The following is a 144179-nucleotide window of genomic DNA, read 5'->3' as shown; positions in this document are numbered from 1 at the left end:
ATTGAGAGTCCAATTGTAAGTCTCATCTCACCTGCAACTTACTGGCCAACACAGAGGTGTCAAAGGACATACTGCTCCATACCTTAATGTATGACAATTAAGAGTTAAACGAAAATATCTTTTGCAGTGATTGGAACCAGGTGGATCTTGTTGACTGCGAGATCCTTGATTGCTGTTGCTAACCTAGGCCAATCAGGAAGCCCTGGCTGACCAATAATAACAGGGGATTAATTCAATAAAGATTTGTGCACTTTGTGTCTTTCACTGTGTCTCACACCTGCACACACACACACCATGGGTGCTGGGGTAAAATAAGCACTACCACAGTTAGGTGGTAGTGTGGGGGTTAAATTTTTTAAAAAAAGAAAAAAAAGGAAAAAAAAAGAATAACAGGGGATTAATTCAATAAAGATTCGTGCACTTTGTGTCTTTCACTGTGTCTCACACCTGCACACACACACCATGGGTGCTGGGGAAAAATAAGCACTACCGCAGTTAGGTGGTAGTGTGGGGGTTAAATTTTTAAAAAAAGAAAAAAAAGGAAAAAAAAAGAATAACAGGGGATTAATTCAATAAAGATTCGTGCACTTTGTGTCTTTCACTGTGTCTCACACCTGCACACACACACCATGGGTGCTGGGGAAAAATAAGCACTACCGCAGTTAGGCGGTAGTGTGGGGGTAAAAAGAAAAAAGAAAAAAAAAGATAAAGCTAGCTTGTCACTGGCCACTCGGGTGTTTTTCCTATCTTCCTGGTGGTGGAAATTGAATAAAGATTCGTGCACCTTGTGTTTCTCACTGTGTCTCACACCTGCACACACGCACACCATGAGTGCTGGGGAAAAATAAGCACTACCGCAGTTAGGCGGTAGTGTGGGGGTAAAATAGAGAAAGGAAAAAAGAAAAAAAAAAGAAAAAAAAAGAAAAAAAAATAACAGGGGATTTTTTTCCAAAATCAGATGCAATAAAAAAATTAATTTGAAAAAAAATGAACAGGGGATTTAGAATCCCCTCATTCCAGGGAATGATTCTGAGCTAGCTAGTCACAGCCAGTGTATTATGCATCAGTAAGTAATGGATGACTGGATACCAGTCTGTGTGCAGTTATTTCATCGTTTTTCTCCCCATATTTCCTCCCTGTTCACTGACTGGAAAAAAATGGTTATATTCTTTCTTCACTGTATTTATAGTATCTGAATTCAAAGGTTGAACAGAATAAATAACGTCTCTTAGTTAAGTGGACAGAATGTAACCTCTTCTGTAAAGGTATCAGATTTTTAATATAAGAATTTCTTCAAAGGATGTAGCCGGCTATGTTAACAATTTCTTTTACTCTGGCCTTTATTCTTAACATTATCCTTAGGCTAGATAAACGAAACCTTAAATCTGATAGTCCTTCAGTAACCAAGCAGTGTATAATTTAAAACAGAAACAGAAGAAGCTGAAAACACTCAGGATGTCAAGCACTATCTTTGGAGACAGAGAGAGAAGCAGGGTTAAAACTGTCAGTTCAATCACCTTTCAATGGAAACTTGACATGAAACTTTGGGTTGAATTTTGCAAATTGGTAGAAGGCTGGCGATATGCTGCCAACCCCCAACAAGAGGCAGGCAGCAGACACCAGACACCAGACCCCAATAAAGCCTGTTCCGTAACAGTAAAGAACTAAGTGGGCAGGGACTGGGACTTCAGTGCCTTGCTGCAAAGCCATCTGACCTCAAGATTGACTTTGCAGATCAAATGGTCTCTGCGGAGCCAGAGCGGAGTAGTGGGCACATTTGGATTGACAAGCCTCTCCACGAAGAAGGGAGGTTGGACCTCAGAGCACGTTAGGCCATGCCTTTTTGGGCAGGGGGGAGTAGGGCAGATTCAGAGGCACAAAGGGAAACCCATTTTACAGACCACGTGGGAGGAAGGAAGGACTGGTAACATCTCGGAGGATCTCCCCCGCAAATGTTGCGACAGCCTCATCCTTCTTGGTTTTGTAAAAGCTTTTCTTCAAACGTGGATTCATCACTGCTGCCCATCTCATATTGTGAACAGGGTGAAATATGGATCAATTGTCCTGGTTATAAGCTCAATTGTCCGATTCAAAGAACAAAAGAACAAAGAACAGTACAGCACAGCGGTAGGCCCTTTGGTCCACCAAGCCTGTGCCAGCATGTGGCACCTATCTAAACTACAAACCGTTTGCTTTTATGCTTCTAACCGTATCCCTCTGTTCTCTACCTATTCATTATCTGTCAAGACACCTCTTAAACTTTGCTATTGTATCTGCTACTGCCACCTCCTCTGGCAGCACATTCCAAGCACTTACCCACACTCTGTGTAAAAGAAAATTCCCCTCACATCTCCGTTAAACTTACCCCCTTTTACCTTAACCTGGATCTGCCCCCACCCCACCCCCCGTCATTGACATTTCCATCCTGGCAAAATACTGACTCCGATTATCCATTCTATCTACGCCTGTCATAATCAATTATTCTCTAGTTTAAAATAGCAGTAAGCTGCTGACTTTTGTCGTCCACACCTCCCACTGTGCAGTGGGGCTTGGGTCAGGGATGGGTGGATTGTTGGGTTCTTCCTGTTCAATTAATGCAGATTCTCTCTCCACAGATACTGCCAGACCCGCTGAGTATTTCCAGCAATATCTGTTTTACTTCAAACTACAAGCATTCTTAAAACGTGCCTGAATTTCCAACATCGAACAAGTTAAATAATGCGAAATTAAACAGTTGACAGTTCTACACTGTTCCTTTCTGTTGCAAGTTTGATTCAGACAGGATAAAAATCATTTCAAACCTTCTCTTTTGGTTTTGATGTGCTCAGTATTAAAGAACTTTACAAACACATATCACTTTCTTCCCTGTAGTTCTCTATAAATCATAAACAAGCATTCTCAGGTTTCCTGGGGCCAAATGAAAACCTGAGTAAGCTCCAGTAAAGTCAATGAAATGCAGACTCATTAGTTTGTTACTTGTTAGGAAACCAGAGCTATTTACTATTTTCCTCTTAAATACTGACCCAGAGGAAAGGCATGCATCCTGGCAAAGAAATTATTTTTATAAGAGCGTGCTTTGTGTATCCTGTCGCCTGCTCTAAATCCTTAGATTGTGGCTATTTTAGATAATTAGTTAAAGGAAGGTTGCACTGACAGCATACAGCATGCACTGACACAAACACACATTGAGGAATGAATATACGTGGTTGCATGTTATTAATGCAAGTTTCCGTGTAATTAAAGAGAGCAAAGGCATTGCTGTTTATTGTGCAGTCACCTCATTAATTTGGTTGCACATTCAGTTCAGAAACCTGAATGATTTTTGAGGCTTATGAGGTCCTTTTCATGATATTGTGAAAAATAACCACATTCAAGCATTTGCAATTGCTTATGGAAACATATGTTTACTAAATGCTTCACAAGTCAGAAAACTCACAAGAGATGCACTGCAGGTTAAATCTGAGGTTTTTGCATGTCCAGCCTATTAAGTTTAATGGTTGGAAAATGATGGGTTAGATGTTCTCAATTTAACGGCATGCTCTCCCAGCATGTGGCAGGACTGTAGGAGCAGAAAATTCCCTTAAATGCTCTCAGCCTGGAATGTAGAGACAGCAGCTACTGTTGATAGAGAGAGCTGTAACAAAGGGAGGGATTAAAGGACTCTAAAAGAGGTGAAAGTCAGTTCAGGCTGGAAGCTGACCTTGCGAGAACAAAAGGACATGTTTCCTTAAGGCTTGGCTAGAGGCTGAGGTCAGATAGCTCAGCCACCTGGATATTTCGTGTATAATGCAGAGGGATGCTACAGTCCAGGTTCAGTTCCCATGGTAGCTGAGGTCATCATGAAGGTTTTACCTTCTCAACCTCACCTGTGGCATGCTGACTCTAGATTAAACACACCACTGGTCATCTCTCTCTCTCTGTCTGGTACATTGGTGGGTTTACCTTGAACTTCTAGCAGGAGGCAAGGACCATTTGCATCCAATTCTGTGACCAGCAGATCACTGCCGGGACCTTTGTTATTTGTGATATCTATAACTCATTTGGACAAAAACATTTGTGGTCTGATTAATAAGTTTGCTGATGACATGAAAATTGGTGGAGTTGTGGATAATGAGACAGGTTAAAGGATTCAGCAGGACATAGATCAGTTGGAAAGTTGGGCAGAGAAATGGCAGATGGAGTTTAATCTAGACAAGTGTGAGGTGATGCATTGTAGAAGGTCAAATGCAAGAGAAAAGTACACAGTAAATGGCAGGATCCTTGAAAACATTGATAGAATCTTGGGGTACAAGTCCATAGCTCCCTGAAAGTGGCAACTCAAGTGGGTAAGGTGGTAAACAAGAAACATGGCATGTTGGTTTCATTGGTCAGAGAACTCATGTTCCAGCTGTATAAATCTCTCAAGTATTGTGTGCAGTTCTACTCACCACACTATAGCAAGGATGTCGAGACTTTGGAGAAGGTGCCTAAGAGATTTGTCAGGCTATTGTCTGGATTGGAGTATATTAGCTATAAGGGGAGCTTGGATAAACTTGGATTGTTTTTGCTAGAGTGTCAGAGGCTGGGGGGGGTGATGTGATAGAAGTATGTAAATTATGAAAGGCATGGATAGGGTGGATAGTTGGAGTTTTTTTCCGCAGATGGAAATGTCAAAAACTAGGGTTTAAGGTGAGAGGGAGAAAATTTAAAGGAGGTGAGTGAGGAATCTTTTTACACAGGTAGTGATAAGTGTTGCAGGAGAGGTGGTAGAAGCGGAAACAATAGCAATACTTAAGAGGCATTTATACAGGCATATAAACAGGCAGGGAATAGAAGGATACAGACCGTATGCAGCAGTTGGGATCAGCTTAGAATGACATCAGGGCCACTGCAGACATGGTGGGCTGAAGGGTCTGTTCCTGTGCTGTACTATGTTCTGTTCTGCTGATCCTACCTCTGCATTTTCCCCTCACCCCACATGCACAAACCACCACTTTAGATCCTGAGAAGCGTTGAAATGACCGCCAGATCCTAAGACCACAAGCATCACATCAGCCCCCATCCTAGGATTTCTAAACTGTAATATCCCTTTCTAATTGTCCCAAATTGCATGACCAATAGGGCCAGGGAAGATTTGAACATGTACCAGTAAATTTCGTGTATTGTGACAAGATGAGGAATGAATCCACTTCCTTCTTTTTAACCCACGTCCTGTGAATCACAACAAATATTTTCATTTGTTTCTTTCCAACAGCTATTGCAATTCAATGAAAATATAATTGACTTAGATCAAAATTAGAGCCAAATTGAAAATATTCATGTGTTTAAGATAGAGGAATTTTATTACCTACTATCCACAAAAGATAATAAAAATGCAACATCAACCACATAAAAATTGAGGTAACAAGTTTAAAAAGAAGAAAGTCTCTGGTACAAACAAGAAGAATAGCTTGTAGAGATTTTTGTTTTGAAAAAAAAGTCCTTAAAATCTTTGAGGTGATGGATTTTAAACCTGGGACCAGTTATTTCATTGAAGTTTTCAGTGTTGGGGTGTTAACTTAAGTTGATATTTCACTGGACACTGACATCAAGATTGAGAGACAGAGAGAGTTTTCTAGTATCCTTGTTGTAATCAGTTAATGTTTACTTTTCACTCTGCTGCTCAAAAGCTGTTATCTGAAATACTTTTCTTCTGTGGAGTCTTGTGTCTGGCATCATTTTTTTTCAAAGTGAATGGTCTGCAGGTGACCTTCATCCCAACATGTAACATCCAGAAAGTTGTGAATTGGAAATATGTGTGATTTAGTGGTGGCAGACAGTGGGTGGAAAGATGATGAGGAAAAAGTACTCAGAGAGATGTGAATCTTCCAGGGCACACAGATCAGAGTTTCAGTTTCCTTGTAATAATAACAATCTTGGCTCAAGCTGATCCTTGCTTACTGATGATTTAATGAGCTTGGTTCAACCAGGTAAGGTGATCACAGCAGCCATTTTGGATCACCCGCTTTTGAAAAGCCATTTTAATCCATGAAGCATTAGGCATTAAAGTTAGATGATAGAAGTTGAATTGTGATGATCTATGATCATAATGGGTGATGAGTTATTTACCTATCAGATCAATTTATCCCCTGCAGGTTCCATTTTACTCTAAAATACCTATGAGATAGGCCCCTGATATCTCATAAAATCGCTAACTCACCATGACTGCAGGAGGTTCGTTACTACAATGTATCATTACAATTAGTTCAGAAATTGACCCTGTCGCTTGCAGCTTTGATGTTGTAAAACATATTGCAATAATTAGCTCAGTGGTTTCCTAGCAAAATGCAAACAATGTAGGTTCTGTCAACAATGTCATTAGCACCATTTCCAGTGTTCACACTTTGAAATGAATTTGAATGAATGCCGTCGAAATCGCTAAAGGATGGATCAGGGGACATCTGTCCATTGTCCTTCAAAGGCAGACCTTTGACCCGTCGGGTCTAGAGAGGCTTTCCTCGGGTTCCACGAAGTGGTTAAGTGTGAATGAGTGACAGCCGGGGACGCACTTGCTGTCAGGGACAAAATGGAACTGCCACACACACAGCACAGATTGGCCAAGCTGTCTTACCTCGGGGAGGACACATGGAGGAATACTGCAAGCTCAGGCAGGCAACACTGGTGGTGGATGCGACCCTGTCCAAGAGAAGTCAGTTCAATTTAAGTTCAAGGGAAGAGTATCAAAATACAAGTAGCTCAAGTAGAATTGGGTACTATAATTTAAACTGGGGAACCTATGATTGCTAATTAATGTCAATAGCAACCCTTTAACCCTGAATGTTTGGGAATCATCATGTTCGTCAATATGGTATGTCAAGTCACTCACTATAGAAAGGTGAAGAACGAAGCTATATGGCCAAGGAAAACACATCCGAACTGCAGAGCGCTGGTGCATGCTTAGCTGTCGTCACTGAGAACCAAAGTGAATGTTCAACACCTGGAGACAGCACCTCGAGACTGTTCCAACAGATGGCTGAGTTACAAGCAAAAAGGGAAAATACTGGGAAAATATCTTTCAGTGCTCTATAGCAGCACTTAATAGTGTTAGAACTGCAGTGAGAGGAATGTGCTGAAAGGCGAGCCTCAGTAATCCACGAATTGCACCATTATTGTAAATGAGTTAATTCATGGCCAATTTTTCCTCTTCTGTCCTGACATCCAGAATAAACGAAGCTTTTCATGGGCTCCTTCAAAGAACTCAAACTTACCCATGTATCATTAACAAAACTTAATCCCAAAACAAGTGGTAGGCATTGACAACAAATAAGTAACAATCAAGTATTAGAATGATATCCTCTTAATCTCAAACAGAGACACATTCACATATTCCCTGACATCATTCTCTGCAAGATGATGGACTTTAAAAAAAAGGGAGAAAAGAACATCCTGATTGGCCATGGATCTGAAAACAAAAGAAAGAATGTGATGACATCTCACAGTCTACTGGGTTTTCTGTCATTGAAATTGTGTTGTTGAAAGCCGTGCATTGATGGAAGATGTTCCATTCTGGTTGCAAACAAAGTGGGATTTAAATATTTGGAAAATGGTTCACAGTCTAGCTTTTCAGGTTTTACAAGGTAGTCAGAAATACCAAGGTTTGGAAATTAGGCTCTCGTGAACTATTACCAAGAGAAAAGAAATCAGGAGAGAGACTTGCATCCTTCTGTGATGTTTACTTTACTGACCATCTAGGTCTGGAAAGCAGAATTCCAAAGAGGTTGCTAGGAAGCCATTAGTATAGAGGCCAGCTAGTCCTTTCAAAACTAGATGTTCCAGTCATTACGAGCCACAAACCCTATCTTTTATCTCCCTGAAAGCTTTGCTTGCCTTTATCCTCAGGTCCCTTTATTTCTGCAAATAGAAAGTGTCATACAACACATATTAAGCTGTTGACTTCATTCCTTGATACAAACAAACAATAAACACTTTTGTTCAAGCTGCTTAATATCATCCAATTTTCATATAATCCTTAAATATAAATATGTATTGCAAACAATTGGTAGCGGGCTTTCACATCTTGCCACTAACTCAGTTGGTGGGGAGTTCACTCTTGCTCCTGATGGCTGTTCTGCTGCATTTATCACTCTTGGCTATAATTAATTGGCTGATCTGGTCCTCTGGTCCCATCTGGGAAGGAAGACCCACCTCCAAGATTTGCCAGTTATGTGATTGGGTGGCGCGCTCAGTGTAACTAAGACCCAAGATTCCAAAGAGGGTTGGGTGGGGAGCGAGGGGGAATGAGATACAATGATGAGGTGCTTGGGGGTTTGCAGACAGCAGCCCCTGATTGCAAAAGCACAAGCCTACGAAGAAGGACCCCTGACCTTTCTTGTCTGACGCCCTGCCTGGCAGCCCTGTCAAAATTTCCCCAGATACTAACATCCACCAGTCAGCCAAAATGTTGGGGCTGGACCAGAAAGCTATTATTTGGCCACTTGGAGGCTTCAACTTGGGTGAAAGTGAGGGAGGCCACTTCTGTCCTCCTTGTCAAATCTCAACAAGGTTGGGAGGCAAACGGTTGAGTGTTGGGAAAGTCACCCATAGAATTTTGCCACCTTCTGGGGTGACTGCAAAACTTTGCCCACATGTAAAACAGTAGTCAGCACAGGAACTATAAATCCAGAATTCTGCTTCAAATTCATTAGGGACAGTACAACAAAGAGGATAGATTCAAACAGGCTTAAATGACAATTTTCTTTTCCCAGAATTCAATGGAATGAAAATCAAGGGGGAGTTTACAGACTATTAGCTCGGTAGCACTTACTTTCTACAGAATTGTAAACGTTAAAGTTATCCCTAAGGATAAATGAAATTATGGAATAACATCTCTTAAAATAGCATCAGAGATTCTGGAATGGTATTGCTGAAAAGTGCTATGTAATGGAAACATGGAATATTTACTGGCTCCCAGAACTCAAACCTGAATCTGTATTGTACAGCGTTCCTTTTCTCATCACAAATTGGATTAATCTAACCCAACAATGTTTATAAAGGGCAATGCATCTGGATTAAATTATATCTAATCACAGATGGCACCACCTCCATCTCCAGCAAGGCCCCACAAACATCCACAAAAGAAATTGTAACAGATCACTCACGCAGTATTGTGATTACAGTTCACCTCAATCAAGATGCTGCAATACATTGGGAGCACATCACTTGGGTCTAGATTCCTGAAACGCTTTAACATGACATTAACAAACAGTTTTGGTTTCCTTGCACATGACCCTTCGAGAAATTTTAGATTCCTTGAACATGATTTGGAAAGGTTCACCTATTCGCTTTCTCGCGGTACAAGGGAGCTGATGAATGGCAACAGCACAACAATTCACACATTACTTCTGCCCTGGGAACATCTGTGCTGACACCTTCAAGCGATAAAACGCTCAGCACGGATATTTTTGGCTACTGGGAAGTATCTTTTCTCTTGCTTTTTCACCTTTCCTTGAAGGTGATTTTCTCTCCTCCAACAAATTGGCTGTTGTAGTTTCTACATAACCATGTCTCAAAAGTGCTTTATCAGAAGCAAAACACTTCGGGAGGTCGTGCACTCTTGAAATGCATTATATAATTGTGTGGTGTTTTCTTTCTTAGGTTTAAGTTTTTATCTCGCATGGTGTACACTACAGTTCATGCAGCACTGAGAGTTCAAAGGTGAGGTCTTGCTAATTTTCATAATGTATCATGTGATGCATTAAGCCCCTGAAGCATGGGATCATAAAACTATATTCCTGGAACAGATGCAGTGGGGTTACATTTCCATCCCGTCATTTCAGCCTGAAACTGCAGTAAGCATTAAATTGCACGTTAGTAAATTTTCCTCACCAAGTTATGATACATGGATCAATGCCCATTGCATATAGATGGGCAGCAGTGTCAACAGCTGTCAGTGGCAAGCCCTCTCCTATCATGGGTGGCCTGTGAAAACTTGTTCCATCAGTAATGTATAAATAACCTCTCCTATGACAGAGCATGAATCCGGAAACACAGAGGTGTGATGCATCTGCAGCCCCTGAGAGACACTAGTGGTGGAACACTCAGGCTTACAATCCCTACTTCCTTTGCCATCACAGCCTGCTGTGATGATTCTAACTGACTGTACATATGAATGCCTTGCATCTTACTTCTTGTTTCAGCTGTGACTTAGTGCTTGCACTCTTGCCGTCTATTCAGAAAGCTATGGTTTCAAGTCCCCATCCCCCACCTCCCCTAGAAGACTTATAATTCAGGCTGGCAGTCCAATGCAGAATTGAGAAAGTGCTACATTATCAGAGGTGCCATAATTCAAAGAAGACGTTAAACTGAGGCCACATCCCCTCTCTCAAGTAAACGCAATGGCAGAAAGCAGGGACCTTCCCATGATGCCCTGGCCAATATCAATCTCCCAATCAGACTGAGCGAAACAAATTATCAAGCCATTATCTGTTTGCAGTTTTTGGGAGTTTGTTGTGGACAAATTGACTGCTGAGTTTCTGACACCACCAACAATGGCTATACTTCAGAAATGCTTATATTGTCTGTAAGTCACTTTGGTATTTTCTCCAATGCTTCCTTCCTTTATTTAACAAACGGAGAAAAGACACATTGTGTCGAATGTTTTCCCTCCCTCAGCGATTAATGCTGGGTAAACTTTGGGTCCACTGTAGGTAATGAGTTGATCCCCACCACATTTTCACCCATTTTAATATTGGAGGAGGCTCCTCTGGTCCTACCTCTGAGCGACATCTCACTGGTCTGAGGGATGGTCATCTGGAGGAGGGTTCATAGAAAGTTACATTGTGATGAATTAATGGGATAGCATTGGGGAGGATAATATTGGGATTGGATTTCTCAAGAGATGATCAAGAACATGGTGGGGGCATGGTGTGAAATTAAAATTTCAGCGGGTGCAATACGGACAGCATTAGATTAGCTATTACACAGAAAGCTCATCATTAGGTTGACACAATCTCCATTTAGTGCCTGAGTCTTATTCAGGGCAAAATTTCGAAACTGTTAAGTGTAAAAAAAATCACAAGGGAAGAGCTGCACTTGTTCTCTATCTGTTTGCTTTACAGCTGCTTCCCTCAGCTATATCTGAGAGGTCTCCAGGAGAACTGGGAGCTATAGTCGTTGGCTGTACAGCTCACAGAGGCACTGGGGAGCATTTTATCAGGCCTTTGGGTGTTGTACAGAGAGGATAAGCAGCATGTTGTATGTACTGCCACCAGTATCTTCCAGGAATATGTTTCTCTGAAGCCTGCATGATCTATTGTGGATCAGGAGATCTCTGCTCTAACTAGAAAAGATTCTTTTTGTATACAAGGTACAATACATTGTATCTCTGTAACTATTTACATACAATAAAGAAGTGGTATACGTTCTTTTAGGGAATGAACTGAATTCAATTAGCTTTATTGTTACCCATATTCCAATGAGTACAGTGGTAAGTTTATAAGTTGCCACGAGCAGTGCCATCTTAAGTACAAAGGTACCTAGGTACAACTTCTTCACTTACAAGGTTAGTTACAGTGCAATAATCTCACCAACACACGCGCTATCTCTGGTACAGAGTACCAAGGTACAATCCTTAGAGAATAGAGGAATGAAGCAAAAAATAAAGATTAAATTACAGCAGTACACAGTTCAACCATAAGTCAGAAAAACAAGAAGCAAAGTTAAAAAGACAACGTCACAAGACTGCTAGGAGGTTCTGATCTGAGCTCTGAATCTTTCAACACCCTTGGATATTCTCCTCACCAGTGTGTGCTGCTCATGGCACCCAATCACTTTCAGACCTGTACACAACACAGGAGACAAGAAGGTCAGAAAATGGCATGGGAAGGAACGAGAGCCAACTGAACTCCTTAAGTAGGAGCAAATTATGCCTGACGTTGGTGGTGGGCAAGTTGTTGGAGGAAATCCTGAGGGATAGGATTTGCATGTATTTGGAAAGGCAAGGACTGATTAGGGATAGTCAGCATGGTTTTGTGCATGGGAAATCATGTCTCACAAATTTGATTGAGTTTTTTGAATAAGTAACAAAGAGGATTGATGAGGGCAGAGTGGTGAACGTGATCTATATGAACTTCAGTAAGGCGTTTGACAAGGTTCCCCATGGGAGACTGGTTAGCAAGGTTAGATCTCATGGAATACAGGGAGTACTAGCCATTTGGATACAGAGCCTCAAAGTTTTCAACAGAGGGTGGTGGTGGAGGGTTTTTTTCAGTCTGGAGGCCTGTGACCAGTGGAGTGCTACAAGGATTGCTGCTGGGTCCACTACTTTTTGTCACTTACATAAATGATTTGGATATGAACATAAGTGATATAATTGGCAAATTTGCAGATGACACCAAAGTTGGAGGTGTAGTGGACAGCGAAGAAGGTTACCTCAGATTACAACAGGATCTTGATAAGATGGGCCAATGGGCTGAGGAGTGGCAGATGGAGTTTAATTTAGATAAATGCAAGGCGCTGAATTTTGGAAAAGCAAATCAGTGCAGGACTTATACACTTAATGGTAAGGTTCTAGGCAGTGTTGCTGGAGTGCAGGTCATAGGACCTTGGAGTGCAGGTTCATAGCTCCTTGAAAGTAGAGTTGCAGATAGATAGGACAGTGAAGAATGCGTTTGGTATGCTTTTCTTTATTGGTCAGAGTATGGAGTATAGGAATTGGGAGGTCATGTTACAGCTGTACAGGACATTGGTTTGGCCACTTTTGGAATATTGCATGCAATTCTGGTCTCCTTCCTATTGGAAGAATATAATGAACCTTGAAAGGGTTCAGAATAGATTTACAAGGATGTTGTGCGGTTGGAGGGCTATGGATAGGATAAATAGACAAGGTCTTTTCCCTGGGGGGGGAGTCCAGAAATAGTGGGCATAGATTTAAGGTGAGGGGGAAAGATTTATCTGGATGGGTATATGAGTAGGAAGGGTTAGAGGGATATGGGCCAAGTGCTGGCAAATGGGACTAGATTAATTTTGGATATCTTGTTGGCATGGACAAGTTGAACCGAAGGATCTGTTTCCGTGCTCTACATCTCCATGACTCCATGACTCTAAGTCTTCATTACAGATCATCACACCCCATATCCATCCCATTCTCCCAGTTCCTTCGCCTAAGTCACATCTGTTCAGATGATGCCACCTTCCAAAGTCGTGCTGCTAACACAGATTCCTTGTGGTTTCCTGCCCACCCTGGTTGATAGGGCCCTCAAATGCATTCAACCTATCACCTATGTTTCTGCCCTTGCCCCTTCCCATTACTCACAACAGTGCAATTGGGCTCCATTTGTCCTCGCTTTTCATCCCACCAGTCTCTGTATTCAAAGAATCCCAGGGTGGCATGATGGCTCAGCAGTTAGCACTGCTGCCTCATAGTGCCAGGGGCCTGGGTTTGATTCCAGCCTCGGGCGACTGTCTTGTGGAGTTTGCACATTCTCCCAGTGTCTGTATGGGTTTCCTCCAGTTTCCTCCCACAATCCAAAGATGTGCAGGTTAGATGAATTTGCTATGTTAAATTGCCCGTAGTATTCAGGTGTGTGTAGGTTAGATGCATTAGTTAGGGGTAAGTGTGGGATAATTAGGTATGTGTCTGGGTGGGTACTTCTTTGGAGGTCAGTGTGGACTTGTTGGGCTGAAAGGTCTGTTTCCACACTGTAGGGATTCTAAAGAAAAATTCTAAAAATGATCATTCTCCGCCATTTCAGACAACGCAAATAGAACATCACTACTAAAACATCTTCCTCTCATTCCCCCAGTCTACATTTCATAGTGATCGTTCCCTTCAGGGCACATTAGTCCATTCCACAACCAGCAATACCACCCCCTCTACCCACAGCACCTTCCCATGTAACCGCAGAAGGTGCAGCACCTGCCCCTCCACCTCCTCCCTGCTCACCACCCAAAGGCCCAGACAATCTTTCCAGGTGAAGCATAATTTCACCTGCACCTCTCCCAATCTTGTGCATTGTATTCTTTGCACCCAATGTGGTATAGTCTACATTGGAGAAACCAAACGCAGACTGGCTGACCACTTTGCGGAACACCTCCAGTCTGTGGACAAGCCTGACCCCGACTTTCCCGTAGCCGGTCATTTTAACCCAGAATCCTGCTCACATGCCCACATGTCTGTCCTCAGCACACTGCAATGCTCCAGTGAATCACTCCGCAAATTGAAGGAGAAACATTTCACCTTCGGATTAGGTACTTTACAGTCTTCTCAATTTAATATGAGATCAACACCTTCAAATTCTGCATCAACTCCCATTCCTTCCCTTTCTTTTAGCTTTGCTTGTTCTATTCTCTGTCACCATGTCCTCTCTCCCCTCCCCCCACCCCAGTGGGACATTCTGCTCATTTCAAGTCTGGCAGCTGGACAAACCATTGTTCTGCCACTCTCACATTTGATCTGAACAATCAACATATTTTCTACACCAGCACTCTACACCCCACCACCCTCACACCCCCTCCCCTCTACCATTACATAAATGCAGCCCCCCTCACGCTTCACGTCAGCTCTGATGAAGAGTCATCTAGACTCGAAACATTAGCTTGCTCTCTCTCCATGGTTGCTGTCTGACCGTGTGTGTGATCTCCAGCATTTGTTATGCAGTGAACGCCTTACGTGGCCAGTCAGGAAACTCTTGCCACCTCCATGGGCATTTTACCTGTCTTAGCGGGTAATTGATCACCAGTGCCACCCACTCTCCCGTCCCATCCTCCAGGCACAGCCCTAGTTATGGTCCTGGTGAGCTATCAAACCTTGGATTGGATTGACAGCTCTGGGGAGCTGGCTACTGTCTTCTACAGATTAGCATCTCCAGCAGCAGCCCCAGAATTGGTTTCTGTTGACCAATCCAAAACACAGCCGCTTACCAATTCCAGGCGCTATGGGTCTCTGCCACCTCTGCCAAATTGTGGTACTCATCCTAAAAGAAAGCAGCACATCATCACTGGCAGCAAATGGTTAGAGCTATGTGCAGTAGCCATAGTAACCCACACACTGAAGCTTTGTGCCTCAAAGGTTTAATGAAATTGCTAGAGCAAGGGGAGCAGAGGCAGACCGGTTAACACTACCACCTCATTCACCCCACAATATCCACCAACCCCTTAAAAACAAGGACTGGACCTTCTGGGGAGAACAGTACAAGAGGGTCTTGGAGAAGTGAAAATAGGACAATAAAATTATTGCAACAATCTTCTTCTGAGAAACAAATACTTACCTTGTGTTACATTGAACAAGGTCTGCGGATATGTGAATCTCATTTATAAAACTAGATTGTTGTGTGCACATGGGAATCGATCAGACTATATAATGATGTGTAAGTGTTAGGGAAGAAGAAAGATAAAGTACTCACCTACATCCTAATTCAACAAATTCCCTTCACCCATCACCCTTGTGTTCACTGACCTCCATTGGCTTGTAAGTCCCAAACACCTCAATTTTAATATTTTCATTTTCTTGTCCAGATCCTAATCCCCCCAGCCTCCTACCACCACTTTTGTAACCCCATCCATTTGACAAGTCTTTGAAAATAAACCCTTGCTCCAATTTTACCCTCAAGTAGCCATGACATATTTCACAATAAATAAAGTGGTTTAGGCCAAAGCATTGAATATTTTCAAGAAGGAGTTAAGTATAGTTTTTCAGTCTAAAGGGATCAAAGGAATGGGGAGAAAGTGGGAACAGGGTAATGTGTTGGATGTTCAGCCGTGTTTCTATGTTTTGTTCCATTTTGACATAATCTGCCAATCTTACCACAGCCTGATATGATAGAAATCCTGCCAGAAACAGCTAGGCCTGTTGTGTCTATTGTGGTCTGGACCCTAAACCCAGTACTTTTTTCTACAAAACCACATCTCACTTAAAATATTACATATTATCTTTGACCAATGTCGCCTTCTTGATCTTGCCTGTTCAAACTGCTGAATAGCAGAGGTTCTCAAATGAGTGAGTGAGGATGGTGAGTGAGGATCCTCTGCAAAATGCAAGTCACTGATGCTCAAAACTGGGGAATAGATCAGAACTTGCATCCCTAACACTTACACGTCATTATATAGTCTGACTAATTCCCATGTGCACACAACAATCTAGTTTTATAAATGAGATTCACATAACCGCAGACTTTGTTCAATGTAACACAAGGTAAGTATTTGTTCCTCAGAAGAAGATTGTTGCAATAATTTTATTACACATTTTTGAATGTTTCAAATAAACATGTTCTCTAGTATTAACATGAAGATGCCCAAACTTTCATTTCTAGCGTGAAATGTTCATTTACTTGCACCATTTATTTTGAAAAGATAAATAAAGTTATTTCATTCAGTTGTAACAACGCTGCAAAGGCTTTATAGTTTCCAGAAGCATACAGAGGGTAGACAGTCAGACTGGCTGATGGGCTGTGAGGTCTCCTGACCCAGCTTAGTGGTCAGTAGAAGTAAATGTTGGAGCGCTAATGCTAGAAAGCATCTTGGGTCTTTTTAAGGAAAATTAATAGAGTCAGTCTCCATGTAAATGTTAGAGTGACAAGTCCAAAATCACTGGTGGACACTCCCTAAATTTGCCGTTTGTCCTACATATATTGGTTAGCTGTACTCTATTCACGCACTGTCAGGCCCAAGTGAATATTAAAGTGAAGCCTGCCTGTTTCTGGCAGGGTTTCTATCATATCAGACTGTGGTAAGATTGGCAGAGTATGTCAAAATGGGAAGGAACATAGAAACACGGCTGAACATCCAGTCCAGTATCCCGTTCCCAGTTTCTCCCCATTCCTTTGATCCCTTTAGACTGAAAAACGATATCTAACTCCTTCTTGAAAACATTCAATGTTTTAGCCTAAGCTGCTTTCTGTGACAGAGAATTCAACAGGCTCACCACTCCCTGCATGAAGAAATTTCTCCCTCATCCCAGCCCTACCGTTAATTTTAGACTGTGATCTTTGGTTCTGGACTCCTCAGCCTTCTTGCATTTACCCTGTCAAGTCGTCTGAGAAATTTATGCACTTCTATGAGACTGTCCCCTTATTCTTCTGAACTCCAGGGAATACAGTCCTAACTTATCCAACCTCTCTCCATAAGTGAGTCCTGTTGTCCCAGGAATCAGTCTGGTAAACCTTTCTTACACTCTCTCCATAGCCAGAACATTCCTCCTCAGAAAAGGAGATCAAACTGCAAACAATACTCCAGGTGTGGCCTCACTGAAGCCCTGTACAATGGCAGCAATACATTCTTGCTCCTATACGTGAATCCTCTCTCTATGAAGACCAATATATCATTTGCCTTCTTCACTGACTGCTGCACCTCCATTCTTCCTTTCAGTGCCTGATGTACAAGGACACCCTTATCTAATTGCACCTCCCCCTTTTCCCAATCTATCGCCATTGGGCTAATAATCTGTCTTCCTGTTTTTGCCACCAAAGTGGATAACCTCACATTTATTCACATTATTCTTCATCTGCTGTGCATTTGTTCACTCACTCAACTTGTCCAAATCACACTGGAGCATCTCTGCGTCCTTCTTACAGTTCACCCTCCCACCCACCTATGTGTTGTCTGTAAACATGGAGATATTATGTTTAGTTCCTTCACCTAAATGATTAATATAGAAGGTTAGTCTCATGTTGTTTGACTATTTGATTTTGGTTCCAACAGCAACTTTACTGAACCTGTGACGCAGACTTTGCACAGAAAGAAAATGGTTTGATACCATTGTGCTTTGCTGGTTATCAGCAGGATTCATTTTCAAAACTGGTGGTTTGGAGTTTCTATAAATTACTGGATGGGATTGAGTAACGTAAACCCCAAAGCATTGATAAGAATCCCTTGTCAAATAAACAGAAATTGACTTAAGAAGGCAGAACCTCCGTCATGTTTGAATATTGAATGATTTATAAAACGCCCCTACATCAACACTAATGTGACCAGATATTAACCATTAACTAGCTGGACACAATAGGCTTCAATTGTCTTGATTTTCCAATCATAATTATCCGTGCCTGCATCAAACTGGAACTCTTCAAGGATTTGGATGCAAAATTCACCCATCGGGGAGATCACTGTAAACTAATGGCTTTGATTCTATTTTCTAGGATGGTTAGTGGTGCACTTGTGAGGATTTACTTATTGATTTACTGAGAGCTAAAAGGGCTGAAATAGTGTCTGAAATTGCAATATCTCTATGACTACAGGTTTTGTATCAGAAATTGCATGAATTCATTTGGATGGAAGTGTTGCATGTTCTGAGAGATGTAAAAACTTTAAAAAGAATAATTTTGACATAAATCGTGGAGTTGCTAAAATGATTAACATGCTACGCATTAGTTTATTATGAGCTTATCTGCCAGTGTCTTAATTCATTTACACGTCTCAATTCAAAATAGTCCAACATCACAAAGGAACTAGGTATAACTCTGAGAATGAGATCATGTTGCATACTTAATACACAATTTTTCACTGAAATAACACACTTCTGAATGTAACAAACAGAAAATAGAGTCTAGATTAGAGTAGTGCTGGAAAAGCACAGCTGGTCAGGAAGCATCCGAGAATCAGGAAAATGGACACTTTAGGCAAAAGCCCTTCATCAGGAATGCAGATGGGAGCCTCAGGGGTGGAGAGATAAATGGGAGGGAGGCAGGGCTGTGGGGAAGATAGCTGAGAGTGCAATAGGTGGATGGAGGTGGGGGTGAAGGTGATAGGTCAGAGGGGAGGGTGAAGTGGATAGGTAGGGAGGAAGATGGACAGGTGGGACAGGTCATGAGGACAGTGCTGAGCTGGAAGGTTGGAATTTGGATAAGGTGGGGGGAGGGGAAATGAGGAAACTGGTGAAGTCCACGTTAAATACATGGGATTGAAGGGTCCAGAGGTGGAAAATGAGGCGTTCTTGCTCCAGGTGTCAGGTGGTGAGAGAGTGGCGAGGGAGGAGGCCCAGGACCTGCATGTCCTTGGTGGAGTGGGAAGGAGAGTTGAAGTGTTCAGCCATGGGCAGTGGGGTTGGTTGGTGTGGGTGCCCTGGAGATGTTCTCTGAAGTGCTCTGCGAGAAGGTGTCCTGTCTCCCCGTTATAGAGGAGACCGCATCAGGAGCAACGGATACAATAAATGACATGTGTTAAAGTGCAGTTGAAACTTTGATGGATGTGGAAGGCTCCTTTGGGGACTTGGACGGAGGTGAAGGGGGAGGTGTGGGCGCAGGTTTTGCAATTCCTGCGGTGGCAGGGGAAGGTGCCACGAAAGGAGGGTGGGCTGTTGAGGGGTGTGGACCTGACCAGGTGCTCACGGAGGGAATGGTCTTTACGGAAAGTGGATAGAAGTGTGGACGGAAATGTATCCCTGGTGGTGGGGTCCGTTTGTAGGTGGTGGAAATGTCAGTGGATGATATGATTTATGCCAAGGTTGGTGGGGTGGAAGGTGAGGACCAGGGGGCTTCTGTCCTTGTTGGAATTGGAGGGGTGGGGTTCGAGGGCAGAGGTGCGGGACATGGATGAGATGCATTGGAGGGCGCCCAAAGGAAGAACAGCTCATCTTCTGCCTCGGGACCTTCAATCCCATGGCATCAATGTGGACTTCACCAGTTTCCTCATTTCCCCTCCCTCCACCTTACTCCAGTTCCAACCTTCTAGATCAGCACCATCCTCATGACCTGTCCCACCTGTCGATCTTCCTTCCCACCTACCCGCTCCACCCTCCTCTCTGTCCTATCACCTTTAACCCCATCTCCATCCACCTATTGCACTCTCAGCTATCTTCTCCCCAGCTCCACATCCCCTCCCATTTATCTCTCCACCCCCGAGGCTCCCATCCTTCATTCCTGATGAAGGGCTTTTGCCCGAAACCTCGATTTTACTACTCCTTGGGTGCTGCCTGACCTGCTATGCTTTTCCAGCACCATTCTAATCTTGACTCTAATCTCCAGCATCTGCAGAACCCACTTCTGCCTAGAAAATAGTGGCTGTCTGGCAGTGATTGGGAACAATAATCTGAACGAATAGTTCAAATCTTGACAGCAAAGACCAGAGCTGCATCAGCAAAGCCCAAAACTGTATCACCTCCATTACTCTGATGGTCAACTCATGGTCTTCTGTTTGATCACGTGGATCTGAAATGATGTGTTAGAAATGATCGAACACTTGATCATAACTGACTTGATATTACGTGTTGGCAGCAGAATGGCCGGCATATTTCACTGCAGAGCTGATTTGAAATTGTTCAATTCCGCCAACGAGGACATCACGAAGCGAAACCCTGCAGATGACGGTGGAAAAAAAGACAGTTAAGACCAGGAAACTAGAGACTGTTAAAATGGCTGAGGGCATTGGCAGGGTGGCAGTTGTAAGTGAGAGCAGAAAGGAAGGGGAAAGAAAATAAGTCAAGGTGGGAAGAAATCAGACCAATTGGTCAGGAACAGACCAAAGTGATGGGCCTAGCAGGCTGATTCTGTTTGTGGACCTTGGGAAGTAAGTATCGGGTTTGGTTGACTCTTATGTTTAGAGGCCATAAAAGGAAGATCTTTGGAGAAAATGAGGCCAGTGGGCAGTCTTGTAAATGACAGCTTGATGGTTGGCTTGGGTTGGGGGGGATGACAGGGATCTGGTGTTCAGTTGCTAGGTAGAAGTTGCTTTGCCAATAACAGCACCATTCTTGTCGACTGATTTCGTGACATCGCCAGGGTTGAAGCTAAGAGAGCAGACTGCTGTATACCCAGAGAGAGGAACCTCCTCGTGAGAGGAGCAGAGATACTGAGACACCGACATCAGTCCAGCAGTTCTCAATGAAAGGAGTAAGAGAGCGTAAAAGGCCAGAGTGAAGTGGATCTGAACACAAGAGGAAGTGTCCACTTTGCAGGGTTAAGATGCTTGGCCAATACAATGGGCATGAAAGCAAAGGAGAAGGAGCTCAGCATTGGGCTGACCTCAAAATACAATGAGCAATGAAGCTGATCCCTATTCAGGGGGATCTTTCGAGGAGTCAGTCACGGGAGGATAGAAAATAACATGCAAGGGTGAAATTGAAAGACAAGATTAGAGTCATAGAGTCAGAGAGATGTACAGCAATGAAACAGACCCTTCGGTCCAACTCACCCATGCTGATCAGATATCCTAAATTAATCTAGTCCCATTTGCCAGCATTTGGCCTATATCTGTATAAACCCTTCCTATTCATATACCCATCCAGATGCCTTTAAAGTGTTGTAATGTACCAGCTTCCACCACTTCCTTTGGCAACTCTTTCCATACACGTACCACCCTCAGTGCGAAAACGTTGCCCCTGAGATCCCTTTTAAACCTTTTTGGGTTAGCAGAAAGTGAAAGGGGAACAATGATCTGGAGCAGCATTAATATTTACCATTCAAACACCAATGGTGATGGCTAAATAAATAGTTACATCAAGATTGACCACCTTACATAAAACAGCAATGAAACAGATTGAATCATTCTCTTGGAGACACCGGATACCAAAATTAGTTATTTCCCCAGCTGAGTAAGATTGAGGAGGAAGGAGGTGGGTCAGAGAAACTGAAATGTCGAAGATGCTGAGGTTTTAGTCTAGCTCTCCGCATACTGCTGAGCATCTCCTCAAGAGACTTTTCTATCGAATTTTAAATTGCACCTTATTCTTATTGTCAGCACATTCTCAACACCACACTATATTGATTTACGATCTCTGGTCTAAGTCAGCCTTTCATTTATGCTGAACACTAAATGTGCTATTCCTAAAATAGCGAGATAGCTGTTAACATTTGACAGGACTGGTGTTCTTGTGATCTTTTCAGCTGCATTATGAAGGAGCTTGTCCAATCGAAGGAACAGTTTGGAAGTCCCAAATTAAAATGTTGACAGTATGATGGTACCTAAAACCACTACTTTGGCAACCTGCTTGCTTATTTGGAATAGGAAATTGCTTTAGCTATCCCTGGTGCCTTGTATAATGTTGTAAGATGGTCTACTCAACATGAATGCACTTAAACATCCACGTGTAATGTTATTTACAAATAACATGACCAGGGATCCTAAGATGGCCTGTGGGTGAATGTTCTATACAATGCAGGATTAAGGTTGACACACTGACTGGTCCCAGGTTCAGATTGTGAACCAGACTGCCAGTGAGGGAATATTGGAAAGCTGTTAGTATGAATTAGCATCTTTTGGTTAAAGGAGAGATGAAAAGAGAATTGGAAGGGAACATTACTCAACTAATCTCAAATAATCTTCATAAGAATTTTGCCCTTCAGCAGAAGGTTAGTTTTTACTTGTTCATTGGCCATTTTGAGAAATAGGAACATAAAATTAGGAACAGGGTTGGGTTATTTGGCTCTTTGAGTCTGCATGACTATTCAATATGATCCTGGTTGATCCTGCCATTTTCCTGCTTTCTCCAGATAGCTTTAACATCTAAAAGTCTATCTTTTCCTTGAATATATTGACAGCTTTTACTAATTACAATGACTGTGAATGAAAATACTCGGTTTATGCAACAATTGCTTGGTATCGTCTCTCATTATGTTTAAAATTATATTCAGTTTGATTTTAGAAAATGACAAATGAAATAAATTGGTTTAGAACAATTAGGAACTCTGCTTAAAGGCAACAATAGCATTAATAGGTTTGGTTCATATGCAAACATCTTTCCCATTTACCTCTCAAACAGTCAAACTAATCATTTTCTACAGTTTATGAAAAATGATTTCCATTGTGCCTTCAAGCAGTTTCAAGTGTCTGGCTTAGTGATGATTTATTGTTATGGCTCAGTTAAGCAAAGTAATGGGTGAAAAAAATAATCATTCCTGATTATTCATTTAACATAATGTCTGGCTGTAGAACATTACTGGAATTGTGCATTTTAATTTTTGTGACCTTGTTTAGTGTAATTGCTATCTATACAGTTACAATATGTGCTTTCAAGGCATTTGAGGTCCTCAGTTGGGTTTCAGCAATGTATTGCTTTTTAATGTAACTTCTTGAATCAGAGTCACTTATGGAGCTGTGAGGGAATGACAATTCAAAACTAATATTTACTTCAGTTCCTTAAAATAGCTCTAAGTGGAGAATAGGCACCAAGTGCTGCCTTGTGGCCAACATTGAAAAGGTGGTATGTCAGGTTGTAAGGGGTTAGAAAGTAGGTGATAAAATAAATCAAAATAACTCAGCCATAATATAAATTAATGAAAATTGGTCCTTTCTCAACATAAATGCTAATGTTATCCCTCAGTAATAACCACTGTGGCAGAATTGATGTGATCACAAATTGTGGTGAATACAGACTGACCAAGAAATTTGATAAGAGCCGAAATGTAAACATTCAGCTGCTTTCTTATTAAAATGACTGTACAGTGCAGCCAATGCTGGACTCACTGTTGAGTGGCTGTTCCCCCAAATAGGATCTACAAGATTGGGAAAAGCTAGCAGATGCTCAAGCTGGTCTACACTTCTCATTGTGATTTGATTTATTATTGTTGTCACACGTACCTAATTACAGTGAAATACAGGCAGACCATAACATACAAAGTAGGTGCAAATTATTACAGATGCTGGGATCTATATTGAAAACAACAAATGCTGGAGATCACAGTGGCTCAGGCAGCATCCACAGAGAGTAAGCTAATGGTTCGAGTCTAAACAACTGTTCATCGGAGCTGACTTGAAATGTGGAGGGGACAGCATTTATGCAACAGTGGAGAGGGGGGGGCGCGAATGGACTGCGAGGAGGGAATGGTTGTTGAGGTTCAGATTAAGAGATCAGAATGTGAGAGTGGCAGAACAATGATGGGTTTAACTGCCAGACTGGGAAGAGCAGACAGTCCCACTGGAGTGGGGAGAGAGGAGAGTGGACATGGGGACAGAGAAGGTAACAAGCAAAGCTGAAAGAAAGGGGAAGGAATGGATTCACAATCTGAAGGTGTTGAACTCAATAGTGAGTCCAGAAGGTTGTAAAGCACCGAGTTTAATGATGAGATGTTTCTCCCTCAGTTTTTGGTCTGATTTACTGGAGCACTGCAGCACGCTGAGGACCCTTCCACACTTCACATCAACTCTGATGAAGAGTCATCAAGACTTGAAACGTTAGCTTGCTCTCTCTCCACGCACGCTGCCTGACCTGCTGTGAACCCCAGCATCTTTTTGTTTAAATAATGTACAAAGATCATAGGATGACTGAACAGAGTGAGGAATACAAAGTTACAGCTGCAAACAAGGTGCACAAAAAGAAAGTTAACATTACAGGTGAAGGGAACATGGTTGTAATTGTAACAGAGTTAGAATTGAGGTTTTGAAGTTTGGAACGATTGTAAGAAATGTGAGGATAAGATCTGCTGTGGAGAGATCACAAAGAATCGTCCAGTGTCAAGGCCATCTCTACTAATTTTGGCAGAAGAAGATGAAAAAAGCTATAATTTAGTTTGATCTGAGAAAGGGACAAAAATGACACAACATGGCAAAGGAGTGGTTTACCAATGTTGGATTTGAAGTCTTGGAGCTTGTGGTGCAGAGCTAAAGAGGTGCGGTATCTTTGCTGAGGGTCAGGAGGCTTTCCAGACAAACTCTCAGAAGGCAGGTAGCTGTGGAAGTCAAAGCCAGGATAACTAACTAACCTAATCGCAATAATAGCTGTGGAGGCCAGGTCATTAAATCTGCAATAGATAGGTGATTCAGTATCAAGGGAATCAATGGTTACGGGGAGAAAGCAAGAGAATAGGGTTGAGAAATGTATTAACCATGATTGAATGGTGGAGCAGACTCGATGGGCTGAATGGCCTAATTTCTTCCCCTATGTTTTATGGTCTTATAGTCTTATATGCATGGTGCAAATTAGTGGGTCTATCTTCCAATGCCGTATAACACCACTGCATCACTAGTCTTGCAAACTGAGCAATTCACCACATGCCTGCCTCACCAGCCAACACTCTCTATAAATCATGATCAATATCGAATGTTCATACCTTCACCTCACCCTCACACAATGCATACTCCTTCAAGCCTCACACCCACATCAGACCTCACACTATCCAACCACTGCAGCCACATGACCTAAACACATTGCTCCGCACACACTGACACACGCTCTTGTAGGATAAGGCAACTCACAATGGAGACAGAAGTCCCTTGCTAGAGGAGGACAGGCACAGCTGCACATCTTCACCACAATACAAGAGATGGTGCTCATCATCACTGGAGCAGTCAGGACTGAGACTGTGGCTAGAGATCTGGGTGAAACCAGTGCAGGTAATCATATTATCATACCTAATCTTCCTTCTCACAATCCACTTCCCACAATCTCTTCTGATTTTCAAACTGTGGGTGGCACAAGTATGCACTGCTTGCTGTCACATGTTCCATCTTCACCACAGTGCTGCCCATGCCTTTCCCTCTTTAACTACTCAGTAACTGCAATCTAATCTGTGGTGGAGGAGCAGGAGGTCAAAGAGCAGGGCCAGTAAGAACTGGGAAGAATATAGAAGAAGATTTGTGCACACACTATATTCCATGATACATTGGGAAGCCTACCAGAAAAACAAAACTTCAAGGAATCTAGTGCCAACCTGGTATAGGGTTTTTGTGTAGAGGTGAGAGCCCGTCCTTTCTGATGTGGAAGCGGTGGCCAACACTATGAGGAATCTTGTGGTCCGAGCTGTGACACACTGCCTGCAGCTCAATGTTTTAGCTTGACTTGCAGCACAGAAGGCAGCCAGCTCAGTTCAGAAACTCTGACTTGGAAGACTTGCAGGTATTGCCTCTGTTTCTACACAAGATCAGATATCTCTCATGGTAGGTGAGCCTGCTTCCAAGAAGGTTCCAAGAATTGCCGTCAACTGGAAAATGTGGCAAATACCAGCAGCTTCAGCCTGGAATGAATCAGATGTGTAAACGTTCATGTCAATTGTCCCTCTCCGACTCACTGGCAGAGTTATCCTCACATTGTTCTAAAGCTGTAAGTCAGCCTAAAGAATGGTGGCTGACTCCTGTCAGGATTGTCAGTCCAGATAAGTCATCTAACAGATTGTTCCTCTCTAAGGTTCAGAGAATTATTCCCCAATGGCCCCCGGATGAAAATGGCCTCCTTTTAGCACTCTTCTTCTTGCCTCTCCTCCTCTCTCTGCTGGCACTTTGCCCTGCTCTGTGTGACTCCTACCCGCTCTCCCAGTCATGCTGCAGATGAAGACAGATGCAAACTATCGAAGCCATGTCTGTGACAAATTGCCAGTGCAAAGCCTTTGAAGTTAGGACAAGATCCTTCAACACTTTCTATAGATTTCAACAACTTTAAACAACTCTGAAAGCCACTAAAGATTTCCACAATTGCAGAATCACTCTGAAGAAATTAGTCAGTGACTAATTTCAGAATATTTGATTTTAAATACTTCTACGGGCCAACCCTTTAAACTGCTGAGTATGGACTCAGCTGTATGAGGTGATGAGAGGGTGTTAGTTGGAACAGTGAGTTCCACAGTTGCATTGCTAGCGGTTAATCAGTGATACATGCTGACTGACACCAAAACTTGCATATTTTCTGTGGCTGTCCTATTGTGCACACACTGACAGCCTTGTCAAGATGTCAGATGGTAGGGCCAGCACCAGAATGTGAGCCATGGATAACATTTTAAAGACCAAATGGCAGATGTAACTCCAAAACACATCTAAATTTGGCAATCGTTCTTTTAAAATTCACTTTTGATGATGTTCGATGTTCCTTTCAAAACAAGTGATCTTCGTTGGCTTTTCTTGCTTCTATACAATTCATTGGGACCAATTTTAAATGAGCTCAAAAATGTGTTGCTGGAAAAGCGCAGCAGGTCAGGCAGCATCCCCAAGGAGCAGGAGAATCGACGTTTCGGGAATAAGCCCTTCTTCAGGAATGAGGAGTGTGTGCCATGCAGGCTACGATAAAAGGTAGGGAGGAGGGACTTGGGGGAGGGGTGTTGGAAATGCGATAGGTGGAAGGAGGTTAAGGTGAGGGTTATAGGCCGGAGAGGGGGTGGGGGGCGGAGAGGTCGGGAAGAAGATTGCAGGTCAAGAAGGCGGTGCTGAGTCCGAGGGTTGGGACTGAGATAAGTTGGGGGGAGGGGAAATGAGGAAGCTGGAGAGATCTGCATTCATCCCTTGTGGTTGAAAAGTTCCGAGGTGGAAGATGAGGCGCTCTTCCTCCAGGTGTCGTGTTGCCATGGTCTGGTGATGGAGGAGGCCAAGGACCTGCATGTCCATCACAAATTCACTTGCACCTCCACACACATCATTTACTGCATCCGCTGCACCCAATGTGGCCTCCTCTACATTGGGGAGACAGGCCGCCTACTTGTGGAACGTTTCAGAGAACACCTCTGGGACACCCGCACCAACCAACCCATCCGCCCCGTGGCTGAACACTTTAACTCCCCCTCCCACCTCCGCCAAGGACATCCTCCATCGCCAGACCATGGCAACATGACGCCTGAAGGAAGAGCGCCTCAACTTCTGCCTAGGAACCCTCCAACCACAAGGGATGAATGCAGATTTCTCCAGCTTCCTCATTTCCCCTCCCCCCACCTTATCTCAGTCCCAACCCTCGGACTTAGCACCGCCTTCTTGACCTGAAATCTTCTTCCTGACCTCTCTGTCCCCACCCCCTCTCTGGCCTAACACCCTCACCTTAACCTCCTTCCACCTATCGCATTTCCAACGCCCCTCCCCCAAGTCCCTCCTCCCTACCTTTTATCTTAGCCTGCTTGGCACACCCTCCTCATTCCTGAAGAAGGGCTTATGCCCAAAACATCGATTCTTCTGGCTCTTTGGATGCTGCCTGACCTGCTGCGCTTTTCCAGCAACACATTTTTCAGCTCTGATCTCCAGCATCTGCAGTCCTCACTTTCTCCTAACCAATTTTAATATGTCTAGTGATAAGTATCAAAATGGATAAGTACTGATGCAATCCTTGTCAATATGCAATTGGTACTTCAATAGTTTCATAGTAATAGAAGTAAGAGTAGTGCATTTGGCCTATCGAGCCTGCTCCACCATTCATTAAGATCATGGCTGGTCTTCATTCAGTTTATTCACATTCACAAGTACAAATTTAAATAGGTGCAAGAATGTAGCTAGTGATGGTGGCTTGAAAATTGCATGGTGTTGTATCTTAAAGGGATGTAGATGATTAATAAAAGGAAATAGCAGCATGCGGGGACAAAGTTCTTTGCGAAAGGTTGAGAAAGTGTAGCAAACCATTCCAGGCTTTTCCCAATGCTGAAGGAAAAAAGGAGTAAAAGGTGATAGAAAAAACAAAGGAAGAGAAGTCTAAATTTGACTCACCAACCAGAATTTCAACAGATTGTGTGATAAGGACACACAGAAAATGTATGTTGGAGTGTCTTCCTGACCAGTTGTAGCAGGGTCCATGTGTTTAAATGTATGAAAGTTGTTTAGAAGTTCAAACAACATGAGGTAGAGGCTCAACGTGGTGGAAAAACAGGAAATTCAAATGATTCCTGCTTTGTGAAATAATGTCCACCAGTGTCATTTTGCAACAAGTCACAACAACATTTCTGAACAAACAGCTCATTGAGTGTTTCACAGTTGTCCACAAAACCTAGTTACAGATGAAAAGCATCACACAAGTGACAAAGCTCAGCAAAATGCCTCAACTGGACTTGATCTGTGCATAGTCAAGTGTACGCTTGATGTTGTTATGGAAGCAGACAAGCACTGACAACCTGACTACTAAATCACAACATTCGAGCGACCGAGGCAGTAGCTGAGCAAAAGCTGGGACCAAGATCAGCACATTGTCACCCGAACGCCTTTCTTTGACTTTAACCATGAGGCATTCTGCAGCCTTTTAGCTCACAGTGAAGGACAGTGGAAGCACGGTTGGATCCTGGAGTACCCATCCTTTCCTTGAAAAATTAGAAACAGGGTTGGCGAAGGTCTCTCCTGGAAGGTGGCCAGCTCACTGTTCGTAGCGGTCAACATCTAGGTGCCCACAACTGGGGATGCCTAATGCCTGACCTGACGGCCAAATGCATCAGAAACTGGGCAGTACGCCTGCCACACGTGCTCCTTTAAATGACCATAGCGGCTTAACCAGGATCCTTACAGGGATGGTTGGAGGCCTGCTTCAAAATGTGCATGTGGATCCAGAAGCAACAGGACTACTTTAAGATAGGGTGAGAGGGGAAAGATATAAAAGGGATCGAAAGGCCAACCTTTTCACACAGTGGGTGGTGTGTGTATGGAATGAGCTGCCAGAGGAAGTGGTGGTACAATTGCAACATTTAACAGGTATTTGGATGGGTATATGAATAGGAAGGATTTAGAGGGATATGGGCCAAATGCTGGCATATGGGACCCCATTAATTTAGGACATCTGGTCGGCACGGACGTGTTGGACCGAACAGTCTGTTTCCGTGCTGTACATCTCTATGGCTCTAGACTCAAGTTCCAGTTTGTGTCAAAGTCTTCAAACAGTTTCCAGCAATAAGGAGATTTTGTAACCAATAAATCAATTAAACAAAGCAGAAACCAAACTCAACAGAAAGGTGAAACAAACCGGACTTTTTCATTCATTTCACGTTATCGTTGACAGTTTTGTGAATGCATGACTCATGCTATGTGGATATTCCTTTCAGTGATGCTGCTGTAGTGAGCACAATTACCTTGATTCCTCTCTTTAAAGGAGCTGGGTGAACAAATAGTTCACTACATCACTGGAGTATTGCAGCCCAATTTTTCAAAGGACCCTCCATGTTCGAAAAGAATGAAAGCACAACAAAATTGATCCGGTGAGCTAAAGGTTGAGTTGGCGAGGCTGTTATCTGCAAGAGAAATGAGCACAGTCCCTACATGCTGTGTTTTTCAAATGTTATTTTATATGTGTGTAAGAGCGTTTCATTTCTTTGAAACATATTATAAACAGGTCAAATGGTTTCATTTTCGGATGAAATGGAAACATACACGGCCATCAGGTGGGAAAATTCTGTTTGTGAAGGAAAATGGTCAGTGCTCCTGCTAGTTATCTCTGTACTCCAGGGAATCTCTCAACAATGTTTCTACTCAAGGAAATACACAGCTTGTTATGATGTGATTGATGTTTCACTGTGAACAGTGGACTAAATTGAACTATGCAAAACATGAGTGACTAAATAACAAGCTATTCCAGTTTACCAATCATATAAGGAGTGGCAGAATATTGTGCTGCATTCTCTTCATAAAATATTTTGGTCATCTGCATTCTTTTAAAATTCAAATAAGCACTCTTTTTTTACCCATACAGTAAAAAGGCATCCAAAACATCATATTGAAACATACCTAGGTAGAGTTTTTGTGCTGATAATAATGTGTGGCATTCTTTGAAGCTGAAATTTTTGCTGTTGGTTGGATTGAAAAAAGTAGACCTGAGCACAGTGAAAGAAAATTATCAACATGAAGGTGTGGCTCCCTATCTTTGTCTCCTGTCATCCAGCATGGAAACAGACCCTTTGGTAACCAATCTGTGCTAACCATAACCCCAAACTAAACCAGTCCCACCTTCATGCAATTGACCCATGTCCCACCAAACATTTCTTATTCATGGTATTTATCCAAATATTTCTTAAATGTTGTAATGGTACCTGCATCCACCACTTTCTCTGGAAGTTCATTCCACACAAAAACTACTGTGTGAAAAAGATCCCCATCACGTCTTTTTAAAATCTTTCTCTTGTCATGTTAAAAAATATGCCCCTAGTCTTGAGATCCCCGACCCTAGGGAAAAGACACCTGCCATTATCTACATCCCTCATGATTTTATCGTCTTCTATAAGGTCACCTCTCAACCTTGTATGCTCCAATAAAAAATTCCTATCCAGCCTCTCCTCAAAACTCAAACTTTCCATCCCTAGTAAACTTTTTCTGGACCCTCTCCAGCTTAATAATATCATTCCTATAACAGCACAACCAGAACTGCACACACATACTCCAGAAGAGGCCTCACCAACATCCTGTACAATCTCAACATAACGTCTCAACTCCTATACTCAAAGGTTTGAGCAATGAAGGCAAATATGCTAAATACCTTCTTAACTACCCTTCTACATGTGACACAAACTTCAAAGAATTATATATCTGAACCCCCTAGGCTCTCTGTTTTAGGGCTTTTGCCCGAAACGTTGATTTCGCTGCTTGCTGGATGCTGCCTGAACTGCTGTGCTCTTCCAGCACCACTAATCCAGTCTCTGTTTTATAACACTATCCAGGGCCCTACTTTTAATTGCATAAGTCCTGCCCTTGATTGTTTTACCAAAATGCAATACCTCACATTGACTCAAATTAAACTCCATCTGTCACTCCTCAGCCCATTGACCAAATTGACCAAGATCTCTTTAATGTCCACTATACCACCAATTTTGGAGACATCCACAAACCTACTGAAGTAACTACACAGCGGCTGGTACCCCGTCACCAAGTCACCCTTTACTTACATGTGCACAGTACATTGTCTGTGACGAACCAGCTCAGAGTCAGTCCCTGGCGTCAGGGGACTCTCTGAATCCCCTGTTTATATCACTCAGCCAGGGATCCTTGCTTGGTCCAGGTTAACCACCCCAAACAAGGATCTCATAGTCAATAATATCCATCTGGTTCCAATAACTACACTTACTAACCATGCCTTCTGTATTCTCATCTAATTTGTTCATATAAATGACAAATGATAAAGTGGACCCAGCACCGATCCCTGTGGAACACCGTTGGTCACAGATGTCCAGTCTGAAAAACAACCCTCCACTGTTCTTTCTCTAAACAATGAAGTAAACTAATGCCCTTTCCTGTCACGCTGTCCTGTCCTAAAGCTAATTGTTCTTGGTCTCGTACAGTTCCACAAACACTGGCATTCTTCTGGGACTTTGCCCAAGAACCATTCTTCACATCTTTAGTGCAGTTTGTCGTGTGGCTATTCAGTTGAGTTAGAGCTTCCCAGGCAAGCCTTGTCTTGTCTTTACTTAACACTCAAAATTTAACTGTTAAAAAGTGAAAGCTTTGTCTTGTGTTATTGCTGCTTGGCCCAGTGTCCTTGAATCTAACACTCCAGCTGAGATCAGCTAATCCAGCATAGGCTCAAGTCTGAAACCTTTCTGGCTTGTATCATATCACACGATACATTTCCCCTGTGCACCAGCAGTAGTAGGAATGCTGCTGGGTTAAATATAGAAAATAGTATCAGCAAGTGCTTTATTGTACACAGTGTGTGGCTGTATGTACGATTAACATGCAAAAGTGGGATCATGTGCAACAAGAAGATTGAATGTTTAGATGAAGTACCACAGAACAACTCTCCGGGCATTCCTATGTATCAGCCATTGAACTATTCTGTATAGAGAATTAGAGAGGAAAAATAAATCTTGTAATTCTAAACTATCCAATTCTCCTTCCTCTCATCCATCCCTCTCATGATGAAATTCACCATTGCATACTGTGGTCTCAGAATATGTAATATTTGATTTATTGCAGCACTTAAAGCCATTTTGTCTTGTTTGTTGAATCCAATGTGAAACATTTCCTTGCAGTTATGCGTTCAACTGTCAGCTTTGACTTGGTGATGGCACTTGGACCTCTCTGTCAGGTCATCCCTTCAAGCCTCACTCCTGTCAATTGAGCAGGTAAGAGTGGTGAGACTTCAGTCTGATCAGTGACTCCCTCTTTCAAAAATGATGTGGATGAAGGCTCTTTCTGTCCCCTCAGTTGAATGAAACAATTCCAGCCTGTTATTTGAAAAAGCGAAGCAGAGTTCTATTAGATCAATATTTGTTCCTTAATCAACATTAGAGAACAGATTTAGGTGATCGTGTTTCTCATTGTTATCACCAGGTCTTTTGCAGCACATGAAATGGTTGCTGCAGTTCCCTAATTATAATGGTGATTACAATTTAGATAAATGTACCTAATTGATTACAAAGCACTTTACAGCAGCCAAAGCAATTGGGAAAAGCATTAAATAAATGAAAGTTCTTAAGTTTATTTTAAGCAAAGCTTTGAAACAAAACATCACCAATCTTGAGCTGCATTCACACTACAACTGCAACATTGCAAAATCACTGCATTTGTAATGTAATTGCAGATCTGGGTTTCATACACGCTTTGATAATTCAATTCCTGACATTCATTAATAATAAATACAGTTCTTTTCCTTCTGCTCAGAAAACCGATTTACAGTCGTACATGTTTTCTAAACTCTGGGATTCACACCAGGGTATTGGATTACCAGTCCATCCAGCTTGTTCTGTTTGACCGAGTTATCTGAAAAACACCTGAAAGAGATAAGATTCCACACCTCAATACACAACATGCAGTGTGACATAAAGATGCAGAATGAGTTTTAGATGTCAGGAGTCAGTAGACCAGAACCCTAGTTATCCTAATCAAATAAGGCAACAATAAATGAACTGGAGTATTCATTTTGATTGCACTATGAGTACTTAACAATTTGGAATTAGGCTTTGAAGCAGATCTTTATGGGTGAAAGGATTTAAGGTTTCTCGTCACATTATACCCTAAGCCAATTTTCAAACAGTACAATAATTGCTTCAATAGCTGGAATATTGTGTGCAGTTCTGGTAACCACATTATTGGAAGGATATGATTGCATACTGAAGAGGGTACAAAGGAGATTTAATAGGACATTGCCTGGGATGGAACACTTCAACTATGAAGAGTGGTAATATAAGCTGGGTAGACCTTGGAGTAGAGAAAACTGAGGGGTCCTGATAGGATTGTACAAGCAGTATGGCCAGGGTGAATAGAAAGCAACTGTTCCCCTTCATCGAAAAGTCAATAACAAGAAGGTATAATTTTTAAATGAAAGGCAGGAGGTTTAATGGGGATTTGAGGAAAACATTTTTCACCCAGAGGGTGATGGGGAACCTTGAATGCACCAGGAAGGTAGTTGAGACGGAAAACCTCACAACCTTTAAAAAATATATCGATGAGCAAGGAAGTGTTATAACATTCAAAGCTATGAGCCCAGTGGGAGTAGTGTAGGTGGCAGTGTAATTTTGGTCATACAGACACAATGGGCCAAATGGCCTTTTCGGTACTATATGATTCAATGAACATTGACCTCCCCTTCGCCTCATCCTTACACTTCCTCATTTTTCAGGGAACATATTTTTTGGCCAGTTCTTGTTTTAATCATGCTTTGTTGATGTGGCCTTACATTGCAAATAACATAGGCATTTATCAATTGCAGAGTTGTGACTTGAGAAATGCAAATTATATTATGGCATATCTTTTGTTTTGCATGCTAAATATTACTATTTCCATTCCAGCACTAGGAGGACTTATAGTCAGACAAGCAATGGAGAAGATGTACTTCTCCTTCTAGTACCTTGCAATTCTTGCACTGTTATTTCTAGCTATAAAGTCAAAGTAAAACTGAGTCAATCACAAACAGATTTTAAAGGAAATGCAGAATAACACAACACAGCAGAAGGTTATTTAATTCATCGTGCGCTTTCCAAAGCTTCTATCAGTTATTCCTTCCACTTTCTCAACAGTTCCACAATATTTTCTCCTTCAAATATTTATCCAATTTATTGAATCTATTCCCATCCCTTTCAGGTCGTATTAAAAGTAATTCTCTTTATTTCACCTCTGATTCTTTTCTTCATGATCTTAAACTGACACGCAAAAAGAAATTGCTGGTAAAACTCTGTAGGTCTGATCGCATCTGTGGAGAGGGAAACACATTTAATGTTTTGGGTACAGTGACCCTTCTACAGAACATGTTTGAAATGAAAAGGTTTCTTGTTAGCAAGTCAAATGAGAAAGATAAAGTGGAACTTGGGGACAGGACAGCTCTGAGATAACATGAGGCAACACTAATGGAGAGAGAGTGTGCAGGATGTCTTCAATGTGGGCATACCTGGAAGAGATATGGCAGTGAGTTAAACACAAAACAAAAACCAAAGAACTGCAGGTGCTGGAAATCAGAAACACAAGTAGAAATTGCTGAAATAAAACTCAGCAAGTGTGGAAGCATCTGTGGAGAGAATTCAAAGTTAATGTTTTGAGTCTAGTGACCTTTCTTCAGAGTCTTGCTCTTGTTACAAATCTGTCTGAGGGTGCAAATAGTATCTCCCTTTTCACTCCATCAAACCCCCTCCCAGTTTTAATACATATGTGAAATATCCTTTAATATTCTCTCCCAGAGGAAAAATGCATTGCAATCACATAGCGACTTTCAGGAATACAGGACATACTAAAGTTCTCATGTAGTTACTGTTATAGTGTAGGAGACGTAGCAGCCAATTTGCACTGATCAGAAACAGTAACACAAAAGTGATCAAATAAGCTGTTCTTGTCATGTCAGTTGAGGAATAATTATTGGTCAGGTCATGGGAAAGAAATCCTTCCTATTTAAGTGAACAAAGATATGGGAATGTCATATATTTACCTGAGTGGGCAGATGAGACCATAGTTTACTGTCCCATCCAAAAGATAGCACAGCATTTCCTCGATTCTGGAAGATCAGGATATAATTTTTGTTTTCATCTCCTAGAGCAGGACCTGAACCTACAACCTTCTGATTCAAACGTGAAAGTGCTAAAACTGAACCAAAAAGGGTGTTGGTAGTGTTGCTGGTCAATGCACATAACTGAAGTTATAAAGTCACGTAAAACTCATTTTTTATGATTCTATATTTCATTCTAATTGAGTTTTATTCCTGCTACAAGTGATCTTCAGAATATCATTGGTGCTCAGTTTCTCACAATGGAAGATCACATAACCTTTACACCTCTGTTACCAAGTGAAAGGAAATTGACCTGAAATATTAACTCTGGGTTGAATTTAATACTAATTCCAGGAGCAGGAACCATGGAGGTACGATGTGTAAATTTTGTGGGAGCTGAAATTTTGAAATTATGACGACAGATTGTGAGCTACAACAAGGAGGTTTCTGTCTAAACATTATGGCACACCTATTTATGGGGGAGAAAAGGTGATTTTTGTTTTCTGTCAAATGGTTGTAAGTCTTTCTGAAAAGGCGGTGGAAGTACATACTTTGAATATTTTTCAGGCAGAGGTAAATGCAGGCAGTTCCATTCTGGAGCCCTTTCATCAGTCGAGTTACATGCAAGTCAGAAACAATGGAGGACAATGTAAAGCCGCTCTTTGTAATTATAGTGGCTGTTTGTTTGTTAGGTCTTCGAATTACACCTCTCTAATCAGGGAACCCATGTAGATTCTTCTTGAGCAAGGGAGTGAAAGATGATCTGGAAAAGGGGGTTTTGAGGTCAGAATTTATAAAACTGTAACCTTATTGAATAGTGGAATAGGCTTGAAAAGCTGAATGACCTGCTCCTGACTTATAACTTGAATCTGCAGCATAGTAGTAATAGTTTGAGCCTCACATTTGTGGAGGGTCCTTGCCTGTGCTCCTGTTGTATGCCCATGAAAAATTCATTAGCTCTAAGTCCTACTTTCAAGGCTAAGTCCATGTCGCACAGGAACCTCATGGTGGGCACCAGTCAGCTTAATGCAATTATGTTTGAGATGAGCTGAGTTCTTTGCTCCTGGTTGCATTATCTTCACCGAAGACCTCAAATTTAACTATACTTCCACATCTCAGTAGGGCAGAACGAGATATTATGCAACAAGGGTCACCCCTTGTTCCTCCATCATTTATAAGGTTCAAGTTAACAGTTCAATGAATTATTCACCATTCTGTTGGATGAGTGCAGAAGCAATAAGGGCTACTTGCATTCCTTTGATATTTTTAAAATATCTAAGATACATCTTGGAAGCATAAATGGACAAAAATGAGCACCTCAACTTTAATGGGGTTGTTATTTCTCAGTGAATGTTTATTAGTACTTTTATAATAGTACCTAAGTTCTGTAGATATTGTTTCCAGAGAGCTGACTATGTTGTCAGTTATTCCTGTGTCCTTGTTGACGGTTTGAATGAAATCAAGAAAGACTGGTCAAAGACAGTAGATAAAAGACATAGTGAAGCTGGGTGCATCAATTAAGAATTGTTATACATTTTGGCTTCTGAATAGTTATTCCGGTTGAAGCTGAAAGAAATATTATAAACCGTTATCCTGAAATATGTATTTTAATTATTCTCTCAGATTCCAATATCAAACATATACTGTATAAACTAATCTGATAAAACCATATAACGTTATTTTAAGTCATAAGTGATCATCTAGAGATTGTAAAAGAAGTGATAAAGATTAGTTTTCATTTTATTTGTTGCCATGATAGAAATAGAAAATGCTGCAGAGACTCAGCATCTGTGGGGATAGAAACAGAGTTAATGTTTCAAGTCCAATGTGGCTCTAACCTGACAGTGCTGATGTAAACAATATCAGTCCTCAATCATGACATGTGCTTTTAATCATGTACTTGAAATTCTCATATTTTCAAGATTTAAATTTCTCAACTGTATGCAAATAGGTTAACGTTGAATACAAAATTAATTTGTGCACACTTATTTATCCAGAGGTAAATATTAAATAGAAAGACATGAACATGGAAAGAGTTGTTTGCAGTCAATCTTAGATTGTAGTTTGTACCTTATGCAATGAACAATGAATAAAGTTAATCATTAAGGGTCTTTCTTTTATTTTTGAACAAACTTTAAACAATACTTCGAGATTTGTCATTGTATATTTTATAATCTTGTTGCCGTGAATAGGATAAAAAGTGTACTTTTCCAACTTCTTTACACCTACTAAATGATAACTTATGTTGAATCATTGCAATATTGTATTATCAGATTAGTTTACAAGATTATTTTAATCCTGAGTTGTGACTGAATGGTCAGAATCCATGTTTGAACAAGATCGATAATAAGGAAGTGTATTTATTAACCCTCTTTATTCACACAAAAAAGGGCAAGCATATTGGATGCGTAAGAATTAGTTTACAAGTGTTCATTAATGGTGAAATGTATGTACTAAATGCTACGAGATCCCTAAATCTTAGAAAAAAGCCAGTTATATGCCTCATCAGTCCATGTTACAGTATGTTAATGCTTGAAATGTGGCTGGACAGAACTTCCTTTTGTGTGATTGTAACGTAAATCTGCATTCGAGTAACATTGTGATACTCCACACTGCCCATTACTTCCATATATTTTGTCAGTGAACCAAAGTTCCAGAAGCTTACACCACATATTTTCTCTCTTAGGATCTAATGTATAAATCATAATAAGAGAGACTGACACAAACCACTCAGTGCTCACAAATCTCCATTTACAGGCTTTAGGACTGTGGGATCTATTTCTTCTTTAAGCCTGAGTCTATATACCAGCTGCCATCACTTTATCTACATATCCTAATGAAGCACATATGTCTTAATGCAATGAGTTCAGAGCTTGGAGCCATATTGTCCCTTCATTAGACAAGATGAATAGTGCTAGTACTAATATTGTGATGATAAATGAGGCTAACTGTACCTAATCTGAAGTATGCTAAGTGGATCCGGATTTTCTTGGCAATAGAACTAAAGCTATCACAGTTGGTGTTATCAGTGGTAATGGAGGTGCAGATATAGTTCTAAATGAATTCCTATTGGCAGCCATGTTGGATGCATCTGAGGCTAGATTCTGATAAGCACAGAAAGGCAGTTTTGTGCACAAATGAGCTTTGAATTGAAGTGTTTAGCAACTATATCTCTGCATGCAGGTTTCTAATGAAATGTATCTGGTTAGTACTTGTGTCACAAGAGAAAAAGCGCACTAACAATGGAATTTGACCTTTTAACAGAAATAAACATCCTACTTCTTCTTATATTCAGTTGGCTTCTCCTACATTTATTAATATACTTTTGTTAATGTTTCCTTTTAATAGTAAATCAAGGTAGATTGTCACATATTTAACAAATAATTATATCATGTGTATCATTACCAGAGACTGTAATACATGGATATATTGAATGGCATTCTCTTTTGCATTTAATCAGTCTATTCTGGTTCACTAAATCCTTCAACATGACCGTCAGATAATGTACACATTAGCTCTGAATTGTCCTTTCTCCAATATTATAAAACCATCAGCTGAGATTTCATTCTTTCGTGGATGTTGTTATTGTGGCAGGGCCAGCATTTGTGGCCCATCTATAATTGCCTCCTGAAGTGAGGACAGTTAAGGATCAACCACATTACTGTGGGTCTAGAGTCCCATGTAAACCAGAGCAGATAAGGATGGCAGATTTTCTGTGAAGGGCATTAGTGAACCAGATAGGATTTCACATCATCAATGGTGGTCATCATTTCTGCAACTAGTTTTTATGTTCTAGATTTGTTCATCAAATTCAAATTCCATCAGCTGCCATTGTAGGGATTTGGCCAACTTCAGGTATACTAGCCCAGTGATAATTCTACCATGGCTCCTTTTGTTCAGAGTTATAGACTTGTAGAGGTTCACAGCCCAGAAGAACACCCTTCAGTCCATGAAAATCTGTGCTAGTCAAAAACCTAACTATTCTAATCTTACTTTCCAACACTTGGTCCATATCCTTGTACACCTTGGCATCTAAATTCTTCTTAAATGTTATGGGAATATCTTCCTCTATCACACGTAATATTCAGTTAGAAATCACCACCTCCATATACAAATTAATGGTCTTTAATGGGCCCTGCTCTTTCCCTCGTTATCCTTTTACCATTAATGTACCTGTAAAATAATTTAGGATTTTCCTTTACTTTGCATGCCATTATTCTTTCGTATCTCCTTTTTGTTCTAATTTCCTTTCTAAGTGCCTCTCGCACATTCTGTACTCCTCTCCGGCTTCTGCTATTTTAAGCCCTGGACATCTTTCTTCAGCCTCTCTTTTTCTCTTTAACCAGTCCTGAATATCCTTCAACATTCAGGGTTCACTGGATTTGTTCGTCCCACCCTTTATCTTTATTGGAACATGTTGGCCTTGTACTCTCCCTATTTCTTCCTTGATTGCAGCTCACTACTCTGACACTGGTTTTTCTAAAGGTATCAGCTGCGAGTCCACTCTGATCTTATTAAAATCAACCTTGACTCCAGTCAAAACTTTTGATTTCCGGCCCATCCTTTATCATAACCATCTTGAATCTAACAGACATATGATCATTGGCTGCAAAATGACTTTGATGCTTTGATAAAAGGTGTGGATAAAATAGACGTGTAGTGGCTGCTTCCTCTTGTGGGGGGCATTGGCTTTAATGAACCTCTCCTGGATGCATTTTAAGAATTCTGCTCCCTATAAATCTTTCACACTATGACCACCCTGGTTAATGGTCTTGTGGTCTTAATGTTGGGAATGTTGAAATCCCTCACTATCATTACCCTATTATTTCTCCACTTCTCTGAAATTTGCCAACATACCTGATCTTGTATTTATCTCCAATTGTTAGGGGGCCTTTGGTACACTGTTTCGAGGCATAGACATCCAAACGGGCAGGCACTATACCTTTTTGGCAGTTACATAGCATCACCACATGTGACACTCTGGTAATCACTCACTGTCAGTGCAATGGAGACAGTGCAGTGAGCCCTGCCAGATAGCTGTCTGTATGTCATGTACAGTGTTATCAATAAATACAGAATCCAGACTATGAGCAGAATCTGACCGAAATTGGCCAAGTAACAGTTTTGGTAAGTTCCATGGAAGGACTTTTCTCCAGGAGGCCCAGCAGGTTTTGTCACATTATCATCCCAAATTCAATTCATTAAGTGAGTGCCATGCCTTTATCCTCCATTTTGACATAGAGAGATGAATATGCCATTGCTGGGACATGCTGGGATTCCGAGCACCAGTGCCATTTAAAAGACAACAGTGAACACAGTCAAGCACTGGCAGTCCAAAGCTGCCAGAGGAAGTGGTGGTGGCTGATACAATTACAACATTTAAAGGGCATCTGGATGGGTACATGAATAGGAAGGGTTTAGAGGGACATGGGCCAAGTGCTGGCAAATGGGACTTGATTAATTTAGGACATCTGGTCAGCATGGGTGAGTTGGACCATGTCCATGCTGTACATCTCTATGACTAAGATTCTTTGATGAAAGGTGTGTTTAAAATAGATGTGGAGTGGATGCTTCCTCTTGTGTGGCATTTTTGGACAAGAGGTCGTAGTCTTGAGATAAAGGGTAGTAAATTTAAAACAGAATTGAGTAGAAACTACTTCTCCCAAACGATCATGAACCTATGGAATTTGCTACCCCAAAGTGCGGTAAATGCTGGGACAGTGAGTAAATTTAAAGAGAAGTTAGGCAGACTTTTAGTTGGTAATGAGTTGAGGGGATATGGAGAGAAGGCAGGAAAATCGGGGTGAAGAGCATATCAGCCATGATCAAATGGCAGTGCAGTCTTGATGGGACAAATGGCCTAATTCTTACGAACTTATGGTGACACATCACCACAACTTTCAGGAGGCAATGGGAAGAAAGGCATTGCTGGACATCTGAGAGTGGGGCAGGCTGTGTCTGACTCAATAATAAAGGCAATAACAAGAAAACTAAAACTAATCTTTTGGTGGGCAGTTTTGAATATCCCTTTGAAGGCCATTGGTTTGGCAGGTCAGCACCTGAAGAAACTGACTATAGCATTCACATTGTAATCAAGCTTTGCAAAAATGGGTATAAAACAGATACTGGACCCTGCTTTGCTTACACAATAAGTCCCACACTGAAATAGCTCCACAGAGGCCAGTATCTCATCACCCAGTCACCATTTATTTACATGTGGCATTCCCTCAGAGACAGCTGTCAGAGTGAATGGATACCCTGACATCCCTCTTTACATTTGTTAGCCAGGGCTCCCTGTTTGCAGCTGTTAATCTGGTTCAAATAGGGAATTCATATTTGGTGAGGTCCACCTGACTGAGTTAATTACAATCACTACACACACCTTTATCAGGCATGTTCCTTAAGTTCTTACAGAGCAGCACTGAGCAATCCGGTGCAGGAAGAGTTTGTACAAGCCATGTTACTTTGCTTTTACACTCATGTTTCAAGCATGATTCAATTTCCAAGCCGGTAACCTCATGTGTCCCCAGCAATATTGCTTAATTAGGTCCAGTCAGTGTTGCTGCCGTGTTTGTGATTGTTTGTGAATTATATGGCCTGTAATTTCTTTAGAGTTGCTGTCACCTCACTGCTTTAACTTTGCCAGAGGTGAGGGGGAAGCTCTGAGAATGTGCATGAATGTAGATTCTGTAGAGTCCCTTAGAGATTAAGACAATGGAGAGGAACACTGAAGAGAAACTGTTGACCATAATGTTGCAGTAGAGAAATGTTTGCTCACCCAGCCCTTGGATTGGTTTTGCTTTCCACAAATTATCTTGTTTTGTAGTATTCTGCTTCTCGTTCTCCAGGCTTCTAGAAGCACATCCAGATGGAATGGCCAAATGAAATTCATCCAAGATCAGTTCCAAGCATCAGAAAGCAAAAACCCAAGCTACTCATCCACTTTGAAACGAAAACGTGATTGAGAAATGTTGTTGAACTGCCTCAGTCGAGAGTGCAGGATGCTACCAGATGAGCAGAATGGGATAAAAGATTAAATAAATTAAAATGCCATAATGAACCGGCACCGATAAATATTGAAAGGGGGGAAAGTCAAGGAGTTGAGCAGTCTTGAGACCCTGAAAACAAATAAGTTACAATCAGAGATGGTGTGGTTGTAAACTAAGGTTAATTGGTTTCAGCCCAATAAGGATTCTGATCTGTATGCAAATGAAGGGATAATGTTTCAACACATTGCATCAACAGCTCTTTCTAAAATCAATCCTTGTCAGCTGAGTGAGCAGATCAAGAGGGATATTGTGAAAAAGCACATGCATCAAAACCAAAGGAAAGGTTTGAATATTCACTTCTGTGTTGTTCTACCCTATTTTTGTATTTCATCCCAATGTCATGTAAGTTCAATCAACCTCAAAGCAATTTACTATATTGGTTTTGAAGAATATTTTATGTCAGCAAATGCCTGGTGCCTTCTGAAATTGAATCTGAAATTAATTTCCAGACCTTTTAGAAGCCAGGGGACCTGAGAGCAAGGTTTGGAAAATATGTTGTGCCTATGTAATGAGATGTTGCATTGAGTTTAAAAATCCCAATATTACTGGAATGGAAAGAAAAGATGATAATGCACATTCACTGATGCTGAAATCTTTGTCATTCTTGTTGCCCAGCCTGTCTTTATATAATCCTCCAGTTAAACAGAGCTTAAGTTATCCAATATATAATTTTCTAAATATACTTGTTTTTGAAGGCAATTTCATTGTACCAGATGCTAATGTGAGAGGCATCAATTTGAATTTTTGGGCACTTCTCAGTTGAATGAACAGAGCTGTTATTTTATTAATAGGTCATGAAGCAACTCTTCAAATGCTACAACAATGTCAAGATTAATTGCAGGGGAGGGAGCAAATACAATATTTCCGACCCAGCATCTTTGAAGGTAATATGCTTTGCTATTATACCGTGCCAGTCATTCACAGTACATTGTGTGTTCTTCAGCATCGAATGAATTCGTTTGTGATGTTGGAGTAAGGGGTAATTAGTGCATCTATTCATTGCCAAGTGCACACTAAGCTATTTCTGTAACCCTCTACACAAGGGTATAATAAAGAACTAGTTAGAACGCCATTTTATTTTCTCACAGGTTGATCTTAACTGGATCCTCAGAGTTTACATCGTTGCCATGTTGGAAACCAAGTGACAAAAGCAAGACAACTATGTTACAGCATCTATATGGCCGGAATATTGTCGCAAATTTTGGGCACCACTGTGCAGGAAGGCTATTAAGGCAATAGACAGGGTGCAACAGAGTTTTAGATTAGATTACTTACAGTGTGGAAACAGGCCCTTTGGCCCAACAAGTCCACACTGACCCGCCGAAGCACAACCCACCCAGACCCATTCCCCTACATTTACCCCTTCACCTAACACTATGGGCAATTTAGCATGGCCAATTCACCTAACCTGCACATTTTAGGATTGTGGGAGGAAACTTTTGGTACCGTTCTGGTACCATTTGGGCAGCACGGTGGCACAGTGGTTAGCACTGCTGCCTCACAGCGCCAGAGACCCGGGTTCAATTCCCGCCTCAGGCGACTGACTGTGTGGAGTTTGCACGTTCTCCCCGTGTCTGCGTGGGTTTCCTTCGGGTGCTCTGGTTTCCTCCCACAGTCCAAAGATGTGCAGGTCAGGTGAATTGGCCATATTAAATTGCCCGTAGTGTTAGGTAAGGGGTAGATGTAGGGGTATGGGTGGGTTGCGCTTCGGCGGGGCGGTGTGGACTTGTTGGGCTGAAGGGCCTGTTTCCACACTGAAAGTAATCTAATCTAATCTAATCTAAATTGAAACCGGAGCACCAGGAGGAAACCCACGCAGACATGGGGGAGAACGTGCAAACTCCACACAGAGAATTGCCTGAGATGGGAATTGAACCCGGGTCTCTGGCGCTGTGAGACAACAGTGCTAACCGTGCCGCCCAAATGGTACCAGAACGGTACCAAAAATGAATGACTTTAGTTAAGCAGAGAGATGGGAAACAGGGTTGTTGCCAAGTTGCAACTGAAAGGGGAAATTTGATAGAGATGTTCAAAATCATTAAGGGTTTTGATAGAGTATATAACAAGTAACTGTGCCCAATGGCACAAGAATCAATAACCAAAGTGAACAAATGTAATGTGATCAGTGAGAACATTAGGGACAATATGAAGCTTAAGCAAACTATACAATGAACTGTTATAATTGGGAATGCACTGTAAGGGCGGCAGCATTTGTAAGTACAGGAAATGTCTGTATGTCAGGTCTTTAAAATTACACCTCAGTATGATATCACGTTATTCAGTCAAAGAGTCATGGAGATGTACAGCATGGAAACAGATTCTTCGGTCTAAGTAGTCCATGCCAACCAGAAATTCTATATTAATCCAGTCCCATTTGTCAGCATTTGGCCCATGTCCCTTTAAACCCTTCCTATTCATATACCCATCCAGATTTCTTTTAAATATTGTCAGTGTATCTGCCTCCGCCACTTCCTCTGGCAGCTCATTCCATATATGCACCACTTCCTGTGTGAAAGAAATTGCCTCTCAGGTCCCTTTTAGATATTTCACCTCTCACCTTAAACCTATACCCTCTAGTTTTGGATTCCCCTAACCTGGGAAAAAGACATTGAATATTCATCCTACCCATGCCCCTCATGATTTTATAAACCTCTATACAGTCGCTCCTCAGCCTCTGATGTCCCAAGGAAAACAGCCCCAGCCTAGTCAGCCTCTCCCTATAGCTCAAACCCTCCAACTCTGGCAACATTCTTGTAAATCTTTTCTAAACCCTTTCAAGTTTAACAACTTTTCTCCTAAAGCAGGGAGACTGGAATTGAACACAGTGTTCCAAAAATGGCCTAACCATTGTCCTGTACAGCTGCAACATGACATCCCAACTCTTATATTCAATGCACTGACCATCAAAGGAAAGCATAACACATGCCTTCTTCACTATCTTGTCTACCTGTGATGCCACCTTCAATGACTTATGACCCTGCACCCCAGGTTCGGTAACACTCCCCAGGACCTTATCATTAAGAGTATAAGTCCTGCCCTGATTTACTCGTCCAAAATGCAGCACCTCACATTTATCTAAATTAAACTCCATCTGCCACTCCTCGGCCCATCAGCCCATCTAGTCAAAGTCACCTTGTACCTTTTCCACTGTCCACAACACCACCAATTTTGGTGTCATCTGCAAACTTACTAACTATTCCTTCTATATTCACATCTAAATCATTTATATAAATGACAAAACGTAGTGGACCCAATACTGGTCCTTGTGACATACTGCTGGTCACAGGCCTCTAGTATGAACAACAACCGACCACCACCATTCTCTGTCTCAAGCCAATTTTGTATTCAAATGCCTAGCTCTCCCTGGATTCCATATGATCTAACCTTGTTAACCAGTCTACCATGCAGAACCTTGTTGAAGTCCATATAGAAAACATCCACTGCTTTGCCCTCATCAATCCTCATTGTTACTTTTTTAAATGAACTTTTGAATCAAGTGAATGAGACACAATAAAGGACCCCTTAAAGATCAACAAGGCCATGTATGTGTGGAACTGCAGGAGGGGGGATGAGATACTAAATGAGTATTTTGTGTCAGTAATTACTGTAGACAATGATACAGAAGCTAGAAAACTTGCAGAAATAAACAGTGATAGTTTTAAAAGTGTTCACATTACAGAGGAGGAGGCGCAGGACATCTTAAAACACATAAAGGTGGATAAATCCCTAGGACCTGATCAGATCTATCCCAGAACTTTGTGGGAAGCGAGGGAAGTGATTTCTCTGATATTTGTATCGTCGATAGCCACAGGTGAGGTGCCGGAAGACTGGAAAGTGGCTAATGTGGTGCCATTATTTTAAAAAGATGGTAAGGAAATGCTAGAAAACTACAGACCGGTGAGCCTGACAGGGCAGTGGTGGGCAAATTGCTGGAGGGGCTTCTGAGGGACAGAATCTCCATGTATTTGGTAAGGCAAGGACTGATTAGGGATAGTAAACAAGACTTTATGCATGAGAACTAGATAATTCTGGCAATGGAAAAGGTTCCAGGCTGTGGCAGATGTACAGGGAGTGGGAGTGAGCATATTGCTCCTTCAAGAAGCCAGCCTATGCCCTCAGGGCCAAATGGCCTTCTTCCAATTATCATTCTGCAAATTTTTGTTGTACATCATTCCTGCTCCATTCCTGCTCCACTCCTGGGTCCTTCCATTGGGAAGTTCCAGCACTAGCCTCAATCATGCCCATAATCATTTTGGGATCATAGAATGTGCACAGGATCCCAAAACCCTTGCCCAAACTTTGCTACTGTGGATTCAGGGGAACATCATTAAATTGGATCTGGCACTTCCTTACCAATAGAAGACAGTGAATAGTGTGTGATGGGGAATCATCCTCCCCTGGAGACAACTGTGTTAGGACCTTTACTCCTCCTGACTTACATAACTGACCTTCACAACAAGTTAAAAACACAATGCGACTATTTTCAGATATCTGTGTGGTTTAAGCAGCAGGGAAAATTCAAGATCATGTCAATCGTGATCTACTGGAATTACTAAAATATGAAGTTCAATGGGCAATCCCATTCAATGCATGAACAATGCTATGTCATGTGCGTTACCAACAGAAAACATGCACCAACAGATAGTTTCAAATTCTGTAATCAAATTCCCCAACAGGTTAAATACAAACATACCTGGAGGTTTGCCTTAAGAACAATCTTCAATAGGAATTCCACATTCAGCACATAACATTCAAAGCAAACAAGATTCCTAGATTTCTGAGAAGGAATCTACAGTATTGCGCCAAAAATATCACAATTATAATTTACCAAGCATTTGTTTATCCAGTCTCAAAATATTCAAGTTCTGTATGTGGGATCCTTAGCTTGTGAGAGATTTAAATAAGATTGATCCAATTTTATGGGTCTGCAGACTGGAAGAAGCAAAAATGGCCCTTAGTAGAGTTATATGCTCTTCTTGTCAGATGTGGGAGTTCAGGGAGAGTTTACGTGTTACTGAGGATTATTTCTGCAATAAATGCCGTCGGTTGCAAATCCTATCAGATCGAATGGAACGGTTGGAGCGACAGAGGTAATGAGGAATATATAAGAGTAAAGGGATGTGATGGACGGCAGTTATAGAAAGGGAGAAAAGTCATAGATACATTCACATATATGGGTTAACTCTACAAAAGGTAAGAGAGGTAGGCAAGTAGTGCAGGAGTCTTCTTTGGCTATCCCCATTTCAAACAAGTATCTGTTTTGGAAAATGTAGGGGGTGATGGATTCTCAGGGGAATATAGCACGAACAGCCAAGTTTGTGGTATTAATACTGGCTCTAATGCAATGAGGGTACGTCGGGTTCCAAGAGATTGATTGTGTTTGGGAACTCTCTAGTCTGAGGCACAGACAGACGTTTCTGTGGCCAGCAGCGAAAAATCAGAATGGTGTGTTGCTTCCCTGATGCAAGGATCAAGGATGACCCAGAGAGGTTGTAGAATGTTCTCAAGGGGGGGTGGGGGGAGGGCCCAGCAGGAGGCCATTGTACACATTGGAACCAACGACATAGGAAGGGAAAAGGTTGAGATTCTGAGGGGAGAATACAGAGAGTTAGGCAGGAATTTAAAATGGAGGTCCTCAAGAGGAGAAATATCTGGATTTCTCCTGCTGCTACAAACTAGTGAGGGTAGGAATAGGAGGATAGAGGAGATGAATGCATGGCTGAGGAGTGGTGTATAGGAGAAGGACTCACATTTTTGGATCATTGGAATCTCTTCTCGGGTAGAGATGACCTGTACAAGAAGGATGGATTGCATCTAAATTGGAAGGGTGACAAATATACTGACAGGAAGATTTACTAGAGCTGCTCGGCAGGATTTAAACTAGTAAGATGGGGAGCTGGGACCCAGGGAAATAGTGAGGAAAGAGATCAATCTGAGACTTTTGACAGTTGAGAAAAGAAGCAAGTCAAACAGTCATGGCAGGCAGGGATAAAGCAGGGAACAAGGTAGGACTGATAAATTAAACTGCATTTATTTCAATGTAAGGGGCCTAACAGGGAAGGCAGATGAAGTCAGGGCATGGTTAGGAACATGGGACTGGGAGATCATAGCAATTACAGAAACATAGTTCAGGGATGGACAGGACTGGCACTTAATATTCCAGGATACAAATGCTACAGGAAGGATAGAAAGGGAGGCAAGAGAGGAGGGGGAGTGGCGTCATTGATAAGGGATTGCATTATAGCTTACTGAGGGAGGATATTCCCGGAAATACATTCAGGAAAGTTAATTGGATGGAACTGAGAAATAAGAAAGGGATAATCACCTTACTGGGATCGTATTATAGACTCCCTAATAGTCAGAGGAAAATTGAATAACAGGAGATCTCAATTATCTGTAAGAATAATAGAGTGTTTATGGTAGGGATTTTAACTTTCCAAACATAGACTGGGACTGCCATGGTGTTAAGGGTTTAGACGGAGAGGAATTTGTTAAGTGTGTACAAGAAAATTTTCTGATTCAGTTTGTGGATGTACCTACTAGAGGAGGTGCAAAACTTGATCTACTCTTGGGAAATAAGACAGGGCAGGTGACTGAGGTGTCAGTGGGGGAGCACTTTGGGGCCAGTGACCATAATTCTATTAGTTTTAAAATAGTAATGGAAAAAGATAGATCAGATCTAAAAGTTGAAGTTCTAAATGGTAGAAAGGCTAATTTTGACAATATTAGGCAAGAACTTTCAAAAGCTGATTGGAGGCAGATGTTCGCAGGTAAAGGGATGGCTGGAAAATGGGAAGCCTTCAGAAATGAGATAATAAGAATCCAGAGAAAGTATATTCCTGTTAGTGTGAATGGAAAGGCTGGTAGGTATAGAGAAAGCTGAATGACGAAAGAAATTGAGGGTTTGGTTAATATGTCAGGTATAGACAGGATAGATCAAGTGAATTCGTAGAGTATAAAAGCAGTAGGAGTATACTTAGGGAGGGCAAAAAGGGGACATGAGATAGTTTTGGCAAATAGAGTTAAGGAGAACCAAAAGAGTTTTTTACAAATACATTAAGAACAAAAGGGTAATGAGGGAGAGAATAGGGCCCTCAAAGATCAGCAAGGCGGCCTTTGTGTGGAGCTGCAGGAAATGGGGGAGATACTAAACAAGTATTTTGCATCGATGTTTATGGTGGAAAAGAACATGGAAGATATAGAATGTAGGGAAATAGATAGTAACATCTTGAAAAATGTCCATATTTCAGAGGAGGAAGTGCTGGATGTGTTGAAACACATAAAATTGGATAAATCCCCAGGATCTGATCAGGTGTACACTAGAACTCTGTGGGAAGCTAGAGAAGTGATTGCTGGGCCCCTTGCTAAGATATATGTATCATCAATAGTCACAGGTGAGGTGCCAGAAGACTGGAGGTTGGCTAATGTGATGCCACTATTTGAGAAAGGTGGTAAGGAAAAGCCAGGGAACTATAGACCGCTGAGCCTAACATTGGTGGTGGGCAAGTTGTTGAAGGGAATTCTGAGGGACAGGATGTGCATGTATTTGGAAAGGCAAGGTCTGCTTAGAGATAGTCAACATAGTTTTGTGCGTGAGAAATCATGTCTTGAGTCTTTTGAAGTATCAAAGTGGATAGATGAGGGCAGAGCGGTAGATGTGATCTATCTGGACTTCAGTAAGGCATTCGACAAGGGTCTCCATGGGAGACTGGTTAGCATGGTTCAATCTTATGGAATACAGGGAGTACTAGCCATTTGGATACAGAACTGGCTCAAAGGTAGAGGTGGTGGTGGAGGGTTGTTTTTCAGACTGGAGGCCTGTGACCAGTGGAGTGCCACAAGGATCGGTGCTGGGTCCACTACTTTTCATCATTTATATAAATGATTTGGATGTGAGCATAAGAGATATAGTTAGTAAGTTTGCAGGTGACACTAAAATTGGAGGTGTAGTGGACAGCGAAGAAGGTTACCTCGGATTACAATACGGTCTTGATCAGATGAGCCAATGGGCTGAGGAGTGGCAGATTAAGTTTAATTTAGATAAATACAAAGTGCTGCATTTTGGGAAAGCAATTCTTAGCAGGACTAATACATTTAATGGTAAGGTCCGAGGGAGTATGGGTGAACAAAGAGACCTTGGAGTGCAGGTTCATAGCTCCTTGAAAGTAGAGTCACAGGTAGATTGGATAGTTGATAAGGCATTTGGTATACTTTCCTTTATTGGTCAGAGTATTGAGTCAGGAGTTGGGAGATCATGTTGCGGCTGTACAGGACATTGGCTTGGCCACTTTTGGAATATTGCATGCAATTCTGGTCTCCTTCCTATTGGAAGCGTGTTATGAAGCTGGAAAGGGTTCAGAAAAGATTTACAAAGATGTTGCCAGGGTTGGAGGATTTGAGCTATAGGGAGAGGTTGAATAGGGAGAGGGCTATTTTCCCTGGAGCATTGGAGGCTGAGGGGTGACCTTATATTATGAGGGGACTGGAATGGGTAAATGGACAAGATCTTTTCCCTGGGGTGGGGGAGTCCAGAACTAGAGCACTTAGGTTTAGGGTGAGAGGGGAAAGATATAAAAGACACCTAAGGGGGTACTTTTTCATGCAGAGGGTGGTACGTATATGGAATGAGCTGCCAGACGTTATGGTGAAGACTTGTACAATTACAATATTTGAAAGGCATATGGATGGGTATATGAATAGGAAGGGTTTGGAGGAATATGGGCCAAATGCTGGCAATTGGGACTACATTGGGTTGGGATATCTGGTCATAGAGTCGTAGCGATGTACAGCATGGAAACAGACCCTTCGGTCCAACTCATCCATGCCAACCAGATAACCCAACCCAATCTAGTCCCACCTGCCAGCAGCCAGCACATATTCCTCCAAACCCTTCCTATTCATATACCCATCCAAATGCCTTTTAAATGTTGCAATTGTATCAGCCTCCACCACATCCTCTGGCAGCTCATTCCATACATGTACCACCCTCTGCGTGAAAAAGTTGCCCCTTAGGTCTCTTTTATATCTTTCCCCTCTCACCCTAAACCTATGTCCTCTAGTTCTGGTCTCCCCAACCCCAGGGAAAAGACTTTGTCTATTTATCCTGTCCATGCCCCTCATAATTTTGTAAACCTCTATAAGGTCACCCCTCAGCCTCCAACGCTCCAGGAAAAACAGCCCCAGCCTGTTCAGCCTCTCCCTATAGCTCAAATCCTCCAACCCTGGCAACATCCTTGTAAATCTTTTCTGAACCCTTTCAAGTTTCACAACTTCTTTCTAATAGGAAGGAGACCAGAATTGCATGCAATATTCCAACAGTGGCCTAACCAATGCCCTGTATAGCTGCAACATGACCTCCCAACTCCTGTACTCAATACTCTGATCAATAAAGGAAAGCATACCAAAAGCCTTCTTCACTATCCTATCTACCTGCGACTCCACTTTCAAGGAGCATTGAACCTGTACTCCAAGGTCTTTGTTCAGCAACACTCCCTAGGATCTTACCATGAAGTGTATAAGTCCTGCTAAGATTTGCTTTCCCAAAATGCAACACCTTGCATTTATCTGAATTAAACTCCATCTGCCACTTCTCAGCCCATTGGCCCATCTGGTCCAGATCCTGTTGTAATCTGAGGTAACACTCTTCGCTGTCCACTATGCTGCCAATTTTGGTGTCATCTGCAAACTTACTAACTGTACCTCTGATGCTCGCATCCAAATCGTTTATGCAAATGACAAAAAGTAGAGGGCCCAGTGCCAATCCTTGTGGCACTCCACTGGTCATAGGCCTCCAGTCTGAAAAACAACTCTCCACCACCACCCTCTGTCTTCTACCTTCGAGCCAGTTCTGTATCCAAATGGCTAGTTCTCCCTGTATTCCATGAGATCTAACTTTGCTAATCAGTCTCCCATGGGGAACCTTGTCGAATGGCTTACTGAAATCCATATAGATCACATCTACTGTTCTGCCCTCATCAATCCTCTTTGTTACTTCTTCAAAAAACTCAATCAAGTTTGTGAGACATGATTTCCCATGCACAAAGCCATGTTGACTATCCCTAATCAGTCCTTGCCTTGCCAAATAAGTGAACATCCTGCCCCTCAGGATTCCCTTCAACAACTTGCCCACCACCGCGGTCAGGCTCACCGGTCTATAGTTTCCTGGCTTGTCTTTTCCGCCCTTCTTAAACAGTGGCAGCACATTTGTCAACCTCCAGTCTTCCGAGCACCTCACCTGTGACTATCGATGATACAAATATCTCAGCAAGAGGCCCAGCAATCACTTCTCTAGCTTCCCACAGGATTCTTGGGTATACCTGATCAGGTCCTGGGGATTTATCCACCTTTAGCAGTTTCAAGACATCCAGCACTTCCTCCTCTGTAATCTGGACATTTTGCAAGATGTCACCATCTATTTCCCTACAGTCTATATCTTCTATATCCTTTTACCACAGTAAAAACTGATGCAAAATATCCATTTAGCATCTCACCCATTTTCTGTGGCTCCACACAAAGGCCGCCTTGCTGATCTATGAGGGGCCCTATTCTCTCCTTGGTTACCCTTTTGTCATTAATATATTTGTAAAAACCCTTTGGATTCTCCTTACTTCTATTTGCCACAGCTATCTCATGTCCCCTTTTTGTCCTCCTGATTTCCCTCTTAACTATACTCCTACTTCCTTTATGCTCTCCTAAGGATTCACTTGATTTATCCTGTCTGTACCTGAAATATGCTTCCTTCTTCTTCTTAACGAAATCCTCAATTTCTTTCGTCATCCAGCATTCCCTATATCTACCAGCCTTCCTTTTCACCCTGATAGGAATATACTTTCTCTGGATTCTTGTTATCTCATTTCTGAAGGCTTCCCATTTTCCAGCCGTCCCTTTACCTGCGAACATCTGCCTCCAATCAGCTTTTGAAAGTTCTTGCCTAATACTGTCAAAATTGGTCTTTCTCCAGTTTAGAACTTCAACTTTTAGATCTGGTCTATCCTTTTCCATCACTATTTTAAAACAATTAGAATTATGGTCGCTGGCCCCAAAATGCTCCCCCACTGACACCTCAGTCACCTGTCCTGCCTAATTTCCCAAGAGTAGGTCAAGTTTTGCACCTTCTCTAGTAGGTACATCCACATACTGAATCAGAAAATGCACTTAAGAAATTCCTCTCCATCTAAACCTTTAACGCTATGGCAGTCCCAGTTTATGTTTGGAAAGTTAAAATCCCCTACTGTAACTACCCTATTATTCTTACAGATAGCTGAGATCTCCTTACAAGTTTGTTTCTCAATTTCCCTCTGACTATTGGGGGGTCTATAATACAATCCCAATAAAGTGATCATCCCTTTCTTATTTCTCAGTTCCACCCAAATAACTTCTCTCGATGTATTTCCAGGAATATCCTCCCTCAGCACAGCTGTAATGCTATCCCTTATCAAAAATGCCACTCCCCCTCCTCTCTTGCCTCCCTTTCTATCCTTCCTGTAGCATTTGTATCCTGGAACATTCAGCTGCCAGTCCTGCCCATTCCTGAGCCATGTTTCTGTAATTGCTAAGATATCCCAATACCATGTTCCTAACCATGCCCTGAGTTCATCTGCCTTCCCTGTTAGGCCCCGTGCATTGAAATAAATGCAGTTTAATTTATTAGTCCTACCTTGTCCCTGCCTGCCCTGACTGTTTGACTCACTTCTGTTCTCAGCTGTACCCGTCTCAGATCGATCTCTTTCCTCACTATCTCCCTGGGTCCCATCCCTCCACCTTACTAGTTTAAATCCGCCCAAGCAGTTCTAGCAAATTTCCCTGCCAGTAAATTAGTCCCCTTCCAATTTAGGTGCAATCCGTCCTTCTTGTACAGGTCACTTCTACCCCAAAAGAAATTCCAATGATCCAAAAATGTGAATCCTTCTCCCATACACCAGCTTCTCAGCCATGCATTCATCTGCTCTTTCCTTCTATTCTTGCCCTCATTAGCTCGTAGCACTGGGAGTAATCCAGATATTACTACCCTTGAGTACCACCTTTTTAAATTCCTGCCTAACTCTCTGTAATCTCCCTTCAGAATCTCAACCTTTTCCATTCCTATATCGTTGGTTCCAATGTGGTCAATGACCTCCTGCTGGCCCCTCTCCCCCGTGAGAACGTTCTGCACCCTCTCTGAGACATCCTTGATCCAGGCACTAGGGAAACAACACACCATTCTGCTTTATCTCTGTTGGCCACAGAAACGTCTGTCTGTACCTCGGACTATAGAATCCCCTAACACAATTGATCCCTTGGAAGCCGACATACCCCTCGTTGCATTAGTACCAGTCTCAATACCAGAAACTTGACTGTTCTTGCTACATTCCCCTGAGAACCCATCACCCCTTACATTTTCCAAAACAGCATACCTGTTTGAAATGGGTATATCCACAAAAGACTCCTGCCCTCGGTGCTGACCTCTCTTACCCTTCTAGAGTTAACCCATCTATGTGACTGTATCTGAGAATTTCCCCCTTTCCTATAACTGCTATCCATCACATACTGTTGCTGTTGCAAATTCCTCATCGCTTCTATCTGTCTCTCCAACCGATCCACTCGATCTGATAAGATTCGCATCCAACAGCATTTATGGCAGATATAATCCGCAGTAACCCTTAATCTCTCTTTAAACTCCCACATCTTACAAGAAGTACAAATCACTGCAAAGGCCATTTTTGCTCCTTCATGGATAAAGGATCTGTTTCCGTGCTGTACATCTCTTTGAGTCTATGCCTCAATGTGTTGCCAAAGAAGCAGAATGCAAATTTGAGCGATACGTGAACCAAAATGTCAAAATGAAATGCATGGCTAAGAAGAAGAGGCCCTGTAAATAATTTTTTCTAAATACTTATTTTCAAGACCCCTGAAGAATGAGTACCCTGTGAACTCTAGAAGAATAACACCCCGCCGACTATCTTCTGTGATACTCCCACACAAACTACTTTGGACCTTGCCAAATGAACAGGGTGATCGCCAGACAGCCTGATATTATGCCAGCTGGTGAGATGCGGTAGATGCTATTTGGGGATATGGATACATGTTGGAAGCAAGAGCCGGACTTTGAAATGGACTGGACCTTTTATGAGCTGAAACAGGCAGCATTCAGCCTACAACCCACTCACTTATTCCACACCTGGGGTCAGCGGTTTACTGTTGCCTGATGGTCACCCAAATTAAGAGTCATAATACTAAACACTGCTAGATTAGCTAAATAATGTCTTAATCAATGGAAAACATTTTGTTTAATAGATCTGAAGGTAGGAATTTCAAATCTTTGCCCTTCGGAGTTATATGGGAAATATTTTCTGAAACATTTATAAAGTAGAGGATTATACCTGCTTTGTAGATTTTTATATAATTAATATATATTGGAGCAATGTGTTATACACTTCAAAGTCAATTCAAAGTTATTTATTGAAGTGACAGGGAAAGAGCCAGTCTGGGTGAGACCAAACAGGGTGCTGTTGGATTCTGTTATTGAATGTAATATGCTTGCAAAAGTGTTATAACATTTTGTTGGCAATTTCAAGGCAAACCCTGATTTGTCAAATATAAAAAGCAACTGGAGGTGAGGTTAATTAGATGTCAGTCTCAGATGTAGAAAATATTTTGAGTATCTTCCAGATCTTCCCTTGGAGTCTTTCCTTAGTGGTGTCTGTCTCAGTTAAAGGTTCAAAGGGTAATACTTTGGAGGAGAAGGCAGAAATGGGGGCTTGGAGTCAGAGAGTCATGGAGATGTACAACATGGAAACAAACACTTTAGTCTGAATTGTCCATGCCAACCAGTATCCTGACCAAATCTATTCCCATTTGCCAGCATTTGGCCCATATCCCTCTAAACACTTCCTATTCATATACCCATCCAGATACCTTTAAAATGTTGTAATTGTATCTGCTTCCACCACTTCCTCCTGCAGCTCATTCCATACATGCACCATTGTCTGCATGAGAAAGGTCCTTAGGTCCCTAGTAAATCTTTCCCCTTTCACCTTAACCCTATGCCCTCTACGTTTGGACTCTACTGCCCTGGGGAAAACAGCCTTGGCTATTCACCCTATCCATGCCCCTCATGATTTTATAAACCTCTGTAAAGTCACCCCTCAACCCCTGATGGCCCAGGGAAAATAGCTGCAGCCTATTCAGCCTCTCCCTGTAGCTCAAACCCTCCAACCCTGGCAACATCCTTGTAAATCTTTTCTGAACCCTTTCAAGTTTCACAACATCCTTCCTAAAGCAGAGAGACCAGAATTGAACACAGTGTACCAAAAGTGGCCTAACCAATGTCCTGTACAGTTGCAACATGACCTCCCAACTCCAATACTCAATGTACTGACAAAGAAAGGCAAGCATACCAAACTCCTTCTTCACTATTCTGCCTACCCGAGACTCTACTTTCAAGGAACTATGAGCCTTAATAAGTAATATATATTAGACATGTGAAATCTCAGAGGATATACTCCAAACCATCGACAGCACCTTTACAGACGCACTTGAGAGCATGGGTCTCACCCTGGACATCTGCAAGATGAAAGTCCAACACCAATCTGGCCTAGCATTGTGGAGTGAATCCCAATCATCAATATCCATGAGGAGGCCTTAGAGAACATTGACCACTTCCAATACCTTGGGAGTGTCCTGTCGGCCAAAGCAGCTATGGATGTAGAGATCCAGCATCGTTGTCAGTGTGCCAGCGTAGCCTTTGGCTGCCAGAGGAAAAGAGTTTTCGAGGACAATAACATCAGATCCGACACCAAGCTCATGGTTTACACAGCTGTGGAAGTTCCCACCCTCCTATATGCCTCTGAGACGTGGACTATCCAGAGTAGATGCCTCAAAGGCACTGGAGAAGTACCACCAATGTCACCTGTGCAAGATACTGCGAACCCACTAGGAAAGAAGATACACCAACACCAGCGACCTTGACCAGGCCAACATCCCCAGCATCAAGGTACTGACCACCCTTGATTGGCTACAATGGGCTGGGCATGTCACTTCCATGACCGACACGAGACTGCCCAAGCAGGTGCTCCACCCCCAGCTTCGAAATGGCAAGCTAGCCCTAGGTGGACAGTGGAAGCCCAGTGATACCCTCAAGGCCTCACTGAAGAACTGCTGCATTCCCATAGACACCTGGAATCTCTGGCCCACGACCATCCAAAGTGGAGAAGGAGCATCTGGGAAGGTGTTGAGCACCTTGAGACTTGCCATCGGAAAAAGCAGGAGCCAGGCAAAAACAGTGTAAGGAGCGTGCTACCACACCAATGCCCTACCTACTCTTCCCATGACCACCTTCTGCCCCAAGTGTAACACAGTCTCTGGTAGACACTACAGACTCATCCTGAGAGTGGAAGACAGTCATCCGCATCTGTGAGAGACTGCTAATGATGATGACAACAATGGACATGACAAAGAATTTTTGAATTGAGTATTAATTCAATTTATTGAAGTAATTTATTGTATTGTTATGCTTTATTGTCCAGTAGAATATTTGGACTGAACCTTATGCTTTTTTAGCTCAGCATCAATTTGGACTAGTTTCATGGACCGTTTCTCATTGCAGGGTCTGGTAAGATTTCCTGCATTATCATCTCAAACTCCCTTCATTAACAATCTTTCCTGCGCCTAAGGTGCCCCTCTTCCTCAACGTAATCTGAGTCTCTCACCATCATAGCCGGAGAACACGCCCCTGCCCAGACATCACAGAGGGGACCATCATCCTTGGTGCATCTTTAAAAGGCCATTCAGCCCCTGGAATGGAGCATGGTAACATGAGAACAATAGTTTCTGAGCAGTGAACAGTTAGGATCTGGAATGCATTAACTGAGAGCGTAGTGGAGGCAGAATCAACTGGGGGATTCAAAAAGGGGATTGGATCATTGTCTGAAAATGGAAAATTTGCGAAGGTATCAGGAAAGGTAGGTGTGGAATGAGGTGAGCTACTTTTATGGAGAGCCAGCACTGACATGATGGACAAAATGGCCTCCTTCTGTGCTGTGCTGTGCTCTAATCATTCTATAATTCTGTTATAAGAGATGAGCAAAAGAGTCATCAAGAAGTAGGTTTTAAAGACTATTGTAAATAAGGAAATGGAAGTAGGGAGTTTAGATTAGATTAGATTCCCTACAGTGTGGAAACAGACCCTTCAACCCAATAAGCCCACACCTACCCTCCGAAGAGTAACCCACCCAGTCCCATTTCCTTCTGACTAATAGACCTAACACTATGGGTAATTTAGCATGGATAATTCACCTGGCCTGCACATTTTTGGACTGTGGGAGGAAACCGGAGCACCCGGAGGAAACCCACGCAGACACGGGGAGAATGTGCAAACTCCACACAGACAGTCGCCCAAGGCTGGAATCGAACCTGGGACCCTGGTGCTGTGAGGTAACAGTGCTAACCACTGAGCCACCGTGCCACCCATACCTGTAAGTTTGGGATCATTTTTGAATGAATGCACAAAGGTAGACCAAAGGGTCTTACAACAGCATACACCAATCATTGCCTGCGATATGCTAATACAGTTCTCTGTATTTATTCAGTGTGAGTGTGAAAATGGTTGCAGGTCAGTGATTGCTATTCTGGGTTTGTTGGCATTAATATACAAGTGAATTAAACTTACAAATTGCTGAGATTCACAGAGGGTGTTCTAGAACTTCAGACCTAGTCAGATGTAGGCTTAGCCATCAATGGAGAGATGACAGAACTCATGAATATACAAGTAAATAGGATTGGAGGATTGATAAATAGGTTCTGGTGCCATTGTTTCACCAACTGAAGGCGTAGCTACTATGTCCTGAACAAAACATTAGCTGCTTATGAGGAATGTTACATAGAAGTGGGTGGGTATGACGTTCAATAACAGTCTAAACAGCAAAGTAAGACACCATACAGAGCACCTGAAATGATTCTGGTCATGTGCTATGGCTCAGACACACGAAACAGGTGCTCAGAGATGCCTTAAAGTTACTTTTGGAAATTAAAATGGTGTGAAATTTGACTAAGCTATAACATTTAAACAAAGTATGATGTTTAATACTGATCATTTTAAATGTGTGAGTACCTTGCAAATAACTGAAAAAGGTCCAGATACACTGCTTGGGAAAAGGTGTTAAAAATTTCTTGTGGTAAACATACTGTTCAATTCAAGAACTGCCAGGATCAGCAACAACAGCAAACACCAATCATTTGCCTGTGGTATGCTAATGCAGTTTTCTACATTTACTCAGTGTGAGTGTGAAAATGGCTGCAGGTCAGTGATTGCTATTCTGGGTTTGTTGGCATTAATATACAGGTGAATTAATCTTATAAATCACCACCTACTAAATATTTCAAATAAAGCAGGAGTGCGGAACAAATCTTCTGACCAGAATTAAGTTCAATGAATAATTTACCTTCACTTGTGTGTCAGAATTAACAAATTGTACATTTAAAATGTAGATACAGCTAAAGAATGAATTGATTGGGAGAACGAGAGCTATGTATCCTACAAATAAGGATTAATCTTGCAAAAAGGGATGTTGTTTCCAGGATATTTTTGGGAGAGGAAATAGACATTGATGCATGGACACCAATTTATCGAGAATTAATAGACAACAATTTATAGAGAACTAAAGGGAATCAAAATAATTTCAGATGAGGAAGACCATTTTGTCTACCTTTGTGCATTCATCCAAAAATTTTCCCAAAGTTTCCCTCAAACACGTTCACAGCATTGAATTTGTTCCATGGGATTCTGAATTGGCATTTCTGACAGTGAATTAGAATCATAGAATCATAGACATGTACAGCACAGAAACAGGCTCTTTGATCTACCTCACCCATGCTGACCAGATTAAATTTTGTCCCATATGCCAGCATTTTGTCCACATCCCTCGAAACCCTTCCTATTCACATACCCATCCAGATCCTTTTTGAATGTTGTAATTCTACCAGCCTCCACACTTCCTTTGGCAACTCATTCACGCATCACCCTCTGCATAAAAAGTTGCCCCTTAAGTTCCTTTTAAATCTTTCCTCTCTCACCTTAAACCAATGGCCTCTAGTTTTGGACTCCCCCAACAGGAAAAAGGCCTTGTTTATTTATACTATCCATGCCCCTCATGATTTTATAAACCTCTCGCGATAGCTCAAATCCTCCAATCCTGGCAACGTCTTTGTAATTCTTTCTGAAACCATTTCAAGTTTCATAACATCCTCCTGATAGGAGAGAGAACAGAATTGCATGTAACATTCCAAACATGGCTTAACCAATGTGCTGTACAGCTGCAACATGACCTCCCAATTCCTATACTCAATGTTCTGACCATTAAAGGAAAGCATATCAAATGCCTTTTTCACTATCCGATCTACCTGCGACTACACTTTCAAGGAACTATGAACCTACAGTCTGAGGTCTCTTTGTTCAGCAACACTCTCCAGGACTTTTCCATTAAGTGTATGAGTCCTCCCTGATTTGCCTTTCCAAAATGTAGTACCTCACATTTATCTAAATTAAACTCCATCTGCTAATCCTTGGCCCATTGGTCTATCTGATCAACATCCTGTTGTACTCTGAAGTAACCTTCTTTGCTGTCCATTACACCTCCAATTTTGGTGGCATTTGCAATCTTACTAACTATATCTCCGACATTCACATCCAAATCATTTATAAACATAATGAAAAGCAGTGGACCCAGCACCGATCCTTGTGGCACACTGCTGGTTACAGGCCCCCAGTCTAAATGTCAACCCTCTGTCTTCTACCTTCGAGCCAGTTCTGTATCCACATGGCTAGTTGTCCCTGTACTCCATATGATCTAACCTTGCTAATCAGTCTACCATGAGGAACCTTGCCGAATGCCTTACTGAAGTCCATATAGATCATGTCCACTGCTCTGCCCTCATCATTTAGCTTTGCTACTTCTTCGGAAAACTCAATTAAGTTAGTAAGACACAATTTCCCACCCACAAAGCTATGCTGACTATCCCTAATCAGTCCTTGCCTTTCCAAATACATGTAAATCATGTCCCCCAGGATTCCCTCCAATAACTTGCCCACCACCGACATCAGGCTCAACAGTCTATGGTTACCTGGCTTTCCCTTACCACCTTTCTTAAATAGTGGTACCATGTCAGCCAACCTCCAGTCTTCCAGCACCTCACCCGTGACTATCGATGATACAAATATCTCAGCAAGAGGTCTTGTAATCACTTCTCTAGCTTCCCACAGAGTTCTAGGGTACACCTGATCAGGTCCAGGGATTTATCCACCTTTATGTATTTTAAGCCGTCCGGCACCTCGTCCTCTGTAATATGGATATTTTTCAAGATGTTGCTACTTATTTTCCCACATTCTGTATCTTCCATATCTTTCTCTCGAGTAAACACTGATGCAAAGTACTCATTTTGTATCTCTCCAATCTCCTGCAGTTTCACACATGGCCTGCCATGGTGGTCTTTAAGGGGCCCTATTTTCTCCCTAATTATCCTTTTGTCCTTAATGTATCGGCAAAATCGCTTTGGATTATCCTTAACTCCATTTGCCAAAACTATCTCATGTCCCCTTTTGGCCCTCCTGATTTCCCTCTTAAGTATACTTTTCTAAGGATTCACTTGATTTATCCTGTCTATACCTGACTTAGGTAAAAACAATGACTGCAGATGCTGGAAACCAGATTCTGGATTAGTGGTGCTGGAAGAGCACAGCAGTTCAGGCAGCATCCAAGTAGCTTCGAAATCGACGTTTCGGGCAAAAACCCTTCATCAAGAATAAAGGCCTTTATTCCTGATGAAGGGCTTTTGCCCGAAACGTCAATTTCAAAGCTACTTGGATGCTGCCTGAACTGCTGTGCTCTTCCTATACCTGACTTATGTTTCCTTCTTTTTCTTGACCAAAACTCCAATTTCTTTAGTCATCCAGCATTCCCTATACCTACCAGCCTTACCCTTCACCCAAACAGCAATATGCTACCTCTCGATTCTCATTATTTTATTTTTGAAGGCTTCCCATTTTCCAGCTGTCCCTTTACCTGCAAACATCTGCTCCCAATCAATTTTTGAAAGTTCTTGCCCAATACATCAAAACTGGCCTTCCTCCATTTTAGAACTTCCACTTTTAGATCTGGTTTATCTTTTTCCATCACCATGTTAAAACTAATAGAATTATGGTCGCTGGCCCCAAAGTGCTCCTCCACTGACACCTCAGTCACTTTCTCTGACTTATTTCACAAGACTAAGTCATGTTTTGCATCTTCTCAAGTAGGTACATCCACATACTAAATCAGAAAATTTTCATCTACACACTTACCAAATCCATCTCCATCGGAGCCCTTAATACTATGGCAGTCCCAGTCTATGTTTGGAAAGTTAAAATCATCCTATTATTCTTACAAATAACTGATATCTCCTTACAACCTTGTTTCTCAATTTCCTGCCAACTATTGGGGGGATTTGTAGTCCAATCCCAAGAAGGTGATCATCATCCCTTTCTTATTTCTCAGTTTCACCCAAATAACTTCCCTTAGCGTATTCTCAGGGTTACCCTAAGTACAGCCATAGTTTTATCCCTTATCAAAAACGCCACTACCCCTCCTATATTGCCCCCCTTTCTATCCTTCCAATAGCATCTATACCCTCGAAAATTAAGCTGCCAGTCCTGTCCATCCCTGAGCCACGCCTCTGTAATTGCTATAATATCCTAGTCCCATGTTCCCAACCATCCCCTGAGTTCATCTGCTTTACCTGTTTGGCCTCTTGCATTGATATAAGTGTAATTTAATTTTTCAGTCCTACCTCATTCTCTGCTTTGTTCCTGCCTGACCTGATTGTCTCAGTCTCAGACTGATCTCTTTACTTGCTATCTTCCTGGATCTCAAAACCCCCTTACTAGTTTAAATCCTGCTGAGCAACTCTAGTAAATCTCCCCTCCTGTATGTTAGTCTCCTTCTAGTTCAGATGCAAACTGTCCTTCTTATACAGGTCACTTCTACCCCAGAAGAGATACCAATGATCCAAAAATATAAATCCTTCTCCCCTGCACCAACACCTTAGTCACGCATTCATCTGCTCTATCCTCCTATACCTACCCTCACTAACTCGTGGCACCTGGAATAATCTAGATATTACCACCCTCGAGGATCTCCTTTTTAAATTCCTGCCTAACTTCCTATATTCTCCCTTCAGAATCTCATTCTTTTCTCTTCCTGTGTCATTAGTTCCAATGCGTACCATGGCCTCCTGCTGGTCCCTCTCCCCTTTGAGAATATTCTTCACCCTCTCTGAGATATCCTTGATCCTTGCACCAGGAAGGCAGTACACCAGTCTGATGTCTCACTGTTGGCTGCAGAAACATCTTTCTATGCCTCTGACTACAGAATCCCCTGTAACCTTACGTATCCTTTGTTACATTAGAACCAATCTCAGGACTACATTCCCCTGAGAGTGCATCACCCCCCTACATTTTCCAAAACAGCATGCTTGTTTGAGATGGGGATAGCCACAGGAGACTCCTGCACTACCTGCCTCCCTCTCCTTGCTTTCCTGGAGGTAACCCACGTCCTGACTGAACCTCGTATTCATCTCCCTTCCTGCAACTGCCATGCACCACACCCCAAGTTCCTGTAAATTCCTCATTGCATCTAACTGCCGCTGCAACCAATCCATGCGATCGGATAGGATTCGCAATAAACACACTTCCTGCAGACATTTCAGTAACACGGAATCTCTCCTTAATCTCCCACATCACCCTACTAAAGGCCATCTTTGCACCGTAACAATCTACAGACCCAGAAAATAGCACCGTCGTACTGCTCTAAAAAACACTGCTCCAGGCTAACTTAGTATCTATGTTTTATATTTTTAAAGTTTAATCAAGCAATAGATCTTAATAAAATATAATTAATTAAAAATAATATAATGAAGAAGAATCCCACTCTTCTCACTATTGTAGATTTACAAAGAAAACAGTAACATTACATTTTAAAAAGCCGCTTAGCTGCTCCCCTGCTGCAAACTCTGCCATGTACCAGGGTCATCTGTGCATTTTGCCACTTGTTAATTTTTCCTAGAATGTACTCCGATACCCAGAGATACTGGAAATCAAACAGCAGAATAGGCAGCTGTGCAGATTCACTGGTTTATTTCTCTGTTTGATTCACTTCCCATGTGGTTACTACCTTTATGTCTTCCCCTTTTTGTTTTAAAACACTGTTGATTTGTGTTTTTTCAGCAAAGTTCCAAAACAATGTGACAGCTTATAAAACAGTAATTACAACTCCTAGAGTTTGAGGAAATTAGCTTCAGCACTGGAAATACCTCAGAAAAAGGAGCACCTCTTAAAGCCACAATTTTTTCCTGTCTTCCATCTTGGATTATCATGCAAAATATCATTTAAGTAAAAACATTTAAAAATATTCATTATACTAAAATCTGGTTTTTAAATGAAAGAGGGCTTTGAGATTGAAGATCAAATTAGTTCACTTAAATGGGACAGACAGTACATCAATGCAACACTCAGTTAACCTTTATTTCTGCCACTTTACTCAGAAAGTCATGGCCTTATTTCTGAAGAATCATTAAAGGAAAGAAACATTTTGCAAATTTGAAGTTCATTTGGCAGTCCAACATATTAATGACTGTCAGTTAAACTCTGAAAAGTGGGCCTTTAGCACACCCATTTCAGTTAACCGGAAAAAAATGGTTTCAAGATAATTAAGCACTCAATCAATTGATGAATCAGTTTTATTTTTCTTTCTCCTTATCTACCGCAAGGAATGCTAGTCCTCAAGAGTATTTTTATCCCTGCCTTTTAGTATGCAACATTGCATACTCTTATGGCCAGATGCAGGACAGGGATTTAGCTAGCAATGTGAAGCTTGCAACACAGACATTCGACAATATATTCCTTGCATCAGTGTGTTCCTCCTTTAACCAGTTCTATCTCCGGCCCTGTTTCCTCCTGCAACCTCTCCCCTCTCCGACCTGACTCTCATCGCGCTCCCTCGCACCCAAACCCAGTAACGATGGGATTTGCACATAAATACCAACATTCTCCTGTCTGGATTAACATAAAGACGATGGCAATGAGAAAGCAGTCTCTGACTCCTGCCTCAGTAATGCTGAGATGGCGGTGAGAAGTGACTATGTAATTACATACATCTCAGTTCACTTACGTAGAGAACCAACATGCTCTATCCAATGTGGTAAAAACAATGACTGCAGATGCTGGAAACCAGATTCTGGATTAGTGGTGCTGGAAGAGCACAGCAGTTCAGGCAGCATCCAAGGAGCTTCAAAATCGATGTTTCGGGCAAAAGCCCTTCATACCTGATGAAGGGCTTTTGCCCGAAATATCGATTTCGAAGCTCCTTGGATGCTGCCTGAAAAGCTCTTCCAGCACCACTAATCCAGAATCTATCCAATGTGTCCTAACCCACGAAATGAGAAGAGAATCCATTGCTACATCACCACACGTGTCTTTGTGCTGATTCTTTCACCTCTGATTTCAATTGCCAAATCAATGCCAAATATTAGAAATATTGTAAAACAAACAGCAGCCCCACCAAACTTTGTTCAAACCTGTGTTGTATCCTTCAGCTTCAAAATTCTATATCTGGAGAGTGCTCCTGAGAAACTGGCTCTCAGCTAAATTAGATTCCAAGGAATGAATAATGACACTACAATTTTTTTCCATTTCCCTCTGTTGTGCTGCCACAGCTACAGACATGATGACTTGCTTTTGTAGAGATCTGACATTCAGAATGATTGAATACAGAGTGCCATTGTTATGGTAACAGCACCATCCACTATTTTCTAACATTAGTTTATCTTCCTGCGATCTTCACAGCATCCCACCCTGACCACAGAAAAGTACCTCTGTAATGTTTTGATGCATATGTGACTCATTTTTTGTGCTGATTTCCAAGGATTTTCTTTGTGATTATTCCTTCAGTGTAATCAATTTAAAGTTTCCACGCATTTATTCCTAGTTTTAACTTTCTCCTGGCTGAAACATTACTTAATGGGCCCCAACACTCTTGTCACCAACCTGTCATGTTGTTTTTATTAGAATGCAATCTGTGTTCCACCATCATTGGTGATAATCCAAGATGGAGGACAGGAAAAAGTTGTGGCTGTAAGAGTTGCTTCTTTTTCTGAGGTATTTCCAGTGTTCAAGCTGATTTCCTCAAACTCTAGGAGCTGTAATTACTGTTTTATAAGCTGCTGCATTGCTTTGGAACTTTGGTGAAAAAACACAAAAGAACAGCATTTAAAAAAAAGAGGAAGACATAAAGATAGTGACCACATGGGAAGTGAATGGTATCAGTAATGGACAAAATGACAGAGCAACTACAGTGGGTAAGCAAACCCAGATATGAGAGCCTCATGTGATGGGATTGTAGATTTGAATCTCTGACTCATAAACTCATCAACAGAGATTCTTGATGCATAAAGTAATGGTTCTGGAAGGGTTAATACTGGGAACTGTAATTGGCTCCACGCAATTTGATGACATCATGTAGTATTGGATGGAAAAAGGAGGAATTCACCTTGAGATCCCAATGGAGACAGACATGTCATTGGACATCTCCAGTTAGTCTTAGTTATTTTGTCAAAATAGCCAATGTACCTTGTACCTATTGCTATCATGCAATGATCTATATCATGTTAAGACAAGTGTGTCTTCCCATTAAGACTCACTAGTGGTTCATTGTCTACTACAGATAATCAGATAGGCCATTAGATTCAATAGAGCAAGAAAGTTTGGTATTTAAGTGAATAGAAAGAAGGTTTTGTTGCTGCATTATACCCCAAGTATTGGTCATTGGTTCATCAGCAAGTAGAATACTTCGGTTCTGGCTATGCAGACTTGCTGAATATACCACTTCATTCCATAACAATTGCCCTACCATTCAGGACGGATTCTCACATCATTGTACGATAATACTCAACGTCCCCCAATAGATTTCCATTAAGTTAAGTGGATATCATCTTTGTAAGGACTGTGTCTATTTACTTTTGTGTCTGTAAAAACTGTGGACTCAAATGAGGAAAAGCTGTTTTAAAACAAGTGTTTCAAAAAAATGGCTAAATGTTTTAAGAGCAAGTAACCTGACATCCATGGCAAGTGTCATAAATGACTGTTGGATTGGGTTGGGTCTGGGTGGGATGCTTGTCAGAGGGTCATTGCGGATTTGATAGGCCGAATGGCCTGCTTCCACACTGCAGGGAACACAATTGACAAAACATCTTTTGAAGCTGGGGAGAGACTTAGCAAATTAAAGAAAGGAAATTCCAGAGGGTGAAGATGGCAGAAGTAGGAAGCTCATGTATTAGCAGCGGGGTAGGCAGGAGGAGCCACATGAATGCCATTTCACACGCACTGAATTCTTTACAGCCCAATGAAATGTCTGTGCATGGTACATTTAATGTCTCCTTTCTACAAGGAAGCTAAACAAAGGGTTTCCTCTGCAGGAGTACCTGTTACTTGGTTGAAGTATTCATTGTGTTCAGACAGGCTGCTGTAGTACCTCAGAAGGATTCAGTAATAGGCAACATTCATAGCAATGGCAAGAGCTTCCAATGCCAGCTATCATCTGCAAATCAGCTCAAAGGTCAGAGACAGGCTGTTTAGCAAAGCAGACACCCCAGCACTTTAGGGTGGAATTGTAATATCACAGAACTAAATGCAGAGTTGGAGAGACGGATGAGAGACAGGTTTCCAAATTCATTTGTCTTTCACTGGGCCTTGCCATGGCTCTTTAACTCTGAAAGCACGAGCACCCACTTCAAAACACTTTTAAAGTCAGCTTTTGCCTTAAGAACGGTAAACTTTGAGAGGGCCAGGCTGTTTGTATGCACTTTTCATTTGGGTGGAGCACAGGAATGTCAGTTGTGTGCTCTCTCTGGTATCCCAGCTTTCCCTTTCTCTTGTAGTTAGGTGAACAGGAAGTTTTAAAGTGACCTGAGAATTATTTTATTTCCCAAACATTGAATTGGATCAAAATACACAGTGAAAGCAACTCTGACTGAAGCGTCATCTCGACTCAAAATGTGAGCGCTTACATATCTAGCATTTTTGTTTTCAGTACAGATTCCATCATCTGCAGTCGTTTGTTCCTGCCTGGTAAATTTGGCAGCTCTGCAAATGGAAATGACCACTTTTGGTAAACAAATACATCTGCACATTTTATGGGCTAGACACGGTATGCTAGGGCCTCTTGTAGTATAGAGTCGAGAGTGTGGCGCTGGAAAAGCACAGCAGGTCGGGCGCATCCAAGGTGCAGGAGAATTGACATTTCAGGCATGGTATAGTTAGTAGTGTCCCTTCCTCTGAGCCAGGAGATCTGGGCTTAAGTCTCAACTGCTCCAGAGATGTGTCATATCACATCTGAGCATATTGATTTTGTTACGATGTTTGAAGGTAGAAGACACATGAAGTAAAACAAGTGGCCAACCCACAAACCTCTTGGCCCACCACCAAACTGTCCCCTCTATTTCACCAATTAATGGCTACTTACGGACCTGATTCTGCCTCTGCAATCATAATATCTGAAGCTGGGGATGGTAGCAGGAAGGCTGCCAGTCTGGTACATTCCACTACATGGGCTAAAGACAAGCATCAAGTCAGGTTACCTGCTGTTGAAGAGTACCCTTCATCCCACCACCCCCCACCCCCCACGCCCCCAACTCCGACTAAGATCATACACATCTTTGTGCCTCCCCCAGCCTCTAAAACCCGAGCTCTTCCCCTCCCCCCCACCACCACCACGTGCTGGGGTCATGATAAGATGCCCAGTTGAAAGGTTCAGACATGGTTTAAGATTGATATCCATCTTCAGTTCTTCCTGAGACCTCTTGTAGCCCCAGCAACTGCTCACTACTGTTATATGGATATCATCATGCTCCCTGGAAAATTTGCTGCACCAGCCTCTTTCCTGTAGAGACCTACAGAGCTTGCTTGGTCTACTGTGGTAGAGGAAGACCACTTGGTAGTCTACTGAGGTGAGGGCTCTAGGGTTAAGCAATATGCTGTTAATTGCATGATAATGACATGTACAAGTTGCATTAATATGATTGGCATTGTTACAGAGATGATGGGGAAGACCCAAAAAGTAGGTCTTCCTTCTTCAAGATCTTAAGCTGTTTGTACATATAACATCATCACCTGCATGCCTAAGCATTAACGCTTTCAGACCCTTACACCGTTATATGACAACAACTGGGCTCTGGTACTGTTGAGACTACAAGAGTTGCTAGCCAATCAGAAAGCGGCACCTCTTGAGGGTGCAATGTCCAAACCTTGATTGTCGCAAGATCCACTCTTACCTCATTAAGGATGCCCAGGCAGAATTAAAATGTGAGTTGGGGGTCATGGTGGGTGGGAGGGGGGCAGTAATACATTATGCGTTAAAAAATCCCCCACTGTTTAGAGTAAAGGCATTTAATATGAGTTGGGATTGCAACATTAGTATGGCTCACCTGTTCTATATTCTGCTTTGGTAATCCAAGATGGAGGATGGGAAAAATTTCTGGCTGTAAGAGCTGCTCCTTTTTTTGAGGTATTTTAGGTGATGGAGGTGATTTCCTCGAATTCCAGGAGCAGCAATTACTGTTGCATTGTTTTGGAACTTTGGAAAAAAAAAAGTCAAAACAACAGCAGTTTAAAAGGGAGAAGGGCAGACAAAGGAAGCACATGGTGAGGTCAGTGCAGGACAGAGAGAGAGAAAACCTGCACAGTTACCACCTTTGCTGTTTGAATTAGTGTATCGCTGGACATCGGAGTACATCTGGGAAAATTAACAAACAGTGAAATTCACTACTAATATTGGAGGAACTGTTGGGCGAAGTTCACAGCACAGAATCAGATAAGTTAATTGTTGTTTTAAGTCTGTCCAAGAGAAAGTAGTGGGTACAGTGGATTCTTTCTTGATTATATGTTTTTGGAGATAAGTCTCTTGATTAAACTTAAAATATAAGCTATAGCTATTAGTTTAACCTGGGGCAGTGTTTGTAGAGGAATAAGACGGTGTTATTTTCTGGGTCTGTAGATTGTGAAGGAGCAAAAATGGCCTTTGCAGTGATATGTACTTCTTGTCAGATGTGGGAGTTTAAAGAGAGTTTAAGGGTTACTGCGGATTATATCTGCCATAAATGCTGTTGGCTGCGAATTTTATCAGTTCAAGTGGATCGGTTGGAGAGACAAATAGAAGCGATGAGGAATTTGCAACAGCAACAGTTTGTGATGGATGGCAGATATAGGAAGGGGGCAAGTCTCAGTTACAATCACATAGATGGATTAACTCCAGGAAGGGTAAGAGAGGTAGTCAACTAGAGCAGGAGTCTTTTGTGGATATACCCATTTCAAACAGGTATGCTGTTTTGGAAAATGTAGGGGGTGATGGATTCTCAGGGGAACGTAGCACGAACAGCCAGGTTTCTGGTATTGAGACTTGCTCTAATGCAACGAGGGGTATGTCGGCTTCCAAGAGATCAATTGTGTTAGGGGATTCTGTAGTCAGAGGTACAGACAGACGTTTCTGAGGCCAGCAGAGAAAAAGCAGAATGGTGTGTTGTTTCCCTGGTGCCAGGATCAAGGATGTCTTAGAGAGGGTGCAGAATGTTCTCACGGGGGAGAGGGGCCAGCAGGAGGTCATTGTCCACATTGGAACCAACGACATTGGAAGGGAAAAGGTTGAGACTCTGAAGGGATATTACAGAGTGTTAGGTAGAAATTTAAAAAGGAGGTCCTCAAGGGTAGTAATATCTGGATTACTCCCAGTGCTACCAGCTAGTGAGGGCAGGAATAGGAGGATAGAGCAGATGAATGCATGGCTGAGGAGCTGGTGTATGGGAGAAGCATTCACATTTTTGGATCATTGGAATCTCTTTTGGGGTAGAAGTGACCTGTACAAGAAGGACGGATTGCACCTAAATTGGAAGGGGACTAATATACTGGCAGGGAAATTTGCTAGAACTGCTTGGAAGGATTTAAAGTAGTAAGGTGGAGGGATGGGACCCAGGGAGATAGTGAGGAAAGAGATCGATCTGAGACGGGTACAGCTGAGAACAGACGTGAGTCAAATATTCAGGGCAGGCAGGGACAAGGTAGGACTAATAAATTAAACTGCATTTATTTCAATGCACGGGGCCTAACAGGGAAGGCAGATGAACTCAGGGCATGGTTAGGAACATGGGACTGGGATATCATAGCAATTACGGAAAATGGCTCAGGGATGGGCAGGACTGGCAGCTGAATGTTCCAGGATACAAATGCTACAGGAAGGATAGAAAGGGAGGCAAGAGAGGAGGGCGAGTGGCATTTTTGATAAGGGATAGCATTACAACTGTGCTAAGGGAGGATATTCCCGGAAATACATCGAGGGAAGTTATTTGGGTAGAACTGAGAAATAAGAAAGGGATGATCACCTTATTGGGATTGTATTATAGACCCCCCAATAGTCAGAGGGAAATTGAGAAACAAACATATAAGGAGATCTCAGCTATCTGTAAGAATAATATGGTGGTTATGGTAGGGGATTTTAACTTTCCAAACATCGCCTGGGACTGCCGTAGTGTTAGAGGTTTAGATGGAGAGGAATTACCTAAGTGTGTACAAGACAATTTTCTGATTCAGTATGTGGATGTACCTACTAGAGAAGGTGCAAAACTTGACCTACGCTTGGGAAATTAGGCAGGGCAGGTGACTGAGGTATCAGTGGGGGAGCATTTTGGGACCAGCGACCATAATTCTATTTGTTTTAAAATAGTGATGGAAAAGGATAGACTAGATCTAAAAGTTGAAGTTCTAAATTGGAGAAAGGCCAATTTTGACGGCATTAGGGGAGAACTTTCAAAAGCTGATTGGAGGCAGATGGTCGCAGGTAAAGAGACGGCTGGAAAATGGGAAGCCTTCAGAAATGAGATAGCAAGAATTCAGAGAAAGTATATTCCTGTCAGGGTGAAAGGGAAGGCTGGTAGTTATAGGGAATGCTGGATGACTAAAGAAATTGAGGGTTTGGTTAAGAAAAGGAAGGAAGCATATATCAGGTACAGACAGGACAGATTGAGTGAATCCTTAGAAGAGTATAAAGAAAGTAGGAGTATACTTAAGAGGGAAATCAGGAGGGCAAAACGGGGACATGAGATAGCTTTGGCAAATAGAATTAAGGAGAATCCAAAGGGGTTTTACAAATATAGTAAGGACAAAAGGGTAACTAGGGAGAGAATAGGGCCCCTCAAAGAAAATGGGGGAGATACTAAATGAATATTTTGCATCAGTATTTACTGTGGAAAAGGATATGGAAGATATAGACTGTAGGGAAATAGATGGTGACATCTTGCAAAATGTCCAGATTACAGAGGAGGAAGTGCTGGATGTCTTGAAACGCATAAAAGTGGATAAATCCCCAGGACCTGATCAGGTGTACTCTAGAACTCTGTGGGAAGCTAGAGAAGTGATTGCTGGGCCTCTTACTGAGATATTTGTATCATCGATAGTCACAGGTGAAGTGTCGGAAGACTGGAAGTTGGCAAACGTGGTGCCACTGTTTAAGAAGGGTGGTAAGGACAAGCCAGGGAACTATAGACCAGTGATCCTGACCTCGGTGGTGGGCAAGTTGTTGGAGGGAATCCTGAGGGACAGGATGTACATGTATTTGGAAAGGCAAGGACTGATTTGGGATAGTGATCATGGCTTTGTGCATGGGAAATCATGTCTCACAAACTTGATTGAGTTTTTTGAAGAAGTAACAATGAGGATTGATGTGGGCAGAGCAGTAGATGTGATCTATATGGACTTCAGTAAGGCATTCGACAAGGTTCCCCATGGGAGACTGATTAGCAAGGTTAGATCTCATGGAATACAGGGAGAACTAGCCATTTGGATATAGTATTGGCTCATAGGTAGAAGACAGAGGGTGGTGGTGGAGGGTTGTTTTTCAGACTGGATGCCTGTGACCAGTGGAGTGCCACAAGGATTGGTGTTGGCCCTCTATTTTTCATCATTTACATAAATGATTTGGATGCGAGCATCAGAGGTACAGTTCGTAAGTTTGCAGATGACACCAAAATTGGAGGTGTAGTTGACAGCGAAGAGGTTTACCTCAGATTACAGCAGGATCTTGACCAGATGGGCCAATGGGCTGAGAAGTGGCAGATGGAGTTTAATTCAGATAAATGCAAGGTGCTGCATTTTGGGAAAGCAAATCTTAGCAGGACTTATACACTTAATGGTAAGGTCCGAGGGAGTGTTGCTGAACAAAGAGACCTTGGAGTGCAGGTTCATAGCTCCTTGAAAGTGGAGTCATGGTTAGATAGGATAGTGAAGAAGGCATTTGGTATACTTTCCTTTATTGGTCAGAGTATTGATTACAGGAGTTGGGAGGTCATGTTGCGGCTGTACAGGACATTGGTTAGGCCACTGTTGGAATATTGTGTGCAATTCTGGTCTCCTTCCTATCGGAAAGATGTTGTGAAACTTGAAAGGGTTCAGAAAAGATTTACAAGGATGTTGCCAGGATTGGAGGATCTGAGCTACAGGGAGAGGCTGAACAGGCTGGGGCTGTTTTCCCGGGAGTGTCAGAGACTGAGGGGTGACCTTATAGAGGTTTACAAAATTATGAGGGGCATGGATAGGATAAGTAGGCTAAGTCTTTTCCCTGGGATCAGGGAGTCCAGAAATAGAGGGCATAGGTTTACGGTGAGAGGGGAAAGATATAAAAGAGACCTAAGGGGCAACTTTTTCACGCAGAGGGTGGTACGTGTATGGAATGAGCGGCCAGATGATGTGGTGGAGTCTGGTACAATTGCAACATTTAAGAGGCATTTGGATGGGTATATGAATAGGAAGGGTTTGGAGGGATATGGGCCAGGTACTGGAAGGTGGGGCTGGATTGGGTTGGGATATCTGGTCGGCATGGACGGGTTGGACTGAAGGGTCTGTTTCCATGCTGTACATCTCTATGACTCTAATAAGAAATTGCACCCTTTTTCTAGATTTCATTCAGGGATGGCAAGACATTTATTGGCTTTCTTAAAATAAGCACATATTCTCATAAATATTGCCCTGCTAGAATCTGAAATGATGGTTAATAGGTGCTTATTGGCTTTGCTTCATCAGGGTGTATAAATCAAGGAGCTATTATTTAACATGACTACTTAGCAGCACTACCCCTTCATTAGCATGCCTCATTAGTAAAGTCTGTGGAATTAAAATACATAGTGAGATCCAAGAATGAAGTATATATTCAAAGATTATATTGTACCTTGTTTAGATGGATGGTGATAGCTTTTTCTCTGCAAGTACTAAGGGGTAATCTCAAAATCTCTCACTTGGATTCAAGTGGTATACATTCATTTGGGTGACAATGATTCTTTAGTTTTGAGTTTTCCATTTTTAAATAACACATCACTCAGACCTTCTCTGATGCTTTCCATTGCAATTCAATTCAAAAATGTTAACATTTAGCAAATGTCACATTCATTGTGAAAATAAAGCACATCACATTTTCACACAGAACAGGAAGAACGTGCTTCTCTGCCACAGATTCTGAAAACTCAAAATAACTTAAATTTCCATTTTGTGAAGGAAAGTTGATCTAAATTCATTAAACACTAGATTCTTATAAATGGGAGTGAGACATTTTTCAGAGATTCCAGACACATTTCTTCTTTAGTTTCCTAAAATTGTATTGAAAAATGGGGAACGGCTTCAGAAATTTGAAGCACAAAGGGACTTGGGAGTCCTAGTTCAGGATTCTCTTCAGGTTAACATGTAGGTTCAGTTGGCGGTTTGGAAGGCAAAAAATGATATTGCCATACATTTCAAGAGGGTTAGAACACAAGAGCAGAGATGTACTGCTGAGGCTGTTTAATGCTCTGGTCAGACCGCATTTGGAATATTATGAGCAGTTTGGGCTCTGTATCTCAGGAGTTTGAAGGGACCTGGAGGAGATTTACAAGGATGATCCCTTGGATGAAGGGCTTATCATATAAGAAGCAGTTTGAGGATTTGGGGTCTGTATTTAATGAAGTTTAGAAGGATGATGGGGGTCCGACTGAAACTTACAAGATACTAACAGACCTGGATAGAGTAGATGTGAAGATGTTTTCACTAGTAAGACAGACTAGGACCCAAGGCTACAGACTCAGGGTGAAGGGACGACCCTTTAGAACTGAGATGAGGAGGAATTTCTTCAGCCCAAGGGTGGTGAACCTGTGGAACTCATTGCTCTAGGGGTCTTTGCAGGCCACATGTGTGCAAGTATTTAAGACAGAGATGGAAACGTTCTTAATTGGTAAAGGGATTAGAGGTGACTGGGAGAAGGCAAGAGAATGGTGTTGAGAAACATATCAGCCATGATCAAATGCCTGAGCAGATGGGGTGAATGGCCTAATTCTGCTCCTATTTCTTATGGTCTTATGAAATTATGTTTCCAGGATTGGGCCAACATAACTTTATTTATCTACAGTAGGGACGCTGTACTGATAGAGGGATGGAGGCCACATCTGTTCTCTCAGTTGGACCTGAATGATGCCATTGCTCTATTCAAAGAAGATCTAGAGAGCTCCCACCAGTATCCTATCTTACATTTATCTCTCAACCAACAGATGAGCTTTCTTCATTGCTGTTATGGACGGTTGCTGTGTATAAGTTGGTTGCCAACATTACAGCACTACCTGAATTTCAGAAGTATTTTATTATTTGTCAAGTCCTTTGGGATGGCTTGAGATTGTGAAAGGTACTATATAAATGTTTACTCTCCATTTTTCTTTAAATCCAAGAAAGATCTTGTTATTCAATGAGTCAATGAGCATTTCCATGATCGATTATGGAAATGAAGTATGAAGACAAGAAAAGTAGTGAAAACAAAAAGTGCTGAAGATGACAGCAGGTCAGGCAGCATCCGTGGAGGGAGAACAAGCTAATGTTTTGTGTCAAGATGACTCTTCATCAGAGCTGAAGTGAAGTGTGGAGGGGGCAGAACTTATATAATAGTATTGGCGATAGGTTGGGGGGTGGAGTGCTTGGGGAGAAAGGATGTTGATTGTTCAGATTAAGTGATCAGAATGTGAGAATGGCAGAACAGTGGTGTGTCTAACTGCCAGATTGGAAAGAACACACAGTCCCACTGGTGTGGGGAGAGAGGGGGAGAGGACATGGTAACAGAGAATGTAACAAGTGAAGCTAAAAGAAAGAAAAGCAGTTTGAGGATTCTGGGTCTGTACTCATTGGAGTTTAGAAGGATGAGGGGGGATCTGATTGAAACTTACAAGATATAGACAGATCTGGATAGAGTTCACAATTTGAAGGTGTTGAACTCGATAGTAGGCCCAAAAGATTGTAAAGTGTGATATTCTCTGTCACCACATCCTCACTCCCCTCCCCTCTGACAATTAGGAACTTATAAAATTATGAAAGGAATAGATAAGGTAGAAGCAGGGAGGTCATTTCCACTGGTGAGTGAAACTAGGGGGCATAGCCTCAAATTAAGGGGGAGCAGATATAGTACTGGATTGAGGAGGAACATTTTTGCCCAAAGTCTCGTGAATCTGTAGAATTCCCTGCCCAGTGAAGCAGTTGAGACTTCCTCAGTAAGTGTTTTTAAGGCAAAGATAGATAGATGTTTGAACAGTAACGGAATTAAAGGTTTTGTGGAGCGGATGGGTAAGTAGAGTTGAATCCATGAAAGGTTCAGCCTTGATCTTATTGAATGATGGAGCAGACTTGAAGGGTTGGATAGCCTACTCCTGCTCCTATTTCTTATGTTCTTATGCTCTTATGAAAACACTGAGAAAATGCAAAGAAACGTAATCCCACTGAGATTCTCTAATGCACTTCTCCTTCAAGGGGCAAAGCTATGATCATTCACAGAGAAACGTGACCAATCCAAACTCATGTAAGAACTTAAATTGAAACTGAGCTTGTTGAAAACTTCTGATGAAAGCATTCCCAGACTAGAAATAATGGGATTAGAAAGATTGACCACAGCAGAGGGCAAACAAGTAACATCAGTGACAACCATTATTGAAGTTGAAAGCCTATACACCAACTGGGTGAGGGCCTGTTAATGCAACATGCAAAATGTAAAAAGGTTTTGGTTGTGTTTGGTATCAACTCAGTGATGGCTTCCAATCAATTAAAAGCTATGACAAGGATAATCAAATACTCAGATGTTCCTGAGAGTGTTAAAAGTCATACTTTTTGACCTTGTATGACTCTTCACTTGAGCCATATTTCCAATAATGTCAGAGGTTGACTGCGCATTACATCCATTATGGTAGTTGAGAAAGTTCAGAGAAAAGCTACAGGATGATTCTGACATGTAAATTCAGAAGATAAATATCAGAGAATTGTACTTGCTTTCACTAAGAAAAAGAAAGACAAAGAATACACAATCCAGACACTTGAAGAAGTAATATGTATGCAAGCAGGTTAGTTAACTTGATCTATGAATAAATTTCCTTACTGAGGCAATAGATGTGTCATTTGAAGAATTCAATTGCTCAGAGTGGCACATTGCGTATCATATAGCTGCATTGAATCCTGCAGCTAGATAAAGAGACTTGAAAGGAGGCTCATTGGGAGCATAAACACCAGTATGCACCACGTTTGCCAAATGGCCTGTGTCTGTGCTGCAAATTCAATGTAATTGTATGCGCTTTTTGAAGGAGATTTCACAGAGTTTAATTTCATGAAGGTTACGGCTGTTTGTTCTTTTCATTCATGAGACAGAATGGGTTGGATAGGCTCCACTTCAGAGCAAGGTTTACATAAAAGGTAGCACACCCAAATTTGATCTCTCAAGTTGTTGAGGAACTGTTTGGTAGTTTTGTTGATATTGTTGAATCTGATTGTGAGCAGATTTGGTCCCTTTATTTAAGAAAAGATATTATTCCACAGAACCATAGATTCTCTACAGTGTGGAAGCAAGCCATTTGGCCATTGTGTCCACATCGACCCTTCAAAGAGCAGCCCACCCAGACCTACCCGCTACCCTATCCCCGTAACCTTGCATTCCCCGTCTGGACACTATGGGCAATTTGATGTGGTCAATCCACCTAAACTGCACATCTTTGGTCTGTGGGAGGAAACTCGAGCACTCGGAGGAAACCCACGCAAACATGGAGAAAATGTGCAAACTCTGCATATATTTTACTGGTGGCAGTTCAGAAAAGATTCATTGGGACGATCCTTGGTATGGAGGGATTTTCTTATGAGCAAAGGTTAAGTAGGTTGCAACATTTAGAGTTTAGAAGAATGAGAGGTGATCTCATTGAAACATTTGGGCTCTTAAGAGACTTGACAGGGTAAATGCTGAGAGGCAGCACAGTGGCACAGTGGTTAGCACTGCTGCCTCACAGCACCAGGGACCTGGGCTCAATTCCAACCTCAGAAAACTGTCTGTTTGGAGTTTGGACATTCTCCCTGTTCCTGCATGGGGTTCCTCTGGGTTCTCTAGTTTCCTCCCACAATCCAAAGATGTGCAGGTTAGGTGGATTGGCCATGCTTAAAAAAAAAATCCCTGTTGTGTCCAGGGAGGTGCAAATTAGTTGGATTAGCCATCGCTAAAAACTCCATGGAGAGTTATGGGGTGAGGGTGTGGATCTGGGTAGGATGCTTGGTGTAGACTCGATGGGCCGAATGGCTTGCTTCCACATTGTGGGGATTCTATCATGATGAGAGACTACCACTGCACCTGGACACTGCATCCACATTCAAAGAAATTAGTTCTTGTAGTAGTTTCCCTTTTCACAAATTAAGAAGGACAGAGAAAAACTTTCTGAGGACACTTTGTAGGCCTCATTGAAAATGGAACAAATCAGTATTGGTTTGTGTAAGGAAATAGCCACAAACTGTGCCATGTATCTCATCCAACAAACCTCAACACAACTGGAACTGACCATATAAACTCTGCTGTGCAGACATGACAAAAGCAGATGGAAAAGGACCCTGACTCCAGAACAATACACCCTCTGCCCCACCCTTCCCTCACATTTCCTTTGTGCCCAAAGACCTATCACTCAAGGATTGGTTGGCTGAGTCACCTGAGTACTCACAAATCGTGAAAGCTGGCAGACGTCACCTGCCATTCGAGGGGCTAACAATGACAATGATAGGTGCCTTGTAAATCAAATGACTTTAATTCACATGACAATATTCTTTCACATCTAGGGTGACACTCAGAGACCGAACATTTCCATCTTCACCTATCTGTTGCCAACACAACAAGTGTGAATGACGGACTTGGGGATTTCAAAAAAAGGGATTGCAGTTGTTGACACAACACTGCTGACTAAGCACTCAATGGACCTGACAAAGGAAATAAAGTAAACATTTGAACTGACAGATCAAAGACCATTTTACCCATCAACTATATTTCTGTTACATTCTGTGTATTGTTTCTTCCATTGTGGATTATACTACATTTATTTTAATTACTTGGAAAATCTGTAAACTATGTCTCAACCAAAGCAATGCAGTAAAGCTCCAATAAATAACCTCTACCACTGGTTCTATTATTCAAATTATTTCAACAAATGTTGCCATTCCATTGACCCATCAGCACTCATTGCATTCTGCTGCCTTATAAAATCATTTTTATCTGCCCAAAGATATGCAGGTTAGGTGGACTGGCCATGCTAAATTGTCCAATATCTCCAGGGATGTGAAAGCTAGATGGATTAGCCATGGGATTACAAAGCAGGATTACAAGGATAGGATGGTACTGGGAGGGATGATCTTCGGAGGATCAATGTGGACTCGACGGGCTGAATAGCCTGCTTCCACACTGTAGGCATTCAATAATTAATTATTTTCTATGATATCCATATAGATTTCAGTTTCATTCACAACCAAATACTGATTGAGTTATTTTTGAATACATTAATTCAGACAGCATAAAATGCTTTAATTTGGAGATTATTCAGTATATCCAACATTATGCACCTGCATGTATAACTCTTCAAAATTCTGTAACTTCTAATTTCTTGCATTCTAACTCATTTACATTTAGTCACATATCAATAAATCTTCATCCATGACTCCTCAAATAGTTGGAACAATCTGTTCTATTCTAATTAGATTAAAATCTCCCACCATAATGTACATTTTTGTAATGAAAACAATTGCAAGACATTTTTCACATTTGTACATCCCCCAGCAGGCAGTATCTTGGTGAATCTGCAATTCACCTTCTTTTAAAATCATCACATCTATACTATAATATGGTGTCTATAATAGACTGAGAAATTATGTTTTGCATAGGATAAAATTACTTCTGTTTTTATGTTTTCTCTCTGCAACTTTCAGCTCTTGCAGATACATCACATCTGGTGCAGCCAAGGATATGCCAAACTTATCGAGGGCATTAACATGGGCATATCATGAGCACACCTCAGTCATGCCTGGGAGTTAAGAAGGTGACATTGAATAACCTCTAAAGCTGGATTAGTGCATGTTCCGGCATTAACAGAGTCTTCTAATCTCCCCCAGGTGAAATGTTTGACAGACATCTTCCCCACAGAGACTCTTGTGGCGTCACGATAGTGTCCCTACCTCAGAGTTGGGTGATGTCTGTTCAAATTCAACCTACCCCAGAGGTGTTGTTAATATCTCTAAACAGGTTGATTAGAAAATATTAACACCGTCACTAGCAGCTGTTAAAGGGATAGCCATTCAACTGGCAGGTGGGAGGTTTTGATGTACTTTCACCCTTACAAAGTTTGTGAAAGTTCGAAAGTACAATGTAGAGGAGGTTTTGGTCGCACATTATTTTGAAAGAAGTCTTGTTGCATCATGACAGGGCAGTGACAGGAGTTTTCTGGTCAATATAAGGGCTATAGTTCAGTCACTTTTTATCTGCAGCTTCATGTGAACATGGACTGTAGGCTGCTGGGGAAGAAGATAAAGGTCTCTCCCAGATTTTGAGATAATGGAAATGTTTCTTCTGTGGGGAAGAGCATAATCAGAGCCTGTTAGTATTGGGTAGTCATCAAATGATCTAACAGGAAATATAGAAGAAACTTCTTTACCCAAAGAACAGTGAAAAAATGCAACTTGCTACCACAGGGAATGGTTGAAATGAACAATAAATGTAGACGTAAAGAAAAGCTAAATAATCATTTGAGGCAGAAGGAAATAGAGGATGTAGCTGATAAGTTTAGACAGGGAAAAATAAAAAGTGTCTTGAGGAGCATAAACATCAGCATGAACTACTTGGGCTGAATAGCTTGTTTTTCATCCCATGCAGTCCCACACAATCCAGCAAGGATCTCCAAAACAGCAGGGCTGCCCTTAAGAGGTGCAGTTTAGCTGAAACAAGGTTTAGATATGCACACTACAGTACCCCCTGACAGTGTGCAGCCTCCTGCAGTATATTCAATCATTGAAATAAAGGGTCAGCACAAAGTTTACATGCTGCCTTCCTCAACAAGAACAAACGTGACTAATTGCTAACCATGAGCCTGAAGACAGCAGCAAATAGATTGTCTTTAATGTTAAAACCAAGAATACTATTGACCTTTTTATGATTCTATAGACATGAGGTGCAAGCTTTAAGTAGTGTGGACTTGTGCCCCAAAATTCACTGAGGCTACTTCGACTGAAAGTATATTTATTATCTATATATTTTCAGGAAAATGCATTGTCTGCCACTTATCGATACTGAATTTCCTCTGGCTCTTTTTAACAGGACCCTCCATTTTGTTAACACCTCTGTGCTGCAAAGCAATATTTTGGTTTAATCAACTTCTTGCATCAGCACTACTTCTGGGTAATTATCAAAATTATTATTGTATTTTATTTACAGCAGGTAAGTATCATTGGTAAACCTAGCATTTGTTGACCATTTCTAATTGCCTGTGAGAAGGCATTGGTTCCTTAGTTGCAGTCAATGAGGAATGATAATGGTGGAATGGCAATATATTCCTAAGTCAGGACCATTTATAATTGGAGGGAAACTTGCAGAAAGTGGTATTCCCATGTTACCCTCGATCTTCTAAATGGCAGAGGTCACAAGTTTAAATGGTACTGTTGACGGAGCCTCAATGAGTTGCTGCCATGCATTTTGTCGATGGTATGCATCGCTGCCACTGTGTGCCAGTGGTGAAAGCAGTAAATGTTTAAGGTGGTGGATAGAGTGTTGATCAAGCATGCTACTTTATCCAGGTTGATGTGGAGCTTCTTGAGTATTGTTAGAGCTGCACTTCTCCAGGCAAGTGGGAGAATTTCACCACACTCCTTGCATGACTTAGAAAGGTTGGTGGTCAGGAGGTGAATGCTTCATCACAGAATTTCCAGTCTCTGACTTGCTGTCTCTACCCCATAATCTTTTTCAAAGATTTTCCTAAACTTCATGCATGTTGCATTTCCAGTATCGCTAATGCTTCAGATCTCCTCAAACCATTCTGAGGTTTGTCAATCACGATCGTCACTTTTAAAACTTGTGCTGGCTATTTCTAACTAGAGGGTATAATCTCTTTATCTGGATCATTGTTAATGTTTCTTTTAATTAGCAATTATATTGGCTACTCTTCCATCACACTCAAGCTTTGAATATTCAAGACCTCAACAATATTTTCCCTCAGGATCTGAAGACTAACTTATACCTCCTATTCCAAACCAGCATGGACTAAAATTCCATGAGGTAAAAACTTTGCCATATAGCCAAAGTCAATGAAAACTGTCTGGGATCTTCAAAGTTAACAGACCAGAAGCACTGTGTACTCTTAAACAAATAGTCAAGGACAGTATGATACACAAAACTCATGAAATTATGCAGAACCATGAACCAGGGGAAAAAAAATCAGTTAATTGGACCCACTTTAAAATGTACATATGAAGTTTCCGTAATCAAATAAAATTACACCTGGAACATTAATTTCCCAATATTCCTGCAGTCAGCATACCTGTGTTACCATATCACAGAATCATAAAGTTGTCATAGCACTGAATGAGGCCATTCCGCCCATTGTGTTTGCACTAGATCTTTAAATGAGTATCATTACCAGGGCCAATCTCTGCTTTTTCCCCAAACCCTTGCACATTACTTCCATCCAAATAACCATCCAATGCCTTCTTTTACCCCATGTTGAACCTGCCTCCACAACATTTCTGGCAGTACATTCCACATGCACATCAGATGTCTCATGCAACATCTTTAAAACCTGCCTCTCTGAGTGGCTTGAAGCATCAAACTGGAATGTGATGTTTCAGTTATTCTGCAAGTCACAGCTTGTAAAATCAACTGCAGATATAATACTCATCAAATCACTGATACCTCTGTTACTAGGTCTAAGGTGCAGGAGTTCAAGGTAGTGTTGAATCTTTGGGCACTTAGCTTTGTCCTTATCTTAAAGTTTATAATTTAGACAAAAGCAAAATCTACAAACAATGATCCATGTGACATACAATTGATTGAGAAGTGAGCTGCTGGTTAATTGATTTATTCAGAGGACAGCTGGCTGTTGAAGTGAATTACAATCTGCCTCGACACTCCAGGGACCTGGAGGAGGATCCAGTGCAGACAGTTGAGAGGAAAATATCGTCTCTCAGATGGTAATTAAGGAACCTAAAAAAAAAGGGAGCTTGGATTATCTTAATCCAGCTCCCAGGGGAATTCATCTATCTGCAATTTACCAACATTGCTCAGAAACATTGCTCAAACAGCTATTAACAATGGTTGCTAAAGAAATGGGATTTGTCATGTTAGTACATTAAATATGTTATTGTGAAGTTGTTTTTATTATCAGACTGTAATAGTTCATCATCTAAATTATGGTATGCAATGTAATATTCCTTTTCCATGTAAAGTGGCTCTCTTTTGTACTATTTTAAAATATCTTTTGAATTGAGTACAAACTGTTTAGAGCAATCTTATTTGGATTTTCTCCCTAATTGTCCTTGTTAATTTCCTTCTTCCTATTCCCTGAAGATTTCAACTTGCTGGGTTACATGTCCATAGCAGCCAATTATCTCCCAGCAAGGGTCTGCAGTTCCTGAACTTCGTCTATGCCACTAAACTCTATACAGTCGTCAAAATCATCTTATTTGCATGCACTAACAGAGAAGTGTTCAACAACAGGAATTGTACTCTTTCCCTCTCTTTTAAAACTCAGGCACAGAAGCCAATTCTCATATTCCAATCACTGCCTACCTGCAGTTAACTAAACCAGCACACACTCGGGATTAAACAAGGGAACTTTCCAGTTCTTAAGGCTATTATGCATATCTGCAGACAATGCATGCATCAAGTAATTACTGCCATTTATCATGTTAATTTTCAAAAATCATATCAAATCATAGAGACAATTTAGATGTTTATCCAATATAAGTATTTTAGTAAGTTTTAGTAAATTGCATTGTTAACAACTCACATTTATGTAACATATTTAACACACTGAAATCTGTGGCTTCAGAGGTGCAAATCAGATGAAAGTTGACACCATGCCAAAGAAGGAGATATTAGGAATGGTGACCAAAGAAGTTGGGTTAAAGGAGCATCCTAAATGAGACAGAAGTGGAGAGGGAAAAAGCTCAAGGCATGGAAGATACTCGGAAGAAAGTAGGGGATGCTCAAGAGGCCAGAATTGGAGAAATGCAAAGTTCTCAGAGGGTTAAAGAGCTACTGAAAATCACACACGAGGCCACAAAGTGTTTTGAAAGTGACAATAGGATTCTTAAATTCCTTTGTTAAAATTCAATCGAAGTATTCTCAAATTAATGAATTCTATGTTGTATAGTAAAATCATGCAGTGAAACTTCTGGGCTATAGAGTTTGATGCAAATGAGAACTAGACAGGTAGGTCTCCTGACAGGTTGACACAAAACTAATTGTATCTTTCAATCTTGTATATTTTCACAGCACATTTTAATGCATCTTTTTTAAAAAAATGGATCTAAAAGTACTATTTGAATTTCTGTCACATATCAAATCTAATTGAATTGTTGGCTCAAAAGCAATTTCTCCCAGCAATCCAAGTACAATACAGCACTAACCAATTGAGCAATAAATCAGTACTATTCCCACCAGACTCTGAAAATTGTGCATTTAGTTTGGATGGGGTATGAGGAGCTCTAAATTGCAGCGGTAAAATCACAAAGAAACACAGTAAATGCTGGAAATCTGAAATTCGTATTTTTTTTCCAACAAATGCTGTCTATTCTGTTGCATTGTGTAAGCATATTTCTTTTTGGTTTGTTTCTCATGCAGCTACTGTAATCGGTGCATTATCTGACTGTGAAATTTCAGGCAAAAAAAAACAAAATGTATCACACAATTAATGGTCATTAAAAAAACAGAAAATGCTGCAAATTCTCAACAGAACTGGCAGCATCTATGAAGAAAGAAACAGAATTAATGTTTCAAATAGATGACCTTTCATCAAAACTCTTTTGCTAAAGTTATATTGCTGAGTACAGATTTCATAAAATACAGCTCTCCTGCATGCAAATAAATAAACCAAATTTGGCCCATGCAAAAGTTTAGTTGGGATGCAATTGGAGAGGCAAGTAACTCTTTTTGTTTGTGAATACAATCCACACAAAATTGTCCTACTTTTAGATTCACAGCATGAGTGTTTTTAAAGAATTTCTGATTGAATAAATGCAGGTCTCTCCAAATGAAAGGTGATGGAAATTAATATATTTCATTGTACTTAGAAAAAAAATTGCATTTTTATTTCATTGTTTTCCAGCAATGAAAGTGACATGTCATATTCCAGTATAAATGAACAAAATCAAAGTGCAAATCTCTCAGTTACAGAAAATGCATGCAATCTACCAATCAACAGCTTGTCACCTTTCAACCTACACTTCACAGATTAGTGAGCCAAACATCTGCCAAACATCTGTACTCCAGAGAGAGCCAGGTATGCAGCAGAGCTCACTGGTTTATAAGGCACGCTGCAAAGCCAAACTTTCCAGCAACACAACATATCGATTCATATTTTCTCAGGTAAATACATTTGACTTAGCATTTGACTTCAACATCATGGACCCAATTTGCAGCTTTAAAGAAAACCTTTTTTTATATATAAAATGGTGTGATTTACAAATACCAAAACACAATTCTGATAATGTTTAGATGGTAAATACAATGTTTACAGTAATCGGATGGGAAATTAAAATGTATGTGTTTTTATTTAATACAATGGTTTTGACTTCCACATTCATGCCAACCCCCCCAGTCACAGAGACAGGATTATAGAAGCATTAGGCACAGAAGGACGCCTTTCAGCCCATCATGTGCCTGCTCTCTGAGAGAGCCAGCCATTAGTCCCGCTCTTCTGTCCTTTCTCCCTAATCTTACAACATTATTCTGTTCAATTACAATCCAATTCTTTTGAGATTTAACAGACGGAGGTGACAGATGTTGGTTATCTCCCACTGCTGGAAGAGCAAAAGCAAGCCCTCACTTTACACTTTGGGAATAAAACGTTTACACAAAAGGGGGCCGTCCACTGGTATACACCCTTACTAATACTTCTCATTGCTCAGTCCAGACTAGGTCGTTGTATCCCTAATACTTACCCGCATTAACCAATAAATAATATGCTGCAACAAACCTAGCAATGCTCAGCGGAGCATTGAGATTTAACCAAAGTGCCAAAGGTGCAATGTAAAATCACATCAAATAGAATTCAAACACAAGTATCGACTTTAAGTCTTGACCGCTGAGCCAGCATAAATATTGCAAAATGATATTCTGCTCCGAATTAAATTGGAGAATATCAAAACCATTGTACTATCGAGCTGAAACTAAAACAAGACTACCTCTGCTGTTGTGCACTGGCGAAATAAAATGATAAATTAACATCATATATATATATTAAAAACGCCATAGATTGTGCCCAATTAAAAGGCATGGGTTTTCTAAAGACATCTTCGGTTGAAATCATTAAAACCATGGCAACAATGCGTTAAACTCCCAGCCACTTTGGCATCTAACGATTGAAAAAGAGTCACAGCAAAATAGTTGGAGAGATACCCCCCTCCCACTCCGTTAAGGTTTGAATGCAGACTTATTAAACATTCCAAATAAACGATGCCATTTTAATATTAAAAAAGTCATTCAATTGACTGCGACAATTGTGATATTAGGCTCGAAATTACTCACAATACACAAAAACTGAATGCACATGGATTTCCGAACCATATATCTTCTCAACACGAGGTGCATGCAAAATAAAAACTATCCATTAATCAGTCGAACAGTCAGGACATGTTAGCAAGAGTAGGAAGCATCGTCTGATTGAAGCCTGCACTGTGGAGCCACACACGGCCCGCAGGCAGTTAGAAAATAGTGGTACCTTATTCCCGTCACATTTCAGCACCACGGCCAGTTCATCTGGACCGACAACATTGCCCTATCAAAAAAAAAGTAAAACAAAAAATAAGGATCAAGTGTTACCAGAATGGTTGTACAGTCGGATGACCTTTGTAAACAGCCACGTGAGATCCCGAGTTGTACAACCGAACCAAAGGCTTCATTCACCTCCTTCAAACAAGTGCAGATGTCCCCTCCCCCCCTCAAAAAATTCCAACCTTGCTCGTTCCTTGCTGCTGAATGAAATAGGAGGTGTGTTAAAAAATGCACGGCCTTAGAAGATTCCCTTAAACGGCTGCAAGCGTCTATTACTACTTGGGAGGTATGACAACTAGAGGTAGACCACGTTTGGGTCTCCACATTAAAACCTGGGCGTCGTTCGCGTTGGGCTTCACCAAGGCATTCGGCGGTATGGGCTCCATCCTGCTTAATATCCGAGGCTGCTCCTGCTGTGTCCTTCCAACAAGCTTAGCACGGTAGCCCAAAGGATTCGACGGGTCGACTTCAATGTCAACCCGCATCCTCCATTTGATTGTCTGAAGTAAAATCTTCTCTTTGCTGACTGTGTTCATGGCCACCAGCCAGGTGGTGAAACTTTGGTCTCTTTTAATCCTGGTTAGTTGCGGCACGTTGCTCTCACTCACAGGCACCGCCCATGTTACACTCGGGTAAAAATTGTCATTCATACTGACTGAGAAGCGAGACGCCTTGTTAATGGGGCCGACCAGTGTCACTGTCTCGGTGGTGTTCCCATACCAGGGATAGCTCACTCCATCAGAATCACTAATAGCTTTAACCCTGCCTTCTCGCAAATCAGGAAGTTCCCAGCTAGACCTGGATAAAGATAAATACAGATAAGCATAATCTGCAGGTAGCTGTAGTTCGCACAATTTATTCGTTCGGATGCATTTTACGAACCACATATAGTGTTAACAAATAGTGTGGACATTCATGACTGTTTATCAGGAGAGTTAGAGGGTTGAAGGGCTGAGCTGAATTTATTGTTTTTGTTGATCCTTGACAACTTACCTTTTTTTAACCTCATTAATGAAACATATTGAGGTGGAATTTGCTTGAAAGATTCACAGACATTAAGGAGAACAGATAAGATAAAATGAGAGGAACTATTTCCATGACTTTCAGGAGTATTAGACACTGTTTAAAAATGAGAACCAGCTTCTTTGTGAAAGGACAGTAAACAATTAAAACTTTCTGCTACACCAAACTAGTGATGCTACATTTGATGGTAATTTTAAAACAGAGATTTTTCAATTTTTGATTACCAAAATGTTTCAGGAGTACTCAGAGATACAGGCCTCTAACTTTGATTGCAGATTAACTATCACCTCACTGGGGATGAGGATGGTTGAGTGGTGGTAATATCCCTGGATCTGTAATCCAGAGATTCAGCCTAATGCATTGGAGATATGGATTCAGAATCCACAGCAGCTCGTGGATTTTAAGTTCAATTAATAAATCTGGAATATAACACTGGCCTCAGTAATGGTGAAAAACCAACTGATTCACTAATGACCTATAGGACCAGAAAATTTGTCCTTATCTGGTCTGGCCTACATACAACTCCAGACCCACAGCAATACAATATACAAATAGGCCTTGCCAGGAACACCCACATTCCATGAAAGTTTTTTTTTTAAATGGAATGGTTGAACAAGTTGGAGGAGACAACTAGCCTACTCTTGCATTTTAGGGTTGTACTCATAGTTCAGATAAAATGTTTTGCTCAAAAGCACTTTAGCTCAATGTGTGATCAATTTTTAAAATATTGAACAGAAATGTTATTTGCTGTAAATTCCACATTTATAATTGTTACTAGGGAATAGGACGGATGCCCACTAATGTCATACATTGTCTCAACCTCATCTCTTCTCTATATTGTTTTAACACATGGTGCATTTTGACTACATTAATATTATCAAGTAAGATACTGTCAGTAATATCTTATGTCTGATTCATGGCAGCACTATGGAGTGAATTATTTGATGTGTGAAAAGACAGTTGATGAATCAAGTTGCTCCTGTTGATTCAAATTCTTTACTTTTACTTTTAAACATACTGAGCAGAAAGGAAAATATTTACTAAAACAAATGCAGCAACATTTATGCTAGTATGTCTCCACTGTTTCTGAAAAATGTATAATTCATTACTATGTCTGTCAATTGATATATGTTACTGCACTGTTTTCTGTATTTCCTGTAGAAGGTAGCTTGAAAGCAAAGATAAATTAATTCTACTGCCACTTGTCCATATATTAACAGCTTCGAGTTGCCTGTCAAAGGAAAATCCTCACAATTTGCACAATCCCTTTAACATACTTAAAAAAGGGATATGATATTGGTGATTTCAATTTTGCATTTATTTGGAAAGAAACACAAAAGACCTTGTCTGTTTTGAATTTAAAGTAAGATGGTGAGACTGTCAAGTAAGACAGTTAACAGGTCCTGCTGCATCTCCATGCCAACCACAGTCTAACCAATCATGACCTTCTTCTCATGCTGTATAAATTATTGCTTCCTGTCTCAGGTGATTTTCTTGTGCTTAGTCCTGATGAGTGTAAGACAAAAAGCTTTGAATTCATTTTTTAAAATCATTACTTAAGTTCTGAATTACCAAGCATTTATTTGTATCCCTTCAACTTCCAAGAGCTCTACAACCCTCCAAGACATCAGTGATCCTTCAATTCTAGTCGCTTCTGAACATTCCACTTCTTTTGTCTCTCTGTTGGCATTTAAGACCACAAGAAATAGAGATACGAGGAGGCCAATTGACTCCTCAAATCTATTCCACCATTCAGCAGAATCATGGCTAATCCACCATTCCTCATGTCCATTTTGCTGCATTTTCCCCATAACCTTTGTTTCTCCTACTGACCAAGAATCTATCTGTCTTGACCTTAAATATATACAAGGACTCTGTCCCAACAGCTCTCTGTGGCAATGAGTTCCAAAGACTCATAACTCTCTGAGGGAAGAAATTCCTCCTCATCTCAGTCTTAAATTGGTGCCCCTTTATTCTGATACTATGATCTCTGGTCCTAAACTCTCCCATGAGGGAAACATTCTCTCAGCACTTATCCTGTCAAGACCCTTAAGAATCCCATATGTAGGCCTTAAGCTCTGATGTTCCCTCCTTCAACCTTTGGATTTCACCAACCCTTTCCCCTGTAAACTTCTCACTTTGATTAATCTTTGGTCCTGGCCATCATATCTCCTTCTTAGTCTCCATTCATTTGTTGTCCGATTATGTCATTGAGAAGCACCTGTGCAAATTTTGCTACTTTAAGGGTGCTTTATAAATACCAGCTGTTGTTCTGCCACATGACTCCAAAGTAATCCTACCAAGGGATAGATGAGAGTTTTAGAAGAGCTATGTACTAATTCCTGAAGAACTATTCACGTCAGAACATGTGGTAGAACAAAGGAGTTAGTTAAATCTTGTCGTGAAAGTGCAAACCAATTCAACATGGTTTAAAGAGAGAATACAATCTGCAGTTTCATCAGTACATTCAGCACCTTCCTTGAAAGTACAAGATGAGATTTCCCTTAGTAATAAAACATTAACCCAGTTGTCTATTACTGATAAGAAAATTGTTATGCCCTGTTGTCCTAGAAATGTCAACTGAAAACTAAAACACAAGGAGGTTTAAATGAAACTTAATTTTTAGAATTGTTATGATTTTAAAACAGGATTGCTTGTAGAAAATAATTTTTGAGTTGTCACTAATTTATAAACAGAATCGTTAAAGGAGTTATTAAACACAGAGTCTGGGGTTTGAGCTTCAAACTTCCCACTAGTTTAAAGGTGTTAGATTTAAAAAATAATAATTCTGAAGGTTTCCACAATTGTGAGGGCTCACCCCCTCACTTTGCCCCATGCTGCCTGTATACAAATATTTAGCCAATGTCTTTCTTACAGAGACATCTATGTAGATTGTGGCTAATTATCTAAGTATGAATCTACAAAATCACAAAGGGTATATGTGAAGTGAGTGTGTCTGATGCTAACAATACAAAGTGGACTCTTCAAAATATTTGTATTTTTCATAACACAAATGGCTGTAAAAATTTGAAACTGAAATCCAACTGTGTTCCAAAATGTGCATCAAAAAACACTGACAAGTTCCAAATTTTGCTGAGCATACAGGGTAGGAATAAGTATGATGAATATTAGGGTAAATTGTACTCTTCTGCTCTAGTGATGAGCTTCCTGCAACAGCAGTGCATGCAAGGGATTTGGCCCCTCTGCTCAGTATGCTGTACTAATAAGCCACTCCTTGGACTTGCTATAACATGATGTGGGGTGCAGTGCGATCCTCACTAACTCTGTCCCACATAGTCAGTTGTACAGTTAGAGCATTGCACCTTCCCCTCTTAAAAAGAGACGGTATTTATGCAGCATAAACAGCAATGGGAAAGCAGGTCATTTGCTCAACTCATCAGTCAAGCCTTTACCTGGCACAGAGATATTAAAAAATTAACATATTAAAAATAAAATAAATTCTGATGAAATGATGAGTCTCATAAAATGGACATTGTAGAGTTTGAAAGTTTGACTGATACACATGAATCATGAAGCAATTGGTGGCATTGTAGACAGTGAAGAAGGTTTTCTTGGATTACAAAGGGATCTTGATCAAATAGGTGAACGGGCTGAAAAATGGCAGGTGGAGTTCAATCTGGATACTTGTGAGGTATTGCATTTGGTACAAAAAACAGGGGTAGGACTTGTACAATTAATGGTAGAGCCTTGAGTAGGGTTGTAGAACTGAGGGCCCTAGGGGTTCAGGTACATAATTCTTTGAAGGTTGTGTCATATTTAGACTGAGCGGTTAAAAGGCATTTAGCACGCTTGCCTTCATGGTTCAGTCCTTTGAGTTTAGGAGTTGGAATGTCATGTTGAGGTTGTACAGCACATTGGTGAGGCCTCTACTGGAGTAGTGTCCAGTTCTGAATACCTTGTTACAGGAAGGATATTATTAAGCTGGAGAAGGTCCAGAAGAGGTTTACCAGGATTTTGTCCAGTATGTAAGATTTGAGTTACAAAGAAAAGCTGCATATGTTGGGACTTTTTTCACTGGAGCGTAGGAAGTTGAAAGGTGACCTTACAGAAGTTGATAAAATCATGAGGGGTATAGATAGGGTTAATGGTAGGTGTCCTTTCCCTAGGATGGTGGACTTCAAGATTATGGACATATTTTTAAGGTGAGAGGAGAGAGATTGACAAAATAAATGAGGAGCAAATGTTTTACACAGAGGGTGGTTCGTGTGTGGAATGAACTTTCTGAGGAAGTCGTGGACATGGATACAATGACAATGTTTAAAACACATTTGGATAAGTACCTGAATGGAAAAGATTCAGAGGGATATCAGACAAATGCAGGCAGGAGGGACAAGTTTAATTTGGGATTACGTTTAGCACGGAGTAGTTGGACTAAAGGGTCTGTTTGCGTGCTGCATGACTCTATTACTCTAAATGTTACAGCATTGAATAGAACTAGGCCAATCGGCCTTCCAGGAACCTTTCAGTCATTCAACAAGATCATGATTGATCCCCATTTCCCTTAATATCTTCAGTTACTAAAAGTCCATCAACTTCAGATTTATAATTTATAACTGAACAAGCAACACTTGCCATTTGTTGAAGTGTTTCAAATTTTCATCATGCATTTCTTAATGTTGCCTTGTTATAATCTGACTGCACTCTTCAGACCTTCTTGTCTTAAACTCTCCAAACAACAAAAATAGTTTCACTCCATCTATTCTGTTTGTTCCTCTTCATTTTGCTTTTTAGACTCATGCAATTTTTTGGCAACACAAAGTGGACATCAATCTATTGAATACACTAATTTTCTGTTGTCCTTCTTTTGGTTCGAACATAAAAGTTAGATTTTGTGTGAAAATGATTAAGCTGGTTTATGGGATAACTCTATTAGTGTTCTGTTAATGCCCTATGATATGAAACACCATCACCATTATTAAGCCATTCTTTAATAACATAATTCTTCCCAAAGTCAAGAATTCACAGTAGTAGAAATAACTGCTTTAAATTCTAAGGATATTATCAAAAAACATGAAAAGTTAATTACAATAGGGACGTTTATCTCACCCCATCTGCTGTATTAAGCATTCACTCCCTCCACCACAGGCATTCCATGGTTGCCATGTGTACCATCTACAAAATGCACTGCAGCAACTCACTAAGGCTTTTTCAACACACCTTACAAATCTGCAACCTCTACTCCCCAGAAGAAAAAGGGCAGCAGATAAATGGGAACACACTAACCCTTGAGTTACCCTCCAAATGCCATGCTGTCTTGACATGAAAATATATTTCAATTCCTTCATTGTAGTTGATCAAAATCCTTGCACTCCAAACATAACAGCACTGTGGGAATACCTTCACCACAAGGACTACAGTGGTTCAAGATGACAGATCAATACCACCCACCTAAGGGTAATTAGGAATGAGTGATATCCAAATACTACAAAGGAACAGAAACACTTGCTTTCCTCCTTGTCTAATTCTCCCAATATTTTCTTTTCATTCATGACTCAGATCAATATGAGAAAATTAACAGTCAACAATGAACAGGATTGCTTTCAAAGTAATTAATATTCTCCAGTTTCAATGTGATACATTTATTTGATTAGCTACCCTTTTATTGATGCTGCTCCAGTGGAAACCTTTATATAAAGCCTTTCAATTTGCCAATTGTTTTCTCCTGGAAAATAATTAGGAGCTCAACAGAAACAGCAACAAGGCTTCACTCCAATAAACTTTTGTTCTTCATAGATGTGGTTCAAATAAATCACCCTGCAATAAAAGCAGTACTGTAATATAGTGAAGTTGCTCCTGTGAACATCTGGCAATGGTCTTGTGGAGATTTTGATTACATTGTCAGTTGGAGGAGTTGAGCCTGACTGATATGAAAGCTAATGATAATGTCATGGTGATATACAAAGAGTTGGTGTGAATAGGTAAAAAAAAATTGTGGAAATTGGTTCTAAAACGTCTATTGCAGGATAATGGGGATTGGTGATTTATGAAACTGGAGTTTAATTGATGTTGGTAAAGGGTTGAAGGCAGTGGGGCGATGGGTTTTGAGGGCAAATGGCAAGTTGCAAACCTCTATGGAATATTAAAGCAAGATATTGATTGAAATTTTCATTGAATCATCCAGGAATTTTCTCCTAATGAGAAAACATTAGTTGCCAACAAACTATTGTAGTCTCTCAGCATCTTCATGTCTTCTAATTGGTTGGCAATTAAAAAGAAATGAATTGACAGGTACCTTATCAAATGTTTAAATTAAGTAAAGGAGATTTATCATTAATTGGTGTTATGACATTCTATTAAGGAAGAGGCAAGTATAATGTATTGGGTTACAGAAATGTTACGCATCCAACAGTATAAATGTCTCTCTGTAAAAAACATAACAGTTCAGGAAGAGCAACTTGGTCTTTTGGGTAGATGAGGTAAGCATAATTCAGATCCAAGGTTTGATAGAAGTTCAAAATATTTATTCTTCCAACTTACTCTTTGTCTACAGAATTCTTCAGCCAGCCATCATCATTGATAATAATAACAATTTTTATTTATTTGATTTGGATTTATATGGTGTCTTTATAGTGTAAATATGTCCAAGACACTAAAAAAAAACAATCATTTTAAAAATTGCTGAGTCACTTAAATGGATTTGTAAAGGCAATTGAAAGCTTAAAGTTTGAAGGATGACCTAGAGGAGGAAAAAGGTTTGGAGAGGCTAAAATAGGGAATTTCAAAGTTTAAAGCCTAGATAGCTGAAGACACAATGGAGGGGTTGTAGGACTGAAGTATGGATTGGGAGATGCAAGACCATGGCAGGATTTGGGGAAGGAGGAACTATTCTTTTGCACAGATTTAGTTAATTTTGTGAGCTAAATTGTAATCTCTTCTCTATGCAAACTGGACTTAAGTCCTCAGAACACTTTTCAACCACCCATCTTAAGTATTACAGATTTTCCAATTTTCATGATGACTTTATGAATCCATTAGTTAATACTTCCCCTGTTAATATACAGCACTGTTTGGTAAATTATTATAATGCAACTATGTGTGGAGAGAGACAAAGTATTCAGCACTTTAAAACTGGTGATTACTATGGAATAAACTTATTAGAAAAATGTAGTCATTTTAATAAACAGTGCATTCTGCAGAAATGTGTTAACCCAGTCCTTGGCTATGAAATAATTTGGTGAGTATCACACCTTGAGCTGTATTGGCATTAGCAATCATAACTTTCTCCCAAAGTGTTTCTGTATTTTAAAAAGGCTACAATTCAGTTCTCTCATAAATTGATGAAAAGGCAGAGCAGAATTGTACACAGTTTACAAAAAACACAACTTTCAGACATTGGAAGGGGCTGTTTACAGTAGAGTTCCAGAGCTTCTAGTTCCAGTTCTGGAAAATAGACAGAAGGATGTAAGCAAAGTAGGGGGACAAAAGGTCCACAGTAGACTTGTCAATAAGGAATAGAATCCAGGTTGTGCACAGAAGATTTAGCTTGTCACAGTAAATTCAGAATTGTGCACTGGCCTTGTCGCTTTCTGTTTTGGTAGCTTCCTCCAGCCCTAGAACCCTGTAAGATCTGTGTTTTCTGGCCTTTTGCCTGTCTACTTGATGAAATCTATCATTAAATGATTAAATCTACCACTAAAACTAAATACTAAAATATCTAAAATCAACTAAAAAAACTTAATAATAATTCAACCTCAATGGCTACACTGTACCCTTAGTTCTCTAAGTTTTCAGCTCTTGGCATTCTCTCCCTCAACCTCCCTACATCTCTCACCTCCTCTAAGTTATCCTTCAAAACTTGACTGACCTTTTTGGTTACTCCTCCAAATTACAGCCTTAATATCTTTGTTTTATGATTACTCTTTTAGAACCTTATAGACATTGCATAAATATATTGTTGACTGGTACTTGTGATTGATTAACTATGGAGCTACTGAACAATCTGATATTGTTTACCTCAGCAACAATGCAACAAAGCATTATCTTTCGCCTGCTGCGAAGATTTGTCAATATGATGTAATCTGCTGCCCAGGATTGTGACAAGATATGTGCATGGGGAGCACAATATATTGTCTGGTGATGTAAAGGACAACGTGTACAGGGATCTTGGTGGCAAGGACATTGACATGACATGAAAGACAACAACGGTCTCTCCATATCACATCACTGGTGTCAGCTATGTGAAGAACTTGGAGCTGTTCTATATTTGGCGTCTGCCAGAGTTCTTGATTGTCCGGTATTGCTTTGGGAATTTCAACTCAAAAGGAAAAAGAGATTCCGACCGCACTGTCTCCTTCCTACAGTCAGATGTCAGGTCAACGTTAGGTTTACGGAAATTCATAGCTCACTGGAATGCCATCGCTCACAAGTTTTGCCCATGAAACAGAAACATCTTTTAATTGGGCGTCGATAGATTTGAACCATAGATCCCTTGCATTTTTTTAAAATTCAAGGTATGAGTGACAGACGTTTATCTTTAAAGGGGGACAGACGTTTAACTTTAGGTTGGAGAGCAGGGTTGCCAGGGTGAAACAAGGGAAATATCTCATTTCAAAGGTTTTAAATAACCTAGAATTTTCTCTGCTATGCGATGTTGGCATTAAACATGGATCAATCGTCTGAATGCCGCGCGAGAGGGGCCCTGGGGTTATTTAGTCTATAAAAGTGTTGCTTTTGGATTCCAGTCGGATTCAGAAAGATGTAATTGCCTTCGCAAAGTATCGAGATACTATTTTGGAACTTGCAATTTTATTGTCAGCGGGACTGAATCGGCACGCCCCGTGTTTTCAACGAGATCCAACTGAAATCCAAGCCAGCTTTCACGTTGCTATATGGTGAAGGGTGCAGCCTGAAATTATACGCGATCATTAAAGAGGATGCGGAAGTTCGAGTCGCAAACTGCCACTTTCCCCGCAGCTTTGATGCAAAGCTGCATTTTGTCTCGATCGGCGCTTTACCATAATAAGGACTGAAAGTTCGGTGGCAGTAAATAATGATTAAGCAATTTCAGCCTGGCTCTATGTTGATCACGACTGGTTTGTTAAATTTCATTTTAATTTATGGGATTAACTTGGAAACATGACGTGAATCATAATTGAGCCTGACACTGTACCTTTAAATATGCACCTTCAAACTCTTCCTAATTGTTTGCGTGGTAGCTAGTCAAATGGAAGACATCTAACGCTGCAGCTGTCTTAATATATAGCCATGTTTAACTCCCTCTCTTAAGAATGACTCCCATTCCTTAGAAAGAAACGTGGGCGGGTGAGCATGTTTAGTCTGGAAGTGCTGGTCTGCACAGAAAAATTAACTGTTTAGCAACGTACGGACGCTTCTGTCACTAAATCTGAACATAAATCTATCGGGTGCCACAAAGACAGGATACGAATGCCTTGTGATCATGCAGTGGCAAAAATAACAAAAATAAACCCGGCATATGTGCATAAAAATAATCTCCACTGTATACCCACGCTATGATATTGGATGAATTTCATGCAATCCTCACTAATGCACAGTAATACCAATGAAGGAAGCCGCAGCTACAAAGCCATTCATCACAGACCAGTTGTACAATGAGGATTAAACACAAGTGTATTTAAATAAGGTGACTGCAATACATTTAGCCAATAAAGCGGGTTTTTATGTGTGTGGATTGACCATGTTGTAATGCTGAATTATACTCGGTTCATCATCTTAGCACACTGCAAGGATGAACTGGCAGTGCATTACACATACTCTACCGTGTTAAATTCCCTTACATTCCGAGGTCGCTGTAGGTGTTGAAAAATTCCATCTGGTTGCAAGCTTGAATCCACCCCACAACCCACGTTTCGTTCCGGGGGACTGGAGGCATCACCACCCGGGCGGATGCCTTGAAGTATGGAGTCTTGTACCGTAAAACAATGGGAGAATTCTCCTCGATTAGAGTTGGGCACTGATCAATGGTAGCAGAAACATCATATACCACTATATTCTCTCGACGTATCCGTGATTTACAAGTTATACTCTGAATGCAACCCATCCTTCCGGGCTTTATGGATATTAGTATATTTAAAAAGACTGAAGATAGAGCCCTGCTAATCGTCTATCTTGCTGAGCGCGTCAAATCAGACAACAGTCTATGGTCTTCAGTTTGAGTTCGTTATTCGGGTCCGGGCTATAGTTCTTTTTTTTTGTTTAATCCCCCTGTGTGCCTTTCGCCTCCTTATTTTCATGTCACAAACGGCAGGAAGCAGGAGGAAGACGAGGCAGCATATTGGCAAAAAGATAAGAGGAGCGAGAGGATATGCGGGTTTCCCGTTGTAATCGAGTGGCACTGGGAGCAGAGGAAACGCACTGTAGCCACTGACTCCAGCATAGTCTGCATCTGTTGTGAAGCCTCACAGAACAACACAGCCTTTCTTCTGCCTTCATCGCTAACGGTTAATGAACCGCTGGTTCCATTCCTCCCCACCGCCGCTATTCAATGAAGACCGGTATCGACAAATATAAATAAATCCGATTTTAAAAAAAAATATCTTGGTGAATCAGGCGGTATTTGAAGAGTACTTGCATTGTCCGTCGTATGGCACCACGCTGTCCATTACTCCTGATGCTGAAGATGAATGCGAGAGAGAGAGAGAGAAATCCTTTTTTAGTGCCTCCTAAGACCCCATAGGCTGGGTTTCACCATCACCACCCCCCCCCCCCACCCCACCCTACAAACCCCACCCACCAAGCCCCCAAAGTAAAACACCATCGAGAGAATGCTGTCCCACTGCTTCAGGATTCCCAGGGATCAGGATACCGAGCGGCGCCCCCTTATGTACAACCAGTTCGCCTGAACGACCGTGGCGCTCTGTTCCTTATTAAATAAACATATGCTCCACCAAACCGAATACAGCATCTGGATGAGATTTAATACATTCCAAAACGGGATCTAGTGTGACTAGATAAGCAATCCTTTTTTTAAAAAAAAAATAACGTTGACTTACGCCTCACAATTACAGTGTGTATGATTTACAGTAAGAAAGGGAAATGCTAACCCACAATATCTGCGCGCTAGGGACCAGAGAACTGTCAATCTGAAATTAAAACGTAATGCACAGCAGGTGGAAAGTGAACAGACAAGTTCTCGGAAGTTCAGGTCCGACGAAAGATGCGCCAAACCGTTCACCTTATCCCATTGTTTGTTCATTTATCCTCCTATGTATAGGGCAATACATTTTGCTGACTTGAATTCAGAGAATTCCGATCACTAACGTTGGGTCGATGTTGTTAAACGCGAGTTGAGCGTGAATTCAACCCTGCTTCTCTACAAACCTCTTCGGGCGAAATAAAATTGAAGGAGCCCCCATCACTTTGCCAAACGTTGGGCGTTCTCAAGACGCAACGCGCTTGCAAACAGGTTGGGTACTGAGAGGATTTGCCAAACAATCATTCCAGCTGACGTTAGCGAGGCTCAGTGATAACAGCCGTGCTAGTAGACTCAAAAAAGGGACAATTCAGCTCCTGTCTGCCATTCTGTAGATCACAGTTATTGTGATTCCCAACTCTGTCTTGCCCATATCCCTGCATACCTTAGGATAGCAAAGCTCTAAAGGCCTCAGATTTAATGTTACTAATTGGCCAACATGTACTGTTTTTCTTCCACCAGTCTACTCTACTACCCAGTGAGTCAAGACATAGAACTTCGAACAGTACAGCATAAGAACGAGCCCTTCAGCCCAAGATGTTGTGCCGAACATGACACCAAATTAAACGAATCCCTTCTGCCTGCTCTTGGTCTATAATCCCTCCATTCCTTGCTTATTCATGTGGTTATCTAAAAGTCCCTTAAATGCCCTTATCAGATCTGCCTCAACCACCACCCTAGCAGTGCATTCCAAACTCCTACCATTATGTGTAAAAAACTTGCCTCTCACGTCGTCTTTGAACTTTCTCACCTTAAATGCATGCTCCCTAGTATTAGACACTTCAACTCTGGGAAAAAAGATTCTGATTGTCAACCCTATCTATGCATCTCATAATTTTATAGACTTTTATGGGCGGCACGGTGGCACAGTGGTTAGCACTGCTGCCTCGCAGCGCCGGAGACCCGGGTTCAATTCCCGCCTCAGGCGACTGACTGTGTGGAGTTTGCACGTTCTCCCCGTGTCTGCGTGGGTTTCCTCTGGGTGCTCCGGTTTCCTCCCACACTCCAAAGATGTGCAGGTCAGGTGAATTGGCCATGCTAAATTGCCCGTAGTGTTAGGTAAGGGGTAGATGTAGATGTAGGGGTATGGGTGGTTTACGCTTCGGCGGGGCGGTGTGGACTTGTTGGGCCGAAGGGCCTGTTTCCACACTGTAAGTAATCTAATCTTTATCAAGTCTCCCTTCAGCCTCCACAACTCAAAAGGAAACAACCTGAGTTTTTCTCGCTTCTCTTTATAGCTCAGTCCCCTCTAATTCAGGGGACCATGCTGGTGAACCTCTTCTGTACCTCTCCAAAATGGCCACATCCTTCTTGTGGCCACATCCTTCTTGTGGCGACCAGAATTAAACATAAATATGGCCTAAACAAAGTATTATAAAGCTGCAATGTAACAATTTGACTCTTGTACTCAATTCCCCAACCAATAAATGCAAACATGCAATACACCTTTTTTTTTTACCAACCTATCTACTTGCATGGCCACTTTCAGGGCTGTGGGTTTAAACCCCAAGATTCTTCTGTACAACAATGCTGTTCAGAGTCCTGCCATTAATTTTATACCTTTCCTAAACATTTGATCTCTCAAAGTGCAGCACCTCACACTTACTTGGATGAAACTCTGTCTGCCATATCTCTGCCCATATCTGCAACTGATCTATATCCAGCTGTATCCTTTGACAATCGTCTACACTACAGACAACTCTACCGATCTTTGTACCATTTACATGCTTACTAATCCACCCATATACACCTTCATCTAAGTTATTTATATTTGTCACAAATAGCAGAGGTCCAGGTACAGATCCAGGCGGAACACCACTAGTCACAGACCTCCAGCCTGAAAAACATCCTTCCATCACTACCATTTGTCTTCTGTGGCCATTCTGAATCCACGTGACCAGGTCACCATGGATCCCATGCATCTTAATCTTCTGGATGGGCCTTACATGTGGGACCCCATCAGAAGCCTTGCTAAAATCCACATAAACAACATCCATTGTTCTACCCTCATTGATCACCTTTGTCACTTCCTCAAAAAATTAATTCAAGTTAGTAAGACATGCCTTGCCCTGCACAAAGCCATGTTGCTAACTGTTCTCCTGAATGTTTTAAAGTCATAACCCTACAACCTTGACTCCACCAACACAAAATAGTTTTACTCTAGCAACTCCTTTCAAAGTTCTAAAAACCTCAAATCATAGTTTACCCTTCTGTAATCTAGGCATTGCGAGTGTACTGTACCATATCTAATCTGTCCTCATAATCTAACCCTTGGTAATATTTTGCTTGGCCTACATTACCTCTCCAAAGCCAATATGTATTTCTGGTATAACCTGTTATCAACACAAATTGGCTATAGATCAACGAATTGTGGACACTGTTTGGATAACAAACTTTGTACTGAACAGCTATAGCGATTTTCTATAATGATCTTCTACAGTGCATTTTTCTATAGATGATTACCATAGCGCAATTCTCTATAGCACGAGGTTGCAGAGGAATGAACTGTTGCATTATATCAGAACATACCAGATTTTCGTGCTCTGAACCCAACACTGCAACACTCCAGATAAAGCCCAACTAGACTTTGTATAACTGTATAAATTTCCACCTCTTTATATTCAAGTTTTCTAGAATACAATGACTACATTCCAAGTGCTTTTTTGATTGTTTTATATCTGACCACCACATCTTAATGTTCTGTATATATCAACCCCTAAGCCTCTTTGAACCTCCATATTTCTAATTTTTCATTATTTCAAAACTACTCAGATCTATCCTTTTATTTCATTTACATTCTGCCTACCACCACCTAAATAATCTCCTAATCAACTGAGTAATTTTTAAAAATTCCCTGAGTTTTAATGTTGGCTGACTGTCTTTGGTGTAGAACCTTATTGAAACCCTTCTGGAAATCCATATAAATTATATGCACAGGCATTTCTCTGTCGATAGCTTCAAGTATATTCTCAAAAACATTGATTAGGTTTGTTAGACATGATCCATTCTTTACTAATTGATAGCGATTTTTGAGAAGATTTGTAGCTCAGGTTGATGATAAGTATGTAAGTTAGCTCACTGAGCTGGAAGATTTATTTTCTGACATTTCGTCACCAAACTTGGTAACATCACCAGTGAGAGTCTCCAGTGAAGCGCTGGTGGTACGTCCCACTTCTGTATTTAAAGGTCTTGGTTTCTTATGGTGGGTGATGTCATTTCCAGATTTTTTTTCAAGGTAAGGTAGATAGGATCTAAATCGATGTGTTTATTGACAGAGTTCGGGTTAGAATGCCAGCCTCGAAGAGTTCTCGTGCGAGTCTTTGTTTCACCTGTCCTAGGATGTGTGTGTTGTCCCGGTCGATTGATGTGGGCTATGTTCGATCATATTTCTCTGAATACACCATCATTCTGCGTTGAATTATAGAGTCCAATAATCGCCCCAAATCAGGTGTCAGGTTTATCATTTCCTGGTTTCTCTTCCTCACCTTTTACATTTAACAGTATGACATTTGCAATTTCTCAATCGGAAGAGGCAATTCTTGAACTGAGTAAGCTTCAATTGATTATGGCAAAGCAGCTACAATTTGCTCACTTATTTCCTTTAAAATCTACTGACCTCAATGACCATAGAGCATTTTTCAAGGCCATGAAAACTACAATTTCAATGCAAGCTTGTTTTACTTGTTTTCAGTATTCTGGCTGTAACATATGCATTGTGAATATAGTGTTTTAAGAAACGGTGGAGAGTGCAACTTCATGCAGCATCGTAAGTAAACCTAAACGCAATATGGTCTGATGCAATGGTGTAATCAATGCAGCACATATAGGTTTGTTAGAATGGTAAACTGCTGTTTTGTCTAATCATCGGTGATATGTATTGTGATGCGTTCAATTTTAATATACACAGGTGCAAGGCTGTAGTTCATTCAACACTGATCCATGCATGTCTGCTTTTGCAGTTCATTCAATGCTAAATGATGCATGTCTGCTGAAGTTTATTCACGGCATATGTAGGTCTGCTGCAGTTCTTTAAATAACCAATGCATGCAGGCCTGATGCAAGATTGATTCAGTGCAAATCTGTATTGGTCTGTTGCAGTTCGTTTAAAACCCAATGCATGCAGTTTGCTGAAGTAGTTCATTTAATGTTAATAAATGCAGATTTGCTGCAGCAATTAATTCAAACCCCAACATGTACATCTGTTACTGCAGTTCATTCAAAATCAATGCTTGCAAGCCGATTGCTGAAGTTCATTCACGCGCAGGTCTGTTGCTGCATTTCATTCAATGCCAGCATTAATGAGTGTACTGCTGCAGTTCATTCAACACCAATTCCAACATGAACGGCTCTATTGCTGCAGTATATTCACGTTGTTGCAGCTTATTCAATATGAGGACATGCAGCTTGGTGGCTGCAGTTCATTCAATGCGAGGACATGCAGATCTGCTGCTGCAGTCCATTCTCATGCAGGCCTGTTGCTGTAGTTCATTTAATAGCAATACATGCAGGTCTACGGTTGAGGTATATTCTTATGCAGGGCTGTTGCTGCAGTTCATTCAATACCAACATATGCGGTCGCTGCAGTTCACGCAATACCAGCACATGCGGGTCTACGGCTGCAGTGTATTCACATGCGGGGCTTGTTGCTGCAGTTTACCCAACACGAGCACGTGCCAGGACCGCACGTGCAACAGGCCGACGCAAGCACAGGACTACAGCGGCAGTTTATTCAGGTGCAGGGCTGATGCAGTAGTGAACAGGTAGATGCCCTGGTGCGCGCGGCCGCAGTGCACTCAAAGGGTTTTGCACGCTGGCGGTGCTCTTGTGGCCGCGTGCGGGTTACCGGGGTGATTTGATTGACAGGGAGCCGGCTCCGCCCCCTCCTCGAGCCGGACGACGGGCGCCTTGGCGACGGCGGTTACCGTGGAGGAGGCTCCGCTCCTCCCCTGACGGTGCACTCGGCCCGGGGGGTGGGTGGGGAGGCCTGGAAAGATGCCGGCTCACTCCCCCAAATCCCGGAACCGAGAGCCGAAAGGTGGCGGCAGGCTGGAGTTCCTGGTGGCGGGGAGGCCTCCGGGCCTCCTGCAGAGAGGGGCCAGCCCCGAGCCTCCGTCACCTCGGCACCGGGCGGTGCAACAGCTGGAGGCGGCGGCGGCGGGGACAGCGGGCTTCCGCCGGGACTCGGGCTCCGGCCTATACTCCTGCCCGCAGCCCGAGGAGGACTGCATGAAGCTGAACCCGTCGCTGCTCGGCATCGCCCTGCGCTCGCTGCTGGCCATCGACCTGTGGCTCTCCAAGCGCCTGGGGGTGTGCGCCACCGAGGACTCGGCCTGGGGCAGCGCCCGGCCCATCATGAAGCTGATCGAGGTGTCGGGCCACGGCATCCCCTGGATCGGGGGCACCTTGTACTGTCTGTGCAAGAGCGACAGCACCGCCGGACACGAAGTGCTACTCAACCTGCTGCTGGGTGAGTGAGTGAGTGCAGTCTCCCATCCCTGACTGACCTTCCAGGCCCAGCAACCAGAGGGGACACCCTTTCAACCCAGCTCCAGGGTGGGGGGGTTGAATCTCTCTCCAGACCCTCTTCTTCGCCCCCGGCCCCCGGCAGGATTTGATCCGCCGGACTGTGGTTTAGAGTTGGGAACGTGGGCAGGGTTGAGGCTGGTTGGACGTGTTGCTTCCGAAGCTTCGACGGGACGAATGGCCTTTCCTCCAATGTTGCATGTTACCTGAACGTCCTACAACAGTAGAAGTGACAGCGCTGAAGGCCATTAAGTCCGTCTTGCCTGCCAGCCTTCTGCAAGGCCTATTCACCCAGTACCCCACTCCCTCGCCGTTACCAGTCACTTTAAATTGGTGTTATCAGATTTGGGGTCCTTCCACAAGCAGAAGTTGTTTCTCTTGAGGGCCTTTTTTTTTCAGGATGACTCTTGATACTTTCTTTAGAGCAACATTTTTTTTCACCTGCCCTTTTTTCACCTCTGCCTCTTTCTCTCTCTCTCTGCAAACAGTGAGCCAGTTTTCTTTGGAAAGTCTCAATTGAAACTGCTTCCCCCACACTGTTAGGTGTTATACTCCAAATCCTAACCACTCCCCATGTTTAAAAAGGAAAGTACTTACTCATTGCTGTTTCTTGTTTTGCCAGTCACTTTAAATTGGTGTTCTCTGATTTGGGGTCCTTCCACAAGCAGAAATTGTTTCTCTTGAGGGCCTTTTCAGGATGACGCTTGATACTTTCTTCAGAGCTGCATTTATTCACAGACTTCATTTCCATCCACTCATTTATTCCAATTATGAAATGGCTCTGTTGCATCATAATATATTTGACAAATATGTTGGAACTCTTCCAGACTGAGACTTACCTATGTAGATAAAGGTGATGTACTTTATTTAGAACTCCAGCAGACATTTGATCAGGTGCTATATCGAAGATTATTATGGAAAATAAAAGCTCATGATATAGGGATAGCACATTGAAGTGAATATAAATTTGGCTAGCTAATAGGAAGCAGAGATTAGGTATAATTCACTCCTTTTCAGATTAGTAAAATGTTAGAAGCGTTGCCACCGGACTCGCTGCTGGGACCTCAACTATTTATAATTTATTTAAATGGCATCGATGAAGGGACTTTATTATGACTGGTAAATTTGCTAACGATACAAATATGGGTAGAAAAGTAAATTGTGAAGAGGACAAAAGGAGGCTACGAAAAGATACAGGTTGTGAGTGGCAAAGATGAGACAAATAAAGTACAATGTGGAAAATCTGAAATTGTCCATTTTGGCAAGAAGAAGATAAAGTATTATCGAACTGGTTAAAGATTGCAGAGCTCTGCAATGCAGAGTGACCACAAGAGATTAGTTTGCAGGTACAGCAAGTAATTAGGAAATACAGTGGAATATTATCATTTATCATGAGGAAAATTTAATACAAATTTAAGTTGGGTGGTTATGCATGGTATAGCTGAGGCCAGATCTGGCACACTGTGCAGTATTAGTCAACTTATTTAAGGAAGAATGTGGGATGTGGGGGAAATAATGTTACTTCTGCAATTCCACTTTACAAAGTAAATGAGCTCACACCAGTGTGTAATTGTTTTAGCCAAGAGCTGAGTCAACAAGAATGGAAACGATGTGGAGGAAATATATAATTGTTTTTGTATTAGCTAAAATTGTATGTCAGAATGAGATGTGCCAGCAAAACAATGGTAGACATGACGGGCAAATAGATAAGATGTTGTGAGAGGATGAAGTTAAGCTAGATACGCCTGTACAAACAGTAGGTATAAACATCTGCTTCCCACTTTTACAAAAACACAGGAACAAACCCCAATTAGAAGGGTCATAGGGATCAGAACGGCCTCGGGAAAGGCACAGATGAAGGGGGTAGATAATGATGAAGAAAGAATATGCCTAACAATGACCTACAGCAGGGTGAGATCAAACAGCCTTGTGAGGCCAGGAATAAGCATTTTGTCGCAGACAAGGCCGGATGAGGCAAGAGATAAACAGGGGTAATGGGGGCCGGTCTTGGGGAAGTGGACGATGTAAGCAGGGGAGGAGCAATGTAAAACAAAAGACATCAAATCATATAAATATTATGGATGAATTGAACTTGGTGTGTGTATGTCCTCTACCTTATAGGCACTGGACATCTCACCCACTTGCAAGTGTAAAATAAAGGACACTGCTGATTCAGATTTTGTCTCGGACTGCAATTATTGAAGTGTGTGAGCTTTGTTTCTCTCAAAGAATGTAATTGTTTTGGAGGTCGTTCATAGGTTTACCAGACTAATACTTGAAATGGTGAGATGGGAGGTAGCCTTATGGGTTAGAAAAGAAAGAGATGACTTGATTGAAACATCCTAAGTGGTCTTGTTTTGGTGAAAATTGAGAATGTTTCCTCTTATAGGAAAAGCTACAACTGTTAGGTCACTGTTTTTAAAAAAAAAATATGGTGTAACTCATTTGAAACATTAGGTGAAAGTTTTTTGCTCTGGTAGAAGCAGAGTTCTTGTTTTTTTTAGAAACAGGTATGTAGATTCTTGATAAACAAAGGAGGTGAATGTTAATCAGGGTTAGTGGGAATGTGGATTTGAGTTTACAGTTAAATCATCTGTGATCTTATTGAATGGAGGAGCTGAATGGCCTATTTCTGCTTCTAATTTGTATGTTGGCACGCATGGATCAACATTATGTTCTGTTTCTCTGTTGATTTTTAGGGGTCGATTTGCTGAGGTAGATAAAATAGTACAAATACCAAAGATTGCATATTTGTGTTATGTATTACAATATTTTTAGATCTTGGAACAATAAATAAGCACTTTTATTTATTATAAACCTCATTCAGTATCTCTTATGCTTTCAGTAACATAAGTAATTAAATGTCTACTAAATACAAAAATAATCCAATGTTTGAACTGATTTTCCAGGCATTACTATTTATCTAACAAGAAAGAATATAATTTGCGAAAAGCTTCCTAAACACTTTTTTTCATAAAATGTATGTTGGGTGCTGACTGGCATCCAGATAAACAACTTGCTGATTATCCACAGTTTTGCTCTCTGTCCTTCCACACATTTTTAAAAACATCAAAATGCTCACTGTCTCTCCAATATGTTCCCTATGTGCAGTTTCCTCAGTATTTTGAAGTTGTTGTCACAAATTTCATTAAGCTTGGTCAGTGGTGGATAAAGTTACATGATGCATAAAGGGCATGGTACCGATCTGCCCATTCATTTTTTTCACATTTTAAAGGCTGGGAAATGAAAAACAATGATGTGATACTGATGAAGTCATTGAAAAGTCCCAGTTAGGCAGTAAATTGATTTATTTTTTGAGAGTTTTGAACATGACTATATTCCAAAATCTACATTCAGCTTCTAGAAATTTTAGACAATCAAGTTTGTTTAAAAATTTAGTTCACAAATCTATTTAAGTCAAATTGATAAAATTGATGCTAACACTGAATCAGTAGCCTTAATCTTTTAAGTTATGCAAGAATTACCAGCATTATTTCTACCCATCATACAGATGTAATGGTTCTGTTATTGGGCTAGTAATTGAGAGACCTAAGCAAATGATCCAGATCTTTCGAGAGCAGTTGGGGAACTTTAATTCAATTAGCTAAATAAATGTGAAATAAAAAGCAAGTCACATTTATGCTGACCACGAAACCTCAGAATTGTCGTTAAAAATCCTTTGGTTCACTCGCATCCTTATCTTATGTCTTTTTGTGACTCAAAATCACAATCTGGTTGACCCAGGTACTGGACATGTTGACCAATCCTACAAGCCCTCTCATTAACATATGCTTTGTTCTATTTCTGAACCATAGATTCCAGTGAAACTTTTTGTGTAAGTTAGGAGTGCTATAAATAGATAAGTTGTTCTTTGATCTGAATTGGAATCCATGTACAATAACAATTACATGTTTAGACCACAGATTAGCCAGGTAATAACGTGACATCATTATTCTCAGCCAATGTTCTAGAGATCACTAGCACTTTGGGTATTTTGCATTCCACCAGAGTTGGCAGCACAGTGGATGAATGGTTGGGAGGGAGTGACCTTCAGTATCTGCAATATTCATTCTGTACCCTTGAAGTCTTGAAGCATCATCTCAAAATTGTTCAAAACAACCTTCTCAATACCACCTAATGCTGTCCTTTATCTGATAATGCCTCCACGTTGAGCATCACTTCATGTCAATGAAGCACTGAGGGTAGCAAGAACACATGCTACCCTGTAGGTGAGTGACTTCACCAGAGTTGGTTTGTTTGCATCAAAACTGACTGAGACTGCCAAGTCCTTGAAGGAAATAGTTACAAGACTGGGCCAGCAATAGGCAGAAAGAGCACCAATGTGGCTTATCCTGACCACAGTAGCTGCTATAACATTTCTATCTCTGACAGTATTGGTAAGATTGGCAATCTCACAGTTGCAATCAACATTGCTTGTCTTCACATAAGACTTCCTCTATCACGTGTGGGACTCCAAACATGCTTAAATGGAATAGAATCAGAACAAATCTAGTCACTCCAAATTGGGCATTCGTGAATTGCTTGGGTCCGTGATCAGAAGAGTTGTATCCTGAGACAATCTGTAACTTTGTGGCTTGGTATACTTCTTACTCTACCATTACTGTCATGTTAAATAACAATAAAGGACTGCCTACTTGTTGCACAGTGGAAGTAATGTGATATTATTCAGAACTAAAATATTCCCATAACTAATAAATGGGATCAAAGCTTTGCAGTCCTACCAGATCCAGTTGTTAATGGTTTTGAATAATTAACAGCTAACCAGAAGTGAAGGATCTGAAGGCATTCCATCCTTCTCAATGGCAGAATTTAGCATGTGTAAAAGACCAGCCTGAAGCATTTGCAGTCATCGTTAGCCATAAATGCTAAATGGATCATCTATTGCAGCCTCTTTTGAGTTTCCCAGCATCATAACAGTCATTCTTCAACCAATTTAATTTACTCCATGACTGAGTGCAATGAGTGAAAGGTTATAGAACCTGACAACACCCTGTGCGGAGGACATGAGACAAGCTGTGTGGTGCAACTTTGGCATTTATGCTGTATAGAGGAAAATTGTACATATTTGTGCTGTTCATTAAAAAAATCCCAAAATTCACAATGGCCAATTATTGTCCCATTAATCTAATCTTAAATCACAAGGTGATATCAACAGTGCCATTAAGTAACATTTAATGGCTAACAACACTTCAATGCTTTTTGTTTGGATTCAGCCAGGACTGTTCAGCTATAGAATGCATTACAATCTTGGTTCATATGTAATGAGGAATGCCAGAGGTGAGCAGGGTTGTCCGAGTATTTAACCACACTGACAACAAGGGGGACGTTTCGTAAATTTTGAAATCACTGATTTGGAATCCTATTTGGCACAAGGGAAAAGTGATTGCTGCTGGAGGCCATTATATCATATCGGGAATTCTATATGTCAATATTCAGGAAATCACCACATTAATACTGTGCCAACAAGAGCAGTTTAGAAGCTGATTATTTTGCAGTGTCCCTGTTTCTGAACTGCCCAAATCCTCTTCACCTCATACAAAGCACATATCTGGAGAGTGTTAGAATACTCTCCACTTGTTTGGTTGAATGCATCTCCACCAGGACACCAGCACCACTCAATCTTCAAGGATTTGTTCATTATGCAGCCCCAGATCACACTCTGCATTTCCTTTTAAATTATACCATATTATTTATGCAGAACATTGTACTGTTGCAATTTCGGTTGAAAATTGAGGAACTTTCCAAACTTGAACAAGCAGCTTATAAAATTTGGGACTTTGACTTGAACATTTACCAACCTTTTGCAATTTATATCTGCCCTTTTCTGGACCACTTCAAGACACCCACAGTAACTTGACACTGCCTTAGATGGCCTATTACATTTGAACCTTCTACATAGGTCGGCAAGCAGATTACATGTGGCATCAGTATTTTACAAAGTGAAGTTTAAATTATCTTTGAAATTCTGATGCCCGCTAATTCCAGTGTGCAGGCATCTTGGTCTTATAAACATTTTGTAATCAGCCTGTTCAGTGATATTATTACACACTATGAAACAGGCAGGACTTGAGCCCAAAGATTCTGGCTCAGAGGTAGGGGCACTAAACCACCACAAGAGCCCTTTTTGCTTAATTGCTGGGCACTTACTAAGAACTAAAAAATGCAAAGAATTAAGTGCTGGAAATTTTAAGATTCTCAAGTAAATTTAGATCTCCTAATTTATGAGCTTCACACTGTAAAGTGCTAGGAACCACTCGCTAGTGTTTTAATACTTGTGTGAACGACTTCTAAATAATTGGTTTAACAACCAAAACATTTGCAAAATATCAATTTCAAAGAGTTTAATTAAGGATTGAGCATTCCAACGTACCTTCATTCTCAATGAAACAGAATTACTTCAGATGCAGTAACAACAGGCACAATAACCTTTTAATTAATAGTTGACACATTGTCAGAGGGTAACCACTTGAAGCAGTATTTTCGATTATAAACACATGCTTCATCAGTTCTACCTTATGATCTGAACTGAGTAGAAGTGCTTTTATTTTACAAAAGGTATGCTTAACGGCTATTTATGTATTTACTGGTTTTAAAATGAATATGCATGTTGGTTGGATGTTTAATTCCACCTGCAACTCTTGGCCCATGTTGAAGATTACATCTCTAGTGTAAATTCTGTTTACTGTGTTTCACAGTTTTTGTATTAGCCCTATCAAACTGTTGCTAATATACATATTTGCACTTGTTCAGTTGCAAAATAACTCCTGATGGCGCTGACTGTGTTCCTGGGGAGTGTTTTCGTGAGTGCCAGCACTTCTCTGGTAACTTCGATATCTTTCATGTGTAAATTTAAACACTATTATTATCATGCTGTTTTGGCTGTGATGGGCTTCCAAGTAAATCCTGAGCATGCTTTTTTGCCATGCATTCACCCAATCCAGCAAATGTCACGATAAAAACATAAACAGGATCAAGGGTTGTCCATTTGGCCCTTTTGAGCTTTCTCTCAACATTTCAATATGATAATAGATTATTGACCTCAACTACACGTTTCCATTCTTGCCTATGATCCCTCAAAAACCTTCATATCCAAAATCTGTCTTGCAATGCACGCAACAACTGAACATCCACAGCTCTCTTGATGCACCAAATTCTGAAAATTCACAACAGAATTTTCCAGTCATTAATGGCTGACCTCTTATTGTGAACCTCTGATTCCTTATTTCTAGATTACCAAACCTGAGAAAATATCCTGTCAGGATCAGCTATAAAGCCTCCTAAGAATTTTCATGTTTCAGTGATTGCTTCTACTTCTGAATGCCAAGGGGTATACATTCTGTCTATTTAATATCTCCTTGTACAATCCCCTCATCCCAGGAGTCCACCCTGTTGCATTCATTCAAAGCAGCTGCATTCTTTCTTCTATAAGGAGACCAAAACTGCAATAATTGTTCCAGGTGTGATCCCACCTTCACAAACCTTCTGTACAAGTGGAGCAAGCGTTCCTTACTGCTATACTTCAACAGTCTTGCAATAAAGACCAACTTATTATTTGCCTTCCTAATAGCATTGTGTTACAGCAAACAAACTTTGCTTCTGCCTTCTTTCTTTAAGGACTCCAAATTCCTCTGAAAACCAACTTGTAATAGTTTCTCACCATTTAAAATGAGTCTACTTTTATTATTTCTTACCAAATGGACAATTTCACATTGAAATCTATCTGCAACTTTCTTAGTCACTCATAATCTTTTGATATTCTTTTGTAGTTGCTTTGCCTCCTTTTCACAATCTGTTTTCCCATCTGACAAGTTTGAACACATTACATTTGGTCCCTTTGTTTAAGTAATTTAATATAGTTTACAAGTAGCTAAAGCCAAATACTAATCCTTGTGGAACTTTGATAGTTGCAGCCTGTTAACCCAGAATATTATGTTTATTGTTCTGTTCTTTTGTTTAAGTAGTCCAAAGTCAATGCTCATTTATTATCCCATATTCCAAGAGCCCTAATTGTGTGCACTAACTGCTTGTGTGGAATGTTATCAAATCTTATTTTAGTGTGCAAGTATGGGTACATTGGTTGATTTTTATTTCTCCATCCTTCCCGAAGAACACATGAAGAAAGAACAGGAATAAATCATTCAGCTGTTTTACCATTCAGTTAGGTCTGGCTGACCTAATTGTGGCATTAATTCTGTTGTCCTGAATGTGCCATAACATCTGACTCCCTTCTGAATCAAAAATCTGTCAAACACACTTGAATGTATTCAGTGCCCCAGTCTCTACTATTCTTTCGAGAAGCAAATTCGAAAAACTAATGACCCACAGAAGAAATTTCTCCTTGTCGCCATCTTGAATGGGAAGCCACTTAGTTTTAAACTGTGCTGCTTCTTTCTGTGCTAGTCCCATAAGGAAAACATCTCACCATTCTGCCTGTCTAAGCCCATCAAAATCTTAAACAATTCAATGCTATCCCCTCTCATCTTCTGAACTGCCATGAGTTTTAATTGAGTTTCTCCTAAGATCTCAGGAATGAGCCCAGTGAACTAAGGTGTTGTTGGTAATTGGAGCACTTCAATTGCTAACTTGGGTGAAATCAAAGTCAGTATAAATCTTGAAGTGAGCACAAGGTCTTCTGCTACTATAGTTTAGTACAATACTGAGTTTTTCTTCACTCATTAAGCTATCAAGAAAGTATTTGTTTATTTCTACGTTGACTGAGTTAAACTGAGCCATTTGTTTGGAATTGAATGACTTTATTTTTCATTTGGTGTTGGTTTCACATGGTAACAAAAGGACAATGGGAATGTCATTCATTCATTTCACTTTGAAATTGGTTTTGATGCTGAGATTGCTACACTGATCTTAGACTTGCTTATTAGCTACAATATGAATTCAGTCAGTTATTAAGTGTGTAAATCACCCAATATATGAGGCAAGGAAAATGGAGTGCAATTCTGCAGATAATTTGACAGAAGTTATATTTTTGAATCAACCTGTACCTCTGGAGCAGAAGAGAAGTTATGTGCATAGTATGCAAACTCAGTCAAATATGGATCAATTTGTTTTTATTGCAAAAATATACATTATTCATTTATCTATAAGTACATGGGAAGTGTCAAAACAGTTCTGGACAGTCTGCAGCGAAAAAAAAGAAAATGACACATTGGAATTTGACATTTCTCAGATATATTCTGCATGTTGCAAAAACAACAGTATTTTGTAGCATGCAGGAGACGATTTACTTTCATTTTGAGGCAACGAATGGGTCTTAGAACTTAATGGTCCCTTGTTATACTTTAGCAGAAAGACTTTAGATGATAAAAACTGAAAGAACAGCAGGTGCAATATCTGAAATCAGAAACAAAACAGAAATTATTGGAAAAGCTCTGTAATTCTAGCAGTTTTTGAGGAAGAATCATTTGACCCAAAACATTAACTCTGATTTTTTTTTCCACAAACTTTTCCCCACAGTGCCTTGCAACAGTTGCCATATGCTTTTACCTGTGTCTTTACACAGTCAGAACCTTTGTCTTTGGTCAATAATCTTTGCATGTTTGAGTAAGTTTTATTTGTAGTAAACTAGTTATTCTTTGAAAGAAGCTGAAAATGTGTTGCTGGAAAAGCGCAGCAGGTCAGGCAGCATCCAAGGAACAGGAGAATTGACGTTTCGGGCATCAGCCCTTCTTCAGGGTCCTGAAGAAGGGCTGATGCCCGAAACGTCGATTCTCCTGTTCCTTGGATGCTGCCTGACCTGCTGCGCTTTTCCAGCAACACATTTTCAGCTCTGATCTGCAGTCCTCACTTTCTCCTCGAAGATTCTTTGAAAGAAACTTGGTGGAATTGTTTTTAGTACAAAATATAATCTTAAGACCATAAGCCTAAAATTAATTGGCGTATCACTATGCTGGTTAAATTTGTTATTGCCAGTCAAGTAGTGGAACTGGAAAGTAACTGATGCATCCCTCCAGACTGTGCCTTAATGATGGAAGTATGAGGCAGTCACTAATGCAAGTGAAGCTGTACACAGTGCATGCTTAGAATGTGGAACTTTGTCCTGAGAGGAATGGGGTATATGACTAGGGAGAAACTAGGTAAACATTGAAAAACAACGGAATAAAGGATGTTTATTTTAAGAAGGTTTTAAGGAAATTTGCATGGAGCATAAAAATCGATATGGACTGATTGGGCTGACTGGCCTGTTTCTGTGGTTTAAACGCTATAGTTTATATCCTTTCATAGAATGTCGCCATTTGTTCAGCACTACCGATTTACATAAATGGGACAATTTGATTAAAATTCACCTTTCTCATAGTCAAAAATTCCAAAACATAACAATAGGTTTCCTTTATGGAAAGAATTTGGCTTTTGAGTTTTGTTTCTAAGAGTTGTGTTTTAAGAGAAAGCAAATTAGCTTAAGTTTAAAACAAGATGCCACAGACACAGAATGCACAGATTATGATACCAAACAGTAATATTATTTTCAGATCCCTCCAGGACAGTTTGAGAATTTGAATTCAGCTTTGGCAATAAGCTGGGATCATTTTTAAAAGGAAAAGTGAGGACAAAAACATTGGATCATGGTCAGCGTTTGTGTTATTTTTTGGGGAAACTGACTCTTCATTCAGTGTAGCTTGTATGTAACTCTCAAACCACACTAGTGCAGCTGTTGCCCCTGAACTTACCTGCTGAGCCACTCAAGTTAAGACAGCTGAAATGGGCAATAAATGTCAACCATACCAGTGATATCTCCATCCTAAAAAATGATTGAGCTCATTCAGGTTCATTCATTTAGCTGGCTGATCAAGTGTGAGCAATTGCCTATCTTCACAATTAAGCCACCCATTTCTTCAGTACATAAGGCATGTGGTGAAACTGCAAGTGACCCAGTAAATCAGTTATGGTTCCTTTGTCACTTTAGATGGAAATGTCTGGTAACAGTAGAACTGACAGATACTAAACATCTTTGAGAATGTCTATTTATGAAATCATAATTCAATCTATCATGATTCCCAATGATCTCAACCTTGGCATATTCAATTTGAGAACAGCAGATGTTTTCTCATAAAACCGAGTCTTACTTGAGAAGGAATAGAAAGGAAACCAGGTCTACTGGCAAATATACCCATTTTATTGATATTTCTACTGGTAAATTACTAGCAGAGTGAAACTTGCATCCCACCCCTGCATTCTCAGTACTGAACAGAAAAATCTGGTGATGTAAAGTCTCAACAAGAAAAGACAACATAGGAATTTGGACTCAACATTGGAGTTTGAACACAAGATGGCTCCTGAGCTTGAGGGTGGCATCACCTGGTGGCTAACCTGCTTTTTCACTTAACCCCAATCCCCAGAGAATTTTATCTTTTGTTTCAAGCACATCTTGTTTAAAAAAGTGTTTTCTAAGTAAAATCTAATTGGGTACAAAGTACTACCAAGAGAACTATTTTTCGCAAAGAATTACACCAACCTTTCCATCTGAGGATCCACAAGATCGTATAAGATTTTGCAGGAGATCTAGCACTTGGGCAGGATGTTGGGAATCTCATTGCACATTTGACCTTTTTGATATCCTGACGAAAAGGACTTTATAATTGCCAGGTTGGAAAACCCCTTGGTTAGATTTTGTACTCAAACAGATTTTCCTTATAAAGCATTTTTTTTTCAAAAAAAGTGCTTGAAACAAAAAGACAATTCCCAAATGGAAAGAAGTTAATTGGCAAAGCAGATCATCCACCGTGTAGCTTTTCAAATACATCAAATATTTTTTGCTTACATTTGTAATTTGTATATTTGCTCATTTATTAGGCTTTAGTAAGACAAAACCAAGGTGTTCAGCATTGCTGGCACAAGTTATTTTGTTGTCTCTCTCAAACTTCGTCTTATCTTTTTATGATAGCATGTTTAGAGTTCACTAGGTGAACAAGAGTTGATTCCTGAAGTGAGGATGCTGCCTTCTGACTGAGTACACTAGGCCTATGTTGACCAGAATTTAGACCTACAGTGATTGAATTTCTTGTAATATGTAATTCTTAAAGGTCTTAATAGTGTCAGTGCTGAGATGATGTTTATCCTTGCTAGGGAATCTAGAATGAGGGGTCACAGTCTGAGAATAACACATCAGCAATTTAGGACTGACATAATGAGAAACTTCTTCACCAAAGAGTTGTGTGTTTGCAGTGCTATGGGTGCTTCATAACTGAGTAAATTCAAGACCTACAAGTGCAAACGTTGATTTTTAGACAAGAAGTAAAATAAACCAAAAAGGTGGGACAATGTCATTTTAATGAACCCTAGGCATTCTATCCATGCTTTCTGCTTTGAACTAAAATAAGGTAATTTTGCAATTCAGTGTCATGTTTTAGACAAATCTGCAATGTGTTGTATATTTATACATTAACCAAAACACCTTTTAACATGAATAACCTGTCCCAACTATTTGTCAGAGAAACACGTAAAGAGAGGAAATGTTGATGAGCAAAGTTTGCATATTGGCAGGCCCTTTGTAAATTTCTGGCTCTAGATTCAAAGAAACCAGCATAAAATGACTTCCTTTTTTTACACACTTGTTTAAACATCTTTTGATACTTCAAGGTGTGATTAAATACAGGTTGCCTAATTAATATTTTACTGTTTTATATGGGATTCATAATGTAGGTGTGCTGAGAAGTGCAAGTTAATTTATCTCAAAATAGGGGTATATACCCACACACTGCCCCAATTAATCATGTTTTATTTCTGGTGAACTCATTCTAAATTTTCAAAGAATTTGTGATGATTTCTAGGCTAACTCTAGCACCAATATGGTTTCAGCATTTGATTAAATATGCGAATAACAAACTGTGTCTGATTCATGCCTTATTAATGGTGTGTGTTGGCAGCCTCCATATCATTCCTATTGCATTAGAAATAATGGCGAGGCTGTGTTGTCCAAGGATACTGGAGTAAATCAGGTAGCTACTTCCAGAAATTGCTGAGAGTTGCCCTTCCACAAGCTTTCCAAAGCCATTTGCCATTCAGATGCAAATATGGCCAAATTTGTGGCACTTATCCACTAGATCCTACTAAACTTGAGGCATAGTTTTTGGCTTATCCATTCAAGAGTAATTGAAATTTTAAATTGATGATGAATTTTAATTATTACCAAGCAACCACACATACTGTAAACGATTTTTACAAACGGTGGAGAATTATTCTTTCAAATTTTAATTTTGGCAGATCCTTTCAAAAATATATTTTTGCAATTTTTGTTTCAAATCTCTCAATCCCATCCATCTATCTCCACACTTCATATTCTTCGAAAGTTATTTTGTATTGAATTAAGTGCTTTAAAACTTACTGTGTTAGACTTTATGGCTCTCTCAATTCTTCAGTCTGATTGGTTGAGACAAGTCATTACCTGTTTTATTCACTCAGGAATTCTGTGGACAAATGTAATGAGAACAGCATGTGGTGTCCATTTGTTGCTCATACAAAATCTGGGCATGTAATTTGCTTAAGTGAGCAGCAAGCAAAGCCATGGATGATCAATTGGTAGAGAAATAAAAGAAAAACAGACACTTTCCTTGCCAGTCTTGGCAGGATACTTGTCTATTTGAGCAGTACTTTAGGAAATATTTGAAATTGTACATTTTGTAGTCCTAATGTGTGAAATAGATTAAATAAGATTTTTATTTGCATCTAAGCACCTGTGCTTGCAGATTGTTGCTGCACATATAAATGATTTGGCCCAACAACTCTGATGTTTTCCAAATCCTGGTATTTAAGTACATATGCTAATGTGATGCAGACTTATTCCTGTCATGCAATTTTACTCTAAAAGTAGCAAATCATGTTTTTTTATACGTAAGTTTAATTTTTGCCTCGCTCGAACTGGAATCTTAATGTCCCTTGAAAGCCCCTGTATCATTAAGTCACTGTGGCTTTTTAAAAAAAAAATTCCACAGTGAATGAGTTCCAAAATAAATGTTTTTGGTCAATGTTTCTCCCATAGCTTGTTTTACAATTCCAAAGGAATAAATTCAGATCTCTGCATTATCAGGGGTTTGTTCTGTGATTTGAAGAATGCCTTGACATGTGCGACTCACAAGTCAACTGTGTCCCCACTGTGCAGGAGACGAGCGCCAGCTGTACAGTTAAGTTCTGCTTTAATTACAAAGGTCTTTCTCAAAATTGCATACAACATTATTTCTGTTTCCTACCCATAGGCAGAGAGGTCAGTAATTCATGCCTGCCAAACAGTTAGATGTGATGTGGAGACCGTGTTGCCCATTGATATAGTATAATGATTTGTTTGTTTCTTTGTTTAGCTTTGATCCTGGATCTGGTCCTGGTAGGTATTGTCAAGTCACTGGTCCGCAGGCGTCGGCCTTCACATAACAAGATGGACATGTTTGCTACCTTCTCTGTGGACAGATACTCATTCCCGTCAGGCCATGCAACCAGAGCAGCATTGGGAGGTCGATTCTTCCTCAATCACTTGGTTTTAGCAATTCCACTGCGCATTCTGATTGTGCTATGGGTTTGTATCGTGGGACTGTCACGAGTGATGCTGGGAAGACATAACGTGACTGATGTTGTTTGTGGATTTATCATGGGGTATCTGCAATATAGCCTGGTGGAGTATATGTGGTTGTCATCCAGTAACCTGCAGACATTTCTGAGATTATGCGGACTTAAATAATTAAGTGTAGATTTTTTTTGTGCAGTCTGTATCTGTTCCAACTTATTATTGTACTGTATACCTAACACTAAATTGATAGTGCACAATTATTTGATTTTATATTCTGACCTTTTACTTTAACACTGTACCTTGTTTAGCTAATGTTCAAAACTCCAAAACAATGTCTAATACAGTAAAATTATATTAAGTCAAATTGCAGGGGAATTCACCCACAATTGCACATTAAACAGAGCTTCAACATAGTTAAGACTAAGCACCTATGTAATACAATTTGCTGATAGACACGGTCTATCAAAAACAAAACCAAATGAAAACACTTAATGCAGAAAATATGTGACAAATGACTTTACTTTTAAATTTGTTCTTACCTTACAATGGCTGGACTTTATACAGTAAAGGGTATTGAAAATGTTGAATGTTAGCTCTGTAAAAAAAAAACTTTTTGTTTTGCTTAACATGCTCCTTTTGGAAGCGCCCAGTGTTGGTAGTGCAGTGAAATGTATTGTGTTTTAATGCATAGTGTGAAGTCTGGAGCATTTCTGCAGTCTCTGTGCTTGTTTGCTTAATAATGTGGGTGAGACTATTTTGCAGCCGTTTCCATGATATTGTGCTCTCGTGTGGCCTGATTTGCTCCAATTGATTGACATAGTTGTATGAGAATTGTGCACAAGGTCCGTTGTTCCAGAGTTACCAGTCCAGAAGTTTAGCTTACCACTGGTATCCATCTATTGGAATTTCTATTTTGCATTGGAAACACCTGATAACTACACCAGAGAGTTTTGTGTTATCAGAATTTGACTCATTGTGATTTCACTGGATTTTATTTTGCTTACTTCCCAATTCTTTTATTTTTAGCTGGAAAGAAACAGGTTGAGATGAGTTTTTCCATTCCTTGTCAAGTGTTGAGGTACCACCATGGTATAAGATAAGTGCATTTTCCAAGCTTCTGTTTTGGGGGTGTCAATACTAAAGAGCATCTTTACTACTAGCCCAGATGTGGAGATGCTGGTGTTGGGTTCGGGAGGACAAAGCGAAAGTCTGACACCAGATTTTAATCCAACAGATTTATTTAAAATCACAAGATTTTGGAGCTCTGCTCCTTCGTCAGGTGAAGTGGAAGAATGCGCACAGGCATAGAATATATGGGCAGGGAGATAATGACAAGGTATTTCCAAATAGTTAAGAATGTCAATGGACAAGTACAAATTGTGACTAAAGTGTCCACAGACTGAGTAACAAGTCTTTGCTGGTAATCAAGAGTAAAGAGTGTGGTGCTGGCAAAGCACAGCAGGTCAGGCAGTATGTGAGGAGCAGAAGAATCGACATTTTCGGTATAAGCCCTTCTTCAGGAATGAGGCTTGTGGGCTTATACCGAAAAGAGATAAATGGGAGGGGGTGGGGCTGGGTGGGAGGGAGATGGGAATGGGAAGGTAATCAAGAGTCAAGAGTGTGGTGGTGATCAGGCAGCATCTGAGGAGCAGGAAAATTGATATTTCCAGCATAAGCCCTTCATTAGTCACATGACAAGGATCTAACAAAAATAACAAGTTCTCTGTGGTACTATGAATTATGGCCGCCCAGGATATAAATGGGAAATCAGACATGTATTTCAAAACAGTTTTCCTGATGTATATTCTTCTCCACAGGAGCATGGGTAATTGGTGGAAAGAAACCCCCCCTTGCCAGTTTCAAATTATCACCAAATTTTAGCCAGGTCTGAGGCAAAACCAGTCTTGGCGTTGAATTGTATGCTAACCAGGAACTTGATTAAAATGCAGACTGTGGTTTTTTGCAATTCATGAATAGTAAATAGGAAGTGTTCAATAAGCTCCCCTTGCATTTTAAATAGATCCTGATCATTTCTTGACAGAATTCATCAAGCCCATGAGAAATTTTCATTTTTTTCCCTTTAAGTGATATTCAGATAAAATTGGAAAGCAAAATCTTTCTCTCTGTCAGATTTGGTCAGTCAGAGATGTGAGCTAGTATTAATGTTTTTTTTAACAGGATTATGTGGATCATATCTTTTTTTTTCCCTGCAGTTCTAACTGTTCCACCCATTGTGCATAAATGCCAACTAGCGATATGCTTGCAGTTTTTATCTGCTACCTGCATTGTCTTTTTCAACTATTTGCTCCTTTATAAGTTTTTTTGGGACTACAGCTATTTCTCGGTTTTTGTGTTTGTTCTCTCATCCAGTTTTTTTTTACTGTCGATGGTTTGTCTACTGACTTATCTATCTGTATGTCAGCTGTACTCTCATTATCACATTTTTTCTGTCACCACTAACACTCCCCTGCTAAGTCCATGGGCCGCATTTGCCTTGCAGGGACTTCTTGCAATAATTCTGTTTGAAGCCTCACCAACTGCGCAAGGCAATCACTGGATCTATTTGAGGATGGTTTTGTGAGCAGTTGTCCAGACTTACATCATCATCTCTGGCTCTCTGTCAAGTGCTCCTGTGTTCATCCACCCCTTTATGCATATATTCTCTTTGGATCATTTTCTCTTGCCAACCATCAGGGAACACTGATGGCAAGTAAGGCTGTTGCAATGGACTACTGTACACAACTCACTGTTTCTATCATAAGAAGAAAGTACTATAAAAAGATGTTTAAGCAGGCACTTTAGCTGAATTGGTTGCATTTACAACAGGAAATCTTGGATAGTTCCACTTCTGAAAACAAAAACCCTAACAGACAATTCACTGCTGGGGCTTTCCTCATTTGTAGACTAATTGATGGAGTTTAATTGCTGCTATGAGCTATGACCTCCATTCATGTTTCGTGACCAAGAGGATGGCAGAAAGCAAACCAGATAAACTTTGAATGTTTTGTTTTCTTTACATTCTTATTTTTCTTATAGCCAAGTGAGGTGGAGAAAGAAAGCAGTTTGACTCAGAATCCCTTTTTTTTTCATCTTTCCCTAAGCACCAGGTTTTCATATCAGGAAAAGAAACTTTTCCATTCAACTGTTCAGATATTTTATTGCTCACCTCGGGAACAAGTGGGACTTGAACCCAGGCCTCTTGACTCTACCAGTGTACAGGAGCCTGTTTCATCACAATAAAGCTTACTGTTTGTAGGCATGGTTTATCCAGCTATGTTTAACCAAACTGTAATATAAATTGTATAAAAGAATACATTTTTGCAACCCCTCTTTTCGTTCCTTCTAATTGTTCACTCCCTCACTGCCCCACCACCAAAAACAGAACTGTTTCTTTCTGTGAATTAGTTTGTGTACATATTTGATTTTTAAAAAATTATTTCAAGTATTGTCTCTGTTCTCGTCCAATAAAGGGCATAAAGCCTTCCGTCCAGTGCCTTTTCTCTGACAGCTACTGACATGATGGGGAGTACTGAACACAACGTAGTGTGCTATAAAAAGATCAGCTTATTTGACCATCAGTTTCAAAGCATGTCAGAGCTTCACTGACAACAATATTTGGGTTGTGTAACTGTTCCACAAAATGCATTTCTCCTTCCAGAAACATTCATTGAGAACAATTCCTACATGTTGTGACTTCCTACAACATTCCAGAAGCTATTTCTCCAATGTAATTAGATTCTCAAGACCTCATTTGTGTGTCTGTATAATGTAGACGTGGTGTTTTAAATGTGGTAATGTTTGTACAGTTGCCTTGTGTTGTCCATTCAGTGATGTGTTATATATTGTTAGTTTGTTTGATGAGTGTTGTATGCTGCTTCTGCAGAGCTTGTATAGAAGTTTCAAAGCACCTAACATGATTGATTTTGCTGCCCCCTCCCCTCCATCACCATTGCAGCTTGCTGCGATCTTGAACATGTTTAATTATGGGTTTATAAATTTTTAATTTACACTTTGTATTAGATTTACCCGATATTAAGGAAACTGTTGCCTCTTCATCAGCGTGCAGTGTTATAAAATTAAATAAATGGTTTATTTTAAGACACACTAATTTAGACCAGTTTTGTTGAAGCCAACTGGGTTTTACATCAAAATTTAAAATATGAATTGCACCAGCAGAGTATAAATGTGAAAATACTTCACACTTTGAAATAGTCATTGATCTATCACATTCAAGACAAAATTTTGCTTCAGCTACAATACTTTCATAGTGTAAATAAACTATCCTTTTATATTTATGATCTTCAATATGGCAGCTAAGGTGTCAATAATAGTTGCTTGAATAATACATTGTGATATTAGAACTGAGAAACTTAATGCATATAACTTAAATCTTTCTCTTACCATAAGAACTACAGTGTCATAGACCTAATCATTGTGGTGTGGAATTGTATTTCAATGTGTTTGTGTGTGCATTTGTGGTTAATATGTAATATTTGTGAATTACGATAAATGTGTTTGGGAACATTGCCATAGTGAATGTTTGTAACTTTGGCAGAACAATATCTCAGTTACACCTGTGTTGTAATGCAAGTTACTGCCAGCTCTTTTTTTAACAAACTTCCTTTGCATAACCATTGCAATTCTCAGGATTAGAATGCAATTCAAGAGTGACCCCTGCTAACCCAATTTAGCAGAGTTGTTCTTGAGCACTTTTATTGCTTGCTATAAATAACTGACTGTATAGTTGTTTGCTAGTTTTGCAAAAACAATTAAGAGAAGCATCAATTCTTTTCATTTACTAGGGCTGCCATATTTAATCAGTGCCTGAGAGTCAGACTCGACCATTACAGTTTTCCATACCCATCCGATCTGACCATGCCTCTGAATCAGACATGTTTTCATGCTTAACTTAATAATAGATTCTGGCGTATTTTAGGCCCTGAATGGAGTAGTTACTTTCTTTCTTTTAATTGGAGCAAATACAAATATTAGGGCACTATAGCTGCGTGTGGTCAATAGTATGACAGTATAGATTGTTATATTAATTCCAGTTCAGAAAGACTTGATTTACAACTTTTTAATAAAGTTAATCACCTTGGTTTGCTTCATTTTCCCTTTCCTCTTTGCTTTTTCAAGTTTTTTTTATTTTAACTTTGATCCTATTCTGGACCTCTCATTGATTTTAAAATATCTTCCAGTTTTCTTTCCCTCCTCCAGCCTATGATGCATTTGGCCAGTTCCATTCAAATGCATCTGTCTTTGATCAAAGACAGCTCCACGAAGCAACTTTTTAGCATCATTTGGATCACCTATACATGAAACTTGTACTTTTTGGTGTGTGATACACACTTTTTAATTTTACACTGAGTAAAATCTGTTCATTGCAAAATTACTGATTCCTGATGGGATTCGGGCAAGCGTTTAGCCTTCTTGCCCATCTCCTTTGATGTCCTGGCTAATGTACTTTCGTACTGCATGTTTTGAATGCATTTTGGATGATATTGACGGAGTGCATTTGAAGATCATATCTGAGTAGAAAGTGCTTTAAAATGTGATTTAATAAATGCAAAAGTGTCACAAAGATGATTGTAGTAAAGAATCTTTTACACAATTGTTCTGGATTTAGGAATCTCATTATTTGCTTGATTACCATGCAGCAAATGGTCTGTCACAAATGTCTGTTTGCCACTTCTAATTAATAAGCCATGTCTCAGCGACTTCAGGAGATGTATTTGCTTTGAAAAGCTGCCATAGATTACTGTTCCTTTGATAAATTTTAAAAAAAGGTATTGCAAATATTAAGTAAAGGTAAAAGATTTTTCTTACATTTAGACATTCAAAAAGAAAATTTAACTAATTTGTTCCTGGTCTTCCTAGGTAAAGATAATTAATGTGTCTATTATACCTACAAGAAAAGGTATGATATGCTAAAATAAATTGCTGTGTAAAATATAAATAACCTGATTACAGATGTGCATTTTAAATATTTTGTTCCTCCTAAATGATTTTCTACAATAAAAATCATGTGTGAACGTTGTTTATTTTGTTCTTTCTGCTCAGTTTGAGCTTTGCTATTTGGGCAAAGCACTCGCACATGGCACCAGTGTATATCTGTTGTATCAATTTATTTCTATAATTTGTTTTTGCTTTTCCTTCCAACTGTAACTCAGTGGATCCACATGTAAATTGATTCACAAAGGTGTCTAATTTAGCAGCTTACCATCTACAATATTCAAAACCTCACTTGCTATCAAGATACCAGTTAATCAAACCGTTAACCATATGTGAAGCATAAAATGACAACTGTTTATAGTTCACGTATTGGATCATTTTGTTTATTACACTATACAAGATTGCAACTTTGATTTATTTCATAGATACAGTGATCAGTGGTGATGTGGAAGCGTACAACTGGGAAAGGTCTCCAGTTTGATTCCAAGGAGGTCTTGAAATGCATAAAAGTGGATAAATCCCTAGGATCTGATCAGATGTACCCTAGAACTCTGTGGGAAGATAGGGAATTGATTGAGCCCCTTGCTGACAAATGTGTCATTGACAGTCACCGGTGAGGTGTCAGAAGACTGGATGTTGGCTAACATGGTACCACTATTGAAGAAACGTGATAAGGAAAAGCCAGGGGAGCTATGGACCAGTGAGCCTGACAGCGCTGGTGAAGTTGTTGGAGGGAATCCTGAGGGACAGGATTTACATGTATTTGGAAAGGCAAGGACTGACTAGGGATAGTCAGCATGGCTTTGTGCGTTGGGAAGTCATGTCTCATGAACTTGATTGAGCTTTTTGAAGAGTTAACAAAGAGGATTGAGGGCAGAGCAGTAGACATGATCTGTATGGACTTCAGCAAGGTGTTTGATAAGGTTCCTTGTGGGAGACTGGTTAGCAAGATTCAGTCTTGTGGAATATAGGAAGAACTAGCCATTTGGATACAGAACTGGCTCGAAGGGAGAAGACAGAGAGTGGTGGTGGGGGGTTGTTTTTCAGACTGGAGGCCTGTGACCAGTGGTGTACCACAAGGATTGGTGCTAGGTTCACTGCTTTTCATCATTTATGTGAACGATTTGGATGTGAACGTAGGAGGTATAGTTAACAAGTTTGCAGATGACTCCAAAATTGGAGGTGTAGTGGACGGTGAAGAAGATTACCTCCGTGTACAACAGGATCTTGATCGAATGGGCCAATGGACTGAGGAGTGGCAGATGGAGTTTAATTTAGCTAAATACGAGGTGCTGTATTTTGGATAAGCAAATCTTAGCAGGACTTAGACACTTCATTCTAAGGTCCTGGGGAGTGTTGCTGAACAAAGAGATCTTGGAGTACAGGTTCATAATTCCTTGAAAGTGGAGTCACAGGTAGATAGGATAGTGAAGAAGGCATTTGGTATGTTTTCCTTTATTGGTCAGAGTATTGAGTATAGGAGTTGGGAGGTCATGTTGTGGCTGTATAGGACATTGGTTAGACCACTTTTGGAATATTGCATGCAGTTCTGGTCTCCTTCCTATCGAAAGGATGTTATGAAACTTGGAAATCTTTTTCTGAACCCTTTCAAGAATGTTGCCAGGGTTGGTGGATTTGAGGCTGAATAGGCTGGGGCTGTTTTCCCTGGAACATTGGAGGCTGAGGAGTGACCTTTGGATAGGATAATTAGACCAGGTCTTTTCCCTGGGGTTGGGTGAGTCCAGAACTAGAGAGCATAGGTTTAGGGTGAGAGGGGAAAAGATGTAAAAGGGAAGTAAGGGGCAACTTTTTCACTAGGTGGTGCCTCTGTGGAATGAGCTACCAGAGGAAGTGGTGGGGGCTGGTACAGTTACAACACTTAAAAGGTATCTGGGTGGGTTTATGAATAGGAAGGGTTTGGAGGCATGTGAGCTAAGTGCTAGCAAATGTGGCTAAATTAGGCTAGGATATCTAGTTGGCATGGACAAGTTGGACTGAAAGTCTGACTCTCAATGGCATGTGTGTGTTAGCCAGTCTCAGACAGAGTACGACCAAGGTGTTAAACATTGTCTTCTGTGCCTTTGAACCAACAAAGTGACATAAGTGAGAATTGTGATCTCTAATCATTATCCTGTTGCTCCTAGTCTCTATCTTGTCACTAAGGGTAGGATAAATATTTAATATAAATACTTACCCAGTCCTCTGTCACAGTAAGAATCCTGTCACTCATGATTGAAAATTGCACCAAATGTGTATTACATAACTTGCCACCACACTCTGCATTTTGCTGGCTAAGTAATGCTGTTTTTATTGGGGGAAGTTTGCTGTGGTTGCATTTGCAAACAGAATAAAGAAACGTTTTTAATATGCTGTTCACTGATTGAACAGTCTGGCATTAACTGGACACTCTCAGCTGTACATCCTGCCCCACCATCATGTAATTTATAGTGTTATTCTAATTTCTACCCTCACATGGTTCACGTGGTATAATATTTGACTGAAGTAACAGGAGACTGGTAGTTCTGAAGCCTTACTTGACAGTCCATCTTCATGTATGTGACATGATTATACATTCAGCAACTAACTTCACAAATGAAACTCCTGGAAAGTAAAAGATGAAATTCTGTTTTTGTGATGTTAATGTCACAGTAGCAACTTGCATTGATTCACAATTCAGGGTCAACCTCTTCCTTGGTGCGAGTTAATGATTGAAAACAACACAGGATGGTATAATTCTTTTGTATTTTGAGATGAGAAATGGGACCATATACAGTAATTGCAATTCTTTTTCATGAAATGAGAGATTAAATAGAAAAAAGCAGTAGAAGTGCTAAAACAATGATAGTCCTGGACAAAATAAAGTATCCCATCTTTTAGGAATGGGAACAAATTTGACTCAGCAAGAAGCAGTCTGCCTCTGCGTTACAGTGGTAACCACTGCTGCTTTTGTAGATATCCTCCTGCTTTCAAATTAAGGATTTTCCTGGACTTGCTTTCACATTTCTCATTCACTGTTGATTTTGTTACTTGAAAAGCTGATTTGCCCTTGGCGATACTTTGGCACCACGCTTAATTTTGAGAGCTCCAATGCCAACTTGCACATTGCCTCCATCTGCATGTCTATCTTAATCCTCAAGTGTAACCTCCCTCTTTGGTGTTCTTTGCAATTGCGTAATCCCTGGAGTCTTCTGCATTCTGTCCATGTGCATCAGTGTCAAATGTTCCACAGATACACATCACCGAACATCATTTTCCAGACCAAAAAAAATCAGAATTTGCAAGCTGCCTCCTAAGAAAAATAAAAGATGAGTATCATTTTTATACAGTTTGGAAAATCTCTGCTCAGTTCCCCAGTAGTGATTTTAAATTTAATGAAATCAATGAATAACCTGGTTTGTAGTAATTGACTTTTTTCTATAAAGAATTGGCAGTAACACAAATGCTACTCTAGAAAGCTACATGTAACAGAACTTAAATCTCCAGATAAAGCATTAATGGCCAAAATGGAAAACTCCTTTTTGCAAAATTGCTAGTTAACTTTATTTTGGCAGTTGTTGAAAATTTGATTTGAATGGGAAGAGTTTCCGCTGCAGTCATGTCAGTTTTAAATTAATAGAATTAAGTCCCAAACTGCTTTAAAATTCCACTTGATTGACTTATTCACTGAAGTGAAAAGTTATGTTTTTATTACTGTACTGTGCAGGAGCCTAACACATTTGAATGCCAGCAGTGTTCAGAAATAGAAATTACATTTGAGCTAACCAATTTACAATGGACTGTTAGCAATATATAGATTACAATATTATTGCACTATATTGATGAGCTTCATTAGATGGGGTTCCAGATGCAGAGCTTAAATGTACCACGAGGGTATAAAATTCAGTTCCTAGTTTGAAACTGTATGCAGAAGTGTTATTTCTAAATGCCAGGGATTTTTAAAGCAACATTAAAATGCAACACACAATCATGATTCCATTCTCCTTAGACGAGACCAAGTAATTTACATTCTGGGGGGCAGGTGTGTAGTAGTAATGTCACTGAACTTGTAATTCAGTAAGCCCATTGGTACAAATCCCAGCGTGCAGCTCATGGAGTTTAATTTCAATTAATAAATTTGGAATTGAAAGTTAGTTCTACAAAACTGAAAGATACAGCTGATTCACTAACTTCCTTTTGGAAAGGAAACCTGTCCTTGTCCAGTCTGGTCCACTATAAATCTAGACCCATATTGATGTGATTGATTCTGACCTACCTTCTACAATGCCGTAGCAAGCTACTCTGTTCAAGGACGTTAGGGATGATCAGTAAATGTTAAACTTGCCAAGGATAACCACATCCCATCCTATTTTGCCCTGGGCGAACATTGTTCCGTCACATAATTCAAAAGTGTTTAATTGAATGTAAAGCAGTTTGGGATACCCAGTGGTCATGAAAAGTGTTATGCAAATGCAAGCCTTTTTAAAATCCTCTTCATTAAAACTCTGTAACACTGACTCCAGCTTCCCCCCCCCAGCCGCCACCTCTCTCACACACATACTTACATCTGCTGTACTGCTGAAATCTCAACTATTCTAGCACCTTCTGGCTGGCCACCTATTATCAGCCCATCATAACTGACTCATTTATAACTCTGATCTTTGTATTTTGCACCAAGTCCACTCTCACTTTACAATGTTCTTGCTGATGAATACTGCATAGGAATTTGAAGAGCAAGAACTGATGCTTCAAAATTATTCTCTATTAATTGGTGGAGTACAGTAAAAAAGAGCATGATGTCCAGGGCTAATTGATTCCAAAATAAAGTATTAATTGAGATAGTGATTAAACTGGGCTCATCTTAACAAACAAAAAAACTCAGCATCAATAAATGCAAGGGTTGTATTAGATGACTAGAGAGAAACAAATATAAATAGGATTGGGCTCCTGAACGATGAGAAAAAGAATAAAAGATATTTAAATGGGGTTGAAGTGGTATTGAGAATGCTTGTAATGTTAAAACCTTTAAAACACCAGATGAATCTCATAATGATGTGCAATATTTTTAAAATGAGAAGAGATTGATGCAAGTTTAGAGAGGGAAAGATGAATACTGACATGATGTATCTTCAGCTGCTGGATGTTGCAACTCTCATGCTAGGAAGTGTATAAATCATAGAATCACTAAAGTGTGGCAGCAGGCCATTTGTCTCGTCAAGTCCATACTCCCCCTCCAAAGGAGGCACATCCCACCACCATGCCTGTAACCCTGAATTTCCCATGGATAATCCACCTACCCTGTACTCTATCAGCAATTTAGCATAGTCAATCCACCTAACCTGCACATCTTTGGACTGTGGGAAGAAACCGGAGCACCCAATGGAAAACCACACAGGGAGAGCACGCAAACTCCACACAGTCGCCTGAGGCTAATATCAAACCTAAGTCCCTGGCACTGTGAGGTAGCTATGCTAACCACTGAGCCACAATGCTACCCTGTGCTTAAAAAAGAACAATGTGAACAAAGGAAGCTAAATAGGTTAATAACCTCTATTGGGAACTGGTTGCCTTGAATTGTGATTCAGCACAAGTTGCTACTCTGATATGAGCAACAAAAATTGCATTTTATCTTTTACCTCCCATGAGTTTCATTGTGAAGTTAGTTGCTGAATTTTCACATCAGTTGTCCACAAACGTTGCGATGAATTGTTAAATAATAACTATTAAAGTGCCCTTTTAATAATGTGATAATTGCTAATGACTGACAAAAAAAATTCACCCAGAATAAATTTAGAGTTTCATTCTTTCGGGCTTTAAATTGTTGAAGGTTTTAAAAATGCTTTTTTTTGTTTCTTGTTTTGCATCTCAATCCAACTATTTTTTTCCTTTTCATTTTATTTCTCTTTCTGCGTCTGCTTTGACTCTAACAGACCCACCTTTTCAATTCTTGTGCTGTTTAGTTTTTAATTTTTCAATTTCATTGATTAAAGAGACATCTAATTAATGCCATTGCTCTCCAAAGTTTCACATTCACCACTGCAATTCTTGTGATGTTATCAGTTCTTAAAAGCTTATTAATATTTTAGTTTCCAGAGCTCTTTCCTTTTGACAGCTTTATAATAAATCAGATTTCCCAAACTGATCATGAACATTTCTGTAATATGACTGCATGCATATTATAAATCACATCATGACCACCAGCCAATCTGAACATCAAATTAGTGGTGTGAGAAGCCATATATTTTGGCACAGTGATAAATATCAACTGTCTGGTTTGCAGTTTTCTTCCAAGAAGATGAAAACAGCCGTTTAACCATTGATAGCCTCAGCAGATCTAGTATCCCACTTTTCTTGTTGAATTGCAGCATTGAATTTAAAAAACATTATTATTACAGACTTAAAGCATTAGCCTGCCTTTCTTGAAAGACCTCCAACCATTGTCAATGACGCATAATTAAAAGCCACCGCATTCAGAATGGATTGTTTGCTGAGGGTTCATCATCTTCCTTAAGGAGAAGATCATTGACAATGACTATTTCTGTATAGGGCAAAAAAAGCTTTTAAAAGAATGCTGCTTAGAGTTATGAGTGCTTCTACTTGTTTAAATAAGACATTAATGTAAAATATAGGAGTGTTTACTTGTACTTCATTCGTCAAATCTGTGCTCTATCTGTCAACACAGAGCCATGAACCATAAGGCAAATCCAGTGATGAGATTTTCAATGATAAATCTTTTACGTACAGAGGCATTGACTAGCACCCAAAGCGCAAATGCAATTGAAAATGGCAAGCTGTATGTGTAGTGTAGAGGAAGACTGTATATCATCTATTGGTTCTTTAATCTCAAATTTGTTGTGCCATCACTATTAATACAGCTGCTCTATCTCACTGATGCCCAAGTGAGGATTGAAAGTGATTTGAATTATGCTTTCTGGAAGTTAAAGGAAGAAGCTGTTGCAGCATATCAGGTATTATCTCAATGAAGTGTTCTCGCAACATCAAGTGTGTGGTGCTGGAAAAGCATACCAGGTCACGCAGCTTCCGAGGAGCAGGACAGTCGATGTTTCGGGCATAAACCCTTCCTGATGAAGGGCTTAGGCTCGAAACGGTAACTCTCCTGCGCCTCAGATGCTGCCTTTCCCAGCATCACATTCTCGACTCTGATCTCCAGCATCTGCAATCCTCGCTTGCTCCTCCCTGTTCTTGCAGCATGCCAGTATTCCAGCAATGGTAGTTTGAAATTTAATGTCACCAAATGAATACATTCATAACCTTGATGTATCATCTTAGCTACATTAGACAAGATTGTAATTTTCACCTTCAGTGGGGGGGGGGGGGGGGGGGGGTAAGAGTTTGTAGTAGTAGTGTAGGCACCTGTTTCTCACCTCTTCCAATAGCCTTATCGACTGGGTTTGGGATAGTTCTTCTAGACTAGCCACATGGACGGTGACTATGGAAATTTACCACATCTGACTGAAGCACTTGTAATTATTTTACAGGGAATTCTTCTTCCAATATTTCTACCTTGCCTTGCAGGTTTGGTGAAAGAACACGTCAGAGAATAGTTGAATTTTTGTTTACAATCCTGTATGAATGTGTTAGTGCTACTTCTCACTGTTTCGTGTGAATTGACAAATTCTGCTTCTCCTGTTCGATTGCAACCAGCAAACCCTTTAAGGTGCACAATGATGCATGGAGAAAGACTGTACAAAGAGAGTAATAGATTCCAAAATCTTGCCACCACTTTAAGAGTGGAGTTGGCAACTTAGAAGAACACCAACAAAAAAATCAATCACTTGCAAATTATATGTACTAACATCAGAGAGAGCAATGGTACATCAGAGTGCATAGTTTCTTGACATACTGACAAAACTCAGGATAGATGGCCATTGTTCTGAAGATTATCAGTGGCTCAATTTTAATAATGGGGGTTCAAACAAAGTTAGATTGAATACGATATTTCTGATATTACTTTTGTTTCAATTGCTTTAAATTTTAAAGTGATGTTTAATAAATTAAAAGTCAGTAATTCTGACTGGGAATAGAAATTTCAACATGGAGAAGGCTGTAGTTAGTTTGCAGAAATTGCCAGTCAGAATAGTCTGGATTTGTTAAGTTTAATATTGTACAGCCTGATTCGCAAGCAATTCTTTCTATGAACATACTTCAGTGTGCCATTAAGAGTAGCTACTTTATTAACATTGCAAGCAGAGTTTGGCTGTTGATTGTCTAATCTGAAATCTTCCCTCCTTCTGCCTCATCCCAGATCCAACCCTCCAACTCAGCATTGCCCTCTTGACCTGTCCATCTTCCTTCCCACCTATCCGCTCCACCCTCCCGACCTAACTTTTACCATCACCCCCAACTTTCATATACCTATAGCCTTCCCAGCTACCTTCACCCCAGCCCCACCCTCCTATTTATCTCTCAGCCCACGTCCCCCCACCTCACATTGCTGGTGAAGAGCTTATCCCCGAAACAGCGACTCTCCTCCTCGGATGCTGCCTGACCTGCTGTGCTTTCCAGCGCCACACTTTTCTATTCTGAAATCTTGTACCTTATAGTGAACTCAGGTCTGCAAGAGGAGGTAATTTGGCCCATTGTGCCTGCACCAGCTGTCCAAATGAGCAACTCACTTAGTGCCATTCTCCAACCTTCTCCCCATAACTCTGCACCTTCTTATTTTCTAAGTAACAATCTAATTTTTTTTATTGATTCCAGCGAACATGCCTCTATCACAATCTCAGGCAATGCATTCCAGACTTTAAGCATGAGTGCAGAGTGCTGAATGTGCGCTCTTTAGAAAACCCTAATATTTGCCCAACTTAAAGAGCCATTGCCACTGACCAGCTCCGTTCCCCCCTCAATAGCAGTTGCCAGCCAACATTCCTTTTTTCTTGCATTGGCCTCTACATTACTCACCGTTTCAGGCTTTCATACACAGCCACTGCCAATGACCCCTCTCTGCTGCTAGCCTCGCCTGATTTTTCAGCAGCAAAAGCTCAAGATTTCTCTCGCAAGACCGCAGGAAAGGTGCAACTTTACCCAGAAATCAACTTTATCACCATCAGTTCATGTTGGTGATCAGGAATGTGCCGCCTGTAAGTGTAGAGGAAGCAGCTTCAATACTAACCTTTTTAATAAGAGAATTGGATACACCCTTTAAAAAGAAATAACATTTGCAGAGCTATGACTAAAGAATCAGGGTAGTTTTTCCAAATACTTGGATTGAGCTTAATGGGTTAAGTGGTATCCTCCCCTGCTATAAGACTCTGTTGACCTGTGCCTTTTTTTCTGCCTGCTCAGTCCTCTGAAAAACATTTTCATCTTTTGTCTTCCCTTCCCCCTCAACAAGAGAAAGCAAATGATGGTAACTATTTCAACTTTCACATAGGAACAGTAAAATTGTTTCATAGAGAATCTGACCCTCACCTCCAGCATATTTTCTTTCAATTTTAGTGGAAGAGTTCTAAAAATTATAAACAGTGTCTCAGCAGGATAGAGGTTGTACACCTAAGATGGAAGATCATCATTTCACCTACACAATTCCCACCAAGGACTGGCAAGCCACCACTACTTTAACATTAGTACATTGTGAATGGGAGCTATATTGCTGTGTTTGTCAGTAACTGTCCAGTGGCTGACAGGAATAAAACACTAAATTGTCAATCTTGCTTATAGTTACACACAGAACAGTGATTGTGAGCACACTCAAGCAATGAAGGAACCATACAAATTGGTTTATTTTTCTTGTACCATGCATGAATTGCTGTCCAAAGAAGAATAATGGTTGGCCACATGGCTGGTCCACTTCTGCAAGGATGGCTGGTTGATAATCCCCTGTTAAGCTCGTCATCAGGATAGTGTGCTGCAAAATGACATCCTAAAGAAAATAATATCTGTGGTCTTTAGTCCAAGCCTTGGTTAGTCTTGTTCTAACTGTCATGAGAAGTGAGGCTACTGGCTTGGTTTTAATTCTGGCCATTTGAATCAAGTTTGAGACGCACACTTTATTCCAGAATTGTAGGTTTTAATCTGAATCCCACTCCATTTGGGAAATCTGTTGGAATGCTGCATGATTCTTTAAAGCAGGGGTTGATCTCAAATCACCATGTCATGTAAGATCAAGACCTTGTTACCTAATTCCTAGTTTTGTGAATGAATGAATGAATGAGAGGTTACATGAATGATATTGACAAAGACTGTTAGCAGTTTGTAAACAAGGATGCTTATAGAAATTGGTGATTCTTGCTAGATAAATTTAAAACACCGTGAGTTATTAGTTGTCAGATGTGCTGCATTTCAAGTTAGGATTTATGTTTATGTGGCAGAGAAGCTGTAATTTAGCATAGAGAGGTGTGTCATTGTTGATTCGTAACTGCATAGAAAAGATTCTAAAGCTATGTTAAGGGTAAGAGAATACTCTTCCTATTAAATGTTCAACACTTTGTTTATGGCTACTGACAGCTTGAAAGGAAATTGCATTTACAGAGATAACTATTGTAGCTCAAGTACTGGATTCACGTAAATCAGCCCTGACAATGAGGCTGAATTCAAATGAGTCTGCACCACATTAAGAACTTTAACCCAAGGCCCTGACAATTTCACTTAAATCTTAACATGCAAATTGTGAAAACATGCCTATTCAGATTTTGACCTGTATTCATCCATCATTGAAGCAGGTTAATTGCAAATATGAATGTCCAAACAATAAACAATGGGTGCTGTGGATAAAAAAGAAACCTTTTCAAGGCTAGCTTGACTTGCATTTGCAGAGTAGTCAGAGTTTGTGCAGGTATAGTTTACATGAATTTACACATACTGGCACTATTATATCTGAGTTATGTCAATATGGTGCTTACTGAATCACAATCACCCTCCTATTAACCCTGCAAGTAAAGCATATGTGGTGAATCTAATTTCTATTGCATCCCGTTCAAATTTTATACATTTTTGCCTTCATTTTAATTAGCGAATTATGAAATTTTTTGGTAAAAGCAGGATGCAATCACAGGCTATAACCTTGCCTGTCTTATATTTCAGTTTTTGTAAGTGGATGTAAAATTCAGCACTTTTGTTGCTAAAAGTTCTCTCAAAAGACCAAATAAATTGTTTGCCAGCATCAATTTCAATGTGTATATCTGTGAATCTACTGGAGAAGGTTGTGTTAAAATGATTTAGAACAGCATTTAAAAAGCAATGAGTAAAAAGTTTGCAGACAGTCTAAACAGCTAAGTGTACAGATATGGGTTAAACAGTCATGTGGCAAAGAGGATGAAAACTCATTCATCCCAGAGTTCATCCATCCCAGAAAAACCTTCCTTATTCCCACTGATGCTAATAATTGGACTAAATATAAATGCAAATGTTTACTTCACTGCTCTGCCAAGAACACCACTTCAAGCAGTGCTCAGTCTTTATGTGCAGATAGTTTTCTTTGTATCCTGTGCTAAATCAACATTTCAGCAGCCTTGGGCCTTTATGCTATGTTCCATCCTTAAGGTTCAGCTCTCAAGGGAGCCACATTTCATCTGAGTCCTATGGCAAAGTTGAGAGAATGCACAAACAGACCAAATGATCTCTCAAGCCTGTCCTGTGACTCAAATTGACTGGATCATCAGAATTAGACACTCTGCCTAATTTAATCTGAATGAGGTTTTTATTTATCTTTTAGCGGAGTGTACCAAAAAAGGTTCACTGTACTAATTATTGGCCTGTTTAAGGACAATAGAATTGAGGTACACTCTGAGGTTGAGAATCTGTTATAGGAACGATATTATTAAGCTGGGGAGGGTTCAGGAAAGATTTACCAGGATGTAGCTAGGTCTAGAAGGTTTGAGTTATAAAGAAAGGCTGTATAGTTTAGGACCTCTTCCACTGAAGCATGAGGTTGGGAGGAGGCCTTATAGAGATATATAAAACTTGGTTGGGGGGGTATAGATAAGGTTAATGATATGTGTCCTTTTCCCTAGGGTGGGGGATTTCAACATGAGGGGACATTTTTAAGACGAGAGAACAGAGATTTGAAAAATGGCATAAGTGGCAAGTGTTTTACGGGAGGGGCGGGGGGGTGGTGGTGGTTGGTTCGTGCATGGAATGAACGTCCTGAGGAAATGGTGGGCGCAGGCACAGTTACAATGTTTAAACGATGCTTGGATAAGTACATGAATAGGAAAAGTTTGGAGGGCTGTGTGCCAATTGCAGGCCCGTGGAACTAGGTTAATTTGGGATTATGATAGTCATGTACTGGTTGGGCTGAAGAGCTGTCTCCACGCTGTGTGACTCTGACTGTATAAGAATAAGGTCACCTAATGGAAATGCACAGGATCTGGAGAGGGCTTGGCAGGATAGCTGCTGAGAGGATGTCTCTCACGACTGAAGAATCTAGAGCTAGGGCCGTGTTCTCAAGATAAGGAGACAGCTTTTTCCTAGTGTGATGAGGAGAAATTTCTGCAGCAAATAGAAGGAAAAAAAAAGTTGGAATTCTCTACCCGAGAGGGGCTGTGGATGAGCAATTGCTGAGTAAATTCAAGTCTGAGAGAGTGATAGAGTTTTGAATTTGAATGAAATCAACAGACAGAGGCATTGGACAGGAAAAGTGGAGTTGGGGTGAAACATTCACTATTTACATATTAAACAGGGAAGCAGGTTTGAAGGGATTTATGCCCTGGCTCCTGCTTCCAATATAACAACAATTAGTAAATATTTAATCACAATTAAGTTGCCCTTAAGGATAAAAACACAGTTTTAGTTCATAACCTTTCAAAACTAAGCTTGCAGGATGCAAGAACTGAAAAGTTGAATACAACTGAATTGCTAACAGCTACTTCAGTCATTATTTCTGTATGTGGAAAAATAGCATTATTAGCTTACGTATACACAAACAAAACACTATTTGTCTGATGGTTATCTTGGATACATGTGAACCTCAATTGGCTTGCTATAATATTTTCCACGTTTTTTGCGTTGCTGGATTTTGCCAGTCATGGGTTTAGCTGATAGAAGCTCTTTAGAACATTGCTCAGTCACCTATCTCTTCCAGTACTTCAATGCATGCATCATGAAGAAGCAGTCATACATTTTTGTGTTTCCCTTCTGTTTCTGGAAATTGGGTTAATAAAGTAAAATTACAATCCCCCCCACCCCCTTCAATGGGATGGCTGTAATAATGATGAATGACATCTTAAACCATCATTGCTGGAGAAACTCAGCAGGTCAGACAGTCTCTGTGGTGACACAGCAGAGTTAACAGGCCATGTCTTATTGGGATCAGCAATATAGGTTCCTCCAACTGAATCATCGCCACCATTCAGGCACCACTCCAATGCATTGGCAGAGTGCTTGCAAGGCAGGCTTGTTCAGTAGGGCACCAGCAAGTATATGGCTGAAGCAGGTACAGCTACTGCATAAGGGACGAGTGCCCAGTCAGCGTGTCCATCAAGCTGCCCACCAGCATTGCCCCTTGCTGTCTCATGAAGTCAAACCGTGAAGCAGGTGGAGAGGGCACAACGTTGAGGGGAATAGCTATGAATACTCTTGCGATGGGCAGGCTATGTGAGCCGGCGTGTGAGGAAGAGAGGCTCCCTCCAGCACAACCAGTCACTGGGCATTCAAGAACATTGATCATGAACACAAGATGTTAGCAACACAGGCATGCACGGTGCCTGCTCATTGGCCGGCCTGCACTATTGGCTCTCTCTGTTGTACCTCCTGGCACTGTCACTGTCACTGCTGGCAAACTCACTGAAATGTACACTCCCATGCACACAGGCAGCCGGAATGTTGAAGATGGTTTCCTATGATATTGGAGAGAGCCAATGACAGGCAAGCTCATTGCTACCCCTGCCCCTATGTGCTGTATGTGGTGCTCATCATAGACTTTCAACTATTGGGCCTTATTAGTGCTCAACGAGTGATGCTGCAGAGTGCAATAAAGCTCCTGGACCTTACACAGTGGCATTGCCTGACTCAAAGGTGGAGGGTTGTTTTTCGGACTGGAGGCCTGTGACCAGTGGAGTGCCACAAGGATCGGTGCTGGGTCCTCTACTTTTGTCATTTACATAAATGATTTGGATGCGAGCATAAGAGGTACAGTTACTAAGTTTGCAGATAAGACCAAAATTGAAGGTGTAGTGGACAGCAAAGAGGGATACCTCAGATTACGGCAGGATCTTGACCAGATGGGCTAATGGGTTGAGAAGTGGCAGGTGGAGTTTAATTCAGATAAATGCGAGGTACTGCATTTTGGGAAAACAAATCTTAGCAGGACTCCTACACTTAATGGTAAGGTGCTAGGGAGTGTTGCTGAACAAAGAGACCTTGGAGTGCAGGTTCATAGCTCCTTGTAAGTGGAGTCACAGGTAGATAGGATAGTGAAGAAGGCGTTTGGTATGCTTTCCTTTATTGGTCAAAGTATTGAGTACAGGAGTTGGGAGGTCATGTTGCAGCTGTACAGGACATTGGTTAGGCCACTGTTGAAAGGGTTCAGAAAAGATTTACAAGGATGTTGCCAGGGTTGGAGGATTTGAGCTATAGGGAGAGGCTGAACAGGCTGGGGCTGTTTTCCCTGGAGCATCAGAGGCTGAGGGGTGACCTTAGAGGTTTACAAAATTATGAGGGGCATGGATAGGATAAATAGACAAAGTCTTTTTTCCCTGGGGTTGGGGAGTCCAGAGTTAGAGGGCATAGGTTTAGGGTGAGAGGGGAAAGATATAAAAGAGACCTACAGGGCAACATTTTCACACAGAGAGTGGTATGTGTATGGAATGAGTTGCCAGTGGAAGTGGTGGAGGCTGGTACAATTGCAACATTTAAGAGGCATTTGGATGGGTATATGAATGGGAAGGGTTTGGAGGGATATGGGCCGAGTGCTGTTGGGTGGGACTAGGTTGGGTTGGGATATCTGGTTGGCGTGGACGGGTTGGACTGAAGAGTTTGTTTCCATGCTGTACATCTCTATGACTCTATGAATGGTGAAGTCAAATGTTTATGAAGAAAACAAACCATTGACATGACATTGTCAGCCATAGCCCCCACATGCTCTCAGTATTACCTTTCTCTCCTTCCCTCCCACTGCACCACATGAAGCTCCTCTGTTCTGCAGACAGACTGGAGGGAGACTACTGTGATATGGACCCAATTGACCCTGGTGATTTTAATGGGTAACCCCAGGATGTTTAGGTCTGGTGGGGCCAGATGTGCCAGGGGGTCTGTTTGACAAGGGTAGATGGACCCTCCTTGGCCTGAGCTTCCAAGGGCTGGATGGTGGCAAATAGAGAGGAGGTGAAGTGCTGGGGACCTTACACAGTGACATTGCCTGACTCAAAGGTAGAAGACAGAGGGTGGTGGTGGAGGGTTGTTTTTCAGACTGGAGGCCTGTGACCAATGGGGCCACTGTTTTGTTGTCTCCGGAGTAGTAACTGTTGAGGTGCATGTGTCAAGGCTCCCCTTCTCACTCTCAGTCTGCCCTCTGTCTTGAGGACAATGCCTAGGATGTTGGAGTGAGCTGTTTGTGACTCTCCAGGGTCATTTCCTGCTATGGGCTGAGCAGGTATTTGGTCCTACCAGAGTTCAGATCTCTCTGAGGCAGGCAGAGGCCACCCAACTGATACTCTACCTAAAGCATGTCCAAAGAAATGTCTAGACTCTTCAAATGTTGCATCTCTTACAGCTTGACCTAACCTCGTAATGATAGGGTGGAGCCTGGCTTTTCTAATGCATAAGGCTAGTCCCTTCAAGCAGTGCACCGTCCCTGTTTTCCTTTGAGTGGCTGCATGTACTGCTCAAATTACAGGAAGGTACTCTTGCTGAGGTACAGGGTGGGTGCTTCTCATACTGCCTCTGTTACCAGGAGGATGTTCATCATAATAGCTACTCACTGACTGCCATTGCTCTGGTGGTTTACCTGAAATGAAACAATTAAGAGGATTACTTCTAGACCTCCTGTTGGCAGAAATAGAACTTCAGTCACATAGCTTCAGTTGAGCCCATTGGGAGTGGTGTCACCCTGTGTGGCATTTCTGACAAGTAAAATATCTCCTAACTTTACAAATTTTCTTCTTACAATCCTTCTGTGCAAAATATACCTGTACCAAAACTCTGAGTTGACACATAGAGCTGTTGTTTCTGTATTTAGTCAATGTTTCCAGACAGACCTTGATAAGCCAGGAAGGGAGATCTCCCTTACAGGGAGTACTTCACTGTCCAGTTTGGAGTGGGAGCTTCTTCAGCATTCTATCTCAGTCGGAAAGGATCTTGTGTGCTTTTTGCTTACAGGTGTAACAAGATTCCTGAAAACTTCAAGAATTTGATCAGACATTTATGAAGAATTGGAGTTGATGAACCAAATTAAGTTCATGTTAGATTTAATTTTATTTTTAAAGTTCATTTTTATCTTCTTTCTGAAACTGATCTTTCTCAAATGTTCATGTTAACCCTTTGAGGCAATAGTGTTAGACTCAGTTACCCTTTGTTTTGAGAATCAATTCCAGCAACATGTTTTGTTGTCTCCAACTGTCTTTTACTGTACAATTTCCCCTCACACAAGTTTTACATCCTAGCAGTTACCATCATATCATCTTCATAAACTCTGGTCAAATGTTACAATCTGGGTTATTAATATCATAATCTTTGCACTTTTTAAAACTTATAACCTTCCAAAACAAAAATCGGTAACATTTCTATTTGATTTTGCTTGTATCTTAGATGCCAACTTGTCTTTTTTTTAATATAACAGTAGCTTGCTAAATTAAACTGCAACTTCTGCATTTCAACACCTTCCAAAATGTAAATGACAGTGTTATTGGGCTGACAGAACGTCACCTAGACTTAAATTATATCTCTTCAAAGGAATTGTTTTCATATTTGCTGCTACTTTCAAGACTGTGTGTGCATCTAAATCTTTTATCATTTTCAGAAAATCTAATTAAATCTAAATGAATTTGGTTCATCAATTCCGATTCTTCATAAATGTCTGATCAAATTCTTGAAGTTTTCAGGAACCTTGTTACACTTGTAAGCAAAAGACATACAAGATCCCTTCCGACTGAGGCAGAATGTGTTAATCCAGAACCACAACTCCTTCCCCAACAGATTAAGATTTTAACATCTGTATGTTTGTTTCTCCAAAGGTGTAGAGCAATCAATCTCCAATTCACACATATGTGCCATTTTTCATCTTTAAAACAAGACTTTCTTGAACAATAGGAAGCAAGATTCTCTTTCAAACTCTGCCTCTTTTCAGCACAAAAGACTGTAGCATTTTAGATCAGTGTCAATTTTCAGCAAAAGTTCATTTGTAACTTTGATACTGATTGTTTTCAAATCTTCATTTTAACCCTTTGAGACAATAGTGTTTAAGTATCAATTAGCAGTACCCAAGTTTAAAATTAGTTTTCCCTTTCAACAAGGAGAAAAGTACTCAAATCTTTAAGCCTTGCAGTGTTTCTAATACAAGATCAATGAACACAGTATCAATTATCATCAGTCCAAAACTATGAAGCATTAAAAAAAACACATCCTAAATATGATTTAGAGATGCCAGTGTTGGACTGGGGTGTACAAAATTAAAAATCACACAACACCAGGTTATATTGGAAGCACGCTAGCTTTCGAAGCGCCACAACCACCTGATGAAGGAGCGGTGCTCTGAAAGCTAGTGCTTCCAATTAAACCTGTTGGACTACAACCTGGTATTGCGTGATGTTTAACTTTGTACATCCTAAATATGTTTGAACTTTGTGTCTGTGTTAAAAATTGCCACATGCTTTCAGAACATTCTGGAATCCTAATTCTGGCCAGTGACAATGATTCTAGGATTTGTCCCTTGAAACATTTATTTTTCTTCCCAGAAGTTACATTACTAGTCATCTTCAAACTTCAGAAAATCCCAAGAAGAACCTTATCCTTTTTAGCCTAACCAAAAGGAAGCCTGCTACAATCTTATAGCTCGTTCAGTTTGACAGTGTTTTTGCTTCAACATGAAGTTTCCAAACTGCTAACCAGCAATAATCTTTTACAGCCACAAGGGGGAAGAAATAAGTGGTCTCCGAAATTTCACTTACAGATTTTTCTCCAAGTGTCCATTACAATCCCACAGGGATCCTCCTAAAAATTTCATTCACAATTA

General features: G+C 40.7%; 2 protein-coding genes across 3 annotated transcripts; one reads left to right on the top strand and one right to left on the bottom strand.

Moving 5' to 3' along the window:
- Positions 1–32384: 32384 nt before the first annotated feature.
- Positions 32385–99542, bottom strand: LOC140479650 (protein FAM78B). 2 transcript variants are annotated; one of them, XR_011961090.1, is made up of 3 exons: positions 98657–99542; positions 87906–88655; positions 32385–32696 (listed from the first exon to the last, which is right to left on the bottom strand). XR_011961090.1 is itself a non-coding variant. In XM_072573581.1 (2 exons), exons 1-2 carry the CDS (start codon positions 98917–98919, stop codon positions 88133–88135), a joined length of 786 nt encoding a protein of 261 aa, XP_072429682.1. In that variant the 5' UTR covers positions 98920–99542; the 3' UTR covers positions 86194–88132. The 2 variants fall into 2 exon arrangements, 1 of the variants encoding a protein (XP_072429682.1); XM_072573581.1 differs by lacking the exon at positions 32385–32696 and having other exon boundaries at positions 86194–88655.
- Positions 99543–104757: 5215 nt separating this feature from the next.
- plpp6 (phospholipid phosphatase 6) lies at positions 104758–121684 on the top strand. Its single transcript, XM_072573580.1, has 2 exons — positions 104758–105538; positions 119922–121684. Exons 1-2 carry the CDS (start codon positions 105064–105066, stop codon positions 120293–120295), a joined length of 849 nt encoding a protein of 282 aa, XP_072429681.1. The 5' UTR covers positions 104758–105063; the 3' UTR covers positions 120296–121684.
- The last annotated feature ends 22495 nt before the right edge of the window (positions 121685–144179 follow it).

The sequence above is a fragment of the Chiloscyllium punctatum genome, chromosome 7 (genome assembly GCF_047496795.1).
Source record: "Chiloscyllium punctatum isolate Juve2018m chromosome 7, sChiPun1.3, whole genome shotgun sequence".
Lineage (NCBI taxonomy): Eukaryota > Metazoa > Chordata > Chondrichthyes > Orectolobiformes > Hemiscylliidae > Chiloscyllium > Chiloscyllium punctatum.
This window is presented reverse-complemented; position numbering and strand designations above follow the sequence as displayed.

Bases quoted from the DNA above. Each gene is read 5' to 3' on its own strand.
- LOC140479650 (XM_072573581.1), bottom strand. From the start codon at position 98,919: ATGGGTTGCATTCAGAGTATAACTTGTAAATCACGGATACGTCGAGAG. The intron at 88,656-98,656 runs GTAAGGGAATTT...ATCTTTATCCAG, and splicing joins ACCTACAGCGACCTCGGAAT to GTCTAGCTGGGAACTTCCTG.
- plpp6 (XM_072573580.1), top strand. From the start codon at position 105,064: ATGCCGGCTCACTCCCCCAAATCCCGGAACCGAGAGCCGAAAGGTGGC. The intron at 105,539-119,921 runs GTGAGTGAGTGA...TTCTTTGTTTAG, and splicing joins GCTACTCAACCTGCTGCTGG to CTTTGATCCTGGATCTGGTC.